The sequence below is a fragment of the Grus americana genome, chromosome 4 (assembly GCF_028858705.1).
Source record: "Grus americana isolate bGruAme1 chromosome 4, bGruAme1.mat, whole genome shotgun sequence".
NCBI classification, from domain to species: Eukaryota; Metazoa; Chordata; class Aves; order Gruiformes; family Gruidae; genus Grus; species Grus americana.
Window position 1 is genome coordinate 62,042,572 of NC_072855.1, and position 144,179 is coordinate 62,186,750.

Here is a 144,179-nt window from a genome sequence, read left to right on the forward strand (position 1 = left end):
GCTGACGGTAGACTATCGTGGCCTGAATGAAGTCACACCACCCATGAGTGCTGCTGTGCCAGACATGCTGGAACTCCAGTATGAACTGGAGTCAAAGGCAGCCAAATGGTATGCCACAATTGATATAGCTAATGCATTTTTCTTGATCCCTTTGGCAGCAGGGTGCAGGCCACAGTTTGCCTTCACTTGGAAGGGCGTCCAGTACACCTGGAATCGACTGCCCCAGGGGTGGAAACACAGCCCCACCCTTTGCCATGGACTGATCCAGGCTGCACTGGAACAGGGTGAAGCCCCAGAGCACCTGCAATACATTGATGGCATCATTGTATGGGGCAACTCAGCAGAGGAAGGTTCTGAGAAAGGGAAGAAAATAATCCAAATCCTGCTGCAGGCTGGCTTTGCCGTAAAACGAAGTAAGGTGAAGGGGCCTGCGCAGGAAATCCAGTTTTTAGGAATAAGGTGGCATGATGGGCGGCGTCAGATCCCAATGGATATTATCAACAAAATAGCAGCCATGTCTCCGCCAACCAACAAAAAGGAGACACAGGCCTTCTTAGGTGTTGTGGGTTTCTGGAGAATGCACATTCCAAATTATAGTCTGATGGTAAGCCCTCTCTACCATGTAACCTGGAAGAAGAATGATTGCAAATAGGGCCCTGAGCAACGACAAGCTTTTGAACAAATTAAACAAGAAATAGTTCATGCCGTAGCTCTTGGGCCAGTCCGGGCAGGACCAGATGTAAAAAATGTGCTGTACACCGCAGCCGGGGAGAATGGCCCTACCTGGAGTCTCTGGCAGAAAGCACCAGGGGACACTCGAGGTCGACCCCTGGGAGTCGGGGATACAGAGGATCTGAGGCCTGCTACACTCCAACGGTAAAGGAGATATTGGCAGCCTATGAAGGGGTTCGAGCTGCTTCAGAGGTGATTGGCACTGAAGCACAGCTCCTCTTGGCACCCCGACTGCCAGTGCTGGGCTGGATGTTCAAAGAGAGGGCTCCTTCCACACATCATGCAACCGATGCTACGTGGAGTAAGTGGGTTGCACTGATTACACAGCGGGCTCAAATGGGAAGCCCCAGTCATCCAGGAATTCTGGAAGTGATCACAGACTGGCCAGAAGGGAAAGATTTCGTATTGTTGCCAGAGGAGGAGGTGACACGTGCTGAAGAAGCCCCACCATATAATAAACTAACAGAAGATGAGAAACCATATGCCCTCTTCACTGATGGGTCCTGTCGCATCGTGGGAAAGCATCGAAGGTGGAAGGCCGCTGTATGGAGTCCTACACGGCGAATTGCAGAAGCTGCTGAAGGAGAAGGTGAATCGAGCCAGTTTGCAGAGGTGAAAGCCATCCAGCTGGCTTTAGACATTGCTGAAAGAGAAAAGTGGCCAACCCTGTCCCTCTATACCGATTCATGGATGGTGGCCAATGCCCTGTGGGGGTGGTTACAGCAGTGGAAGCAGAGCAACTGGCAATGCAGAGGCAAACCCATCTGGGCTGCCCCATTGTGGCAAGATATTGCTGCCCGGCTAGAGAAGCTAGTTGTAAAGGTATGTCATGTAGATGCCCACGTACCCAGGAGTCGGGCCACTGAGGAACATCAGAACAACCAGCAGGTGGATCAGGCTGCCAAGACTGAAGTGGCTGACGTGGATTTGGACTGGCAGCGTAAGGGTGAATTATTTATTGCTCGGTGGGCCCATGACACCTCAGGCCACCAAGGAAGAGATGCGACATAGAGATGGGCCTGTGATCGAGGGGTGGACTTGAACATGGATGCCATCTCACAGGTCATCCATCAATGTGAAACATGTGCTGTAATCAAGCAAGCCAAGCGGGTAAAGCCTCTGTGGTATGGAGGACGATGGCTGAAATATAAATATGGGGAAGCATGGCAAATCGACTACATCACACTCCCACAAAGCCGCCAAGGCAAGCGCTATGTTCTTACAATGGTCGAAGCAACCACTGGATGGCTGGAAACACATCCTGTGCCCCATGCCACTGCCCAGAACACTATTCTGGGTCTTGAAAAGCAAGTCCTGTGGCGACATGGCACCCCAGGGAGAATTGAGTCAGACAACGGGACTCATTTTCGGAACAACCTCATAGACACCTGGGCCAAAGAGCATGGCATTGAGTGGGTGTATCACATCCCCTACCATGCACCAGCCTCTGGGAAAATCGAAAGGTACAATGGACTGCTAAAGACTACCCTGAGAGCAATGGGTGGTGGGACCCTCAAACACTGGGACACACATTTCGCAAAGGCCACCTGGTTAGTTAACACTAGGGGATCTGCCAATTGAGCTGGCCCTGCCCAATCAAAATTTCCACACCCAGTAGAAGGGGATAAAGTTTGTGTAGTGCGCATGAAAAATATGTTGGGGAAAACAGTTTGGATTATCCCTGGTTCAGGCAAAGGCAAGCCCATCTGCGGGACTGCTTTTGCTCAGGGACCGGGGTGCACGTGGTGGGTGATGAGAAAGGATGGGGAAGTCTGGTGTGTACCCCAAGGGGATTTGATTTTGGGTGAAAATAGCCAATAAAATTAAATTGTATGATGTTAATAGCTATATATTTTATCAATGGTAGGACCATAAGAATCACCCAAAACTAATGAAGGATGGACTTTGGAACTAGAAGTGACTTCACCTGGTGCCCCAGGCACTTCATCGAAAAATCACATCTTTGACGTCCAGACTGCGAGCATGGACCATACCAGATACACTGTCCGTGGAAAAAAATCTGCGGATGCAGCATGCAACAATCCAGCAGCACGCACCATTGTTCCTGCCCTGAGATACTGTAATGGCAGATGGAACCCAAAGCCATGGACCAAATGAACTCAATGGACACTTTAGAGCGATGGCCCATGGAGTAAGAGAATGGTGTCTGTGAAATAATCTGGGCATGACGTAGATGGTATAGAATAAGGGGTGGATGATGTCCTGGTTCTGGCAAGGATAGAGTTAATTTCACAAGGAGCCAGGACAGGTGAGCCAAGCTGGCCAGGGGGGCTATTCCATACCATGTGACATCATGCTCACCATAAAAAGGGGCCTACTTGGGCAGAGGGGGGGTGGCGCGGTTTTCGGTGCTGTTCCGGGACGGGCTGAGTGTCCTGTTGGTGGTCGGTTGTTGGCTCCGTAAATTGTTCTGTGTTATCACCCATTGTGAATATCTGTTATCAGTACTGTTGTTGATTGTTTTCCCTCTCCCTTGCTGTCCCAGTAAACTGCCCTTATCCCAACCCTCCAGGCTTTGCTGTTGTTTTCCCGTTCTCCTCCCCAGCCCGCTGGGGGAGGGGTGAGTGAGCGGCCGCATGGCACTCAGCTGCCGGCTGGGCCTAAACCACGAATGCCAGTTTGGGTCAGCTGTCCTGGCTGTGTCCCCTCCCAGCTTCTTGGATGGCCCCCACCTTCTCATTGGCAGGCCATTGTGAGAAGCTGAAAAATCGCTGACTGCCTGGTAACAACTTAAATGTTTGTTTGTTATCAATATTATTCTCATCCTAAATCCAAAACATAGCACTATACCAGCTGCTAGGAAGAAAATTAACTCTGTCCCTGCCGAAACCAAGACATATGGTTTTGACATTGAAGATTGTCTTAGGAAACATAGTTTCTTCTATCATTATGAATTATTCCGCAAATTAACAATCCTTATTTATTACAGCAAACAAGATATCTCCTTCAGTATGCTATGCCATTGGATGCTTCATCTTTTAAGTTTATTATAAAATAATCTGCAAAGGTGCAGCTCTGAAAGTACCGATTAATGATGAGAAACTTCTAGTATTAGCTTTTCTTCCTACCTTATGATGTAGAGGATTACTTGTTTGCTTCCTTTACTGTTATATGAATATATCTTTACAGATATATACTCTAAAAAGCATAAAAAAGCTCAAAAAAGTAAAAATGTTTCTGTATTAAAAATAAAACATTCAGAAAGTTAGAATCAATATTTTGTTCTGCTCTGTGTACCAGGAGCTATTTCTGCATTTCATAGTAGATGATTAATCAGTGCAAACTGTCCCTGGGGGAGGACTCTGAATGTGACTCTCTCCATCTTCCTCAGCTGTCTAGGGATCTAACTACCAAATTCAGGATTTGGGATACTGTTGCAGTGCTATTTCCAAGAAGCAAACTTCTTAAATTCTTTCTTATTTTCTTCCCATGGCGATGTTTTTTTGATGACCTTGCCATAAAAGTGGGTGAAGGAGAAGAACATGATCACTTGCCTAACCCCTTTAAACAAAACAAAGAAAAAAATAAACCAAATCTACTTCCTTTTGATTAGCTTGAACTCTGCAAGAACATTTCCCTAGTCTCTTGTTTATTATGACAAAGGGAATTTAATGCTCTTTGTTTGACAACCTACAGCTAGAGAGAAGATTTGTCAGAGAAATAAAAACATGCAGGAGTTGATCTTGGCTGGCAAATGCTCCCCTGCCACTGGCGAAGTTATTTGCATAGTCATGCCACATGATCATGGCTAATGTGAAAAGTGAGGTAGTACTGTTTGAATTAAGACTCACTAGGTGTGAAACGTCTATTATTAAACAGCTTGTTATTCCTGAATAGCAAACCCTACAGTTCAGCATCTTAGTCTCCCCATCTGTAAAATGGAGTACTGGTATTTATACAGTAATCTGAGATCTCCTGGTGAAAAAATGCAGATGCACATAAGTAGCAATAGCGTAAGAATACCTGCCTGTAATTTCATGCTTCATTTAGTTCAGCTTTATGCCAACATCCAACTAGAATGTTTATTTCAAGATGCAAAACTAAATCTAATGGTACTGATGATGAAAATATCTTGGTACCATAAAGCAATATCTTTCTGTATATATGTTTGCTTCCAGAAATGTTTCCATCAGTCTGTTAGAGATTTTATTTTTCTTCTGTTCAGTTGCCCAGTAAATGATCAACATGTCCTAAGAATTCACTAGGTTATTTTGGATGACTTTTTTTTCTTCTTAACATTAGAATCATAAAATCATAGAATGGATAGTTTGGAAGGGACCTTAAAGATCATCTACTTCCAACCCCCCTGCTGCAGGCAGGGACACCCTCCACTAGACCACATTGCCCAAAGCCTCATCCAACCTGGTCTTAAACACTTCCAGGGATGAGGCATCCACAACTTCTCTGGGCAACCTGTTACACTGCCTCACCACCTTCATAGTGAAGAATTTCTTCCTAATATCTCATCTAAATCTATCTGCAATAAGGTCTCCCCTTCTCTTCTCCAGGCTGAACAATCCCAGCTCTCTCAGCCTGTCTTCACAGAAGAGGTGCTCCATCCGTCTGATCATCTTTGTGGCCCTCCCCTGTACTCGCTCCAACAGCACCATGTCTTTCTTGTACTGAGGCCCCCAGAGCTGGATGCAGTACTCCAGGTGGGATCTCACAAGAGCGGAGTAGAGGGGGAGAATCACCTCCCTCAACCTGCTGGCCACACTTCTTTTGAGGCAGCCCTGGATGCAGTTGGCTTTCTGGGCTGCAAGCACACACTGCTGGCTCATGTTGAGCTTCTCATCAACCAACACCCCCAAGTGCTTCTCCTCAGGGCTGCTTTCAATCCATTCTCTGTCTAGCCTGTAGTTGTGCATCCAATTGCCCCAACCCATGTGCAGGACCTTGCACTTGGCCTTGTAGAACTTCATGCGGTTCGCAATAGCCCACCTCTCAAGCATGTCAAGGTCTCTCTGGATGGCATCCTTTCCCTCCAGCATGTTGACCACACCACACAGCTTGGTGTCATCAGCAAATTTGCTGAGGGTGCACTCAATCCCGCTGTCCATGTCACTAGCAAAGATGTTAAACAGTGCCAGTCCCAATATCAACCTCTGAGGAATGTCTCCTCTTGGACATTGAGCCGTTGACTGCAATTCTTTGAGTGTGACCATCCAGCCAATCCCTTATCCACCAAGTGGTCAATCCATCTGTGCTGGGTTCGGCTAGGATAGTGTCCTGATCCAATGTCGGGGAGGTTTCAATACAATCCCAAGAGCGAGATTAAGACATAAACGAGGTCAAATGCTGTATACCAGAAACAGTTTTTATTATGAAAAGAGTAAAAAAGAAAAGGTAAAGGTAACCAATAAGAGCAATAGGACAGGGCAGAAAAGAAAGGCAGAAAACCAAGCAAGACTCCGGGATAGAATCGCAAGAATAGTCACTGCCATGGATCCATGGTGTCTTGGTGGCAGGGTCCAAATCTCTCATTCTGTGATGGCGGACGAAGATGCAGATCCACAGCGTCTCATGGGCGACATTCTGCAGCAGTGGGTGAAGGCGCACTTCCACAGCTTCCCGTGGGCAAAGGCGCGGGTCCACAGCGTCTCGGGGGTCTGTCTCAGGAGAGTCCAAATCTCTTGTTCTGCAGCGGTGGGCAAAGGCACGCCACCCTCATCTTGGCAGTCCCCTTTTATACTGGTGGCGGTCTTCACGATGGCACATGCGACACGGGTCCACGTTCCTGCACATGCGCACACACTTCTTGCAGTTCCAGCCCCGTTCTTCACGCGACTGTTACCTGACTCCACAGCGCATGACCCCGCAAGACCTTTTTCGCAGGTCTCTATGATCTGGCAATTGTCCTTATTGTCCTTATCGCACTCAGTAGCTGGAGAGGTTTTCTGCTTGAGCAAAGTGATCTTTGAGACAAAAGTTCTTACAGTCCAGTTTCTCACAGATAGCATGAATTTTCACCAGAAGCTGGGATGGGACACAGCCAGGATAGGTGACCCAAACTAGCCAAAGGGGGTATTCATACCATATGACATCATGGTCAGCATAAAAGGGGGCTAGTCAGGGAGGGGCAGTGTGTCTCCAGGACACGTGGCTTGGGCATAGGTCTGAGCATGTGGTCAGAGTTGTATGGTTGTTGGGTGAGAAACTGCATTGTGTATCACCCATTGTATATATTCCGTTATAAGTACTGTGCTATTTCCTTCTCCCTTTGCTGTCCCAGTAAACTGTCCTTATCCCAACCTATGAGGTTTTGCCTTTGTCTTCCCATTCTCCTTCCCATCTTGCCAGAGGAGAGGGGGTAAGCGAGTGGCCACATGATGCTCAGCTGCCAGCTGGGGCTAAACCACGACACCATCAAATCCATGTCTTTCCAATTTAGAGACAAGGATGTCATGTGGGACAGTGTCAAATGCTTTGCACAAATCCAGGTAGATGATGTCATTTGTTCTTCCCTTACCCACCAACACTTTAACCCCATCATAGAAGGCCACCAAATTTGTCAGGCATGATTTGCCCTTAGTGAAGCCATGTTGGTTGTCACCAATCACCTCCTTATTTTCTATGTGCCTTAGCATAGTTTCCAGGAGGATCTACTCCATGATCTTGCCAGGCACAGAGCTGAGACTGACTGGCCTGTAGTCCCCCAGGCCTTTCTTTTTTCCCTTTTTGAAAATGGGGGTTGTTTCGCCTGTTCCAGTCAGTGGGAACTTCACTGGACTGCCAGGACTTCTCAAATATGATGGAGAATGGCTTGGTCACTTCATCCACCAGTTCCCTCAGGACTCACGGATGCATTTCATCAGGTCCCATGGACTTATGCACCTTCAGATTCCTTAGTCAATCTCAAACCTGACCTCCTACAGTGGGCAGTTCTTCATTCTCCCAGTCCCTGCCTTTGCCTTCTGCATCTTGAGCAGTGTGGCTAGAGCATTTGCCAGTGAAGACTGAGGCAAAGAAGTCATTGAGTACCTCAGCCTTCTCCATATCCTGGGTAACCAGGTCTCCTGTTTCCTTCCAGAGAGGGCCCACATTTTTCCTAGTCTTCCCTTTATCACTGATGTACTTATAGAAGCTTTTCTTGATGCCCTTGACATCCTGGCCAGAATTAATTCTATCAGGGCTTTAGCTTTCCTAACCTGATCCCTGGATGCTCAGACAATTTATCTGTATTCCTCCCAGGCTACCTGCCCTTGCTTCCACCCTCTGTAGGCTTCCTTTTTGTGCTTGAGCTTGTCCAGGAGCTCCTTGTTCACTCATGCAGGCCTCCATGCATTTTTGCCTGATTTCCTCTTTGCTGGGATGCATCGCTCCTGAGCTTGGAGGAGGTGATCTTTGAATACTAACCAGCTTTCTTGGGCCCCTCTTCCCTCCAGGGCTTTGTCTCATGGTACTCTACAAAGCAGATCCCTGAAGAGGCCACAGTCTGCTCTGCTGAAGTCCAGGGTCGTGAGCTTGCTGTGCACCCTGCTCACTGCCCTACAGATCTTGAACTCCACCATTTCATGGTCACTGCTGCCAAGGCTGCCCTTGATCTTCACATTCCCTACCAGCCCCTCCTTGTTCGTGAGAACAAGGTCCAGCATGGCACTTCTCCTCATTGGCTCCTCCATCACTTGGAGAAGGAAGTTATCATCAACGCATTCTAGGAACCTTCTGGATTACTTATGCCCTGCTGTGTTGTCCCTCCAACAGATATGAGGGTTGTTGAAGTCCCCCATGAGGACCAGGGCTTGTGAATGTGAGGCTGCTCCTATCTGTCTACAGATGGCCTCATCCACTCAGTCTTCCTGACTGGGTGGCCTGTAGCAGACCCCCACTATTGTGTCACTGGTCCCTGCCTTCTCTTTAATCCTCACCCATAAGCTCTTGGTCAGCTCCTCGTAGCGTTTTCATAGAGGCATTTAAGTTGGGCCCCCGATGAAGCTGATTTATGGGCTGGAGTGGCTGGAATTCCTTTGTGCTGTACTTCAGGTGCTCTACTACTGACCTGTGAGCCTTCTCCTGGCTCTGGCCATCTCATGATGGCAGCGGCATCAAAACGGTAGGAGTGAGATGAAGTAAGGTTCCCCTCCCCTGGCAACTTTAGTTTAAAGCCCTCTACACCAGCTTGGCAAGCCTATGACCAAAGATGCTTTTCCCCTTCTCTGACAGATGGACACCATCAGCCCCCAGTAGACCAAGTTTCTCAAAGCAAGTCCCATGGCCTAAGTAGCTGAACCCCTGATTGTGACAGCAGTCCTGTAACCATTTGTTGACCCACTGGATTTCACTAGCCCTTTCAAACCCCTTCCCTTTGACTGGCAGGATTGATGAAAAAGCTACCTGCCCTCCAGAGTCCCTTACCACCTCTCCCAGGGCTTTGCAATCTTTCTTGATACTTCTCAGATTTCTCCTGACTGTATCTCTGGTTGCCCATGTGAAACAGCAGCAGTGGATAATAGTCAGTGGACTGTACAAAGCTTGGTAGTCTCTCGGTAACATCCCTGATATGAGCCCCCAGTAAGCAGCAAACCTCTCTAAGAGAGTGTGTCAGGTCAGCAAACGGGTGCCTCTGTAACTCTCAGAAGAGAGTTGCCTACTACTATCACTCATTGCCTTCTCCTATTTGCACTGGTTGTTATACAGGGAGCAGATCGGACTGCCTTACTCAGCTCCAGTGTCTTTCCTGATGTGGAGGTTCTTTTCAGTGTGCAGAGCAGTGAAGCAGTTCTGCAAGGTCACCTCAGGCTTCAGGGGAAGTCTCTTCTTCCTGCTGGTCCTTGCCATTGCAAGTTTCCATTCTTCTGGATTATTGCACCCTCTCCCTTCTGTGTGCACCAAAGGGGAGTTTCTGGCTGGCTGTGGGTCCACTGCAGACTGCACTTGGAATCACCTACCTACTTTTCAGAGTCCCTGATGTTACACAGCATTCTTACTGCCTCCAGCAGCTAAGCCACCTGCTGCAGGGGGTCCTACACCTGGGCACAACTTTTCCAGGCAGGCCTGCTGCCTATCCCTGCCCCAGGAGAAAGGTCTAGGCTCTTCCTGCAGTCTGAGGTCTGCACCTCAGCCTCTCCCTTCAGCAGCTCCATCCGGGTGGAGGCATTGGCCACTGCTGGGGTAGATGGTGCAGACCTCTGAGTAACACTACTTGAAATGCATATGACTACTTGCTCAGAGATTTCCACAACACAAACCTTACTCAGTATAATAAAAATAGATTGTATTTGTTATTATACAAGTTACTACAAAACAAGGGTGTTGATATTTTTGTTAGCTTTTATTTTCCTGGACAGTAATGAAAGAAACAATTATTTTGCAAAGTCAACCACTGAAGGTAGATGGTAGCAGCTCCCTACTGAGCACAGCTGTTTTTACATTTGCCAGGTGAGTTCTTGCAAATTTAAACTGAAGCACTGCAATGAAGCACTTTTCTGAGAAAATTTTACTACAGGAGAGCTCAGAGTTACTTACTCATTGTGATACTGCTTTGATATCTATTTGAACACGTACTGAACATATCTACAACATATGTCATTGCTGTATCTTCTGCTAGGGGTGAAAAAGGAGCAGCCCTCAAGGGCAACAACACGGTGGACCTAAAGAGCTAACTTCGGTTCTTTTGTCATTGTTCTTTTGCAGTGTTCCTCAAAGTGACATGGTTTAGGACCAGCTGGCAGGATTAGGGCAGTTTACTGGGACAGCAAGGGAGAGGGAAAACAACAACAGTACTGATAACAGATATTCACAATGGGTGATAACACAGAACAATTTACTGATCCAACAACCCGCCAACCAGACACTCAGTCCCGTCCCGGAACCATGCCAAAACCACGCCGCCCCCCCACTGCCAGACTAGGCCCCCTTTTATGGTGAGCATGATGTCACATGGTATGGAATAGCCCCCCGGCCAGCTTGGGTCACCTGTCCTGGCTCCTTGTGAAATTAACTCTATCCTTGCCAGAACCAGAACATTATCCACCCCTAATTCTATACCATCTACGTCATGCCCAGATTATTTCACAGACACCATTCTCTTACTCCATGGGCCATCGCTCTAAAGTGTCCATTGAGTTCATTTGGTCCATGGCTTTGGGTTCCATCTGCCATTACAGTCTCTCAGGGCAGGAACAATGGTGCGTGCTGCTGGATTGTTGCATGCTGCATCCGCAGATTTTTTTCCACGGACAGTGTATCTGGTATGGTCCATGCTCGCAGTCTGGACGTCAAAGATGTGATTTTTCGATGAAGTGCCTGGGGCACCAGGTGAAGTCACTTCTAGTTCCAAAGTCCATCCTTCATTAGTTTTGGGTGATTCTTATGGTCCTACCATTGATACAGTATATAGCTATTAACATCATACAATTTAATTTATTGGCTATTTTCACCCAAAATCAAATCCCCTTGGGGTACACACCAGACTTCCCCATCCTTTCTCATCACCCACCACGTGCACCCCGGTCCCTGAGCAAAAGCAGTCCCACAGATGGGCTTGCCTTTGCCTGAAGCAGGGATAACCCAAACTGTTTTCCCCAACATATTTTTCATGCGCACTACACAAACTTTATCCCCTTCTACTGGGTGTGGAAATTTTGATTGGGCAGGGCCATCTCAATTGGCAGATCCCCTAGTGTTAACTAACCAGGTGGCCTTTGCTAAATGTGTGTCCCAGTGTTTGAGGGTCCCACCACCCATTGCTCTCAGGGTAGTTTTTAGCAGTCCATTGTACCTTTCGATTTTCCCAGAGGCTGGTGCATGGTAGGGGATGTGATACACCCACTCAATGCCATGCTCTTTGGCCCAGGTGTCTATGAGGTTGTTCCGAAAATGAGTCCCGTTGTCTGACTCAATTCTCCCTGGGGTGCCATGTCGCCACAGGACTTGCTTTTCAAGACCCAGAATAGTGTTCTGGGCAGTGGCATGGGGCACAGGATGTGTTTCCAGCCATCCAGTGGTTGCTTCGACCATTGTAAGAACATAGCGCTTGCCTTGGCGGCTTTGTGGGAGTGTGATGTAGTCGATTTGCCATGCTTCCCCATATTTATATTTCAGCCATCGTCCTCCATACCACAGAGGCTTTACCCGCTTGGCTTGCTTGATTACAGCACATGTTTCACATTGATGGATGACCTGTGAGATGGCATCCATGTTCAAGTCCACCCCTCGATCACAGGCCCATCTCTATGTCGCATCTCTTCCTTGATGGCCTGAGGTGTCATGGGCCCACCGAGCTATAAATAATTCACCCTTACGCTGCCAGTCCAAATCCACGTCAGCCACTTCAGTCTTGGCAGCCTGATCCACCTGCTGGTTGTTCTGATGTTCCTCAGTGGCCCGACTCCTGGGTACGTGGGCATCTACATGACATACCTTTACAACTAGCTTCTCTAGCCGGGCAGCAATATCTTGCCACAATGGGGCAGCCCAGATGGGTTTGCCTCTGCATTGCCAGTTGCTCTGCTTCCACTGCTGTAACCACCCCCACAGGGCATTGGCCACCATCCATGAATCGGTATAGAGGGACAGGGTTGGCCACTTTTCTCTTTCAGCAATGTCTAAAGCCAGCTGGATGGCTTTCACCTCTGCAAACTGGCTCGATTCACCTTCTCCTTCAGCAGCTTCTGCAATTCGCCGTGTAGGACTCCATACAGCGGCCTTCCACCTTCGATGCTTTCCCACGATGCGACAGGACCCATCAGTGAAGAGGGCGTATGTTTTCTCATCTTCTGTTAGTTTATTATACGGTGGGGCTTCTTCAGCACGTGTCACCTCCTCCTCTGGCAACAATACGAAATCTTTCCCTTCTGGCCAGTCTGTGATCACTTCCAGAATTCCTGGATGACTGGGGCTTCCTATTTGAGCCCGCTGTGTAATCAGTGCAACCCACTTACTCCACGTAGCATCATTTGCATGATGTGTGGAAGGAGCCCTCTCTTTGAACATCCAGCCCAGCACTGGCAGTCGGGGTGCCAAGAGGAGCTGTGCTTCAGTGCCAATCACCTCTGAAGCAGCTCGAACCCCTTCATAGGCTGCCAATATCTCCTTTACCGTTGGAGTGTAGCAGGCCTCGGATCCTCTGTATCCCCGACTCCAAAACCCCAGGAGTCGACCTCGAGTGTCCCCTGGTGCTTTCTGCCAGAGACTCCAGGTAGGGCCATTCTCCCCGGCTGCGGTGTACAGCACATATTTTACATCTGGTCCTGCCCGGACTGGCCCAAGAGCTACGGCATGAACTATTTCTTGTTTAATTTGTTCAAAAGCTTGTCGTTGCTCAGGGCCCTATTTGCAATCATTCTTCTTCCAGGTTACATGGTAGAGAGGGCTTACCATCAGACTATAATTTGGAATGTGCATTCTCCAGAAACCCACAACACCTAAGAAAGCCTGTGTCCCCTTTTTGTTGGTTGGTGGAGACACGGCTGCTATTTTGTTGATAATATCCATTGGGATCTGACGCCGCCCATCATGCCACCTTATTCCTAAAAACTGGATTTCCTGCGCAGGCCCCTTCACCTTACTTCGTTTTACGGCAAAGCCAGCCTGCAGCAGGATTTGGATTATTTTCTTCCCTTTCTCAGAACCTTCCTCTGCTGAGTTGCCCCATACAATGATGCCATCAATGTATTGCAGGTGCTCTGGGGCTTCACCCTGTTCCAGTGCAGTCTGGATCAGTCCATGGCAAAGGGTGGGGCTGTGTTTCCACCCCTGGGGCAGTCGATTCCAGGTGTACTGGACGCCCTTCCAAGTGAAGGCAAACTGTGGCCTGCACCCTGCTGCCAAAGGGATCAAGAAAAATGCATTAGCTATATCAATTGTGGCATACCATTTGGCTGCCTTTGACTCCAGTTCATACTGGAGTTCCAGCATGTCTGGCACAGCAGCACTCATGGGTGGTGTGACTTCATTCAGGCCACGATAGTCTACCGTCAGCCTCCACTCTCCATTGGACTTCCACACTGGCCATCTGGGACTGTTAAAGGGTGAGTGGGTTTTGCTGATCACTCCCTGACCGTCCAGTTGACGAATCAGCTTGTGCGTGGGAACCAGGGATTCTCTGTTGGTGCGGTATTGCCGCCGGTGCACAGTTGTGGTAGCAATCGGCACCTGTTGCTCTCTCTTCAACCCTCAGCAACCCCACAACGGAAGGGTCCTCCAAGAGACCGGGCAAACTAGACAATGGTTCCATTTCCTCCGCTTCCAAGGCAGCTATTCCAAAAGCCCACTGGTAGCCTTTTGGGTCCTTGAAATACCCTTTCCGGAGGTAGTCTATGCCCAGGATGCACGGAGCCTCTGGCCCAGTCGCAATGGGGTGCTTTTCCCACTCATTCCCAGTTAGACTTCCTTCAGCCTCCAACAGAGTCAACTGTTGGGATCCCCCCGTCACACCAGAAATAGGTATCGTTCCACCCCTTCATAGCTCAATGGCATTAGGGTACACTGTGCACCGGTGTCCACTAGGGCTTTGTACTCCTGTGTGTCCGATGTGCCCGGCCATTGGATCCACACAGTCCAATACACCCTACTGTCCCTTTCCTCCACCTGGCTGGAGGCAGGGCCCCTCTAATCCTGCTCATCATATTCACTACTCACTTCTTGCAGAAAGGACTTAGAAGTCCCTTCAAGAGGATCATAAGTGCAATCAGGCCTTCCACTTGATCTGGGGGGCTGCCCGGTGGAAACTGGAGCAGCATTCTTTCTGGAAGAGTCCCTCTGTACAGCTGTCTTGCCTTTTAGCTCATGTACGCGTGCCCGCAGGGTTGAGGTAGGCTTCCCATCCCATTTCCTCATGTCTTCTCCGTGGTCACGCAGGTAAAACCAGAGGATACCTCGTGGTATGTATGCTCCATATCCCCTCTCTGGAGCAGAAAAATGCTTACTCCTAACAGCTGAAATACGGGTCTGTGCAGGTGGGGAGTAAGATATATCCTCTTTGAGTTGCTGGACGTCCCGGGACAGTTTCTCCACAGCTGAGACGAGGGAGGAAGAAAGGCTCTCTTCATATTGCCGGAGTCGGCCAGCCACTTCATCCACTGTGGGTGCCTCTTCACTTTTCCATTCAATGACTGCCAGTGAGTTGGTGTATGATGATGGTGCATTTCACACAAATTTTTGCCACATGGGTCGGGTACACTGGACTTCATCAGGGTCTGTGGGCAACTGTGCATTGTCCGGATCATAATAAACCATTTCCCGCACAGCTAATTCCCTCAGATATTGGATACCTCTCTCCATGGTGGTCCACTTGCCTGGCCGACATACGACATCTTCACTGAAAGGATACCTTTCCCTCACACTTGACAAGAGTCGCCTCCAGAGGCTGAGGGCCTGTGCCTTCTTCCCAATTGCCTTGCCAATGCCCCCTTCCCTCGACAAGGATCCCAGCTGCTTGGCCTCCCTGCCCTCCAGTTCCAGGCTACTGGCCCCGTTATCCCAGCAGCGGAGCAGCCAGGTAATAATGTGCTCCCCTGGAAGGCGCCTGAAATCTTTCCACATATCTCGCAGCTCACTCAGGGACAGGGATCGGGTGATCACTTCTGGTTCTGGCTCTTCTTCTTGTTCTCGTGATGGTCCCGGTTCATTATCATCTCTCACTAAGCGAACCAATTTCTTTGTGTATTTCTTTTTGTGTATAGGGGCGACTGATACTGGTATGGGTTGATCTTTTGGCTCAGCTACAGTGCCTGTTGCGGGGGCTTGGTTAGCTGCAGTGCCTGTTGCAGGGGTTTGGGTAGCTGCAGTGCCTGTTGCCGGGGCTTGGGCAGCTGCAGGGCCTGTTGCAGGGGCTTGGGTAGCTGCAGTGCCTGTGGGTCCGCTCTCTCCCTCTGGGTGGTGCTGTCTACTCTCAAGCAGTGTTTGATAGATTATGGCCAGGGCCCAGCACAGTGCATTAAGTTGTGTCTCCTTAGAATCCCCACAGCATTTTCCTTTCAAATGTTCCACCATTTTTTCAGGGTCTTGCAGTTGTTCGGGAGTGAAGCTCCAAACCATTGGGGGTGAAAAGGTCTCTAGATACCCGCCCATACTCTCCCACATGCCCTGCCAGCCCTGACCACTCAGCCTTGGGGAAGATCCCTGGGTGGTATTCTTGAAACAATTTTTGCTAACCCTGAACAGGACTTGGAAAACATGCAGGAGACCTAGCAATAGGAATATACTGGCCTGAACAGTCCAAGGGTATTCAAAATTCTCAAAAATTGTTGTGACCAACCAAAAGGGAAAAGGGGAGGTGAAAGAGTGGGAGAAGGTATCCCCCCCGTCTTCCCCATAGATTGGGTGCAATTATTAATCAATTCTGAAATATATTGACCGAGGTACGGGCCTGACAGAAGTACAAGTACCAGCTCAGACTGATGACCGTCGATGATATCTTATCATAAGTCATTCTCACACAGTACAACAATATGAGAACAGGAACCCCTCTCCCAGAGGTGATAAACAGCGCTGCAGGGATTACATAGAGTAAACATGGGTTTACAAACCAGAGCAATGGGACTAAACAGAACATCATTATCACCAGCGACTGTTTCAATAACATTATAAGTGCTTATAACAATTTTGTTTAAACACACTTGGGTCAGACTTGTCCTTATCACAACCCCTCGAGCCCCACATTGGGTACCAAAAAGGACTGAGGTGGTTTAGCCCCAGCTGGCAGCTGAGCACCACGCGCTGCTGGCTCACCCCTCCCCCCGGGGGGATGGGGAGGAGAACCGACAAACAACAGCAAAGCCTCGAGGGTTGGGATAAGGGCAGTTTACTGGGACAGCAAGGGAGAGGGAAACAATCAACAACAGTACTGATAACAGATATTCACAATGGGTGATAACAGAGAACAATTTACCGATCTAAGGACAGACCAACCCTATGCTCAGCCCCATCCTGGAACTGCACCAAAACCGCCACCCCCTCCCCTGCCCGACTAGCCCCCCTTTTATGGTGAGCATGACATCACATGGTATGGAATAGCCCCCTGGCCAGCTTGGGTCACCTGTCCTGGCTCCTTGTGAAATTAACTCTATCCTTGCCAGAACCAGGACACAAAGGAAGGAAGGAAGACAAGATCCCAGTATTCTCTGCAGACAGGATAACTCAGCCTTAGGACCTTAAGGTAAATAGTACCTTTATGTAGCTCACTGAAATTCTTACTGCTGAATATTCAGAAAGTTATTTACAACCAATGAGCAACCCTGAATGTAGGATTTGTTCCAGAATAAATTCCTTTACAAGTCACCTGGTGGCTACAAACATTAGTTTTTTCCTACATAAAGATTGCTTTTCTATTGGACAAACTCCGTATTACAGTCCTATTGGGAGTGCAAAGGACATGTCTCACTTATGATTTAGTTTTGCCTAAGCAGAATTTGTTAGAGGAAAAACAAACAAAAAGGCATAAATTGTACATCAGTTGTGCTGACACAAAATGTTGCTAAATTGGGCATCAGGAGTGTAATAATATTCATGTCCTTTTAGTTCTTATTCTGGTTTATTGCATAGGCTTTATTGTAATGGTATGATGTTGGCATTACAGCATCTTTTCTTTTTATTTCATTGAAGTGATGTGAATATGCTAAAGAAGTTAAAACTTTTTTGTGTGTTCTGGTCTGTTTCTTCCCAAGTGAGTACTTTGTATATAACTTGGGAAGGAGTAGACGACCCTCAAACTGATTTTTTTTTAATAAGCTGAAACTTTCAGAAAATTATGCTAACTTCTGCCATTATAAACATTTGCATCCAAATCCTTTCAATTAAGTAGATAGGAAATTACTCCAGCATTATTGTATGTTTAGGCTGAGCCGAAATCATTGCTACTGTTGCTTGTTTTTTAGGCAAAAGATAAGCAGGATAAAAAGTGCAGATATATGGGTGATGAGGCAAACAAGATGAAAAACAAAGGGAAGACTATGCTGAATTTTAACATAGAGATGTGGAATCATTTTCCATCGTGCCTAAATACATGATTTGTAATTGGCACAGATGGCACTGTCTCTGTTAAGCAGCTCTTCATAAAGTGATAACTCAGTTGGCTACAAATTCCAGATGTGCTGCTTTGTTTGTGTTTACGGAAGTGCCAGGGAATAGTGCTACCAATATATTAAACACAAGCACTTTTCTTTCACACTGGGCATACACTATATCTTGGTTTCCTAATTTTGTTCCTTCCAATATGTAATCAAGGTATTTGCCACTGTAAGGGAAATGTTTCATGCATTCTTTTTTTCAGTAAGGATCTGGTCTGTCTATAAGTTTTTATATTTTTTTTCTATATTTTTTGGCAGCTAGTCAGCTGAAAATCACAACTCAGTGATACCCTGTAGCTTTAATGCAATGATATTAGCCAGTAATTAAGTGAGTTTTCCATAATGGCTGTGCTCAGTGACTCCCTTCTTTTTCATCTTCCTCAGTGACTCCCTTCTTTTTCATCTTCCGTGAGCTGCTGCTCCTACTTCAGAATCCCCTTGCTTCTTGTTTCTCAGAACCTATGCCTTGTGTTGGCTGGCTGAGCATATCTGTTATCTGAAAGGCAGGTTGCCTGTGTGAACATATAATGCTCCTAGTTATGGTTGTGATTTTTTCTGTTAAAGCAGCACAGTCTTGCTACACTGGGTGCATTTATGTTGCTGTAACGATCACTTATCCTTGTGTGGCTTTTCGTCAGTTTGTACGAGCACCTTTGTGCTCCTGTAACCGCATGTACGCTGTGGACTGGGCTACAGTAGTTAAGCCAGTACAATTTTGTTGGCAGGAAAGCTCTGAGGGAGTTTAAGACATGCTTTCACATGTAAATAATTTCAGAGCTTGCAGTGTTGCTGTGCGGTAGCTGTGTTCATTTGCTCTGTCAGCGCTGAAATATAAACATTCTTTCATGTCTTATGCTTTTGTGTAGTGAAGTAATTGCTGATCTGTCTTGGTGTTTTCACCATTTTCATATCCCTTTAACAACCGAACATAGAGGGAACAACCAATCTGACTTGCTGTATGCACCTTTCCTCACTCTTAGTTAATTATTTTTGGGTGGCAAATGCTATGCAAGTACTTTAGGAATGTTATGCATGGTAAGCAGAGCCACTGTGGAATTTTTTAATGAGGAGGTCTGAAGAGCTGTAATTCAGCATGAATCACTTCTGCTTTATATCCTGCGCTGTGCTTTTGTGTGCCTACCACCCACCACGGAGCCCCAGCAGCATCCAGAGGCCCCAGATGAATTCAGAGCTCTCTGCAGGGATGCTTGCAAATGCACGTAAGTCACTGCACTCAGGAAATTAAAATCTTAGTTGACAAGGCAGAGGAAGGAATGATGTTTGTTCCAATTTAAGTACTAGAGACTGACATGTAAAGAGAAAAATATGTCAAAAAGTGCCCATGACACTTAGGAGCACATGTTTTTTTCAACACAAGTATAAATTAACTTCCAAACTGGAGCTGGTCAGAAAAGCTCTCTTGGAAAAAAATGACTCAACGAGACTAGAAAGTTGTGTGTTGACTTTTGTTTGAGTTAAACTGAAAGCTTCTTTGGCTGGGTGTGTCTAGCACAAAAGAGGAGGGCAAACTAAGGCAGGAAGCTAGCCTGGTGCTAGGGAATTTCACTGCCCTGGGTGACCCAAGTAACTGGGAGTGTGACACTGTGAAATGTTAATTTAATTTCTCTGTTACCTTTAGGTGGATGTGTATGCAGATATATTAAGGATACTAAAAGTGGCTGCTTTTCAAAGGGTAAAATATTGCATTTTTTAAATTATAACTTGTATCTGGTTTGTTTTGTCTGTTTTGATGTATTTTTGGCTTTTACATTTTTTTAAATGAAAATATTAAACATTAAAGTTGAAAAAATAATTTGGTTTCCAAAACAAGTTAAATTTGACAAGTTAAGGTTCTGTTTTATACACAAAACTGACTTTCTATTCAGTAAAAAGTATTCAGGTTTTGTTTTGAAGCAGAATAATTTTTTCTATGGAGAATTCATATCAAGAATGAGAATTCATTCTCTCTCTCTCTCTGATGCTCTACCTGCAGATGCTTAAACATAATTTCTGAATTTCTGTTATATTTTTCAGTCGGACTTAACTGCAGAGTTTTGAAGATATGTAAGCCAGTGAACCTTGATAGCAGGATGTGATCTTCACAGGTATATTGGGCACTCTGGACATACTGCTTTCAAAGTATTTGTTGTTAAGAGTAGCATGTTTCATCAAGTCCTCATAAATAAAGTTGTTTTAGTAGACAATCTCATAACTGCTTTTATAATCTGTGCCATAGTTTAAGACTATTAAATATGAAGTGAATTTCCAGCAGTAAAAAGTTTTAGATTTATAATGAAGTAGAGAGACAAAAAATGGTGAGAAGATGCTGATGGTGTCACCTTGGGAATACAGTTTCTCTTAATCCTTAATTTATGTAATGTTCGTAGATATACGTGAACTGTATGTATTCATTATGTACTTGTGTGCTAGGTGTACTGTATTCTGCAGGGTAACATGTTTCCATCACTAGTGTGGCTAAGTATAAACTTCCTTGCAAATACCTTAAAAATTAATGCAATCAGGCCTTGGTAGTGTCACATAAAAACATGTAATTCTTAAACATTTGTTACTTAATTTGCAAGTATCTCAAACCAGGTTATAACTGCACTACAAACTCAGATCTTCTTATTAAGAGGAATAAGGTGATCTTGCTTAATGTAAGGAAAGCTCTATGTACTTTTTAACTCCTGTCCAATGTCTACCACTCTTTATGGCTGCTGTGAAAACCAAGAGTGTTTAGTGAGGCTTCACAAATATATAGTAATTCCTCTGTGTGTCTATCCAATGGTCTATGAAGTATAAGCCCAAACCACTTTATAACCATGTCTTGGTTTTGGCCAGGATAGAGTTAATTTCACAAGGAGCCAGGACAGGTGAGCCAAGCTGGCGGGGGCTATTCCATACCATGTGACATCATGCTCACCATAAAAGGGGGGCTAGTCGGGCAGAGGGGGCGGCGCGGTTTTTGGCGCCGTTCCGGGGTGGGCTGAGTGTCTGGTCAGTCGGTCCTTGGCTCGGTAAATTGTTCTCTGTTATCACCCATTGTGAATATCTGTTATCAGTACTGTTGTTGATTGTTTCCCTCTCCCTTGCTGTCCCAGTAAACTGCCCTTATCCCAGCCCTCGAGGCTTTGCCGTTGTTTTTCCGTTCTCCTCCCCATCCCGCCGGGGGAGGGGTGAGCGAGAGGCCGCGTAGCGCTCAGCTGCCGGCTGGGGCTAAACCACGTCAAACCATTAGAACTTTTGTGTACTTGTTGGTACCATTCTTGCACAATCTTAGCATAGCAAGATGTTTGGAAAACTGGTCTGAAGTTCACAGTCAGGTTCCTTGACTTAAGTGTCAAATCTGTCATAACTGCTGACTCTGGAGCATGTTTAATGTTCTAGAGTTTTAATGCCAGCAGTTGGCATGCAAGGAGACAGAGCAAGGAAACTGCTTTTAGAAGTGGAGTGGTACTATTCATATACACTATCATTTGCAGTTTATTACTTCATAATTGCTAAGTATTTTCTGAAAGAATCTATGCTTATTTTTCATATAATCTGGATGGTTCAGAAAAAAATCAAGTTCATGATAGTAAGGCTGTTGCAATTGTGGTGATCCGGGAATATAAGCAAGGTGAAACTCTGTTGGAAGAGCAGTATCTGATATAATTGGAGGGAAAGAAGACAAGCTTTTGAGCTTTTTTAGATCTGAAACAGAAATGTGAAACTTCAAATTATGATGGGAATTGTTGCTCTGATTTTACAATAAATTTTTTCCTGGCACTGAGTTGCTAAACCATCATAACAAGACATAGCTGTAAATTAATACTACCTCATTAATGTGTTTCTTTTTTAAAAAAAAACTAGGGGTAGGCTCAAAGGTTGGGGCCTGGCACTTCTGAAGTAAAAACTTTGTTTCCCCTCACTCTTCCCTGTATTCTGTATAGAGTGCACCCTCAGCAAGTTTGCTGATGATACTAAACTGGGAGGAGTGCTCGACATGCCAGAAGGCTGCACTGCTATTCAGCAAGATCTTGACAGGCTAGAGAGTTGGGTGGAAAGGAACCTAATGAAATTCAACAAGAACAAGTCCTGCACCTAGGGAGGAATAACCCCAGGCACCACTACAGGTTAGGGGTTGACCTGCTGGGAAGCAGTGCTGCAGAGAAGGACCTGGGAGTCCTGGTGGACAAGAAGTTATCCATGAGCCAGCGATGTGCCCTTGTGGCCAAGAAGGCCAATGGTATCCTGGGGTGCATTAAAAAGAGTGTGACCAGGAGGTTGAGGGATGTTAACCTCCCCCTCTACTCTGCCTTGGTGGGGCCACATCTGGAATATTGTGTCCAGTTCTGGGCTCCCCAGTTCAAGAAAGGCAGGGAGACTCAAGAGAGTCCAGTGAAGGGCTACAAAGATGATTGGGGGACTGAAGCATTTCTCCTATGAGGAAAGGCTGAGAGAGCTGGGTCTGTTTAGCCTGGAGAAGAGAAGACTGAGAGGGGATTTCTTCAGTACTTAGAAATATCTAAAGGGTGGATATCAAGAGGATGGGACCAGACTCTTTTCAATGATGCCCAGTGACAGGACAAGGGTGAATGGGCACAAACTGGAACACAGTAAGCTCCATCTCAATATGAGGGAAAATTTCTTCACTCTGAGGGTGACAGAGCAGTGGAACAGGCTGCCCAAAGAGGTCATGGAGTCTCCTTCTCTGGAGATATTCAAAACCCACCTGGATGCGATCCTGTGCAACCTGCTCTAGGTGAACCTACTTTAGCAGTGGGGTTGAACTAGATGACCTTCAGAGGTCCCTTCCAACCCCTACCATTCTGTGATTCTGTGATTCTTGCTGCAAGTCTATATCACTATTTTTCGTTCTCTGGAAAACTGATAAACTGAATGTTTGCTCCCTCTTAATGTAAAACAAATGCATCTGCAAAAGTCACTCCCTAGACCATGCTGCTTTGTGAGCTGTTAAATTAGCTTCTCCATCTGACCTGAGACATGTTCCTTATTTGTAAATCTGAACTTCTGTTCCACCTTCATAGAATCATTGCTGCTATGAAGAAAATTGAGTTTCATTCTGTTTGTGTTCTTGTTTTCAAGAGGTTTTTTAACGTCATGTTTAAGAGTTTGTTTGGCATCTACACTTAGTTGTATACTTTCACTCTAAATAATATGCCCCGGGGTTGATTCTTGTATTAACAAGCAGTTTTCAGCAAACTTTGTATGCTAATGACGCATACTTTCTCAAGAAGCACAGGCATGAAGTTGAATCCTTCTTTCAGTAACAACTCTGCCCTGCCGTCTCTACAGACAGAGCATTCAGATGTTATGTAAGCATACATAACTATCTTGACCTGTATTTGTTTAAGCCATTTAAAACTAGAAAGATTCAGGTCTTCCAAACTGCCCCTGTATCTCTATAACTGATATTCTTTGATTCATTTATCTCACATTAAGAAGACGACAAAGCCAAATGTTTGTGCTTGTCCCAAGGATGATTTTTGGTGCTTTTACCTTTCAGTTTCCAAATTACTGACTAAATGCTGACTAAAATATCTAAAAGATATTTTCTTCCAAGCATTGTTTCAAAATTTTAAAATTACCATGTAGGTTAAGAAAGCTCATTTTGAAGTTTCAACACTTCTATTCCAGAAATCAAGGCATAATGAGTTGTTTGATTGGAATCCCAATGCACATGGGATTGTTTGTGTTTCCTAATTCAGATAACTCTTCCTAGTTAACATGGGGTTTGAAGAAGCCATACGGTTATGAACATCTGAAGGAGAGGTGATGTGTAGATGAAAATAAAGATATTTGTGGCCAAATGTGTGGTAGCAGTTTCAACAAATGTTTTGGCATCTCCTGCTGAAAATAACTGGAGAGGTGGGAGCAGAATGATGCTGCAGTCCTGGACCCTCAGGATTTCCCTGGATTGTATGGATGTTGTAGAGGTTGGTTTGGTGGGTTCCCCATTTCTGCCCTCTCCCCCCCCCCTTTTTTTTTTAATCTTTTGAAGATGTATCAAAGTACCTAGAACATCAGGTTTCAGCCACCACACTGCATACAGTTCCTTTGATTCATTGTTGAATTAAGATTTCAGAAGCCTTAGAGGGTGAGAGATTATGAACTGACCTAACATTTCAGCTCACAAAGTTCAAGTTAGCTTTTGTTATTCAAGAAGAAAGTGGCCAGACCTGAATTTGTGTACATTTCTAGTGGCAATGAAAACCAAACTGCTCAGAAAACATGAACTCTCCTGTCAAGATTAATTTTAAAATTAATCACCTTTGTTTGACTGCTGATATCGGAGAACTTTGAATCACTGCCAGTGTGAAACTAGAAACCTCCCTCTGTTTTTAAATGATGGTTGGTGTTGCTCACATTCCCATAACTGAAGTAACAAGAACTCTTTTAAAATATTTGGTATCACAAACTTTATTTTAAAAATATCCAATCATGAGCTGGCAGTGCTATCAGAAAGGGTCAAGTGTATCTTCTGGCCTGGTCCTGTGATGTCAGACATCCTGGCTGCCTCATTCCCACTGTTTTGCCAACACAAACTTGTATAGCTGCTTTGACAGCTGAAGTAGTTTCTTCTACTTCTGTTTGAGTTTTTGTTATTAATATAGCTGCAAAGTAAAAAACTATGATTATCATTCAACTCTGGCAGAAAATTCTTCAGAATTGTTGCTGAAAATTATAGCAACTAAAGTTGGTTGAAAATTTTGTGGTAAAACTTTTAGATATTGAAATGTTTCACTGTGCCTCAGTTTCATATTTTTATTCCTAGTTAAAATGCATTCAATATGAACTTGCATTAATGCATTTTTGCTTTTATTTTCTTCTTTTGTTGCAGTTTTCTGATGTTGTATTTGTATCTTTTAGAATTTGCACTACAGTATGCAAAAGAAAATATTTATACAATTCAGAAAGAAAATCTTAGTTAAGCTGATCTTGATGTTTTGTGAAGATGAAGTGTTTCAAAATTTCTATTATACTGAAATGCTTCTGTTTTCCCCCCTGAGCCTCTCTTGCTCTAGTTGAGGAGAAACTCTTCAGTTACCCATGATTTAAAAGCCACTTTTCCTCAGAATCTGAATTTATTTATTGTCAAAGCACTGACTATATAATGATCAATACATGACACTTAATTATTGGAAGTAATTATTTATTTTATAGAATTGACTTTTCATTCAAATAAGGCAAAGATGTACTATAGAAATGCACAAAGAATTTAGTTTAGATTCAGTGTTATGACAAGGTGATGTTTGCCCACATTGTGCTATTTCTATGAGTGCAAGTATCTTGCATTAAATCAGAAGAATAAATGAGATGATGTCTTCTACAGATTACTAGTTTTCTGGATTTTTTTTTTTTTTAATCAGAGAGAATATTTCTAATGCTGTGCTGGCAAACGCTGTTAAGACAGTGGTATGATTATACTAAATTACAAGGCTGCTTTCTTTCACTAGCAAGATGTTATTCATTCTCTTGGTCATAAACTCTTAAGTAATTTCCCTAGAAAATCTTTAGGTTGTTTTCTTGCTAAAACCTGTGCTGTAAAGAGACAGATTCATCTTTTGATTTCATTTCTCTAGAAATAATGTCAAGATTAATTAAATGATTTAAAAGTGTAATTTATTTCAAAGTAAGCTTTATGCAACTAGTAACTTGTTAGTAAAACACACACAAGTAGTTCAGCAGGCCTTTATTTAGGTGTGCTACATCTGAGAATAATTATCATAAATGACTCATTACTGGGCTAAATAATATGTGTAAGAAAAAAGTATATTTTTCTAATTATCTGTACCTCCTTGCTTTTGCTGGATTCCTAACATAGATCATGAGTTCAATTAGGATGTTAGCACTGTCAATATGGAGCTGTGTATTATTTCCAGATCACGTGGTTTAGACCCACACTGCAGCTGAGTGCCATGCGGCCGCTCACTCACCCCTCCCCCAGCGGGCTGGGGAGGAGAACGGGAAAACAACAGCAAAGCCTGGAGGGTTGGGATAAGGGCAGTTTACTGGGACAGCAAGGGAGAGGGAAAACAATCAACAACAGTACTGATAACAGATATTCACAATGGGTGATAACACAGAACAATTTACGGAGCCAACAACCGACCACCAATAGGACACTCAGCCCGTCCCGGAACAGCACCGAAAACCGCGCCACCCCCCCTCTGCCCAAGTAGGCCCCTTTTTATGGTGAGCATGATGTCACATGGTATGGAATAGCCCCCCTGGCCAGCTTGGCTCACCTGTCCTGGCTCCTTGTGAAATTAACTCTATCCTTGCCAGAACCAGATCATTATCCACCCCTTATTCCATACCATCTACGTCATGCCCAGATTATTTCACAGACACCATTCTCTTACTCCATGGGCCATCGCTCTAAAGTGTCCATTGAGTTCATTTGGTCCATGGCTTTGGGTTCCATCTGCCATTACAGTATCTCAGGGCAGGAACAACAGTGTGTGCTGCTGGATTGTTGCACGCTTCATCCGCAGATTTTTTTCCATGGACGATGTGTCTGGTATGGTCCATGCTCGCAGTCTGGACGTCAAAGATGTGATTTTTCGATGAAGTGCCTGGGGCACCAGGTGAAGTCAGTTCTAGTTCCAAAGTCCATCCTTCATTAGTTTTGGGTGATTCTTATGGTCCTACCATTGATAAAATATATAGCTATTAACATCATACAATTTAATTTTATTGGCTATTTTCACCCAAAATCAAATCCCCTTGGGCTACACACCAGACTTCCCCATCCTTTCTCATCACCCACCAAGTGCACCCCGGTCCCTGAGCAAAAGCAGTCCCGCAGATGGCCTTGCCTTTGCCTGAAGCAGGGATAACCCAGACTGTTTTCCCCAACATATTTTTCATGCACACTACACAAACTTTATCTCCTTCTACTGGGTGTGGAAATTTTGATTGGGCAGGGCCAGCTCAATTGGCAGATCCCCTAGTGTTAACTAACCAGGTGGCCTTTGCTAAATGTGTGTCCCAGTGTTTGAGGGTCCCACCACCCATTGCTCTCAGGGTAGTCTTTAGCAGTCCATTGTACCTTTCGATTTTCCCAGAGGCTGGTGCATGGTAGGAGATGTGATACACCCACTCAATGCCATGCTCTTTGGCCCAGGTGTCTATGAGGTTGTTCCGAAAATGAGTCCCGTTGTCTGACTCAATTCTCCCTGGGGTGCCATGTCGCCACAGGACTTGCTTTTCAAGACCCAGAATAGTGTTCTGGGCAGTGGCATGGGGCACAGGATATGTTTCCAGCCATCCAGTGGTTGCTTCCACCATTGTAAGAACATAACGCTTGCCTTGGCGGGTTTGTGGGAGCGTGATGTAGTCGATTTGCCATGCTTCCCCATATTTATATTTCAGCCATCGTCCTCCATACCACAGAGGCTTTACCCGCTTGGCTTGCTTGATTACAGCGCATGTTTCACATTGATGGATGACCTGTGAGATGGCATCCATGCTCAAGCCCACCCCTCGATCACAGGCCCATCTCTATGTTGCATCTCTTCCTTGGTGGCCTGAGGTGTCATGGGCCCACCGAGCTATAAATAATTCACCCTTACGCTGCCAGTCCAAATCCACCTCAGCCACTTCAGTCTCGGCAGCCTGATCCACCTGCTGGTTGTTCTGATGTTCCTCAGTGGCCCGACTCCTGGGTACGTGGGCATCTACATGACATACCTTTACAACTAGCTTCTCTAGCCGGGCAGCAATATCTTGCCACAATGGGGCAGCCCAGATGGGTTTGCCTCTGCATTGCCAGTTGCTCTGCTTCCACTGCTGTAACCACCCCCACAGGGCATTGGCCACCATCCATGAATCGGTATAGAGGGACAGGGTTGGCCACTTTTCTCTTTCAGCAATGTCTAAAGCCAGCTGGATGGCTTTCACCTCTGCAAACTGGCTCGATTCACCTTCTCCTTCAGCAGCTTCTGCAATTCGCCGTGTAGGACTCCATACAGCGGCCTTCCACCTTCGATGCTTTCCCACGATGCGACAGGACCCATCAGTGAAGAGGGCATATGGTTTCTCATCTTCTGTTAGTTTATTATACGGTGGGGCTTCTTCAGCACGTGTCACCTCCTCCTCTGGCAACAATACGAAATCTTTCCCTTCTGGCCAGTCTGTGATCACTTCCAGAATTCCTGGATGACTGGGGCTTCCTATTTGAGCCCGCTGTGTAATCAGTGCAACCCACTTACTCCATGTAGCATCGGTTGCATGATGTGTGGAAGGAGCCCTCTCTTTGAACATCCAGCCCAGCACTGGCAGTCGGGGTGCCAAGAGGAGCTGTGCTTCAGTGCCAATCACCTCTGAAGCAGCTCGAACCCCTTCATAGGCTGCCAATATCTCCTTTACCGTAGACCTCAAGTCTCCCCTGGTGCTTACTATCAGACTGTAATGCAGAACGTGCATTCTCCAGAAACCCACAACACCTAAGAAAGCCTGTGTCTCCTTTTTGTTGGTTGGTGGAGACATGGCTGCTATTTGGTTGATAACATCCATTGGGATCTGATGCCATCCATCATGCCACCTTATTCCTAAAAACTGGATTTCCTGCGCAGGCCCCTTCACCTTACTTCGTTTTATGGCAAAGCCAGCCTGCAGCAGGATTTGGATTATTTTCTTCCCTTTCTCAGAACCTTCCTCTGCTGAGTTGCCCCATACAATGATGCCATCAATGTATTGCAGGTGCTCTGGGGCTTCACCCTGTTCCAGTGCAGTCTGGATCAGTCCATGGCAAAGGGTGGGGCTGTGTTTCCACCCCTGGGGCAGTCGATTCCAGGTGTACTGGACGCCCCTCCAAGTGAAGGCAAACTGTGGCCTGCACTCTGCTGCCAAAGGGATCAAGAAAAATGCATTAGCTATATCAATTGTGGCATACCATTTGGCTGCCTTTGACTCCAGTTCATACTGGAGTTCCAGCATGTCTGGCACAGCAGCACTCATTGGTGGTGTGACTTCATTCAGGCCGCGATAGTCTACCGTCAGCCTCCACTCTCCATTGGAGATCCGCACTGGCCATCTGGGACTGTTAAAGGGTGAGTGGGTTCTGCTGATCACTCCCTGACCCTCTAGTTGATGAATCAGCTTGTGGATTGGAACCAGGGATTCTCTGTTGGTGCGGTATTGCCGCCGGTGCACAGTTGTGGTAGCAATCGGCACCTGTTGCTCTCTCTTCAACCCTTAGCAACTCCACAACGGAAGGGTCCTCTGAGAGACTGGGCAAACTATTTTTGGCCACTCATTCCCAGTTAGACTTCCTTCAGCCTCCAACAGAGTCAACTGTTGGGATCCCCCTGTCACACCAGAAACAGATACTGGTTCCACCCCTTCATAGCTTGATGGCATTAGGGTACACTGTGCACCGGTGTCCACTAGGGCCTTGTACTCCTGTGGGTCTGATGTGCCAGGCCATCAGATCCACACAGTCCAATACACCCTACTGTCCCTTTCCTCCACCTGGCTGGAGGCAGGGCCCCTCTAATCCTGCTCATCATATTCACTACTCACTTCTTGCAGAAAGGACTTAGAAGTCCCTTCAAGAGGATCATAAGTGCAATCAGGCCTTCCACTTGATCTGGGGGGCTGCCCGGTGGAAACTGGAGCAGCATTCTTTCTGGAAGAGTCCCTCTGTACAGCTGTCTTGCCTTGTAGCTCATGTACGCGTGCCCGCAGGGTTGAGGTAGGCTTCCCATCCCATTTCCTCATGTCTTCTCCGTGGTCACACAGGTAAAACCACAGGCTACCTCGTGGTGTGTATGCTCCATATCCCCTCTCCGGAGCAGAAAAATGCTTACTCCTAACAGCTGAAATACGGGTCTGTGCAGGTGGGGAGTAAGATACATCCTCTTTGAGTTGCTGGACGTCCTGGGACAGTTTCTCCACAGCCGAGATGAGGGAGGAAGAAAGGCTCTCTTCATATTGCCGGAGTCGGCCAGCCACTTCATCCACTGTGGGTCCATCCACATTTACTTTTCCAGTCGATGACTGCCAGTGAGTTGGCATACGATGATGGTGCATTTCACACAAATTTTTGCCACATGGGTCGGGTACACTGGACTTCATCAGGGTCTGTGGGCAACTGTGCATTGTCCGGATCATAATAAACCATTTCCCGCACAGCTAATTCCCTCAGATATTGGATAGCTCTCTCCATGGTGGTCCACTTGCCTGGCCGACATACGACATCTTCACTGAAAGGATACCTTTCCCTCACACTTGACAGGAGTCGCCTCCAGAGGCTGAGGGCCTGTGCCTTCTTCCCAATTGCCTTGTCAATGCCCCCTTCCCTCGACAAGGATCCCAGCTGCTTGGCCTCCCTGCCCTCCAGTTCCAGGCTACTGGCCCCGTTATCCCAGCAGCGGAGCAGCCAGGTAATAATGTGCTCCCCTGGAAGGCGCCTGAAATCTTTCCACATATCTCGCAGCTCACTCAGGGACAGGGATCGGGTGATCACTTCTGGTTCTGGCTCTTCTTCCTGTTCTCGTGATGGTCCCTGTTCATCATCATCTCTCACTAAGCGAACCAATTTCTTTGTGTATTTCTTTTTGTGTATAGGGGCGACTGATACTGGTATGGGTTGATCTTTTGGCTCAGCTACAGTGCCTGTTGCAGGGGTTTGGGTAGCTGCAGTGCCTGTGGGTCCGCTCTCTCTCTCTGGATGGTGCTGTCTACTGTCAAGCAGTGTTGGATAGATTGTGGCCAGGGCCCAGCACAGCGCATTAAGTTGTGTCTCCTTAGAATCCCCACAGCATTTTCCTTTCAAATGTTCCACCATTTTTTCAGGGTCTTGCAGTTGTTCGGGAGTGAAGCTCCAAACCATTGGGGGTGAAAAGGTCTCCAGATACCCGCCCATACTCTCCCACATGCCCTGCCAGCCCTGACCACTCAGCCTTGGGGAAGATCCCTGGGTGGTATTCTTGAAACAATTTTTGCTAACCCTGAACAGGACTTGGAAAACATGCAGGAGACCTAGCAATAGGAATATACTGGCCTGAACATTCCAAGGGTATTCAAAATTCTCAAAAATTGTTGTGACCAACCAAAAGGGAAAAGGGGAGGTGAAATAGTGAGAGAAGGTATCCCCCCCATCTTCCCCATAGATTGGGTGCAATTATTAATCAATTCTGAAAGATATTGACCGAGGTACGAGCATGACCAAAATGCTACGTACAAGTACCAGCTCAGACTGATGCCTGTTGATGATATCTTATCATAAGTCATTCTCACACAGTACAACAATATGAGAACAGGAACCCCTCTCCCAGAGGTGATAAACAGCGCTGCATGGATTACATAGAGTAAAGATGGGTTTACAAACCAGAGCCATGGGACCAAACAGAACATCATTATCACCAGCGACTGTTTCAATAACATTATAAGTGCTTATAACAATTTTGTTTAAACACACTTGGGTCAGACTTGTCATTATCACAACCCCTTGAGCCCCACGTTGGGTGTCAAAAAGGACTGACGTGGTTTAGGCCCAGCCAGCAGCTGAGCACCACGCGCTGCTGGCTCACCCCTCCCCTGGCGGGATGGGGAGGAGAATGGAAGAACAAGGGGAAAATAGTCAACAACAGTACTGATAACAGATATTCACAATGGGTGATAACAGAGAACAATTTACCGATCCAAGGACAGACCAACCGTATGCTCCAGCCCCATCCTGGAACTGTGCCAAAACTGCCCCCTCCCCTGCCTGACTAGCCCCCCTTTTATGGTGAGTGTGACGTCACATGGTATGGAATAGCCCCCGGCCAGCTTGGGTCACCTGTCCTGGCTCCTTGCCAGAACCAAGACACCAGATCTTGTAGCAATTTGAAGATGGGTCTTAAAAATACTTAAAAAGAACACTAATGGCAAGATCTCACTATTTAACAATCAAGAAAAGATAGGAAAAGAGGGGAAGATGACTCAGACAAAAAGTGACGTCTGGTCTTCTGTATTCTGATATGTAGAAATGTATTGAGCATATTATTGAGCTCTGCTTTCTCTTGCAAAAAGTGCTTTGCCTCTAGGCCTAGGTGATGTGGCTAACTGGAGAGTGTCTTCTGCTTCTGCTGAAAGAATTTTCTAATCTGACTGGCTGGACCTGTGTTTGTCTTTATTGTAAAATAGCATGCCATCTATGGCTTTTTTAAAACTTGGTCTGGAGAATTTTTCTGTTATTGGAAAATGTCCTGTGCTGAGTTTAGCTATGCTCTTCTATCTGTTTCTGTCTTTCAGTCATGCAATAAGATAAAGTGATTTCATTGAGTCACTTGATTTGTCTTCAAGCAGGCATAACTGATGAAATGTTATTAAATAGCTGCAAATATTCTACTATAGCAATACTTCTGATTTTCTGCCCTTCTGTGAAGAAGTTCATAGGATCTTTTCATTTAAGGACCTTTATATTTTGTGAGCTGACAAGGTGTTCTTATCGTTTAGACTTGTTCCTCTTTTTGGCTAACCAAAAGATTTTGCACTTTATCTCTTGTATACATTCTTTTCCTCATCAGGGTTTTTGGTCTTTCATTAATCTGTCTGTACTAAAGGTATTACGTTTCTTACTATAGAACTACCGGTTTAAAATAGCAGTGCTATCAGCTCTCTGTCTCTGATATTCTAAGGATAAGTCAGGAAAAACTTGTGGGGAGATGTCATAGAAAATACTTTGAAAAGCCAATCTCAGAATATGAATTCATAACTAAGATACTTAAAACTGTGAACTGGACAGAGATATATTGTCATTAGTAATTTTTATGCTCCCTTCTTTCACACAGGTGCTAACAGCTCCTTCTCCTCCATATTGACAGAGGTTAACTACCACTCTCTCTCTAGTGGTCCAATTGATTTATGTAATTAGATTACACTAAGACCTATAAACCTTAACCTATACTTAGGCTGGATTGTTCTGCTTTTTGTATGAATTTATGACAGAACACTAATTGCAAAATTTTGTGGTTTTGGCTGCTGTATCAGCTGGCCTAACACAAGATAACTACCTTTGACTTTTGCTATTTAATATCTATAGCATGATATGAAGTATTTTCAGTATCTTCTGATCAGTTGTCTAGGCAATAAAATTTTCTCAAATTGGTCTGTTATGGAACATGCTTAGATATTAAAATATAAAGCTATATTTTTTCCACATTAGATGATATTTTTTGAAGATATCTTCTGATATTTTAACTTGTTTATGGCACTGAACCAGGTAATCTGCAGTATCCTTACTATAACATGGGAAAAAGGACTATAGAAGAAAAGACCTTGTCTGAAGTTGTGAATTTTTTTCACCTGGAGCCTACATATTAACTTCACTAATTAGTTGGTTTAGTTTCAGCGTTCTGTGTGAAATGTTCCAACAGTTTTTACTGTTACGTCAAGGGTCAAATGCATGAAATCATGTTGACATGATTGCTAATAGACACTCTTTTATTCCCACTATGAGGAATATTTCATTAAGCCTATATTTCATTCTCTCATGTAGTGTGTAGAACAGTCTGTTGCAAGCTTCACTAGAGGCATGATTGGCCCTTCTCTAATTAAATTTCTAGGGAACTTGGGGTATGCCAGAATTTTATTACGTATAAGAACAATACAGAATTTTTAAAACTAATCATGTCTGATCCTTGGCATGTGTTCTCTCTTGATTTAATCCTTTTCACTTTTGAAAGATGATGACAGTATCTTGTTGAAGTCTGAGAAGAGATTGTATCTGATGCTTTTGAATTAGACCTCTGGTGGTTTTGACAATTTTTTTTTAGTTGAAGTGAACTGAAGACATTTAGCTCATCATTTCAAAGAGTAGAGGTGAGTTAAAGTTTCTAATAAATGCATATATTTAAAATGAAAGACTTGAATTTGTGTGCACATATAGATTTAAATGCTTAGCTGTTGCTGACAAACCTAAAAAAATCATGGTTGTCATTACTGGAAATTGAAGAACAAGCAGTTTTAGAAGTTCCACTGTATTGTTAAAAATGACAATAATTTAATAAAGATATGTGCATAAAATTTTTGCAAAGCAAAAGATCAGATTTTGTGTCAGCTGATTTCTACACCTGTTAGACAAATCTAGGTATACTGGACTAAAAAGTTTATTTTGTTTGCCTTGTTCTTCATAGCTCTAATTGTCAATCCAGTTAGGTTGATAAGGGCTCACACCTGACAGTATATTGGGGAATATGTAGAGCGAAAGCTAATGATGCCTATTACTCTTTTGCAATGAACATTGATACACATTGTATTTTTACAGTTTGTCATCTGTGGATGTTTAGTGCCCCATGTGAAAGCCTTTTTGCATTAAACAGATGGTCTAGGGAAATGTTGCTTTTTGTGAACTGTCCTCTGCAGAGGTGGACAGAAATCAGCATGCTTACTGAGTTGAGAGTACGAGGGCTTTCCCTGAGCTTTTGCACTTCTAAAGCATTGCATAGTAATAATAAATGTTTGGCCCATCATAACATAGTAGGATCTCCTACTTTTGGCTTCTTTTCCTAAGTTCATATGAGCAATTGAGTGGAAGCAAGGCTCAAGAGGAGGAAAGAAGACAACAGCCTCAAAGGGACCATGTGGCAACAAACTGTGTTTTGAGATCAATGTTTCCTCTTGTTTTCCTGAATGATATAAAGTGTTGTTTAGAAATGTTACTTGGTTCTACAACTGCACTTAATAAGAAAGTTATGGGTATGTTTTCCATGAACTTAAATGCTTGCTTTTTCTTTGTGCCTGGAAAGAATTTAAAAGTTTATGTCAGTTGAAATCAATACTACCCAGGTCTTTCCCATCTATAACTTTTGTAATGTGTAATATGGAGTGCTTAAAACTAAATTGAAATATTCAGGGTAAAAACTCAGAGTGTGAACAAAGCAAGATATTAATTCCACTAAATGCATGGTTTTATTTAGTTCCAGTTCCACACAGTCATTCAGAAAAATCACCATGACATTTCTTATCCCTACAAATAATGCACTATCACGATCAAAGGAGAAGAACAGATTCTATAGGACAATCTTATGTATGTAATTTTGTACTCTATAATAAATTTGTTGTAGGAAAAGTTTGAACATAGTGGGAAGATACAAAGCTTCAGAGCACTGGTAAGGGAGATCGTGGAAGAGCTTTTTCATAGGATGAACGTGGTAGTATCTGAACTTCCAGGTAACCTTTCAAAATAGGGACCTGTAAATGTAATTTTAGAGATTGCTGCCACATATATGGAAAACAAAATAACAGTTGAACAATGGGTTGTTACTAGAAAAAAAAAAAAAAAAGGCTTTAAAGTTCCTAGAACTTGTATCCTAGTAAATAGTACTGATTATCTTATCTGGGCGTTTTATACTGGTTTCAATAGTGAAAAATAATTAATGTTGCTTTCTACCAACACTGAATTAGAAAGCTTGTAAAAACTAAGGAAAACAATTTACTGTCCATCTACCATCCATCTCATGGTTTCTTTCTACTGCTCTCCCTCTCACTGCTTATGTAGTGCTGTACATATAAATGTGCAGTGTTGTATTCCTATAGCTTTAACTGGTTGTAGAGTATCTTTTGCAGCTTAAGATTTAAGTGCAAGGAAATAGCGTTGATCTTGCTTTACTGTTGCTATGGAACTATTTACATATCATGCTTCAGTGGTATGCTCTTAGACCGAAGTTTTCAAATGTTCACACCTGCATTTGGAAATTAGAATCTATACATCTGGCCTTAAATGATTGCAGGTTTTTCCATTACTCCTGTGTCTTTTTCACTACCATGTACACATGGTACACATGGCACAGACTACTGTTTTGATAATATCTGCATTGCAGCAGTGTGGATGTAAACCAGAGGTTTCAAACATAGCAAGAAAGGGTGAGCAATCCTGGAGATGCGGACGTGGCAGGGCTGCAAAGTGTGCTGTCAGAGAAAAACTACCATTTCCAGGAGTGGGGGAGGGGAGCATGGATGTTGGGACTTACTGTCTGCTTCTTTCTCTTTCTCATCATGCCCAGCCAAGTATGGTGGGGTGGCAGAATGGGGAAAAGGACATGTCTCCATCTTGACATAAATTTCCTCTCATACCAAAAGGGCAAGGTGGGGTGAATGAAGAGGGAATACCTTGCTGTGAGTCACCACTGGTACAAGGACTTCTGGAAGAAGGAGTAGCATATGATAGGGAGCATGGCATGCCAGAAACAGCTTTTTAGCAGTTGCTTTGCCCAGACCAGATTCAATTGCATCTGAAACTGCTCTGAGCTGGCAATAGTGAACTTGAAGATAACAACAACTTTGAGGTACATAAAGCCTATTGTCATTCTTAGAAAACTTCATGTCTCCTCTGTAATTTGTTTGACCCATATTACTATAAAAATGTCACTCTAACTTATAAAACAACCCCTCTCCTCCTCAAAAAACTGATAACTTCTTGTTTTCTGTTAAATTTGTGCATACTTAGTGCATGCTTATGTGAAAGAGATGTTTCTCTGAACAACTGTTGAAACTTCTGTTAATTGCGAGCCCTATCATAGCAGGTGGGAAAGCCCTGTTGTGGGCAGGCACTGTTCTGTGTTAGTTGCTGTACAAATATAGGAGAAAAAAAGTGCCTGATTTCCCAGGGCCAAAAAGCCTGCAGGCATCATTTTGTAGGTGTTTTTACTGGTAAGTGCAATTTGAGTCATGGTGCTATCCTTTCAAGCTCCACTGTCATCTGTACATATATGTTTCTTATGCAGCCCTGGTATGACAAGGCATCATAGTCAATGGATATGCAAAGGTTGCAGATGAGAATATTTTTATTGGTAGGAACCAGCTCTAAAATTTAAATCCAGATCCACCGCTTATTTCTCTAGAACCTTTTTGAAGGATTTCCAACTTTTGTTTTATGTCATAATTTTCTGTTTTATTACATAGAAAATGGATGAAACAAAAATCATGCTCTCCCCAGCTTTTAAATTAGAGTTTTTTAATTTCCTGCTGTTGGGAAATTTATAGATCACCCCCTAAAACCTCACAGAACCTTTCAGACAGAGAAAGCTGTTAACATGGGAGTGTACTGGATAAATAACTTAAAGGGAATCTTGATAGGTTTTAACTCTTTTGGGAGAAGCAGAAAGTTTTCTTTGAGATTTATAGAACAATCCTCAAGAAAAGAAAAAGAAAGGGATTTGCATGTGAAATATAATATTACTTTGCAAAACACTTGGTTTGTTGAAGTATTTTCATTTGACTTGAGACTGTAATGCCCAGTGGTATTTTAATATAAACCATGTTCTAGCAAAAAGGGAATCAGCAAGCCTACCATATGTGGGGTTTTTAATGCGCTTGTGGCTTCATCCTCATCTTCAAACTGAAGTATCCCACAGCAAAACAAAATCCTAGCTCAGGTGGGATCAAAAAGAAGACAGAAAGGGCTAGATTAAATTAATAATGAAATGGAATAATTAATTTATTCACTTACAGCAGTTGACAATCATAGTGAAGTGAGTAAGAGAGATGATGAATTTTTAACAGTCTTTATCATCATTTAAATATTGGGAAGCCCTGGACATGTATTTTTCATTTCATTGCACTAGGGTAAAAAGGTTGTGTCAAAACTAAGACATGCATAATGGGTTCTTTCAGAACATGGAAAAAAAACCTCAAAGTGAATTATTTTCGTCTAGCTTAAGTGATAACACCTGATAGAGTGCAAAATGGTGTTTACACTGCATGCAGAGGATAAGATTGAACTGCCTCCTCTGGGCTCTGCAAACACACACACCCTACCACCTCCTCCTTACAACCCCCTCTTTAAAAAAACAGTTCTTAACTTCTGTTAACTACAGCATCTTCTGTTTCATTATTTTTATGCATGCGGTTTACTGCTAACATAGATCCATGGCTGTGAGTACTTTGGACTTCCACAATTTGAGTGCCATTTTGGCACCAGGTCATCATCTCTCTGAGTTGCTGGGACTAAATCCCTTTTGTACTGGAGTTCCTTTCACTCTTGTACTCCCCTACCCTCCGTGTGGTGAAGCCTTAAAGTTTTTTAAATGTCTGTTACATAAATTTTGTTATTACTTGACCATAATGGAGTGCCAGTGTAAACAAAGTTGCTATCTACTGATTTCAACTGAAGTTTTGTCTATTCTGTGGTTCCAGAAATGTCCTAAGCTAACCCAACTCACGTGAATTGCTTTTCCCCTTCTGATATGAAATTTGTAGCTTACACTGAAAGTAATGGCACTGATCTACTTGTTTTAAAATACATCTGAGGTTCTTCTGGACTCCTTCAGGAGTGTATTTAGGCATCCTCTCTCTCTCTCTCTTCGCGACTTGTTATTGCCTAGATGTAATAAGTTAGGAAGGAGGTCTGAGAGGAGTCAGGGACAAGGAATTATAGGACTACTGAGGATGGATTTATAATTTTTTTTCCAGTTCATTGGATTCCCAGAAAGGGAGAGGCACCAGGAGTGAGCAGGGCTGGGTTAGCCTCCAATCTAACTACAGAGCCCCTCAAGATTGCAGTTGAGGAACGGAGCTGAGGATTGCACCTGCAGATGGTTGGCAGATCTGGGCCAGCAGAGGACTGAAAAGACTGATCAGTTATTGCTGTAGAGCCCAAAGAATCACAACCAGTTTTATAAACTACTTCCACAAAATTTCTATAAGGTAAGACTATTGCTAACAATGCAGATAATTTATAAAAGACTCATGTGGTTGAGGTGTCCTTGGACTTGAAGTGTACTCTCTGAAGTATGAACTCTTGTCTTCCATATTTTGAGCTGCAATTAGAGCTAATGGAAATTTTTTTTACTGATCAGCCTTTAAAATTTCATCAGGCTAATGTGATTTGTATACTTGATGTGTGCATTTCATCTACATTTTTTTTTTATCTGCCAAAGTGTACACTACATAATGAACTGGAATGCTAAGTTCCCATAAAACAACAAGGACTACACAAACAGCTGAGCTTGGAGAAGTAATTGATTGTTCATCAATCAAAATCTGCTTTATTACCTGTGAGGTGTAATAAGCAGGAAATAAAGTACTTGTAACCCATGTGATGTCTTCAGCTACCTGAAGTGAGTTCAGATGATGCTTTTATAACCATTATATCAGTCAACTTGTCATGGATACCTTATTGTATGCAGTGATACCCACTAGAAGTGATGGCACTGGCCTCCGTAAAATACCATGTGGCTGTGTAACTCAGGAGTATGGTGTTATTCACTGTTGTAGCAGCTGCTGTTGGGTCCTATGTCCTTAAATCATTCTTAACTAAGTCAATAACCCCAACTGTTGCACATCTTAGGTGTTCCTTTTTTAATTATTGTTATTTTTTTAAAAAATAGTAGTTGAAGGAAGGCAGCACTGGTAATTCAGTCCAGGGTCACTACTTACAAGACAGGCTCTTAATCTGCTGGAACAAATGTTTGGCAATATTAATGCTGCTTCTATTTATAAACTTAGTAGTAGTTTTTCCACCTTTGTTTAATGCTGAGCTACTGTTTGGTGCCTCCCATCTTTAGACAGATACTTTTGTAACACTGTCAGCCACAGCACTAGATGTAAATTCTTTCATCAATTCTTTTAATTTTTTTCCTTTTGTGTATTCTGTGAGGAATCCATTGTAAAAATAAGTATTCTCATAAACTGCTATAGCCAGTATGCTGGTTTGATTATTATTTGTCACTAAATATAGTGTTTATGGTAGTTTTGGCATTGCTCCTTCCTAATCAGGAAGATACGTTGTAAGTATTTATTTTAGCATTTTGTATTGGTTTAATATATATTTATTCAGACTCTTAATTTTTACATTTGTCCATTATGTTAAGAGATAGAGAATAATTTATTTCATATTTAATTACCTTTTTATTCATGGTCTGTGTCAAACTTAATTTGCATGAAAGTAGGAGTTCAGTTCCTGCAAAAGCACAATTTAAAACCATTTCTATTACTTGATTAGAATTAACGGACTTTTTGCTTTACAGATGCTTAACTTGAAAGGTGTTAGATATATCTAATGAGTTAACAGATTTAACAGAGTTAAGGCAAAACCTTTCATGTGTCACAGAAATTGGAAGTATTTGATTTTTTGGAAATGGAATTAAGTAAATATAATTTTGATTAAGCTTTATGTCTCAGGTCCTCAAATGTGGGGGTTTCGTACACTGTCATTCCTGGTGGGGGGAACTTGTGCCTGTGCTAGGCTACACACTTGTGCACTCCGTAGTGCTGTTTTGGGAATCTGTAATACAAACCTAGTATGGTCCTGTTCAGAAAGTTTCACTTCTTATGTTAAGTGTTGCTGTCTCTATGTTTGCTTTTGGTCTTTTCTGGTTAAGTGGTCTTTTCCTTGGTATGTATAAGAAGATTTAAGTGGTTGAGTTTCTCTTTAAATAAATGCAGCAGATTTCAGCTGTGCATTGGCATACATCCACCTCTAGCTTTGAATGGGTTTATTTTTAAAAAACAGTATTAATAAAACAATAATCAGGCTTCATTTATTTTGATTTTATTTTCCCTCTTTATTTGCACCTTCCTAAGCAGAATCAAAATAATTCAAGCACTAACTCTTAAGAATTCAACAGACGCTCAGAACTGAATAGACTTTCACAAGTATGAGAAGGCCATTTAAGTGACTTATCAGTTGGTATAATTACTGGGATTAAAATGTATTTTCCACTCTGAAATATCTATCTTGAAATTTTTCTTTTGTAATATCAAATTGATTCTCTTTGTGCGTAGTCCCTTTTCCAAAATGAACTATCATCTTGAATGTTTGATTTTTGCAAACTTTTAAAAACAATGCATTTTATTTGAAATACATTTTGTGTTTATAAATGACTGAAACATAGCTGAGGGCCTACTGGACAACCCTGGCGTATCTTATATATCTGAGATGTGGAGGAAATGAATTGCATATGTGAAGGCATGAACAACATCACCCTTCTTGTACATTGTGGTTTGCAGTCATGTTTCCTTGTTCAGTTTATGGCTTACAAGCTGATAGTGTGTATATTCATTTTTTTAATTGTATTTTATTTCATATTTCCTGGTTTTGCACATTTGCTTATGACTTTGCTCATTTATCTGTTCCTTTTACAGCACCTTGGACTGTTACAGAAACTGAGATTTAAATTAGCATCAAGTCTAATGGTTACAAATGCAGTTCTAAATTTACAGTGCGTAAACATTTAAGAGAAAATGAGTATCTGTTGACACAAAATAGCAGTAGGAGTTCATGTGTTTAAGGACAGATGTACCAAAGGGCAAAATTTAGTTTCAAATTAGTTGGATCTGTGGTATTGGAGGTTAAAGAAAGGGGGCACAACTCTCCACTTGGGTACATGTATGCACTCACACACATATTTCCTCTTTCTCTCACTGATACAAAACACAAAAGCCTTGTGCAAGGTCCTAACTAATCACAGATATGCCTCTTATGAAGCAAACAAGAGTGTTTGTCATGCTTGGAGACGAGTACATGCATTATACTGTTCCTCACTGTGATTAGAATGGAAACAGCAACAGGAGCTGTCACTGTCACACGTAAAGAAGTGAAGGATCCCTCCTTGCAGAAAAGCAGGTTTTTAGTTGAATGGGAAAATGAGGGAAAAGCCATTACTATGGCTATTGAAGTAGCAATTGTAGCTGTATTAATGGCCACTAAGAAAAATTGCTGTACGGAAGTTCGCAGCGGGGCAAGGACATAGATGCCAATCTTTAGTTATAGAATAAGAGGATTGTTTGAAGACTTGGATGTGCTGCCTTTCAGTTTGTTTTACCACATTTGATCACTGACCTGAAAAAAGAATAGTATTAGAGTGTGTCTGAAATCTAATTGTGCTTGGGTACAGTTAACTAGAACACTTGCTGCTAGGTTGATGCCAAGAAACTCACGCAGCAAATATTGATCCATGCAATTCCCAAAGTAAAAAGATTCAGCTTTTTGTCAGGTGCAAGGATTTGATGCTAGCTAAAAGAAAGAGGTGAATATCACAAGAAAACTCTTTTCTGAGTAGTTTTTAGAGTGGATATGCAGGTGTCTGCTGCCGTCTAAGACCTTGAACAAGGAAAGCAGTTGAGTAGTTTATAAATCTATCCTATTGAGGAAAGCATGTAAGCAGAAACTTAATTTTTAAAATTGAGTACAAAACTGTCCTTTCTGGAAAAGGTGGCAAATATTTTATGACTTCCAAGAGAATGTCACTCCAGCAAGACCACATGTACTTCATGTCTGTAGCAGGCTTTGTAAATAGTTTACTACTACAAGATGAAGTTGTCAAGAAAGAGGGGAAGTGATAAGAGTGAACAAAGGGAGGAAGAGGAATAAGATTGTGGGCTACAGATGTTTTCAATCGTAAAAAGAATTCAAGTCTTTTACTAGATTAGCACACATATTTTGGAAGAGTAAAAACCTGACTTTTTTTCTGTAGAGGGAATGCTAGTAACAAACCCATTTATGAGCATTTGTCACACAGAATACCATGGTGCAATCCACTATGGCGTATCTTGAGTCACTGAGACCAGTATACTAAGCAAGTTATGAAAAGATTTACAATATGAAATGTCTGGGATGTGAAAGCAAGATTTAATGTTTGTGACATAAACAGTGTCACAATCCCTATTATAATTATGCACTGAAGCAGATTGAGATGAAGATTTTACTAAAACATCTAAACTGACCTTTCTTGGCTGATTTAGACCAGCAACAAAAATCATTCACAGATTCATGCCTTTATGCCAAACAGCAGTATATTAAAAGAGGAAAAAAAGAGAGAGAGGAAAAAAAAGAAATAAAAAAGTAAGATTATTTCTTAGGTTTACATGAATCTTTTATCCTGTCCATGGTGTTGATAAGTAAAATTAATAAGCATATGGCCTGCTCCTGGGCAAGTTACTGTTTAGCCACTATATTATGAGAAACCCTAATAGGGACAGTTTTACTTTTAGAGGTAAGGCAAACAATAAACTTCTGTTTACCAGTTATCATGTGGAGAGACAGCAAGTATCCATGACCTGCTTTGAGAAGCAGATGCTTACGTTCCTGAAACTCTTGTCACTGGGTTGTTTATTCACAGAGAACAGTATTAGCCCAAAGAGCTAGTTCACCTGCCTTAACATCCCTCTTGCGGTCCTCAGGTGGGGTGGGATTTTCCAGAATTTTGAATATAGCTTCAAATCAGTCACAGAAACCTGCAAGTTCCCATATGTATGCTCTGAAGATTTCTTAATGATGTATATATGTTCATACAGATAGATGTACTAACATATATTTAAATTTTATTAACTGTTACAGTGATGTGTTGTAGTACTTGGCTATCGTAGTAAGTGGCTGTGATCTAAACTTGCATACTGCATGGTTTATGAATGCTACAGCAGTCCCAATGCTAAGGAATGCTAGTAAGTGGCTCACAATACTTGATTTCTTGCTCGAAGACCAAATTCCTAGAGTCAGGTAATTGTCAGAGGTAATACTTAGAGAACCATTGCTTCGCTTTAAAACATAATGTAGAGGTTTAAAACAGCATCCCTGTGGGAAGGCAAGGGTATAAAACTACTTCTTTGAAGATGTAATGTTGTAATTTTAGGAAAGGGATGATACAGCAATTGTAGAGGTTTGCAGTGATTGTCAGAGTCTTCTTACGGTTTCTTATTCTTGGCCCTCATACATATGGGGAGAAACTTGGAAATATTGCCTGAATGAATCTGAATGGCTCAAAAAGACAAAAGGCAAATGAAGGTGGTGTATTAATATAGATCATATTTAATCTATGTAATATTTGTTTATTTATTGGAACACTCTTGAAACTTTTTGGTATCTGTCACATGAATTTTTAACTCAGGACCAGTGGTATTGTACCAATAACAGTAATTTCACTACTAGTCATTCTAGTGATGTTGAAGTACTAGTTACTGTTACTTTATTTTAATAATTGTAGTAAAATAATGACAGCTGTTCCTTCATGAAAGTACAATATGCTGGCAGGTCCTCCTGGGTTTCAGATGTAGGGTCATGCCTGATACAGTAAGAAATAAAAATCATGCTTGAGGTTTTTTGGTTCTTTTTTTTTGGCACAACAGAAGCCGATACTTGCCTGAGAATCTAAAATCAAACAAGGAAATAACAACTGCATTGCCTTTGTGCAAATCTTCACCTGGGCTTATTGTATATATTAGTAATGAATCAAGTCTTCTAAATGAAATTTCTTAGACATTAATAGACTTAATTTTGTATTGGTTCAAAATCTTTTCAATTTAATCCTTCAAGTGGAACAACTTTTTAAAAACAAACTAAATGAAATTTTTTTTTAAAAAGAACACAAACCACAACCCTTCTCTGACAAGCTCTTTGTAATTACAATGGCAATAATTTTTTTAACTGTAAAATTTACATTCCTCAGACACATTTTTCAGAGCATCAAAGGGTGTTGAATACCATTATTGGATCTGAATGAAAGGTGACATATTTCAACAAATACTTGGTGAAAATTTTCTTGTGTCCATGTACATTCCCATGGTAGTCTAATGAGCTGCAGTATATACAATATCTTCAAAAAATAATAAATATATGTTTCCTACTGATATATTTCAGTGAATTCTTTGCATGCAATGTCATGCACCGGCATTTGTCCACCATCAGGTTCCCCAACTGATTAATAACAAACACCTTTTCAACCTGTTTTCCCTTTGGAGTTTAATGTGGGTTTTTTTTCCTATTTTTCCTGTATGTCAATGTGGGTGCAACTTTATCAGGGCTGCTAATATATATCTACAGCTAGTGTGTTATGAACCTACTCTGGACAGGAAGGCTATTTTTTGTTCACTCTGAACTTTGCAATCTGCTTTCACTAACTACAGCACTTCCTATATCAATGGGACAGTTTCTGTTGTTTTATAGGTTCTAAGATTGATTTAATGTCTTAAATTCAATTTGCCTATTAATTTCCAAAGCTGTTTGTTTTACATACTACAAAGTTATAGCAATTAAATCTATTACATAATAAAAACCAAAGGGAAAAGACAAGACTTTCCTTCCTATAAAGATTTTCAGTGATTAAGCTGTTGAGATGTCACTGTCTATAGGAGAGAAAAAAAGGACCTCAGGGACAGATCCATGCATAAGAGAGACAACATGCCTGAAAACATTGGACAACATTAGCCTGTGTTTCTAGAGCTGTTCCAAGCCTGACAAAGTCTTACCCACATATTGTAGATGTGTTGTTTTATAGAGTGTAAATTTAACTTTGAAACACAGAAAAAACAGCAACTTCTTTTGTTGCTTGCAGACTTTGAGTCAAGATCGGTACCTTTTTTGACAGAAATGTCACAGCTGTTATGTTCATGCAAGCTCCAGTAGTAGGTCATGTTAGTGAGTGTAATAATGCCCTTTTTTGGGGGGGGACATCCCAGTTTTTACTGTGTCTAGCTAATGAATTCATGGTGTCTGAGATCTCTAGTGTGTGCTGCATGACCTTGTGTTGTTTGAAGTGGTAGATGGTACTGTGTTGTCATTGGACAATAGCACTGATAGGCTTTTCTTCTTGGCATGAAATTTACTTTTCCCTTTTAAGGATTTCTTCAAAGCTGTTTTATGACACTTTTTCTTAGGTGGAGTTTTCATAACGTTATTTGAGGGGATTGATTCCATCAACTTTTTAAAGAGTGGCAGGTTTTTAGAGTCCTGTTGGCTCTTTCCTAAATGCAATGCAAGAAATGGCAAATGAGAACTAGTCAGTAAGTCTTTTCTAAAAACTGTGATTGACGTTTCCCTGATTTTATTGAGACTATTTCTATACAATTACCAAAAAAATCCTGATCCCCCCTTCAAATATTCCCTCTGAAGCTGTGATAGTTCTCTTAAAACAGTGCAAATGGAAGAAAGTATTTAATCTAAAGAATGATGTTCTTGCTAGGAAAAAGTGGAAATGGAAAAATGTATTTAGGCAGGATATAAGAAGGAAACTTCAAACAGTTAATCCTAGAGCAGTCTTCCAATGGGAGCAACAGGCAGAAAAACCTAATTGATCTAGAGATGAAATAGATGAGTTTGCAAAAATTTCATAAGTGCTTTCAGGAGGATTCTAGCTTGTTGGTTGATGAGGTTCTTACTGGTGGTCTTATACAGAGTTCGGATCAAAATGTTAGTAGTAAGCAGAAGAAATACCAAACCTGTCAAAATGGCTCAGCGCTAAACTCTGTAGAAAAGCAAACTCTACCAAAGGCCCATACCAAATGCTTTAGAGGGAGATATTAGAACTTCAGCGCAGAATGTGTACCTCATATCACATTCAATCCCAGTTGTTAGTATGTGTGATGGGCTTTAGCCTTCCAGCATAAGATTTAATATATATTCCAAGTATACAAATTGTGTATGTCTGACAGACTAGAGAGCAGCTATATGGTGTTTCCTACTTCAGTCATGTTTATGTGTGTGATGATCAGGTTGCTGCTGTTCATTCTCAGTAGCGTGTTCTCCACTTGAAACAAGTCAATTCTGTAACTTAGGCTGCCGCTTACCATTACTGTTGAAGGTGATAGCTTTGTGTTTAAGAGATCTGGCGTGGATGGCAGCATGAGGCTTTGCTCTTTCACATGCTACCTTTACCATAATTTCTTTCTCCTGTTGTGAAGCAAACCTTATACACTGGAGAATTCCCCTTTTGCTTTATTAGGGTTCAGATTTCACTTACTTGCCACTAAAGATATGTCATGGTTCAGCCCCAGCTGGCAGCTGAGCACCATGTGGCTGCTTGCTTGCCCCTCCCTCTCTCCTGGTGGGATGGGGAGGACAATGGGAAGAAAAAGATAAAACTTGTGGGTTGGGATAAGGCCCGTTTACTGGGACAGAAAAGTGAGAGAGAAACAACACCACCACTACTTATAACAGCATATACAAAATGGGTGATAAACAATGCAATTTCTCACCTGACGACCGTACACTTAGACTGTTCCAGAGCCCGTCCTGGAGCCTTGCCACCCCTCCCCGACTAGCCGCCTTTTACGCTAAGCATGACATCATATGTCATGGAATACCCCTTTGGCTGGTTTGGGTCATCTGTCCTGGCTGTGTCCTGTCCCAGCTTCTGGTGAAAATTAACTCTATCCTAGCCAAAACCAGGACAAGATAGAAGAATCTATTGATTCTCGAGTGACTGCTACATAGCAGTTGATTTGCAGAATATACCTTTGAACACCATGATTCAGAGAAAATTGACCTACTTCCATAAAGATTTCAAAAGTCACTCAAATTTTCATCTGATGGGAAAGACAGAAAAGGTGACATGAAAGAAAATATCAAGGAAAGTCCTACTTTAGTTCATGTTTTATTACATCTTCTGACTCCCTGTTTACATTGTACAGATTCTACTGGAAGCCTCTAGTACGATCCAATTGCATTCTGTAAACTATATGTGTTCACAGTGAAGATGATACAGAATTTTCTTCCTTTATTCAGCTCAGAGCTATTTACATCTTTTATATTGTATGTTCTAAACACCATCTTAATAGCTTTATTTCAGTTAACTGCTTTGAACCCACCATCTGAAGAGAAGAGCAAAGACTGGAATATTCCTCAGTTATTGAGAGGTTTTGCTGCTTAACTGAAAGCTGCTTCTACTGAAATTAGCTAAACAGAAACTGGATGAGAATATTTAGCTTTCTGACAAATGGAGAAAAAAGTCTGTCTACCCTCACATCCTCCATCAGTTCTGGCTAAGGATGACATTGCGCCCACAGATGCTTTGAAGTGTAAGGATCTCCTGTTTTAGAGAGAGAGAAAAGTTAACACAATTAAAACGAGGTCAAACCAGCTTCTTTCTTTAAATGATGTTGTTCAGACTGTTGGGATTGCAGGCATAAGGCATATGTTTGAATAATATGCAAAGGCTTCTCTTTTATCTGTATTCATTTGCAGTAATTCTTTTTTTCTTCTGCCATACTCCCCCAGGGTTATAATGAATTCAGGGAGATGCTATGTTTAAAAATCTTAACAGCCTAACCTGAAATATATTACTATCATCAACTTAATAGAATGTTCTTGAGAAAGGCAGGCCTGTCGGAGAAAAAACTATATAATGTTTGATTTGGTGAGGCTGGGTGTTTGGGGTTTTTTTGATTTTGGGTTTTGGTTAGGGTTTTTTTTTAAGACGTGAGTTATTGTTTGCCTGACCTGTATGCTGCTGTAGAACTGTGAAGGTGTTAGTGGTAGGACTTGTCCCTCACTCTGAATGCAGTCCTGCTGTTACTTGGATTATATTAGAGACTATATGCATAATCTCAGATGGGAGCCCTAGGTCAACACACCTAGGAAGCAATGATCCCTATTTCAAAACAGGCTGTCTAAATAGGAAAACAATGGCTGAAATGAGGAGTTCAGAGAGAAAGAAAATGTTTTTGTCAAGGAGGTTGAAATCAGATCACCTGTCTTCTAGCTTGGCCTGTTAGATCCTGCTCTGTAAAGGCAGGAGGGAAGAAGTAAGCTGTCTTTTGTATGATGCCCTCTGTAATCAAGTTTTTTGAAAATAATGAAGAATCAGTTATTAATACAGTGTGAATGAAAGGAGAATAAGGGCCAGGTTATCTCATTCACTAGGAACTACTTTAAAAACACAAACATTAACATGCTTTTTCTTCAAAGTAGGAGGGAGACATGAGATACAGTCCTGGAAAGAAAACCTTTTATAAGAAGTGAGTAAGGAGACCTCCTACCACAGTAATATACTTTTCCAGTTGCTTAGAATTACTTTATGTTGTTAGTGTTTGGATTTATTAAACATTATGTGTAGATCTCCAAGTACTGAGTAAAAGCATTGGGGTGATACTGTTTTGAGAATGAAGGACAAATAGGTTACATATGTTGTTTCCGATACTTTTGTGTCCTGCTTTTACCCAATACCTGGCTTCTGAGTTACATCTCTGCCCTTGGAGCATGAAGGCTTTCATAAAGGAAATTAGATGCACTATTCTTTCTTCCCTCATCTTTAAAATAAAGGGAACACTGCTTCTTGTCAGATCAGAGACAAAGCTGGGAATGGAGGGTAGGATAGCATCCTAGTGTCCTAGGAGTTTTCATCCACACTGTCTTTAATGTGGTTGGGATATAGAGTTGCAATTTGCACCATCTCCCATGGTATTCATGGGCTAGAAGAGCTTCCAAGAGAAGCCTTTTGCTTATACCTTCAGACTCTTCCATGGAGTTCTAGTCTCCCTTCCTATGTGGTATGTCTACTTTAGCCATTTGCTTTACTAGCCTGTTTCTCGAATGAGTGGATTCTTATGGCTGTCACATCTTGAAATGTAGGATTAAAGGTTAAGATTTTATCGTTTGAGGTTTTTTAACCGAACCCAAGAATTAGTGACTTATCTGCAACTTCTTCCTTAAAAAGAATTGATTATTCAAAGTGAAAAAATATGGTGTGTCTCAGCACAAATAGCATCTAGCAGTAGTCTGGACCTCATTTTGGTTCATACTTTTGTAAAATAAGAGGGAAAAGTGCCTTGTTTCTCCCCTGAACTGAGCTATGGTGTTCAGATCTGGATATAAGGCTTCACTCTCCTTGACTTTAAAGACAGTTGAGGGTTTTTTTGGGAAAAGTTTGGATCTTGGGAGAAAATTTCTGAAATTTGCCTTGCAGGAGGAATTGATATTTTGTTTTCTAGTTGGCAGTATATAGGCATATGTCTTGGTGCAGATTGTGAAACAAGCACAAATGCATGTATTCTGAATTTCATGCAGTTAAAACCCCTAGAAAGGTATGTGGTACTGGCTCCAAATCTCTTATTCCAGTCCTGGGGCACTATTCCAGACTCTCTGTATTCACTTTTCTCTGGGGATTCTTTGTGAAGGTTTTTGTATGTGCAATTTTTTTTTTTTTTTTTTATGTGAGCTTCCTATTTAGATTTTAGTAGTGTTCTTGTGGTATTAGGATGTCTATAAAGAATATGAAATTATACACATAGCTCAGAGCATGACACCTAGTCTGCTTTGTGTGTTGTAGCAGTTGGACATAGGATTTTACAGGTCTAGCTCCTGAGAAAAGAGGAAGAGGGAGGATGCAGACACCAACCCACAGATATGAGACTACTCTGAGAACCAAAATACATAAGCCACCATTGTGAGAGCCTGGATTTCCTTGCAGTGAAGTAAATCTCACAAGTTAATGACATGACCTTAATGATCATGTACTATGTCATTTGGCAGATATGATGAACACTTTTTTTGTTGTTACTGAATAGCTAGCAGATCACTTGAAAAAAACACGTATAATTTCTTAGTGTGATTATCAGTATTTGTAAGTTACCGATGCCCTGAAGCTGCTTGAATATACAAGAGCATGTGGCTTCATGACATGCATATCTTCAGATCTGTTGGTTGCTATGGGGGACGAGCCCTGAGTCCCATACTGTTGTGAGGGACGAGCCCCGAGTCACATACTGTGAGGCCCAGACAATGCCCCTGAGAGACAAAAAAAAGCCGCTGGATCCAGGACTGGTGAGATATATATAGATACCTCTCTCTCTCTCTCAGTATGTTGTAGAGCAGTTGCTTGGTTCCCTGTTATGTCTTATCTAGATCATTGTTGCCAACACTGTCAGATGAAGTAGGTAAAATGATATAATTAATCTCCTGCAACACTATTCCAGTGATAGGTATTCCATGAAGCTACATCAAACCAGATTTTGGCCTATTGTCCTTCCTCACTCTTCCCTTCCTCTGCTTCCTGAGTGTTTACCTCCTGTGTCCTTTTTACATCCATCAGTAAAATGAATTGCAGTAAATAAAAGAAAATTATTACTTTGTCAGAGTGAGTACTGTTCTAGTGATGTAGTAAAACTGTGGACGTCTTAGTGAATGCGAAACCAACATCTAGTGAAAATTATATCCTTGGAAACTCAAAAAACACCCCAGGAAACCTTTTAAGTCACCATCCTCAGTAACAACAGGACAGAAATTCTGGAGAAAAGAACCTTCTTAAGTATTCTAAAGTCTCATTAAATGCTACAGCATCTGTATACTTCATCCTTGTGGAAAGGTGGGGAGGAGAGATTTAGCCATGAAATGCGTGGCAAATCTTGCAAGTATTGCATCAAAACTGGTGTAAAATTCTGCCATGTTGCTAAGAGTGTTATATGGTGTCATGGTTTAGGCCCAGCCGGTAGCTGGGTGCCACGCGGCCGCTCACTCACCCCTCCCCCAGCGGGATGGGAGAGGAGAAGTATAACAAAAGGCTTGGGTCGAGATAAGGACAGGGAGAGCTCACTCACTACTTACCGTCACGAGCAAAACAGACTGAAGGTAGAGAGGAGATTCATCTAATTTATTACTAGGCAAAACAGAGTAGAGCAATGAGAAAATACAATCAAGTCTTAAAACACCTCCCCCCACCCCTCCCATCTTCACGGGCTCAACTTCACTCCCGGCTTCAACCTCCTCCCCCCTCAGCGGCACAAGGGGGCAGGGAGTGGGGGTTGCGGTCAGTTCAGCACACATTGTCTCTGCTGCTTCTTTTGTCCTCAGGGGGAGGACTCCTCTCAACGTTCCCCTGCTCCAACATGGAGTCTCTCCCACAGGCTACAGTCCTTCACGAACTGCTCCAGCGTGGGCCTCTCCCACGGGGTGCAGACCTTCAGGAGCAAACTGCTCCAGCATGGGATCCCCCACAGGGTCACAAGTCCTGCCAGCAAACCTGCCCTGGCATGGGATCCCCTCTTCATGGGTCCACAGGTCCGGCCTGGAACTTGCTCCAGCGTGGGCTTCCCATGGGCCACAGCCTCCTTCAGGTGCCTCCACCTGCTCCGGCGTGGGGTCCTCCATGGGCTGCAGGTGGAATCTCTACTCCCCCTCATCCTTCCTCCATGGGCTGCAGGGGGACACCCTGCTTCACCATGGTCTTCACCACGGGCTGCAGGGGGGGTCTCTGCTCCGGCACCTGGAGCACCTCCTCCCCCTCCTTCTTCACTGACCTTGGTGTCTGCAGAGTTTCTTACATCTTCTCACTCCTCTCTCCAGTAGCAAAAGCTTCTGTTAACTCTTTTGTTTTCCTTCTTAAATATGTTATCACAGAGGCGCTGATTGTCTTGGCCTTGGCCAGGGGCAGGCCCATCTTGGAGCCGGCTGGCATTGGCTCTATCAGACACAGGGGAAGCTTCTAGCAGCTTCTCACAGAAGCCACCCCTGTAGCCCCTCCCGCTACCAAAACCTTGCCACACAAAACCCAACCCATATGGGCTTAAAGTTGAGCAAGTATGCTGATCCTACCTATAGTAGTGGGTATCATGGAAATGCAGTGTGCTCACACTGAATGATTACTTGACCAAAATTTTATTAAGGTTTGGTGTTTCTTGGTGATTTCTTGGAGCAGAGAGTTGTCAGCTGGATGTGGTCATCAGCTGCCATTTGGGATTCAAGCTAAATGGAAAACTAGCAGCAAGATGACCTGCTCACAATAAGTAGAACAAAGAGGTCTTGATCCTTGTGTGGACAGCTTAATCTATTTTATACTGCAGTTTCCCATCAGTAAAATGGGGATAATTGTGTTCTACTGCCCTCAGGGGTGCTCTGAGGGTAAATACATTACAGGTTACAGAGTGTTCAGATGCATTGGCCAGGAGAGCTGTAAAAATACTGGGAAAAAGAATAATATTCACAGCAAATAGACAAGTCTGAAGCAGAGATAAGAATGTGCTAGTCAGAGGCTTTCAAATTCACTTCTCACCCTACACTCAGATCGAGTGTAAAATTAACAGCAAGATAAATTTAGCACAATATCAGGGTTTGCTGTTTTTGAACTTGCTTTGTACTGGTTGCTATAGATGATACTGACACTTTCCTGCAATCAAAACCATTACTATTGTGCAGCACCAGGGAAGCTGTCCATAGCTAAGCTCCCCTGGACTATGCTAACACACACAACTATTTCCTATTAGTGCCTTGAAGTTGTAACATGGGTCTTCAGCGTAAATGAATCTTACACTGTGGGATTGGAGCAGATCCTTGGCTGTGTTAGCCAGGGACATAGTATGGGTTCCTTGAAGTCTTTATTTCAAGAAGAAAATGTCAGAAGATGACTAGATGTTGAGATACTGTAATGATATGGAAACACGGTTTTGGTTTTCTTGTTATACAACAGTTTTAAAAGTCCTAGGGCAAAGAGGTTCCCACAGTTGCAGCGACTTTTAGGGAAACTCACAAAAGGTAATATATCTTCTATGGATAGAGTTCAGGTGACTGGAAAAATAGATTTCAGGACACAGAAAGAAGCCTTTCCATTGATTTCAGGAAATATTATTGCAGGGTGCAAGTGAAGGAAGAATGTGGCCAGCTTTGCACAGAAAGTGCTAAGTGCCTTTCTGACAGAATCTGCAACTACAAGTATTTTCTCACCTCAATCTTGGCTGTATTGGCAGGCTTGCTGGGGAATACTTCTTACACTGGGTCAAGGTGAAATCAAAATAAGAAATCTTTGCTGTCCTACTGTGAGAGGTTCAACTTGCTACTATTTTTTCCTTTTGGCAGGAGCTTGGAACCCATTGTAGCCAACAAATGCAAATGATGTTTCTAATTTAATTAAGCAAGCCACATGAAATCAGGAAAATTACAGTCCATGGTGAAGAGTTTTTTATTTATTGGAATTACATCAATAGCTAATTGAAAAAGATTACATAATTCTTTGCATTGTGGTTTAACCCCAGTAGGCAGATTAGCCCCACACAGCCGCTCATGCCGTGTGGCACACACACCGCACACCCCCTGCCCCTGGGATGGGGGAGAGGACTGAAAGGGTAAAAGTGCAAAAATTCATGGGTTGAGATAAAGACAGTTTAACAGGAAAAGAAAAAACTGTGTGCTAAAGCAAAGCAAGACAAGGAATTCATTCACCACTTCCCATGGGCAGGCAGGTGTTCAGCCATCTCCAGGAAAGCAGGGCTCCATCACATGTAATGGTTACTTGGGAAGACAAATACCATCACTCCAAACGTCCCCCCTTCCTCCTTCCTGCCCTGGTCAGTTGGGGTCAGCTGTCATGGCTGTGTCCTCTCCCAACTGTGCACCTCCAGCTTACTTGCTAGCAGGGCAGTGTGAGAAGCAGAAAAGGCCTTGGCTCTGTGTAAGCACTGCTCAGCAATAACGAAAACATCCCTGTGTTACCAACACTGCTTTCATCACAAATCCAAAACACAGCCCCATACTAGCTACTATGAAGAAAATTAACTCTATCCCAGCTAAAACCAGTACAACAGAAGAAAGAATATGATGTCTGCAAATCTATTTACATAATCTTCATTATAGCAGAATCTGAGTATTTAATCAACTTTCATATGCTTATCCTCAGAGCATCCCAGTGACAGAGGAAATACTCCATCTGACCATTGTAAATCTGAATGATGATGAGGACACGGGTCAGAACTTTTCCAGTTTAATCACAGGGAAACATGTTGCCACTAGCTGACTGCAGTTCAAGTTACGACCAAAATACAAGGCTTTTGGACTGCTATCACATTGATTATGCAAGTCAATGTAAGGGTTAGTGGGAAAAGTTAAATCTACAAGATCTTGTGACAGAGTGGAAAGTGTCTTTTGACTCTCAACATCAGATATTGGGAGTGAGGCTTGTGATTTCTGCAGTACAGTTTTGGCTTTTGATAATTAATTACCTTGCAGTTCTCCATCTCTAATGTAACAGTCATGCTGCATATTAACCTGTCAAGTACACAGGCCAGAGTTTACTGTGTATTTAGTTGGGAACTGGGGTTTGGGGATGGGAGGGAAATTGCTGAGAAACCTCTGACTTGATTTATCAGTTGAATATCTCAGGACTTTAGAGTGCTGCTCTTTCCACATGTCGTAGTTTAGCCCCAGCCAGCAGCTAAGCACCACGTGGCCACTTGCTCACTCCTTGCCCGTGTTCCCCACATCCTCCCTGTCCTGTGTCCCCCATCCCATGTCCGTCTGTCCTCATCTCCCCCAACCCTCTGTGAGATAGGGAGGAGAATGGGAAGGAAAAAGGTAAAACTCATAGATTGGGATAAGGACAGTATACTAGGACAGCAAAGGAAGAGGAAAATAACTACAACAGTACTTATAACAGAATATACAAAGTGGGTGACACACAATGCAATTTTCTCACTGACAGGACACTCAGCCAATCCTGGAGCCACTGCCCCTCCCCAGCCAGCCCCCTTTTATGTGGAATGTTATGTCATATGGTATGGAATAGCCCTTTGGCTAGTTTGGGTCACCTGCCCTTGCTGTGTCTCATCCCAGCTTCTTGTGAAAATTAACTATATCCCAGCTGAAAACCAGGACACCACATTAGAAAATAAGTTGTGATACACTGTAAACTGCTGCTTTCTGGCTGTTCTGCTGCCTCAGTTCAATACAAATGCTCACATGCCATGACTGCAGTTGTGATTAGGCTTTGCTTAGGCAGCTAGCATTGTTTATTATTTGCACTCACATGTTGGTCTGCCATCATGACCATCTGCTTTCCCATCTCCTCTGCTGCAGCAGATAAGATGTACAGCAAAAAAACTTGTTCCAAACCTCAAAAGCACCAGTGGGAATGTACAGCTGCATTATCCTTCTGACAAGGAAGTCCAGTTGCTTGCAGAGCACTGGCAATTTAGCTGAATTTTGCACATACGCAAGTAGTCACTGTTCAGTGGGGAAAAACGAGAAGGTGAGAAAGCAGAGTTCTGGAGTTCAGGTCTTGCATCATATTAACCTGTAGCACAAATTGTAGTTGACAAGTTCTATGTGTAAATGCTCTCAGCCCCTGTGCAGTTGTAACCTTCACCTCTTTGGTTGGTAGTCTCCAGGAGTAGGTATATTTTTCTATTCCTATATGATTTAGGGCTATTTGAGCAGCATGAGACTTCCCATTTCAATTCCCATCTCCTTGTTCTGAGGCAAAACCATAATAGATGAATCATAGAATCATAGAATGGTTAGGGTTGGAAGGGACCTTAAAGATCATCTACTTCCAACCCCCCGGCTGTGGGCAGGGACACCCTCCACTAGACCACATTGCCCATAGCCTCATCCAGCCTGGTCCTAAACACTTGCAGGGATGGGGCCTCCACAACCTCTCTGGGCAATCTGTTCCAGTTCCTCACCACTCTAACAGTAAAGAATTTCTTTCTAACATCTAATCTAAATCAACCCTCCTTCAGCTTAAACCCATTACCCCTTGTCCTGTCACTACACTCCCTGATAAACAGTCCCTCACCATCTTTCCTGTAGGCCCCCTTTAGGTACTGGAAGGCTGCAATTAGATCTCCCCAGAGCCTTCTTTTCTCCAGGCTGAACAATCCCAACTCTTTCAGCCTGTCCTCATAGGAGAGGTGCTCCATCCCTCTGATCAGCTTCGTGGCCCTCCTCTGGACTCTCTCCAACAGCTCAATGTCTCTCCTGTACTGGGGCCCCCAGACCTGGATGCTGTACTCCAGATGGGGTGTCACAAGAGCAGAGTAGAGGGGCAGAATCACCTCCCTCGACCTGCTGGTCACACTTCTTTGGATGCAGCCCAGGACACGGTTGGCTTTCTGGGCTGCAAGCGCACACTGCGGGCTCGTGTTGAGCTTCTCATCAATCATACCCCCAAGTCCTTCTCCTCGGGGCTGCTTTCAATCCATTCCTCGCCCAGCCTATAGTCGTGCTTGGGATTGCACCGACCCACGTGCAGGACCTTGCACTTGGCCTTGTTGAACTTTATGCGGTTTGCACGGGCCCACCTCTCCAGCCTGTCAAGGTCCCTCTGGATGGCATCCCTTCCCTCCAGCATGTCGACCGCACCACACAGCTTGGTGTCGTCGGCAGACTTGCTGAGGGTGCACTCGATCCCGCTGTCCATGTCGCCGACAAAGATGTTGAACAGTGCCGGTCCCAGTACCGACCCCTGAGGAATGCCACTCGTCACCGTTCTCCACTTGGACATTGAGCCGTTGACGACAACTCTTTGAGTGTGACCATCCAGCCAGTTCCTTATCCACCGAGTGGTCCATCCATCGAATCCATGTCTCTCCAATTTAGGCACAAGGATGTTGTGCGTGACAGTGTCAAATGCCTTGCGCAAGTCCAGGTAGATGATGTCAGCTGCCCTTCCCTTATCCACCAACACTGTAACCCCATCATAGAAGGCCACCAAGTTTGTCAGGCACAATTTTCCCTTACTGAAGCCGTGTTGGCTGTCACCAATCACCTCCTTATTTTCCATGTGCCTGAGCATAGTCTCCAGGAGGATCTGCTCCATGGTCTTGCCAGGCATGGACTGACTGGCCTGTAGTTCCCTGGGTCTTCCTTTTTTCCCTTCTTAAAAATGGTGGTTATGTTTCCCCTCTTCCAGTCGGCGGGAACTTTGCCAGACTGCCAGGCCTTCTCAAATATGATGGAGAGTGGCCTGGCCACTTCATCCGCCAGTTCCCTCAGCACCCGTGGATGCATCTCATCAGGTCCCATGGACTTGTGCACCTTCAGGTTCCTTAGATGTTCTCAAACCTGATCTTCTCCTACAGGTGGTGGTTCTGCATTCTCCCAGTCCCTGCCTTTGCCTCCTGTGACCTGGGCAGTGTGGCTCGAGCACTTGCAAGTGAAGACTGAGGCAAAGAAGTCATTGAGTACCTCAGCCTTCTCCATATCCTGGGTAACCAGGTTGCGTGTTTCATTCCGGAGGGGACCCACATTTTCCCTCATCCTCCTTTTATCGCTAACATACCTATAGAAGCTTTTCTTGTTGTCCTTGACATCTCTGGCCAGACTAATTTCCATCAGGGCTTTGGCTTTCCTAACCTGATCATAGAATGATTGAGGATGGAAGGGACCTCTGGAGGTCATCTGGTCAAAGAGTCACCTAGAGCTGTTTGCTCAGGACCATGTCCAGACAGCTGTTAAATATCTCCAAGGATGGAGACTCCACAACTGCTCTGGACAATATGTGCCAGTGCTTGGTCTCCCTCACAGTGAAAAAGTGCTTGCTGATGTCCAGGAGGAACCTTCCGTGTTTCAGTTTGTGTCCATTGCTTCTAATTCTGTCACTAGGTACCACTGAAAAGAGCCTGGCTACATCATCTTTACACCCTGCCTTCAGGTATTCATGTACATTAATAAGACACACTCCCCCACCCAACATTCCCTTCTCCATGTTAAACAGTCCCAGCTCTCTCAGCCTTTCCTCACAGGAGAGATACATCAGTCCCTTAATCATTTTTGTGGACTCTCCAGTACGTCCACGTCTCTTTCAGAGTTGCTCGTGTCCTAACTCTCCATAGCACAACCTGTTGCACTTCATCTTTCTCTGGTATTAAAGACATTCTGCTTGTCTTTCTGGGTATGGACAAATATGTGCCTATTTCCCTTCATGTGTTTTCCTATGGAATCAGTACTGCAACTCTTGACAAGGTTTCTAGGTGTCAATAGACTCAGATGCAAATCCAACTTAAGCTTCTTGTGGTTCCGTGTGTGCATGATGGGCTTCAGCACAGCTTAACCATCTGGCCACCTAAGTGAGAGCTTCTGGTACCAAAACCAGGAGGTGCTTGTTCTTGCTTTGAAATCACAAGATAATCCAGTTTGGTGGTGAGATAGATTTATGTCCTCATCAGTAAGTCATAGATGGGGACATATAAAACATGCTTAGGTGTTATGTAGGCACTGACAGCATTTAAAGAATTTCTCTGAAATGCTTTCCTTGCACTAGTGAAGGGGTCTGCTCCTTAAAGCTTGATTTCTTTGTAGCTAATCAAAGAGAATATTTAGGCATGTTTGTTGACTAGCAAATGAGCAGGGAGATGGAAACATTTAGTCCCATTTTCTTCAGTTTGTGCCAGTGATCAGCTGCTCCTACAGACTTCTCTGGGTTTCCCTCAATAGACAAAAAGATCAAACCTGCAAAATAAACAGTGAGGTATGCACCAGCATGGGTCCTTTCCATGGGATACACTCCATCAAGAACAGAAGTCTCCAGTGTGGGTCTCCCATGGGCCAAAAGTCCTGCCAGAAAACTTGCTCTGGCATGGACTCTCCCTCACAGGCCACAGCTCCTGCCAGGAGCCCGCTCCAGTGCGGGCTCTCCACAGGCTGCAACTTCCCTTATGGCATATCCACCTGCTCTGGTGTGGGGTCCTCCATGGGGTGCAGGTGGATATCTGCTCCACTGTGAACCTCCATGGGATGCAGGGGTACAACCTGCTTACCAATAGTCTTCACCAGGGGCTGCAGGGGAATGTCTCTGGCACCTGGAGCATCTCCTCCTCCTTCTTCATTGACCATGCTGTCTGCAGGGCTTTTTCTCTCACATTTTCTCACTCCTTTCTCCCAGCTGCTGTTGCACAGCATTTTTTACTCTTTCTTAAATATATTATCACAGAGGCACTACCAACATAACTGATTGGCTCAGTCTTGGCTAGCAGCAGGTCTGTCTTGGAGGTGGCTGGAACTGCCTCTGTCTAATATGGGGGCAGCTCCTGGTGTCTTCTCACAAAAGCCTCCCCTGCAGCCCCCTCCTGCTACCAAAATCTTGCTACATGAACCCAATAAAGACTGTTAAAGTTTAGGCAATACGGTTGGCTTTTACAGGATCATGTAATTATTTTGTCAGTCCTCTAACTTTTGTGCAGATAAAGTTTCATAGTTTTGAGCTTAATCCACACATAATTGCAGGACTTCATGAGCTGGAGATTTGAGAAAGAATAACAGAAATGACCAAACTGCTGCCAGTTGTCATGTTGTAAGACATCAGAGTTGGCACTGTAATAGTATGGAATGGAGTAGATCACAACACTGCTTTTTCAGCAGGACTGTAAAAAGTACAGTGGGAACAAAGAATCTAACTACCCTGACAGAGACACTGTTCTGATCTGTCTGTGCTGACTTCAGTGGCACAAGCAGGTGTGAGTGAGTTTGGAATAATGCATGAGATGAATAAAAGAATGTGGTGAAGAGAGATTACATTTTAAGTTAAACAGCTGCTTTAAATGTTACTCTTCAGCCATCCATGAAAGCATGAGCTCACTCAGGACTGGAACAGCTTACATATAGAGCTTTTTTGGTTGGCTGGGGTTTTTTGTTTTCATTTTTTGAAGGCTGAGATCACAATGCCTGTAATGCCTTTATTCAGTGTGAGCAGCACCTCCCTTAATTAGTATGCCCATAGAAATCAGGTGAGTCCAGCTTGAGGGGAGCAGTGCCTCACCAAGGTGAAAGAAACCCTTACTGGAGTGTGTTTGGGAGCTTATGATGCTGATCTTGTAAATGAGCTTCCTTTACAGTTATACTGTGGGAACTGAGATGGGTTTATAAAGTGTAGTGTTTCCAACCGAAAAATTACCAAACACATTTTTAATGTTGTTTAAAAACACACACTGAAAGACAAGAGAAACTGTCAACAGTACTGCAGCTTGATGACAGTTATTTTGATCTTTTCTATTCTTAGAACCTATTGCAGGCAGACTCCTGCAGATGCATCTGTGAAGATTGTAATTGATATGCAATAATCATTCTGTGGGATTGGGAGGAAAATTCTGGGTTTTTTTCACAGTACTGCTTTTTGCATGTGTTTATTTTCAAGCATGATTTTCATAGAGAAGAACATTTTACTTATTGTGTGGTAGAAATTCACACATGAAGAGTCAATAGACTAAGATTTCACCATGGCATAGTCTATTGCATTTGCATTTCTAGTTGCATAATACATTTAAGTATTCAAATATTTTAAGCAGGTATTAGATGTACAGAAAACATTAAACTCTCTGAGATATGACAAAATATAGAGGATTCCCTGGAATGCTGGAGGTGAAATTTAGTTATGTGCTTAAAATGAAATACACAAACAGTACACATGATACAGAATTTTCAGCTGTGCTTTCAAACCTGCTGAAGGGAAATGGATGCTTAAATCTTATTAATTGAATGGGAATTGGGCATCCATATCTCTAAGTGAGCTTTGAAATTTAAGTCTTTATGCAAATTAGATGAGTTGGCCCATTTGTGCTGGACAATAAAATTCTGGTCCTTGATTGAGTGGAAAGTATTTGTGAGAAGACTCCAGGAAACAGGATTTCTCTTTTGCAAGCTCCAGATTGTGTTCTGTTCTGGAGGTGTTGGAGCTCGATAAAGACAGGAATTTTTTTTATTTCAATGGAAATTTTTCATTTCTTATTTTCTTTAGTAAAAAGAATAAAAATGGAAAATGCAACTTTATACTGAGTTGGTTACATTGGAGAAGTAGTTCTGTTCTTCTTCTATCTCTTTTTTTCCCCATCTCCTTTTCCATATCCAGTATAGAAAGGGGGCCCACTAGAACTAGAAGTTTGGGAAGAAATGAAGAGCATTGTATGCAATTCCACCTGACCTGAATGGAGAGGTTTTAATGTCCAAAAAAAGATGAGGCAATGAGCATTTAATTTGGAAAATGTTGCTATAATTTGAAAAGCCCCTTCTTGGCTGCCTTAAATTAAAGAAATAAAACCCCCAAGCATTCATAGTAAGAACTTTTGGAAGAGGAAAAATGTTTGCAGGCCCTGCTGTACACTGCCTCTTTATCTGTATAAAACTCAGTCGTGTCCATTTGTTGGGATATAGTGTGCTTCACATGTGTATTCTACACATATAGTTCGGTAACTTGTAGAAGTGCACATTTGGAAGGTTAACGGTAGGCATTTAAAGCTTTTTAATGTTTGAAATGTTAACTTCCATTTAGCATCAGTCCTGCTTTTCACTGAATCACTGCATTGTGCTTTTCATTGCAGCATTCTGACTTCCCTACGAATCACATTGTCTGCTATTTAGGCTATTCTAACAATGCAGAGGTAAAATCACTGTGCGAGCAGAGGATAGCTTTCAGCTCTAGGCTCCTTTCTTTCTCCGCATTCTTCTTTCTGCTATTCAACCTTTCTGTCTTGGTTTTGCATGCTTTCTTGCAAAGCCCTGTGGCATGCTTTCAGAAAAGACCTGTTGAAGTAATGTTTTAAACTTTATGAACAGTTCTTCCAAAATAAGAAAAGTGGTCACCACAGACTGAAGAAAATATGTCCGTCCATAAATCAACAAACGTTGCCCTTTCGGTGGTTTTATTTACCTATATCACTTCTTCCTCTTTTTTCAAATCTTCATCAATACTTTTTCTATTCCTTGACAACACAGCATCTCAGCCCCCTTATTTTAAATTAAAGCTATCTACATTTATCCTGTGTCCTTCTTATGTGGATTTGCAGCCTTTCCGTCCCCTATCTTATATACAAGTGCTTTCTCTGCTTCTGTTTCTGAAACTATGTTTTATTACCTGCATGCCTACACTACACAGGTACTCTTGTTACAGATGATGCCACATATTATCATTGCTTTCTTCATCCTCTAAGGATTAATATAGGGTTAAAGTGTGAGCAAGTATCCCTAGGAACTCAAAGATCTTTTCACTGTATTATTTATGGGTGGATATAAGTAATATTAGTCATACTGATGATTCTGTAAAAAAGACATTCTTCCTCCTTTGAATTAATTAGCTAATGCAGAGCTGAAGGTTGTCCAGCAGACACACACAAAGATCCACCATCCTTCTTGAAATTAAAGAGCTGTGGGTGTAGGTAAACTGAAATTTGTTTACAATAAGTAATCACTCTTATTTTAATACATCAGCTGTGAAGCTGTCAGTTTCTTTGGAAAATAGCTGAGGTCGTTTCAAAGTTAGCAATTAATTTCTTTCTTATTAATTGATGAATTGGTGGCTATAGATTGCTAACCAAATAGCATTTTTATTATTTATTGTCAATCTTTCTGTTCAAATTTATTTAAATTCCTGTCCTGATTTTCAGCTGGGACAGAGTCAATTTTCACAAGAAGCTGGGAGGGGACACAGCATAGCTGACTCAAACTAGCCAAAGGGGTATTCCATACCATGTGACATTATACTCAGTGTATAAGGGGAAGGAGCTGGCTGGGGAGGGGGAGTTGCTGCTTGGGGATGAGCTGGGCGTCAGGTTCCGCGTAGTGAGCAAATTGCATTGTGTATCACCCATTTGGTATATTCTGTTGTAAGTACTGTTGTTGTTATTTTCCTCTTTGCTGTCCCAGTAAACTGTCCTTATCCCAATTGATGAGTATTACTTTTTTCCTTCTGATTCTCTTCCCCATCCCACCGGGAGGGGGAGAAGTGAGCATATGGCCATGTGGTACTTGGTTACCAGCTGGGGCTAAACCATGACAATTCCCTATTGCAAGCTGTGGAGCACCTGTGCTATCTCTTTGCATGCTTACCTCAAAAAAGCCAACTGTTGCCTGGTTATACGAAGGTACTCAAGAAGTGGAAAAATTTGTATATACAGTTACACTGGAAGTTGCTGCTAAACTGAGGCACTTGTCACCCTTTTGATGGATCATATGGCTGAATAGCTCACACAGTTTGTAGCAGAAGTCTTAGAGGATCTAATTTTGAGTCCAAGTGTCCAATATTGTACTTATAAAGGATGGTAATGGTGACCTTATGTTTTTAACTGCTTTGAGATTAATTTTCAGCCAGCCCATTGCTGGTTCTCTTGTGGCTTGTTGTCATCAGCAGAAGCTTTCCCAATCATATGCAGCATGAGAAATATCTAACCTCTTTCAAAGGAAGTAAAAAGACTCCTTGTGGTACTTGTAAGCTTTGGATCAAGCCCGGAGAGTCTCCAGAACAGTCATGTCTTTGACCTTTCTTGACATGGTTCTTGGTAATCCCCTGCCTGGAGCACAATGGCAGATTTGAACTCCTGTGAAGCTACAAGATGCTCCTAGTTTTCTGAAGCAGGGAAATCAGTGAAGGAGTGAGGAACATGAGAAGGTTTGTTGGCATCACTTAGGAACAGTGAATAAAAAGGCCACAGTAATTTAGTAGTTTCTCTGTCAATAGCTGCTTGGATGTTGAAAAACAAGGAGGAAGACTGGGAAGCCAATAGTACTTTAGTACAATAGATAGTGAATGCTCATGCTATTGTTTTGCAAAAGGTAAAGCTTTTTAGTGCAGTTGGCCTTGAATAATGCAAATGTCAGAAGGGGGAGAGGAATGAATGCCCGAAAAACAGTGGGCTTGGAGGCTATTCCTGCACTAGCTGTAAACACACAACCCCCTCCTTCAGAAGCACTCTTAAAGGTATGAAACAACTCTTTTTACATGCTAACAGAACTTATTTGCAGGCCATACCCTCATGTCCGTGTTCAAATACTACGTGACACTTCAATCCCCAAGCAAATTATTTTGATAAACGTTTTACTCTCCTGTACCTTATTGACCTACCAACAGAAGAAAATCAATGGAAAATAATGTGCAAAATCTTCTCTGGTCAGTTTTCTCCCTTAAAAAAAGGGAAGTGCTAGATGGGGCAGGCAATGCGCTGAAGTCTTTGCTGGGACTGCTGAGAGACTGTAGTGCTTAGACAGTGCTGCTGTGATGGGTAATAGTATAAAGCTCTAAGGCAGACACACAAGATAGTAAAAAGTGGCAGAAGTGTTCCCTTAAGAGTATACTGTTTAATCATCAGCTTCCTATCATCATCATCTAATCTTATGGCTCACTAGCAGTCTTGCTGAAAGATCTTTATATTAGCTATTGGGGTATTGGCATGTCAAAATGCCAGCAATGAATTTTTGTAGCTAATTTAGAAAGCTGGATACTTTGCAGGACTTTTGGGTATTCAGTTTCAGCATGTCCTTCATAGGGAGAGCTCACTAGTCATTCACTTCTTAAAGAAAAACATAGCAAAACTCTATAAAAAAAATAGAAGGTCTTTGGTGAATGAAGCCTCAGAGAGGAAAAAAATAAAAAGAAACAAAATAAAGTATATAGGCGCTGAACCCTGATTTATCTGCAAATAGGATTAACAGGAAATAAGTTATCATTCTGAGCCTTGGCACTGATGGATTTATTGAACAGTCCACTGTGGATGTTTATTTTCTTACAATTTTTTCTTGTGTATACTTTAGTTTAGTTTTCATTGTGAAATGAATATGTCTTATGCTTCTATTTGAAATATCTCAGAAAGCAAGATGAAAAATCAATAACATAAAAAAATGATCAGTATAAAATGCTTAAATAAAACACCTGTCAACAAAGAGAAATGTTAACTGATAGTTAACATAATAAAGGTAAAACTCTGTTTCTATTTTAATAGTGCTTTCCAAATCAGTTTGTCATGTATGTTGATCAAACTCTGGCTTTACCACAGGGCTTTTGTTAGTTCAAAAACAGCATTACGAATGTGGATAAATATAATTTTTCTTGACATCTCTTGGGTATTTGAATAATTGACAAGATTTTTGTCTTCCTATGTACTGTAATCTTCAAAGAACAATGGATTTAAGTATATGATGAGAATGACCTAGTTTAATGAGTTCACTTCTGATGCTGCATCCAAATGGAAAGCATTTTGTTACTGTGACTCTTCATAATTCACACACTTTCCTAAGGAGTCTTCAGACTAGATAAAAAGCAAGCAAAAAAGGCCTACCATACATTTAGACATTTAAATAAGCAGATACATTTTCAAAAGTACTGAATATTTCCCGGTGGAATTCATCCATAGGCAGATGGATTTTTAAGAACCCAGTGCCTGCAGCGTCTGTGGAGAATGAAAGAAAATGACTACTTCTTTCAGCAGGGCATTTTGATGAAAACCTGTCACCTTTGTTTTGTTAGCTAAATAAGAGTTGAGATCCATTGGAGATGTGTTGTCCAATGTGAGTATTGAACACTGTGGAAAACTTGGCTTTGTTCAAAGCTCTATTTAATTTGTGGGAAACTGGACCAGTTTTTGTTTTGTTTCCAGATAAAACAAGTAGTCTGCAGTTTTGTGCGGATGGTGAGATATAAAAGTCTGGTGGTGATTGCCATCTCAGAAAAAATACCCTTCAGGAGGATTTGAGGTTTCATTTTCAAGGATAAATATACCCTCTGCAGAAACAATTTTGCCATGGCAAAGCTTCTACACATTCCAGTAAGCAGATTTTCCAAATTACGTCTTTACTACATGCCTATCCCATTAGCAGAGTCACGTTGTTATTCATATCCCTGTAATGATCACTTCTGAAACATTTACACTCTGTGTTTGGCTGCTTACTCAGTGGCAAGATTATTGATTGCAGGCACTTATTAAGAAAGTATGAAGCAATAAGCTATGAGAGCTGTTGATAATTCAAAAGGTGAAGCTGGCAATTATATAGGGATCAGGGAGATTATTATATACAGGGACTAGGTAAATATGACTGATTGCTGTGGCACTGCTGTGATGACTATTTGAATTAAAATGTATCATTATTGATTATTTGTTGTTTTATTATTGCATTTTAAATCTACATCTTTTTAATGCAAACGGCCTATTCTACACTAGAGCTAGAATATGCTACTGACTGATTTATGAATATATCACTCTGTTACAGTATTTTTTATCTCTTGGTACAGTTTTTTATCAGGTTTTATTTTTTCTTATTTTTCACTCTGCTGCCACTATTTGAATGAGACACAAATCATGTACCTTATTTTGAATTCTGTCTCTTCCTCTGTTGCTGTCATTATATTATCTTTAAGGACTGTTCTAATTATGAAAACGTTGCAAGAACGTCCATCCTGCAGGATTACTTACAAACGACCCAACAACAGATACCAGATAAGAGTCAGGAAACACCTCTTGCCACACCACTGTGACAAGATTGCTCGATGAGTCAACTCATGACCATATATGGAAGAAACACTCGGAAGTTCATGAAAAAGAACACCAAAAGCGCCTCTTCAACAAACTACTAGGGACCATCAGAGACTTAAAGCGCATGCGTAATTAAGATGTAAATATTATAATGAGTTCCGGGAAACTTAATGAATATGTATGATTTGGGGCAATATAACCCTCACTGGCTGTAGCTGGTGGCCTGCATGATAGGCGGAGCTATCCCCCGTGTATCCGGTGCCGCAGTAAAGAATGCCTGCTCTTTAATATTGCATTGGTGTTAAGGAGTTTTATTCCCGATTTCGGTGACAAAAAGACAATGAAGAGTATTCAAAGGAATTTTTTTTTTTTTTTTTTTTTTAAAAAGGAGACATACTTTGGTCTCTTTCTTATTTGACTTCTAGGTCTCCCATGAATTGAGCCTCATTTGAAATTAAAAAAAGCAAAATAAACATAGAAACAAAAGAATTTATCAAACCAGGTTAACATTGAATCAGTTTGTTTCAAGTTGCTTTCAGATAGTTGTTTGATATTTCATGAGAGCTTACCTGCAAATATTAAATGTATGGCCTTATTTTAGATCCTTTTTTTCTGCTGTGAATAGTGCTGTTCTGTGATCTCAATAAGCTATCTAAAGAAAAGAACAGAAAAATATTGTAGTTAATAAAAAGCCCCAAATGTGACAACTGTGTGTGCTTAATTTAAGGAGGTCTGTGAAGTCTAAGATTCAGGTTTAAAAGTAGTCATTATTTTTCAAGAATTTGGTCCTTTCAGATCAGCTGCTAAGCAAGGGCAGCAGAAAGCAAGCATCTAATGTACAGATTACTCTACGTTTGATGGTTGTGATGCATGGACCAGTAAGACTTGAAGTATGCATACAAGTGCACTGAAACTGGTAGAAGTATATTAGTTTAACATGAGTGGAGAATTTGCACTTTTTAAACTGGAATCTGTATAAAGAGATGAAAACCTTGAGAAGGAGTTGAAATTCACCTGTGGAATAACTTTATAGTGATGATAAACTCTCACTTCCTATAGTTCTTTTCTGTAGGATTTGTGAATGGCTTGGATAAAGGATGTTTCTGGAACACACAGTTCATCCTTCTATGCGATGCCTGCTGCTGTGCTAGCAGAGACAAGGTAAGTCCCAATTTTGCACAAATTAGTTAATGGAGGGGAAGCCCATGCTTCCATTAGTGCATGCAGAAGTATAGTTTAATTCTGTGTATACAGCATCTCATTCTAAAATCATGGTTGTACTGCTCACATCCTGATATGGTTATAGTGGCCCTTCGCAGTTGATCTATGCCTGTCAGAGGACCTTCACTGGGCTGTTAGGTTGAATGCTCAAGATTAAGAAATTCTAAAAGCACTCCTAAGTGCTTTTTGGAATCTTCTAATTAAAAAGGAAACCACCTTGTCCACTAAATATTTCTTTTACTATAGTTCTCATCAGTTTCCCCAAATATTGAGCTCCTGGAGGTGCAACACAAGCAGTACTTGGTCTTGCCCCTTAAAGTGTCATGAAAGTATAATTTAGTACTCTTGATGACTCAAAAAAGCCACTTTGTGTATCCTGTTTTCTGGAGAAGCAGACAGTACTTTATAACCTTTATTGAACTCTTAATACTGTGACATATTTCTGTCTGGAAGCTCTGTCATAGAAAATATTTTAGAATTTGGTGGAATATTATTTCTTTTAGCAGCATAGGTTTTATTCTGTTCACTAGTTATGAACATGGGCTCAAGGTTCTCAGCAATCCACTTCATAAAGAAGCGAGAGATGTGAAGACAGTTTGGTTGTGCTTACCCACTTCTAGTGAACCTTTCTGAGATGTGTTTCTTTGTGCAGGAGACAGTGCATGGTCTTGTGTCATTGTCTTGGCTGCTTCTAGGTTACTAGTGAAGGGTTTTGCTTCCATACAATGTGCTTGTTCAAAACCCCACAAGAATAATTCTGTTCACCTCACCATCATGTACTGTCCTTGTTTTCTGATCCAATTACTTCTAGTAACTAAAAAGCAGCTCTCTGAAGCTTATATTATTCCCTACTTAAGCATGGGAATTCCCTGCAATGAGTTTTGGGAGGCAAAAGCATTTTATTTCCTACTTGTAGGCTATCTGCTTATACCAATTTCTAGCCATCACCTAGGACATTCCTTCATCCTTCAGCTCATGCCTTGTATCACTAGACTCCAAACACTCCTTAAAGCTTCATATGGGATTGCCCCAGAAAATTGTGGGGACTAGAGCTATTGTATTGGGGGACAGAAACATGGAGTAAGCCTGTTTGCTTTATAAATCTGCAGTTCCACAGTGAATCGAATGCTGCTCTGCAAGGCAGATTTTTATCTAGAAGTAAGATGAGCTGTGGTTTTATCAGACAGAGATCTGCTTTTCCACTCTTGAAACAAAAAGATAAAAATTTGGACTTTTTTTAGACTATCATCTGGACTATTTTTTTGTTTTGTACTTTAGTATAAGCTCAAGTATGTCAATTAAGACAATGTGTTACTCTGACTATTATAGAAAATAGAGGCTTAGTGTTTAAATCATTGGAGCTGGGATTTTTGTATATTGGTGAGAATTTGGCTTTCTATCAAGGTGACTATCCCAATGACTGCATCTTTTTACGGGCAGGCATATGATTTTTTCCACCCATATTTTGAGTTTGAATCTAGAAGTGGTGTAACCTGCTTTCAGAAACATTATTTGGCTGGTTTACTAGGTGGAACATGGTGCTTGTACTAGCTGTCCACATGGCTTCTGACTGGAATTAGTGAGTGTTTGGCCAGGTTGAAGTTCAATAAGAAAAAGATCTCATTTTACTTCAAAGTGCTGTGTAGGCACATTGCCAAAGTCATAAACAGAAAAGCTGGTTGGTATTTTCTTAAAAAAAAAAAAATCCTTGGGAATTAAAATATTTAGGCAAAAGTTTAACTCTGATACATATGCCAGTAGTGATAATCCTCTCCTTGATTCTTGACTCCATCGTAGGATTTCTGGTTGTGTTACAGCAAAATCAAATGTAACCAAGACTATTGCTGCTAAGGGTGACTATTGGATAGTCCTACCCCTCTGTTAGTTAATGTTTATCCAAACAATGTACTAATTAACGTGTGACTGTCAAGAAGTAGTTGCGTAACTGATAAATTGTTAGTTTGACCAACAAGCCTTGAAGAACCATGTGGACTTGCCAAAAGTACCGGGAAACTAGGGGAAAGGTAATTCTGGCAGGGGTAATTGTGACCACTGACCTGTGGACCACCTACCCCAATTATACCACTTACTCAAAAGATAAAAGCAGAGAAAAGAACTAAGCATGCATTCTAGTTTACATGCTAGATGAAGAAATCTAAACCAATCATTTAATAGAATAACAATGCATATGTATTAGAGAGATGAATATATTAATGTATTATGTATAAATAACCACTGATTTGGAGCTTTGGTGTGCTGTCTTGGGACAGACACCCATATCTGCACAAATATGCAATAAAATACCTCTGCTTTATGCATATATTGGCGTATTGCACACTGGGTAAAGGAACCCCCAGTTTTGGGACAACACTTGGTGGGGGGACCCAGGGGGTTGGTAGATTAACCACTTCACTGGATTTTGAGAAATTCCTACTTAGAATGTTGGGGTTTTTTTCCTCTCTGCTCCAGATTACAAACTTGGATTTCAGGGTGTCACCGAAACCCGGGAATAAACCTCGTAACACCAATGTAGTGTTAAAAGGCAGGCATTCTTTATTGCAGCGCTGGATGCACGGGGGATAGCTCCACCCAACGTGCATGCCAGGTGATCACCAACACACAGGTTATGTAGGATCAAAACATACATATTCATCATTTTTCTCAGAAAGGGCAGTCCTATGATAATCATTTCTTAGAATCCATTTCCATATTCTCCTCCCCGTCACGCATGCTCAGTGATTTGAGTCGGTGGTCCTCAAGGGTCTCTGGTGGTCGTCAGTGGTCTTGCGCCTGTGTCCGCTGGATGACCCTCTTCTTCCAGGCATGCGCAGTATCCTTGCTGTGGATGCACCTGTCCATAACAACTTACTTCATAAGATTAATATCTCCAAACCTATTGTTCAGTTTGGTAGGGACTGTACAAGGAACGTAGCAGCATTGTACCTTGCCATGGTCAGTTAGCTTCATTACCTATTACCTTGGTTACAAACTAATTATCTCAAACTGATTCTATAGTTTCTGTTTCATGGCCCCTATCCCACGATTACAAGGGGATGGTCTTATTTCTGTAACATTACAAAGAAGCAAACTACCGCTGGCTTTAGAACAGTGTAACTACTCTGTAGTAACCACACTCATGGGAAGTCTGTCATTAGAGCTAAATTGCTTTTTATTCGTTGTGAGATAGTGGTATGCCTGAAAGTAGCTATCAAACATAGCTAGCATAGAATAAGTAGAGATTTGACCGTAATTGGTGTTAAACTGTTTGGGTACTGGTATTGTCATTGTCCCACCTCCCAGTAGCTGTTCTGTGTTTACCTCTCTGTTGTGGGGATGGGAGAAATGAGTATTGAATTTGACCAGCTTGGGAATGTTTGGAAAGCTTGAAAGTTTTGAGATGGGAAACAGTTCCTGTACAGGAGGAAAAGAGAAAGATGGGTTTGGTTTGCTTCACTATAGCATGCCAAGTGTGTAAAATCTTTTATGAAGGCAGCAGCTTTTTTTGAGAAAACTGTTAGAAGTGTAACTAAAACCATATTGGCAGTGTCTCCCCCTGTCCCCTAATACCAATGTGGGCAGTGTGGTGGGTTGACCCTGGCTGGAGGCCAGGTGCCCACCAGAGCCACTCTATCACTCCCCTCATTCACTAGACAGGGCAGAAAAGGTATAACGAAAAGCTTACAGGTCGAGATAAGGACAGGGAGAGATCACTCACTAATTATCATCATTAGCAAAACAGACTGAACTTAGAGAGGAGATTCATCTAATTTATTACTAGGCAAAACAGAGTAGAGGAATGAGAAATAAAATCAAATCTTAAAACGCCTCCCCCCACCCCTCCCATCTTCCCAGGCTCGACTTCACTCCTGGCTTCAACCTCCGCCCCACTCAGCGGCACAGGGGGACGGTCAGTTCATCACATGTTGTTTCTGCTGCTTCTTCATCCTCAGGGGGAGGACTCCTCTCATCGTTCCCCTGCTCCAGCATGGAGTCTCTCTCACGGGGTGCAGACCTTCAGGAGCAAACTGCTCCAGCGTGGGATCCCCCACAGGGTCACAAGTCCTGCCAGCAAACCTGCCCTGGTGTGGGCTCCCCTCTTCATGGGTCCACAGGTCCGGCCAGGAACTTGCTCCAGCATGGGCTTCCCATGGGCCACAGCCTCCTTCAGGTGCCTCCGCCTGCTCCGGCATGGGGTCCTCCATGGGCTGCAGGTGGAATCTCTACACCCCCTCATCCTTCCTCCATGGGCTGCAGGGGGACAGCCTGCTTCACCATGGTCTTCACCACGGGCTGCAGGGGGGGTCTCCGCTCTGGTGCCTGGAGCACCTCCTCCCCCTCCTTCTGCACTGACCTTGGTGTCTGCAGAGTTTCTTACATCTTCTCACTCCTCTCTCCGGCTGCAAAAGCTCTCTCTCTCTAACTGTTTTTCTTCTTCTTAAATATGTTATCACAGAGGCGCTGATTGGCTTGTCCTTGGCCAGCGGCGGGCCCGTCTTGGAGCCGGCTGGCATTGGCTCTATCAGACACAGGGGGAGCTTCTAGCAGCTTCTCACAGAAGCCACCCCTGTAGCCCCCCCGCTACCAAAACCTTGCCACGGAAACCCAACACAGGCAGCAAGAGGGATGTTGCATCAGAAAGCAAAGCAAACTGGCTTACTTTGAGTTTGATCCGGAACTTAATTTGGTGATGTGTATTTGGTGTGATATTTTCAGGTTGTCTTTAAAAGCTCTAAAATTCTTAAAGAACAAGAGTGAAAACTGAAATGAGGTTATTGTTCATGGGACTGGCTATATTTTGTGCCTGTAACATCACTTCAAATAATTAAAATGTACCTGCTTTCATTCCATGATCTTTCAGCAGTGAACTAGAACATTCTTCAACTAAATTTTTATAACCATTAATCAGTGAAAATATTTATTACTGCAAACAGACTTATAACCTAGGTCAGCCATAAAGCCTGAGTAGGTAAGGTTTTGCAACAGATACTGCAGAATTTAGCCAATGTTTTGAAAGGATGTCACAAAGGCAGGTGAAATCTTTGTGTTCTTAATTCCCTGCACTTAAAAAGATTCCCTGTCTTGCAATGGGAATAAGGAGTTGCAAATTACCAGGTTAACACCCCAAACACGAAACAAACCTTTCATTGCCTTTAGTGTGTTTTGATTGGGATTGGGACAGCCAGCCTGGGACATACTGATGTACTTAAGAAAGCATGTTCTTAACAACTCCACTCTCTTACCACTTTGAAATTGCAGGTGGGAGAAATAAAAAACTCTGGTTAGATGCCCAGCACAGCTAGCATAGAATCCTAGAATGGTTTGGGTTGGAAGGGACCTTAAAGATCATCTACTTCCAACCCCCCGGCTGTGGGCAGGGACACCCTCCACTAGACCACATTGCCCATAGCCTCATCCAGCCTGGTCCTAAACACTTGCAGGGATGGGGCCTCCACAACCTCTCTGGGCAATCTGTTCCAGTTCCTCACTACTCTAACAGTAAAGAATTTCTTTCTAACATCTAATCTAAATCAACCCTCCTTCAGCTTAAACCCATTACCCCTTGTCCTGTCACTACACTCCCTGATAAACAGTCCCTCACCATCTTTCCTGTAGGCCCCCTTTAGGTACTGGAAGGCTGCAATTAGATCTCCCCAGAGCCGCCTTTTCTCCAGGCTGAACAATCCCAACTCTTTCAGCCTGTCCTCATAGGAGAGGTGCTCCATCCCTCTGATCAGCTTCGTGGCCCTCCTCTGGACTCTCTCCAACAGCTCAATGTCTCTCCTGTACTGGGGCCCCCAGACCTGGATGCTGTACTCCAGATGGGGTGTCACAAGAGCAGAGTAGAGGGGCAGAATCACCTCCCTCGACCTGCTGGTCACACTTCTTTGGATGCAGCCCAGGACACGGTTGGCTTTCTGGGCTGCAAGCGCACACTGCGGGCTCGTGTTGAGCTTCTCATCAATCATACCCCCAAGTCCTTCTCCTCGGGGCTGCTTTCAATCCATTCCTCGCCCAGCCTATAGTTGTGCTTGGGATTGCACCGACCCACGTGCAGGACCTTGCACTTGGCCTTGTTGAACTTTATGCGGTTTGCACGGGCCCACCTCTCCAGCCTGTCAAGGTCCCTCTGGATGGCATCCCTTCCCTCCAGCATGTCGACCGCACCACACAGCTTGGTGTCGTCGGCAGACTTGCTGAGGGTGCACTCGATCCCGCTGTCCATGTCGCCGACAAAGATGTTGAACAGTGCCGGTCCCAGTACCGACCCCTGAGGAATGCCACTCGTCACCGTTCTCCACTTGGACATTGAGCCGTTGACGACAACTCTTTGAGTGTGACCATCCAGCCAGTTCCTTATCCACCGAGTGGTCCATCCATCGAATCCATGTCTCTCCAATTTAGGCACAAGGATGTTGTGCGTGACAGTGTCAAATGCCTTGCGCAAGTCCAGGTAGATGATGTCAGCTGCCCTTCCCTTATCCACCAACACTGTAACCCCATCATAGAAGGCCACCAAGTTTGTCAGGCACAATTTTCCCTTACTGAAGCCGTGTTGGCTGTCACCAATCACCTCCTTATTTTCCATGTGCCTGAGCATAGTCTCCAGGAGGATCTGCTCCATGGTCTTGCCAGGCATGGACTGACTGGCCTGTAGTTCCCTGGGTCTTCCTTTTTTCCCTTCTTAAAAATGGTGGTTATGTTTCCCCTCTTCCAGTCGGCGGGAACTTTGCCAGACTGCCAGGCCTTCTCAAATATGATGGAGAGTGGCCTGGCCACTTCATCCGCCAGTTCCCTCAGCACCCGTGGATGCATCTCATCAGGTCCCATGGACTTGTGCACCTTCAGGTTCCTTAGATATTCTCAAACCTGATCTTCTCCTACAGGTGGTGGTTCTGCATTCTCCCAGTCCCTGCCTTTGCCTCCTGTGACCTGGGCAGTGTGGCTCGAGCACTTGCAAGTGAAGACTGAGGCAAAGAAGTCATTGAGTACCTCAGCCTTCTCCATATCCTGGGTAACCAGGTTGCGTGTTTCATTCCGGAGGGGACCCACATTTTCCCTCATCCTCCTTTTATCACTAACATAAGTATAGAAACTTTTCTTGTTCTCTTTAACATCCCTGTCCAGATTTAATTCTTCCAGGGCTTTGGCTTTCCTAGCCTGATCCCTGGCTGTTCGGACAGTTTCTCTGTATTCTTCCCAGGCTACCTGCCCTTGCTTCCGTCCTCTGTAGGCTTCCTTTTTTTGTTTGACTTTGTCCAGGACCTTCTTGTTCATCCATGGGGGCCTCTTGGTGTTTTTGCCTGACTTCCTCTTTGCTGGGATGCATCGCTCCTGAGCTTGGAGGAGGTGACCCTTGAATATTAGCCAGCTGTCTTGGGCCCCTCTTCCCTACAGGGCTTTGTCTCATGGTACTCTTCCAGGCAGGTCCCTGAAGAGGCCAAAGTCTGCTCTCCTGAAGTCCAGGGTAGTGAGCTTGCTGTGTGCCCTCCTCACTGCCCTGAATTCCACCATTTCGTGGTCACTGCAGCCAAGGCTACCCTTGAGCTTGACATCCCCTACCAGGCCCTCCTTATTGGTGAGAACAATGTCCAGCATGGCACCTCTCCTCATGGGCTCCTCTATCACTTGCATGAGAAAGTTGTCTTCTACACATTCCAGGAACTTCCTGGATTGCTTGAGCTCAGCTGTGTTGTCCCTCCAGTAGATGTCAGGGTGGTTTAAGTCCCCCATAAGGACCAGGGCTTGTGAGCATGAGGCTGCTTCTATCTGCCTATAAAGGGCTTCATCTGCTCGGTCCCCCTGGTCAGGTGGCCTGTAGCAGACCCCCACTATGATGTCCCCTGCCCCAGTGCTCCCTTTAATCCTGACCCACAGGCTCTCAGTGGGCTCCTCCTCCATCCCCAGGTGGAGCTCCATGCACTCCAGCTGGTCATTGACATAGAGGGTGACACCCCCTCCTCATCTGCCCTGCCTGTCCTTCCTAAAGAGCCTGTACCCTTCCATCCCAACACTCCAGTCATAGGAACTACCCCACCACATCTCTGTAAAGCAAATAATGTCATAGCCTTGCAAGTACACACACGTCTCCAGCTCCTCTTATTTATTCCCCATGCTCCATGTGTTCGTGTAGAGGCATTTCAGTTGTGCCCCCGATGAGGCTGACTTGTTGGCTGGGGTGGCTGGAATTCTTTTGATGTATCTTCCCAGTGTCACCCTGTTGGTTCCTGTTGCATCCAGAGCCCCTGGCTCATCTCCTCTAGGCTTCGAGCGTGCTGTAGTGCATCCAGCACATCTCTGAGCAGTAGGCCGAGGGCCCTTGCCAGCGCCCTGTCCCTCCAACCTGGGCACGTCATCCCACAACATGTCGCTAGCAAGCCTGATGTTATCCCCCTCCCCCTTCGAGCCTAGTTTAAAGCTCTGTCGATGAGCCCTGCTAGTTGCTGGGCAAAGATCCTCTTCCCCCTTTGGGAGAGATGAGTCCCATCAGGGTTCATCAGGCCCAGTGCTGTGTAGGCCGCCCCATTGTCAAAGGACCCAAAGTTGTGGCGTTCACACCAGCCACAGAGCCATGCATTTATGGACTGCATCCACCTGTTCCACCCAAGATTGCTGCCCTTAACTGGAAGGAGGGAGGAGAATATTACCTGCGCTCCCGAATCCTTCAGTGACTGCCCTAAGAGCCTGAAGTCCCTTTTGATCGCTTTTGTGGTGCGTGCCTCTGCTTCATCCCCACCCACATGGAGGAGCAGCAGTGGGTAATAGTCAGAGGGCTGTACCAGGCTGGGGAGTTTCCTAGCGATGTCCTCGACACGGGCCCTGGGGAGGCAGCAGACTTTTCTGAGTGGAGGGTCTGCCCTGCATATTGGGCCCTCTGTACCCTTCAGAAGGGAGTCCCCTATAACTATAACTCTCCTTTTTTTCTTTGTTGGGGTGATCACGATCCGAGGCATGGGCCTTTCGGGCCTAGGTGCTACCTCTGGAGTAGCTTGACTGTCATCCATATCCTCGCTCGAGTGGCCTTCCACAGCCAGAGCCTTGTACCTGTTGCACAGGGGTACGTGGGATGGTGAGGCAGGTGAGTATGAGAAGGTTCGCCTGCAATGCCATGCATGGACTTGTTTCCATTCACTCCCCCCTTTCAGGCTGCTGCCTTCTGCCTGGCAAGGGGAGGATACAGGGTCCCCTTTACTTTGGCTTTGGTCTGTTAGCTGTCCCTGTTTCTGTCTCAGGGAGGGCAGAGCTTGGCTCCAGCATGCATCAGCTGTCTTTATAACCATATCTCTGTGCTATTCAGCAAACTCCTTAAATGTTGTTCATTGGTGATTCTTATAATTTCTGAGTCATTAAGAAAGTTTAACTGTGTAGTATCTTGAGTCAGCTGCTGTGGATTTGGCTCCAGCTGAAGCCTGTATACCTCATGAGATTGAAGGATGAACCTGAGATGTTCATCTCAGGTGTTGTTCTCTTTTTGATATTCATGCTAGTTTGTGAGGGAAGAACTCCTAAAAGTCTGGTTGCATTGTTCAAATCTCGAAGCTCTGCTGTCTTGCACTTCAGCTATTCTATGTCCTCCCAACACTTGCTGCTTACAGACTGTTATGGGTGGTGAGAGGGCTGCAGTCTATCTGTGCCGGAGCCCTGGCTGCTGCAGAGAGAGGGGATGAGTGTAGTATGGTGCTATGTGCAGGATCTTGCCTCATTTGGTAAGCAACAGTTGTCTCTCCTGTCCCCCATTCCTAAGAGGAACACACCTGGTCCCTCAGCTTAGGCTTGGCAAAACCTAATTCTGTTTGCATTGCAGAGAAATGAGTCTCTTTCTGTACAATGGAAATTTCCCCTGGCAATTCAAGAGGCTTGTGAAATCCTCTTTGTTTCACATGACCAGGGCTTGCTTATATCCAGCTCCACCTCTTTGCATTTCTTCTGTAGAAGGAAAGTTGATGGGGATGTTTGGAATAAAGTGTTCTTCTCACCTTCTTCACACTCTTGTGATCTTCACCAACATCTTCTTGGCTCTGTGCTATGTCTTACCAGGACCGTGGGGATTTGCTTGGATGCTCAAAATAAGAGTGACAAATTCTGTTGTAGTATTTGGGCCTCTCACTGATTATAGTTAGGATATGGATTCCATAGTAATATGCTGAAAGATTTACTGAGGCCAAACCAAAGACTTGTGCTCCCTTTTCAAATCTACATTCACGTTTTCCTCCTCAGGAACAGTTGGTCTATATGGTGAAGGCAGCAGATAAATATGCAAGGTGTGTTCTGGAAAAACTGAAGGTTTATGAACCAGTGAACACCTTCCCTCTCTCAGCCCTGCAGGAACAGATGGACTGGAGAATACAAGGCATCAGTAATTTATGAATGGCTGGGACAGTGCTTCACTTAAATAAAACAACATACTGCATGAAAGACGTGGTTTTAGCCTTGTTCCCAGGCCTCCACTACTGAATTCTTCCATAGAGTGTATAAAGGATTCACTTCTGCATCTCTGCTGCTAGACTATGATAAATTTTAAATTCTAAATGCTTTAAATGTCATTGCTATGAATATACAGTAGATAGGGCTAAAGAAATCAGTCTGTTAATCCGATCTCCAAAGTAATTTCAGCATGTTGGAGGAGGGTAGCATGTAGAACTGTTTTGAATGCTATAGTTTGGCAATTTCAGGGAATTATTTGGATTTTTATTATTGACTTTGGTCAAAGTTAATTTGGTATATGCTCTTGCATATTTTTCACCTGGATACAGCAAAATACATACTTTTATGCTTTATTCAGACATTTCAGTATCTAATTTGTTGCAATATATCCATTTAAGTGCTGCAGTTGAATAGATTTCTATGTAGTTTCCTGGTCTGAAGTTTTCAGCACTGCTGTTATCTTGTTTCATATTCTTACTCTGCTTAGTTTCTTAATTATAATTGCTTTGTGTAAAAGTGAAATTGAGGCTAAGAAATAATTTTGTGTTTTGTGGGATTTGCATTTAATTACCTTTAGAAAGATTGTATTCCAACTTTCCAGGTTTTTCTTTCTAAATTACTTTTTCCTTCTCCAATGTGGTTCATGTTAATGGTGGAAGGAGGCAGGGATAATGGCATGAAAATTTTGTGCAGTTGCATGACTCATTCTGCATAAAACTAATATTCTGGAAGACTGTGAGCTACATAGAACATTACAAACACCCCACTCACTGTGTATTTTTTTGCATGCAGAGTCTACTCTTATCACCAAAAAAAAAAAAAATCTATTCCGTTTTTATTTGGATAGGGTTGACTTCTTCTTTTTAGCCAAATCTAGACTGAGCCCCACAAGCTAGAGGCCTAATCAATACCACACTAACTGCTCCATCAATTCTCTTTTGCTGCTTTTTCTCTCTTATCTTTCCAGGAGACTGTTGTTATCTCAGAGCAGGTAATTGATTTTTCTAGGTAATAACTGCAGCAGGTTATCAGTGATATTTCCCACATTCCCCTGTACTGCAAGTGCCTATCAGGGTCTGACAGATCAGACCTGCTTTCTGATTATTCCAAAGCAATGACTATGTTCAGCCTAATGCAAAAAGCCACAGCTGATATAACTCTCAAATAAGCCCAACTGACTTAAAACTTAGACCTTTCCACCTCAGATGCTACAGTAGGACAAGCAAATTTGCATGTTCCCATCTGGCAAGGAATTTTGCAGATATCATCTTGCATATAAAGTGCCTAAAAATAATAGAAGACTAGATAAAGAAATTTGGGGATGGAAGAGTTCTAGGACTTGGTTTTTAATTCAGGATCTCATTCCAATTTGTAAACTTAGATGACAAGAAGTGCAAAGCTTCACGAGCCTTCCTTTCACCATGCTTGGCTATTGATGGAGAGTGAAGGAATGTGTAAAATGCTGTTCCCTCATAGGAAGTAAAACCACCTGCACATTAGAAATGCTGATGACATTCAAGAGTCATCATGGTTCCTTTCATCTACCAGTTTGGAAATTGGTATCATTTTGTCCTTAAACCAGTGCCCAGCCCAGAAGTTTCCCAAGGGCAGCGATGGAGTTTAGACTGGGTTCAGTATTGTAGCAGGAATCTGGGGTGGGCAAGGAGATGAGATGTTTAAGAAAGTTAAACTTGTGTGATCTTTCTCATGCAGGCAATGAAATGCATGCAATTCCTTCATCAGTGTATGCTGTTTGTCCTCCTTGTGCCTGTTGCCCTAGAGATTTGACAGCTCTGTTACGGATCTTGGATAGGCTGGCTTTTCAGTTGTGCGCTTGTTGGCTTGGAGATGTCTGTTTACCCAGCTAGGGTTTACCAGGGATATGGGATAGCCCATAAAATTCATAGCTACTGAACAGTTTGATGTGTACTGAGCATGGATCTCTATGTGAAATGAAGGAGTTTGGCATCTTTCAGAAACACCTGTACTGAAGGAAGAAGTCCACCATCTCCAGGGTTGTTGCATTCCTACAAAACATGAAAAACAGCACAGTCAACATTGAGAAAAATGACATTTAACCTTTTAAATTTGCTAGTCATATCCTGAATATGAGGAGAAACTAGAACCGCAGAAGAGCACTGTTTGGGCAAAATGTTTGTCATAGACTTTTACCTGAGATCTTAATACAGCATCATATTTATTGCATGTGGTATTTTGCTGCATTGTAGCATTATGAAATACTGAACAAAAAAAGATTGCTAGATGTGTTTTCACATGATGTGATATTACTTGACTAGTTTCATTTAATTTCATTTGTCCAATAAGTCCAGATACCAGATTCTGCTTCTGTGTAAAGTTCTTATGAAGTATGTTCTTGTCACTGAGCCTCATTGAACTCAATAGATTTATTTTACATCTGTACCGATGTACTTGGGGGAGAAAAATTGTATGCACTTTATGCAATGGCAGTATGTGCAAGAGATGAAAAAAAGGAGGGGAGGGGGAATCTGCTTGTTGCTTCTTAGCTCTACAGATTGACAACTAGTTTTGAGGTGCACCAGGACCTCTTTTTGAGCAGAGAAAACCAGCTTCTGGTGAACTGTTTTCATCACTAAATTGCCTGAGAAGTTGTTTGAATTTTAGTGTTTCTTGAGCATATAATGTTAATCTGTAGATACTGTTTGCCAAGTGCCTGGCCCAGCAATTTTTAATGCTGTTATAAACAGCATGGTCTTAAAAAAACAAAGTCTGTTTTGTTTTGTTAGGTTTCATTGCATATCGGTCCCTTTATTGCAATAAAGAAGTGGTACAGTAACTGGTAAGGAGAAAAAACAAAACAACCTCATTGTGCATGCTCCATTAAGTTTATAGAAACACAGAATTGTTTGGGTTGGAAGGGGCCTTCAAAGATCATCTAGTCCAACCCTCCTGCCATGGGCAGGAACATCTTTCACTAGATCAGGTTGCTCAAAGACCCATTCAGTCTGACCTTGAACACTTCCAGTGATGGCACATCCACGTTTTCTTCAGGCAAGCTGCTCCAGTGTCTCACCACCCTCATAATGAAACATTACTTCCTTATATCCACTCTAAATCTACCCTCTTTCAGTATATAACTATTGTCCCTTCTGCTGTCACTACAAGCCCTGGATAAAACTCTCTCCATCTTTCCTCAACAATGTCTCCCCAGAGCCTTTTATTCTCAGCCTGAACAACCCCAACTCTCTATCCTTTCTTCACAGGAGAGGTGTTCCAGCCCTCTGACCATTTTTATGGCCCTCATCTGGACCTGTTCTCACAGGTCTATGTCTTTCTTGCACTGTGGTCCCGAGAGCTGGGTGCAGTACTCCGGGGGAGGGGGGGGGTGTCTCACGAGAGTGGAGTAGAGGGGGAGAGAGGCATGGGGAGCTCCTGTGAAGATGAGTGAAGACTGTGGAGGAAGCTGTACAGATTTTTAGGAGGCCATATTTTGTTACTCCAAATAGCAATTACTTGTAGAGTCTTTGTTCCTCCCTCCTCCTTTGCCTTTCTGTTGCTTTGGGAAAGTCTTGTTACTTTATATTAGGTGACTTCCAGTTTCAGACAGACTTCTGCCTCATGGAGACATAATTGTTCTGTTGGTTGAAAAGAACCTACAGATGAAAAGAAGAAAAATCACAAGCTTTTACTTTTGTCTTAGTTACAGATTGGGGCAAATCCTCAGATTGTCAAAATAATCAATGCAAGAAGAAAGAAAAGATGTTTTTAAGCAAGAGAAGATTGGTGTACTGTGTACTGAGACCTGAACATTCTGACCTGAAAGGAGAGGAGAGTCCTTGGAAAGCAACAAAGGCTGAGCAGAAAAATTCAAAGCCAAAAAGATGCACTTTCTGTTCTCAAAAAGGAGACTGTAGTCCTAAAACAATAATGCTACACTAAGCACTCCCTCTGATATGGAAGTCATTAACACTTAATGCTGATTACTGTTAGTAGCAGTGCTGATTTGCTTCAGGTTTGGATCACATTTGAACTTTTCTAAACTTTTATTGCTTTAGTCTAAGAAGTTGCTCTTTGATTTAAAGAAAATCTCAGTTTCTCTCCATTTCCTGTAATTCCTAGGTACTTTCACAGTGGATGGCAACTCTGGCAAGAAGTAACAGGATTTTTCTATTGCTGATGTTCTACACCCCCACAAACTGGGGAATAATTTAGTTTGTATTTATTTATATGTTTAGTATTTTTCTTCAAAAGACTTGTGGATGTTACTAGCCATTAATGTTAGGACCAGAAAACGTTTGCTAGGGCCGGGCTTAGTGTGAACAATTATTGTGTAAAATTTGGAGACACTGGAATTGCCAGATTGGATGAGACCCAAGATTCTTCTTTTCCACTGTCCTCTGCCTGTCAGTGGCCTGCTCCAGATCCCTTAGGAAATGGTAAAACCCAGAGGTAGGGCTACCCTGGGGTTCTACTCTACACTTTTCCCACAGTAGGTCTCACCTGTCTCTAGTTGTTAGGGCTGTTACCCTCAAATTGCTGAGGTGCTATACTCTTCCCAAAAATTTTAACTATAATAGTAAATCTGTGTGGGTTTGCTATCCATAGAAACATGCCTCTCTGCGAAGTTCTTGGCTTCATAGATATCCTATGGCAAAATTTCATCTTCTACTGACATGCTGTGAGAAAAAAATTCTCCTTTGTTGTCTGCATTTGTCAGACTTGGCTTTCATTGCAAGTTCTTTTGGTCTTTTTTGAGATGTTCAGATGTGCTGCCTTTTGAGTATCTGTATTTTCATTTATATTTATGATGTTCATTCTTACTCATACCCATTTTTAAGGCAAAACATCCCAGTCTTCTATGCCTGTCTCTTCCACCCTATTCTGGGGCAGTTTCCTGACATGTAATGTCACTCCGTGGACAGTCTTCAGGAATATTTACACTAAAACCTGAATCCACTCATCACTGCAGAATGATCTTTTCTAGACGTTGGCTCTAAGATAAGCTAAACTTAGGATGCTGTTTCTGCACAAGTGCCTGAAATGACAGCATTTAGCAGTGGCTACTCACAACTCTTATGTCTAAGGCACTAATTTCAATTTTGCCAAGTGTCTGATATGTTGTGGATTGTATCTTTCACTGGGTAATGTGAAAAGCATTGAAGTGCTTTTTAAATGACAGCTCTTCTTACTGTGGGATTGAATCAGATGTGAGGTGAAAGATCAAAATATTTGTTCTGCAGCCTGGAAATATCCTCTCCCTCCTGAGCTGGGCAGTCTGGGTTTCATGACTTGGGCTGCCTTTTGCTTGTAGTAACAAGGACAATGTAGTTGTGTCAAAGACAACCCAAAACACAAACAGTAATGATGCTGCAATTCATCTTAAGGACTCTTATTAGAGTGGGGCTCTTTGATGTAGCTGGATGCATTATTGGCTTTAAAACAAAACTGTGGCCATTGGGAAGTATCAAATTCTGACCTGATATAACTGAAATAATCAAAGCAACCTGAAAACAACAAAGACAAGGTCACTGAAAATATTCCCACACTGCCCCTTGGAGAACCTGTAAAGTAATGCAATCTTTGAGAACCTGGCCATTCTAAATTCAAAATAAGATCTTAAAAATAATAAATCTTGTTTTAGCATCCCGCTTTCATTAAAAAAATAAAATAACAAAAGTAAATAAATGAATTAATGAAACAAAGCACTGGGCACTGCATCAAAAGACAGAGTTATTCCAATATTTATGCTTTGGGACAGTATCACTAAACCACAGCTCTGCACAAAAGCCAAATTAAATAAATATATAAATAAATGAGACTAAACTTCAGGTGAAGTGCTAATCTGAAGTCAGCACTGTGGACCTAGAGGAGGAGATTGGCTGAAGATCTGAATGGGTTACATTTCTCTTTTCAAATATACAGTGTTCATACTGCTTTTCAGAGTTTCAAATATATCTCAGGGCTGTGCGATAAACCTTTTTAAAGAAATAAAAAAATATGATGACAAGAATGCAATGAGTCAGAACAGCTTCAGTCAGATTATTCTGAATGAAAATCATGCAAAAATTTGGGAAAATATTGAGAGCTTGAATAAAAATAAAGCTTACAGCTTTGATCAGTGCATTTCAACAAATGGAGAGGACCATTTGAACAACCTGTGCTCGGGATTCATTTGAAAAAAAAAACCAAAAAAAAACCCAAAGAAAAAAAATTCCCCCCCTCAAAAAAACCCCACGAAAAACCCAACAAAAACCCCAAAACCCCACAATACAAAAAATCTCTTTTATGATCTTTTAAATTTGGATCAAACAAGCACACATAAACCATAGAGGCTAGAAAGCGTTTACATTACTTTAGTTTCACTTCTGGGAGCTCAAAACTAGTCTTTTTTTAATGGTGTGTGACGCAGTATTCTTCTGTTTTATCTGGCAAATGATGGTGGCTTTACATTCACATAAGAACATCCCTCTAGAAGAGCCTGAAAATATCTCAGAGACTTATCAGGATTGCTTTTACCAGGAAGGTGAAGCATGATATCGAAGTCTTGTCCTGAAAGCTTAACGCTAAGTGCCTCCCAAGGCATGTAACCAGTCACCTTGAAATTGCCATCTTCTGTGCATCTAAACAAATCCATTTCTGGAAAATCCCTATCAGTCTATTGCTCTGGCTTTTCTCAGTTCAGGCTTGCAGGCAGCCTAGGCCCTCTGTATGTATAAAAGGCATGTTTCTGTCTTTCAAAAGTAATCATAAGGATTTATAGTGGACTCAAAATTGAACTCAAAGACTCAGTGAACTGCCACATGTTACATTTAAAATGGTTGTCCTGTCCCTCTTTGTCATTTGAGGTTACAGAGATGCTCTTAATTCTGTCATTTCCCAAGGCTGATGTTTCTGTTTGTAAACTGTTTTGTCTTCTAATGGATATCATGACTCAGCAGTTCAAAACCAGACCTATGCTTTGTGCAAGGATGGCTTAGCCTGCCCTCTGGGATGACCTTAACTACGTTGCTTTGCATCAATGCACCCTGTCTTTAAAGTGAAGCTGATTACATCACAACCATTTTTAAAAAGAGTAATAGGAGGACCCTGGGAACTACTGACCAGTCAGCCTCACCTCCATGCCCAGTACGATCATGGAACAGATCCTCCAGGAAGTTATGGTGAAGTATATGGAAGACAGGGAGATGATTAAAGACAGCCATCATGACCTCACCAAGGACAAATCGTGCCTGACTAATCTGGTAGCCTTCTATGATGGAGTGACTGCATCACTCAACAAGAGAAAAGCTATTGATGTCATCTCCCTGTAAGGCCTTTGATACAGTCCCCCACAGCATTCCTTCCACTCAATTGGAGAGATATAGATTTGATGGATGGACTATTCAATGGTTAAGGAATTAGCTGGATGGCTACATCCAAAGAGTTAGATTCAATGTCCAGTAACAACTCAAGGGTCTGCACTGGGACCAGTACTGTTGAATATCTTCATCAATGACATAGACTGATTGTACCCTCAGAAAGTTTGTGGATGACAAGCAGAGTTGCACAATTTATATGCTTGAGGGAAGGGATGAATTTGCTTTCTGGGCTGCAAGTGCACATTGACAGCTTGTGTCCAATTTTTCATCCCCCAGTAATGATAAGCTAAAGCTAAGCGATAATATTGAAAAATGCAGCATAAGTTTAGAATGATTCTGTTTTAACAAAACACTTCTGAATGTCCTTATATGCTGCTGATTTTTGAAAACGTAAGCACATGATTACCTGATTTAATGCAGAGTGTCTAAATTAATGAGTAAACCCTTGAAAAATTTCTTTAGTAAAGATCACCTGTCCACAGACTGTGACACCTTCCACTTGCCTGTAAGAAAGAGAACTTCAGGGCTTTTGAGGAAAGGTCTTTTTCTATACTTTTTACATAGGAATAAAATAATGGAAACCACAGCAGAACTGAGAGGAAGACACTGAAAAAAACCAGTGTAGCAAATTTACAGTAAATCACAGAGAGATATAAATATTAGAAGATTGAAAAAACCAACAACGGAACAAGAACAGGAAGCAACAGATAGAGAAAGGTAAACAAGAGATAAAAGGCAAATAAAAAACAGAGTGTGGGAAAGAGAAATGAAGAGAGAATCAATCTCAGAATGTGTTTTAGTCAATCAGACCTAAGGTGATGCAGGAAAAAAATGTCACGGTGCATAAATATGCCCTTTTTATGTCTCCAAATACATACATAAATCAGACCTGATATGATCTGATCCAAATTCTCCCGTCACGGGAATCATGAGTCTGGAGCATGTAGTCATGCTAGTCTGACACTACCTGATTTAAGAATTGTAGTTTTACAATATAAATTCCTCAGATTAAAAAAGAAGTGTGTTAGACTTGGAAAAACATGCATTGGAGTGCTTTGACTAAACATACAATCCAGTAGTTTACTTTCTTCATTAGTGATTTACATCCAGAAATAGTATTTAGGGGTTTAAGGGCATGCAACCTCAGTTATTCTCACAAGGATATGCTGTCATCTTGGTGCATGTGATGTTCCAGTAGAACACACCTACAAGCCCTTGCATCTACAAATATGTTTTTGTATTTATTGTACATGAAATTTATCTACATCAGGAGGACAATAAACATGAGGCAAAGTAATTTTTTATTTCCTCTAGGTCCAAAAAGAGCTTAAATCACTAGTGCAAATGCCAGGGTCTACAAGATGAAGGAAGGTAGGTGAGGTGAATTCAATCCTTTGTCACACTATCTTCATTTTCAGTAAATATTTGGGAAGAAAGAAGAGGATAAAAATCCCTACAATCATTTGCAATATCACTTCTAAGTTCTTAGAATGTGCTTTTGTTATGCTTTAGAAAAAATCTGCTAACTTGAGGACAGAAACTTTGTTTTTAGTGATGTATTTTGGGTTGTCACTGTAATCACTTACCATGAGGAAATGAAGCTTTAAATGAAATATGCATATCATAAGATTCATGATAAAAAGGGTGAGAATTGACCACAGTGGGTTCTTGAGGGTATTGTCTGGTGCTAAAAAAGTCTGAATCAACTCTTGCTGTTTTTTCAGAGAAGCATGATATACCATGTTCAGAAAACAGAAAAAAGGAGTAAATGTACACCATGATTAATACAAGCCTTTGATATGTGCTGTTTCTGTGCAGTTGTTGCTTATATTGTACATTTCTCCCCAGCAAATAAAATTAATTACCAAAATATCTGTAATTGTTCTAAACCAGAAGACAAACAGTGGCCTTTTGCTTGGAAGGGTAATCCTGATAGAACAGGTCCTTGCTATAATGACTCACCGAAGTCTGAACATCATGCAGGCAACTTCATGCTTCTCTCCAGCCTTTTTGTGTTCATAGAGGTGTTCTGGGAGGTTTGCAAGTTTTAAAGAAAGCGTGCATAGGGTGTGCTCTGAATACTTCAACATAGATAACGTTACTTGCTGTGTCCTTTTTCCATGTGGATGTTAATATCACTGAAGTGAAAGAATTTAGTGCCTTTAAAAAAAAAAAAAAGCTGCCTCAGCCACCGGCTAAGCACCACGCAGCCACTCGCTCACTCCTCCCTCCACCCCAAGGAGACGGGGAGGAGAACGGAGAAAACCAAACTTGTAGGTTGAGATAGGATAACAAAGGAAGAGAATGACAACAACAACGACAACAATAATAATAATAATAATAATAATACAAGTGATGCATAAATGCAATTGCTCACCACGTGCAAAAGGAAAACAATCCGACACTCAGTCTGTTTCTCAGCAGCAAATCTGTCTCTCAGCTAGCCTCCCCAGGAGGGAGGTATATGGAGCATGACATTCTATGGCAGGGAATATCCCTTTGGCCAGTCTGGGTCAGCTGTCCTGGCTGTGCTCTCCCAGCTTCTTGTGCACCTGGCAGGGCATAAGAAGCTGAAAAGTCCTTGACTTGGTGTAGACACTACAACTACCCAGTAACAACTAAAAACATCAATGTGTTATCAATACTATTCTCATCCTAAATCCAAAACACATCACTATACCAGCTACTAGAACGACAAATTAATTCTATCTCAGCTGAAACCAGGACAGTGGTGTAGGTACTTTTCTTCATGTAGAAAAAGGCATAGTACTTGCTTCAAACACTATTTAATCCAAGATAGCATTTTCATAATCAGTATTAAAAGCTCTTGTGTAGAGGTAGCAACAGGTTTTGACCCTGTCCAGATTTCAATATCCTGAAAAGACTCATGGTACCACAGAAAAAAGAAAACTTCAGTAGGCAAGGATTTTGTTCTGAAGTGTTAGAGACTCTCAAGCCTGCATTTGGTTACTTTCTGTATTATTGTATGCTTTGTTCTCCCAAATGAAAGGGAAATTTGATGATGGAAGGATTTGATGTACAGGTCTGTCTGACCCAATTAGCAGATTACCTTTGAATTTGCCAGGTAGATTATTTTTTTTTTAATTATTTTGTATTAAAGAGAGGGACAGAACAGGTCTTTTATTAACTATCAAAATCAGGGGTCTTTTGACCAACACTTGCAAGTACCTGCATAGCCATCAACTAGAACTGTGTGGAATGGAGATTTCAGAAGACCACAGTGTCAACATACTGTTCTTGCTGTTGACTTTTTAAAAGTTTCTAACTTTGGCAAAGGGAGTTGGATACAAAATATTCAGCCAATGGAAAGATATCTATCATGTTTTTACTGCCAGTTTTAGCATTTATCCTGCTGGCTTTTTCTCAGTAGTGGAGCATCTTCCATAGTGTAGTCAATGGCAATAATGAGGTTTGTTTATAGCTAACAGCTCTTGTCAGGTGGTCCTCAGAAACATAATTGCCTTTACCTTAAATGTCACCAAGTATAGCAGATATTTTGGCCATTGATCCTCCTCAAGTGTCCTGTGCCCTTAGAAATTATCCTCAAGACAGTGGACGCACAGATTGAAAAGTTCAAATTTTTCCTTCTGTTGCTTACTGAAGTAGGTGGAAATAAGTATGTATGGTGCAAGGAAATGTTAAATTCATGACACTTCATCCTTAACTGAGAAGAAAACATTGAAGATAAAAACAATAGCAAGATTGTAAATTAATTTGAAAGCACTCTAAAAGCACAGCTACAGCAAGCTGTCTGATAGGAAATAATTCTTAATGTTTTGGATTAGTATGAATGATGTAATGTGACAGTCAATCACAGCACTACACAATTATAATTGAAAAAAACCCAACATATAAACTAGTTTTACTCCTAATCCTACTGACTGCAGTGTAGTCAGCAGCAGATTGCTAAATCAATATGTTGCTAATTCATTGCTTTATGAGGTGCCGGATAGTTTCTGATCCCTAAGAAGTTTCTAATGAGTGGTGTTGCTATCAGAAAGAAAAATGGAACCAGTGAATAATAGTCATTATATCCACAGTGGTGGATCAGAAATGCCCTCACAACTGCTTCCCTCAAAGGTGAAGAGCTGGTTCGTGTTCTACTGAGATACTACTTTGAAAAGACATGGTCATTCTTCATAGTGTGCCCAGCTACCCCATCGCCAAGAAGAAACTGTGCTTCAGAGGCCTTTCAATGCCAGAGTGAATGAAAACCGTTCAACAGGATGAACTAATTGTGCACGGTTTTCTAAAACCATCTGTCTGCTTCATAGCAGCAAGGTTGAGTCATACTCCTCTGTGAATGGTGATGTTGCTGTTTATGGTATGAAGGAGAGGCAGCCATAAGGTCCATTTCATTGCAGCTTGTGTTGTAAATCATTTATACTTCTCTATTAATCTATATAAGAGAACATGTACTGTTCCTTCAGTAAACACATTAGTCAGCAAATTCTTCAGTCAATTTTCAAATTATTCAATGGGTTCTTGGTGTATACTCAGTCAGTTTAAATGATAATTAAACCACAAAACCCCCATTAATTTAAAAGAAACTGCGTGCAGAGTTCTGTCTGTGCATTAGTAGAAGAAGTAATCAATGCATTGAGATTAAAATACAATTTTTTAAAATGTGATTTCATTTTAGTTCTTTGGAAAATAAAAATGCCTTCAGTGGAAAAATTGAAAAATTCTCTCTCCATCGGATATTGAAACATAGAAGAATCAAGATATTTAAAAGTGTAACATTTTTACATTGGAAATCAGAGATTTCTGTAATTCATGAATGCCCAAGAATGATTAATTTGAAAATATCTGATTTTGAAGTTTCATTTCATAAAAAAAAATTCCATTTAGGATTGACATTTAACATTACCATTAAAAACAAAAAAAGTTTCACTTTAAAATTTTAGTTGTCCATGAACCTTCAGTTTGAATTCTCTCATAAGAAATCTTTGCTCCTAGATGCAGGGGAGAAAGAGGAAAAAAAAAATCCTCATTTTTCAACATTTTTAGAAAGCTTGAAGTGATCATGTCCTTCCTTTAAAATACAGGGGCTACAATACTCTACCTCGAGATAACTTGTTTTAAAGAATCTTGTTAGATTCTACCCACTTATTTTTAAATAGTGCTTTGGACAAATATGTCATACTTTTCCCGTACATTTAATTTATAACAACTGCAGTAACTCAGTAACAGCCAACTGAATTTAATCAAACATGGATCATTTAGTGGAACTTGAGGAGGCTTCTAGACTACACATCAGTGCAATAATTATTTTGTCTCACACTTGTAAAGATTATTTTTTTCTTTTATCATGTCTCTCATCAGTGGTGAGGATGCACAAGTCTTACAACTTCCAGACAGATTCCTTCTTCACCTCTTCCACCAATTCAAAACTGGACTCACTTCAACTTAAATTTTCTAGAAAAAGTTTTCAAAGGTTAGGTCTTCCTGGAAAAGAATAACCTTCTGTGAAAACATGGAAATTAGGGATCAATACTGTAAGTCTTTAGACTATTTAATTAATTTAGAATATTTAATTAATTAATTTTAATGTTTTGAAGCAACAGCAGATCACCAACCAGATTATTGTGATTATTTCACGGAGTATTTTCAACCTTCCATTGGCTGAATCTACTTTTATTTTGAGTGGAAGGTAGAAATCACACTGCTATCAGCTGCAAGCAGAATGAGGCCAGCACTGAGCTGTTCTGAGCAGCTGAGCCTCTGTCTCATGTTATTTACACAGCAGGTGTGGCATGAATGGTCTGCCTTTTCTCACCTTCCTGTTATCTTCCTGATATTTCTTTCAATCTAAACATGTTTGCATGCACCAGTGCTGAGAACAGGCACATTTACAACATTACAAGATATAACTGGACCATATTAGAATTAATTACCACAAAGTTTTCTTCCCTTCCACCCCCCAGTTTGATTCATATTTGGATCTCATAAGCAGCAGGACCAAAGTTATCAATCTGTCCAGAGGAAAATATATAGACTGATCATAAATTATAGGATAGAGCTCAAGGCAGTCAACAGTGGAACAAGGCTTATGATACTACATTTTAGAAGTATTTTAATTTCTTCTAGATTAAAGAAGTATTGAGAACTTTAGCCCTTTGAAGTAGAATTTCTGATAAGTGTAATTTTACTTTTGTTTCATGAAATAATTCTTAACAATAAAATACATTTAATGTTTAGCATACTAAATGCATGTGATTTTTTTTCTTTTTTTTCTTCAGTGTCATATCCTTACATTACTCTGAGATTTGATCTGAGAGTTTTCATTATGGACAAACAGCAAAACAAACAAAACAAAACTTCCACAAAGTTAGATTTGGGTTTAATGAGTTTAACAGAAGAAACTACCTTAAGAATTTCTTGGTATTATGCTTGATTTTTAACTAACAGAAAACTTTTCACCAGGAGAGAAGTTTGAGATTTAACTGTAGAGGATGAGAAAAACCCTCTATTAATTTCGCCTCAGGAAATCAATGGTTAGAGTTTCAATCTTTTTTAGGGGCATCTTTTTTCTTTATCTCCCTGTCTGGCCTCAGAAATAAACTCTCCATATACTCTGTCTTATGATTTACAGATGTAGAGGTTGTTGGTTTGAGACACAGGGACAGGAAGTCAATAGTCTCTCTCTGAAAATCCTGCTGATAGGATTGTCTAATATGAGACGTGCAATCAGAGCCAATCTGCTGTCAAGGAGTTGTATTCTCTACTTTGTATAGAAATACCAACTGGAATAATTTCCCTGGAGTGTTCTGAACACTTGTCACTGAAAGGCATAAGGCAATTGGGATGGAGTTCTGGAAAGTCGTCAAGGGCTAAAGAGTATGACTTTGGTAAATCTTTGTTTTTAGTTTCATTGCAGAGGCTGATTGAGTTGATCGTAAAAGGAAAAGAAAAAAAAGTATTATATTCTTCTATGCTCAATATTTATATGTCAATATTTACTGTAAAAATATGCCATTCCAATTGAAAACAAGCTTAATACTGTCTTCATATTTAAGGTTTTGGTCCATTTGTTGTGAAAGAAGATACAGAATCTCTTGCCCTACTTTCACTTAGTTGACTATATTGTTATCTATAGCAAATACTTTTCCAAGGAAAGCCCTATTTTTTTTTTTTCACAAGGTGTTCTTGGGTTTATCTGACAATATCTCCTGAAACATACAACAGGGGAAAATTTAAATAAAACCAAAATTAAGTTTATGACAGTTTTTTTAAAAAAAAGCTCTTGGCTTCTTGGGTTTCTTCAGGGCCCAAACTGAAACAGTTTTAATAAAGTAAGTAGCATCAATCCTTCCTGAGAATACAACTAAATTAGTATGTTGTAAGTTTTTGATGTAGAACATTTATTTTACTTTTTTTTTCTCTCTTGGGAAGGTTTCAGGACTTTGAAAGGCTTCAGCACAGGAAACTAAATGAGTAAGAACAGATTATTCATACTTTTTTCTTTTTATACAAGAGATATTCTTGTATAGAAGAGAATCATGTACAGGATTCTGAATGCAGTGAGGTTTCTGTGGGCTTTGAAGAGTTTTAGTTTTGAAAAAAAAAAAAAAAATCATGTGGACTTAGAAAAATGGACAGGAAACAAGGTATGACCGTAAACAATATTTGCTCTTCTCTGTGGGAAAAAAATATCAACAGGGTTTTCTTTGTGAAAAATACGATAGACTGGAGCTGTCAAAATTTTGCTGCACTTTTGAAGAAGGTGGTGTATGAGAAGGAATCACAGAGAACTCACGAGCTCATGCTACTAGCAGCAATAACTGTTCTGTATCTTTCATTTCTTGCCAAAGAGAGTGAGTATTTTCAACAAAGCTATTTTTCATTCCAGTACGAATATATCAATACCAAAGCCTAACAATGTGAGTTGCTGCTGTGAGAGAAGTCTTGAGTTTGTCAGATAAAAAAATGGAACTTTGTGCCTAGGGTAGGTAGCAAGGCATGGGAAAGGGTAACTCTTCACTTGCCAGGAGTACATTGCTGTTCTATGTACAAAAATAATGTCATATGATGTCTCATAGAAATAAAAATAATAGGCCTCAAACTCAGCATGCAAAATTTGTTAGGAGTTAAAATATTCCTTTTGTGAGACCTGAAGTTGTTAGCTGAAATGGTTTAGCCCCAACTGGCAGCTGAGCACCACGTGCCGCTCGCTCACCCCTCCCCTGGCGGGATGGGGAGGAGAATGGGAAAAACCAAAGGCACAATCTCCTGAGTTGGGATAAGGGCAGTTTACTGGGACAGCAAGGGAGAGGGAAATAACAACAGTACTGATAACAGATATTCACAATGGGTGGTAACAGAGAACAATTTACCAATCCAACAACCAACCAACCAACCGGATGCTCAGCCCGTCCTGGAGCCGAACCCACCCCTGCCCGACTAGCCCCCTTTTATGGTGAGCATGATGTCACATGGTATGGAATAGCCCCCCCGGCCAGCTTGGGTCACCTGTCCTGGCTCCTTGTGAAATTAACTCTATCCTCGCCAGAACCAGGACATTATCCACCCCTAATTCTATACCATCTACGTCATGCTCAGATTATTTCACAGACACCATTCCCTTACTCTATCGCTCTAAAATGTCTGTGGAGTTCATTTAGTCCATGGCTTTGGGTTCCATCTGCCATTACAGTCTCTCAGAGCAGGAGCAATGGTGCGTGCTGCTGGATTGTTGCACGCTGCATCCGGAGTTTTTTCATGGCTGGTGTATCTGGTATGGTCCATGCTCACAGTCTGGACGTCAAAGATGTGATTTCTGCTGAAGTTCCTGGGCACCAGTTGAAGACAGTTCTAGTTCCATCATCGTGGCACTTCGTTCAGTTTCAAAGTCCATCCTTCATTAGTGTTGGGTGATTCTTATGGTCCTACCATTGATACAGTATATAGCTATTAACATCATACAGTTTAATTTATTGGCTATTTTCACCCAAAATCAAATCCCCTTGGGGTACACACCGGACTTCCCCATCCTTTCTCATCACCCACCACGTGCACCCCGGTCCCTGAGCAAAAGCAGTCCCACAGATGGGCTTGCCTTTGCCTGAAGCAGGGATAACCCAAACTGTTTTCCCCAACATATTTTTCATGCGCACTACACAAACTTTATCCCCTTCTACTGGGTGTGGAAATTTTGATTGGGCAGGGCCATCTCAATTGGCAGATCCCCTAGTGTTAACTAACCAGGTGGCCTTTGCTAAATGTGTGTCCCAGTGTTTGAGGGTCCCACCACCCATTGCTCTCAGGGTAGTTTTTAGCAGTCCATTGTACCTTTCGATTTTCCCAGAGGCTGGTGCATGGTAGGGGATGTGATACACCCACTCAATGCCATGCTCTTTGGCCCAGGTGTCTATGAGGTTGTTCCGAAAATGAGTCCCGTTGTCTGACTCAATTCTCCCTGGGGTGCCATGTCGCCACAGGACTTGCATTTCAAGACCCAGAATAGGGCTCCGAGCAGTGGCATGGGGCACAGGATGTGTTTCCAGCCATCCAGTGGTTGCTTCCACCATTGTAAGAACATAACGCTTGCCTTGGCGGCTTTGTGGGAGCGTGATATAGTCGATTTGCCATGCTTCCCCATATTTATATTTCAGCCATCGTCCTCCATACCACAGAGGCTTTATCCGCTTGGCTTGCTTGATTACAGCACATGTTTCACGTTGATGGATGACCTGTGAGATGGCATCCATGCTCAAGTCCACCCCTCGATCACGGGCCCATCTCTATGTCGCATCTCTTCCTTGATGGCCTGAGGTGTCATGGACCCTTACGCTGCCAGTCCAAATCCACCTCAGCCACTTCAGTCTTGGCAGCCTGATCCACCTGCTGGTTGTTCTGATGTTCCTCAGTGGCCCGACTCCTGGGTACGTGGGCATCTACATGACATACCTTTACAACTAGCTTCTCTAGCCGGGCAGCAATATCTTGCCACAATAGGGCAGCCCAGATGGGTTTGCCTCTGCGTTGCCAGTTGCTCTGCTTCCACTGCTGTAACCACCCCCACAGGGCATTGGCCACCATCCATGAATCGGTATAGAGGGACAGTGTTGGCCACTTTTCTCTTTCAGCAATGTCTAAAGCCAGCTGGATGGCTTTCACCTCTGCAAACTGGCTCGATTCACCTTGTCCTTCAGCAGCTTCTGCAAGTCGCCGTGTAGGACTCCATACAGCGGCCTTCCACCTTCGATGCTTTCCCACGATGCGACAGGACCCATCAGTGAAGAGGGCATATGGTTTCTCATCTTCTGTTAGTTTATTATATGGTGGGGATTCTTCAGCACGTGTCACCTCCTCCTCTGGTGACATTCCGAAATCTTTCCCTTCTGGCTAGTCTGTGATCACTTCCAGAATTCCTGGACGATTGGGGCTTCCTATTTGAGCCCGCTGTGTAATCAGTGCAACCCACTTACTCCACGTAGCATCGGTTGCATGATGTGTGGAAGGAGCCCTCTCTTTGAACATCCAGCCCAGCACTGGCAGTCGGGGTGCCAAGAGGAGCTGTGCTTCAGTGCCAATCACCTCTGAAGCAGCTCGAACCCCTTCATAGGCTGCCAATATCTCCTTTTCCATTGGAGTGTAGCAGGCCTCGGATCCTCTGTATCCCTGACTCCAAAACCCCAGGGGTCGACCTTGAGTCTCCCCCGGTGCTTTCTGCCAGAGACTCCAGGTAGGGCCATTCTCCCCGGCTGCAGGGTACAGCACATATTTTACATCTGGTCCTGCCTGGACTGGCCCAAGAGCTACGGCATGAACTATTTCTTGTTTAATTTGTTCAAAAGCTTGTCGTTGCTCAGGGCCCTATTTGCAATCATTCTTCTTCCAGGTTACATGGTAGAGAGGGCTTACCATCAGACTATAATTTGGAATGTGCATTCTCCAGAAACCCACAACACCTAAGAAAGCCTGTGTCCCCTTTTTGTTGGTTGGTGGAGACACGGCTGCTATTTTGTTGATAATATCCATTGGGATCTGATGCCATCCATCATGCCACCTTATTCCTAAAAACTGGATTTCCTGCGCAGGCCCCTTCACCTTACTTCATTTTATGGTGTAGCCAGCCTGCAGCAGGATTTGGATTATTTTCTTCCCTTTCTCAGAACCTTCCTCTGCTGAGTTGCCCCATACAATGATGTCATCAATGTATTGCAGGTGCTCTGGGGCTTCACCCTGTTCCAGTGCAGCCTGGATCAGTCCATGGCAAAGGGTGGGGCTGTGTTTCCACCCCTGGGGCAGTCGATTCCAGGTGTACTGGACGCCCCTCCAAGTGAAGGCAAACTGTGGCCTGCACTCTGCTGCCAAAGGGATCAAGAAAAATGCATTAGCTATATCAATTGTGGCATACCATTTGGCTGCCTTTGACTCCAGTTCATACTGGAGTTCCAGCATGTCTGGCACAGCAGCACTCATGGGCGGTGTGACTTCATTCAGGCCACGATAGCCTCCACCCTCCATTGGACTTCCACACTGGCCATCTGGGACTGTTAAAGGGTGAGTGGGTTCTGCTGATCACTCCCTGACCCTCCAGTTGACGAATTAGCTTGTGGATGGGAACCAGGGAGTCTCTGTTGGTGCAGTATTGCCGCCGGTGCATAGTTGTGGTAGCAATCAGCACCTGTTGCTCTCTCTTCAGCCCTCAGCAACCCCACAACGGAAGGGTCCTCCGAGAGACTGTTCAAACTAGACAATGGTTCCATTTCCTCTGCTTCCAAGGCGGCTATTCCAAAAGCCCACTGGTAGCCTTTTGGGTCTTTGAAATACCCTTTCCGGAGGTAGTCTGTGCCCAGGATGCACGGAGCCTCTGGCCCAGTCACAATGGGGTGCTTTTCCCACTCATTCCCAGTTAGACTTCCTTCAGCCTCCAACAGAGTCAACTGTTGGGATCCCCCTGTCACACCAGAAATAGATATCGGTTCCACCCCTTCATAGTTTGATGGCATTAGGGTACACTGTGCACCAGTGTCCACTAGGGCCTTGTACTCCTGTGGGTCCGATGTGCCAGGCCATCGGATCCACACAGTCCAATACACCCTACTGTCCCTTTCCTCCACCTGGCTGGAGGCAGGGCCCCTCTAATCCTGCTCATCATATTCGCTACTCACTTCTTGCAAAAAGGACTTAGAAGTCCCTTCAAGAGGATCATAAGTGTGATCAGGCCTTTCACTTGATCTGGGGGGCTGCCTGGTGGAAACTGGAGCAGCATTCTTTCTGGAAGTTTCCCTTCTTACAACTGTCTTGCCTTGTAGCTCATGTACGCATGCCCGCAGGGTTGAGGTAGGCTTCCCATCCCATTTCCTCATGTCTTCTCCATGGTGACGCAGGTAAAAACCACAGGATGCCTCGTGGTATGTATGTTCTATATCCCCTCTCCGGAGCAGAAAAATGCTTACTCCTAACAGCTGAAATACGGGTCTGTGCAGGTGGGGAGTAAGATACATCCTCTTTGAGTTGTCGGACGTCCTGGGACAGTTTCTCCACAGCCGAGACGAGGGAGGGAGAAAGGCTCTCTTCATATTGCCGGAATCGGCCAGCCACTTCATCCACTGTGGGTGCCTCTTCACTTTTCCATTCAATGACTGCCAGTGAGTTGGCGTATGATGATGGTGCACTTCACACAAATTTTTGCCACATGGGTCGGGTACATTGGACTTCATCGTGGTCTGTGGGCAACTGCACATTGTCTGGATCATAATAAACCATTTCCCGCACAGCTAATTCCCTCAGATATTGGATACCTCTCTCCATGGTGGTCCACTTGCCTGGCCGACATACGACATCTTCACTGAAAGGATACCTTTCCCTCACACTTGACAGGAGTCGCCTCCAGAGGCTGAGGGCCTGTGCCTTCTTCCCAATTGCCTTGTCAATGCCCCCTTCCCTCGACAAGGATCCCAGCTGCTTGGCCTCCCTGCCCTCCAGTTCCAGGCTACTGGCCCCGTTATCCCAGCAGCGGAGCAGCCAGGTAATAATGTGCTCCCCTGGAAGGCGCCTGAAATCTTTCCGCATATCTCGCAGCTCACTCAGGGACAGGGATCGGGTGATCACTTCTGGTTCTGGCTCTTCTTCTTGTTCTCGTGATGGTCCCGGTTCATCATCATCTCTCACTAAATGAACCGATTTCCTTGTGTATTATTTTTTGTGTATAGGGGCGACTGATATTGATATGGGTTGATCTTTTGGCTCGGCTACAGTGCCTGTTGCAGGGGCTTGGGTAGCTTCAGTGCCTGCGGGTCCGCTCTCTCTCTCTGGGTGGTGCTGTCTACTATCAAGCAGTGTTGGATAGATTGTGGCCAGGGCCCAGCACAGCGCATTAAGTTGTGTCTCCTTAGAATCCCCACAGCATTTTCCTTTCAAATGTTCCACCATTTTTTCAGGGTCTTGCAGTTGTTCGGGAGTGAAGCTCCAAACCATTGGGGGTGAAAAGGTCTCTAGATACCCGCCCATACTCTCCCACATGCCCTGCCAGCCCTGACCACTCAGCCTTGGGGAAGATCCCTGGGTGGTATTCTTGAAACAATTTTTGCTAACCCTGAACAGGACTTGGAAAACATGCAGGAGACCTAGCAATAGGAATATACTGGCCTGAACAGTCCAAGGGTATTCAAAATTCTCAAAAATTGTTGTGACCAACCAAAAGGGAAAAGGGGAGGTGAAAGAGTGGGAGAAGGTATCCCCCCCGTCTTCCCCATAGATTGGGTGCAATTATTAATCAATTCTGAAAGATATTGACCGAGGTACAGGCATGACGGAAATGCTACATATGAGAACAGGAACCCCTCTCCCAGAGGTGATAAACAGCGCCGCAGGGATTACATAGAGTAAACACGGGTTTACAAACCAGAGCCATGGGACTAAACAGAACATCATTATCACCAGCGACTGTTTCAATAACATCATAAATGCTTATAACAACTTCTTTTTAACACACTTGGGTCAGACTTGTCATTATCACAACCCTTTGAGACCCACGTTGGGCGCCAAAAAGGAGTGACATGGCTTATCCCCAGCCGGCAGCTGAGCACCACGCGCTGCTCGCTCACCCCTCCCCTGGCGGGATGGGGAGGAGAACGGAAAAACAATGGCAAAGCCTCGAGGGTTGGGATAAGGGCAGTTTACTGGGACAACAAGGGAGAGGGAAAACAATCAACAACAGTACTGATAACAGATATTCACAATGGGTGATAACAGAGAACAATTTACCTATCTAAGGACGAACCCTATGCTCATCCCCATCCCGGAACCATGCGGAAACCACACCGCCCCCTCCCCTGCCCGACTAGCCCCCTTTTAAGGTGAGCATGACATCACATGGTATGGAATAGCCCCCTGGCCAGCTTGGGTCACCTGTCCTGGCTCCCTGTGAAATTAACTCTATCCTTGCCAGAACCAGGACTTTAGCCCAGTGTATGTTGGCTATAATTCCGTGGATCAAGGGACCTCAGAGACAGAGTCAGTTATGTATTGCTGAGGGCCTTAACTCTCTTTCCCACTTGAAAATCTTTGCATGAGATGCCTAAAATACAATTTCATCAGTAAGCCCTTCAGCTAACTTATTTTGAAGAAGTTTATTGTGAATAACTAATTGGTAGGTGCGATCCCCCTGATTAAAATGAATAATCCTTTGGAAATCCTGGTTACACCTTTGTCATCTTGCTGTAGCAAAGATTTGGAAAGTCAGCTCAACATGACAGTGTAATAGGAGGTGGTAAACATCAGTTTTTTCTTTTTATTTTGCTTTGCAGCATGCAATGTAATTCTATTTTCAAGTCATTCCAGTAGCCCCATGCCTAATCTGTAATTACAAGCCTGATCCAATTGTACTTCAGTGAATTGACTGCCTCTCATAACAACTGAATTAGGATAAATAAAGATTAACAAGTACTTCGTATTCCCAAAAAGGCTTTGAAAAGTTTTATGGAATTGGTAAGATTCTTACAGGGGTTTTAGCAAAACTACAGTGGACATATTCATCTGAGTCCAAGCTGTTGTGCCAGCCTCATTACTGGGAGCTGCCAAAGGTAAATCTAGCCTTCATAGATCAAAAGCAGTCATGTGTTCTGCGACAGTGTTCTCTGGATTGCAGTCCATGATTAATCTTTCTTCTTTGATATTAGTGAGCTAGCAAACAGTTTGATCCCTCATAATCAATGATTCTTTGGCAGTTACCGAAGTGAGCCATGCTGGCTTCAGTTCCTGAGCCAAACAGGAGTTCATGCTGTCATTTATTTACTGTTTGCTGAAGGGAACATTTTAATCAATGACCTCATCACATTTTTGATATTTCATTGGCCCATGACAGTTCTGTTAAGTTCTGTATTTTAAAGCCTTTATTTGTTTTAACCACTGTACAAATTAACTGAATAATTAACATTTGAGTAATATAAAAAATATGAAAGTGAGGTCTACTAAAGAACAGCTGAGGTTTGGCTCAGATTTTCAACACAAAAATACATTTTTTCAGAGTCAAGGTTCAGGTTTGTTTAAATGTAAGGAAAGAGACAATTCTAGAGATTGCATACAGAGTTGGGACTGAGGTTGATACAACTAAACCGTCTCTGGAGAAGTTTTTCCATGCCTCTTGGTATTTCCAACCTTGTCAACAAAACCAGAATTGATGGCTACTGGGAAAGCTGAGCTACAGAAGGGTAGAAAATCTTAACAAAACTCACAATTCAGGTCAGCTTCAAAGAACTGATCTCCTGTTCCAAGTCTAATGTCTTATGAGGACATGCCCTCTCTTGTTGCTACTCCTGATCTATGAGCTTTGAGTGTGAGTGAAGCCCAAAGCAAAGGGCTGTCTGGTAAAGCCCATGCTTCTAAAAATGTCTCATCTGACAGAGTCAACTGCATTGTCATGAAGCAGTTGCAATTAATAGTGTGCTTCTAGATGAGAAGCCTTCTCTCTGTTTTGTGGTACGCTCTGATGTTTTAGTTTAACAGAAGGAAAAATTAGTTTATGCCTCCTTAGCAGCTTTGCCTGTTAAATTAATTGACCTGTGGAATTCTCTACATATTAATATTGAGTAGATCTTCTTTTCTTATGAAATACTGGGGTACTGATTTGGAGTACTGATCTGGAGAAAAAGAATGATATGAAGCATGAAACAGTACTTAACAAATTGTCTTTATCACACCTTAAAATCTTGCTCTGTGTGTTTTATTTCAATCTGTGCATTGGTTTCTGACCTTTAACCCCCACTGGGAGAAGCATACATAACCTTCCTAAGCTGTTCAGTTTGCATTTGGAACTCAAATTTTGCTGAAAGATGTGCAAAATCCCAGTAGTTAGATGATTCCCTGGTGAACACACAGATAATAATACTGAAAAGCTGAAGCTATTCAAGCAAGTGTTGGCATTTATTTATGTTTGCAGCTTTCCTTCTGGATGCAGCTCTTTGTGATGTGGCAATATATTTTAGGTTTGTGCTCATAGAGATTTTATTTGCATTTCTTGAAATCTTACCTTCTAGATAAAGGGGATTTTACAAGCAGCTACAATGGAAGAAGAAACCCAAAATGTTCTTGGGTACAGGTGCCTTTATTACCAAATTATATAATTCAGAGGAGAAATAAATTAGAAAATCTGACTTTTATTCTGGATCTGTTTAAAACAAAGCAAAGAAAACACTTTTTTCTTTCCCTTCTCTTATACTCCTCATTTCTTCAATCTGTCTGAGTGAAAGTTTTCCAGCTGTAGACTATTTAAGAATAGCCAATGGTACCAGAAATAGTTAGCTCTTAACTCATGTCCTCCTTTTCTCTCTCTTTCCATGTCTCACCACCCTTTTCCAACGTAGGGATACTTCAATTTTGCACTACCCATTTCCTTAATTTTCTCTAGCACCCCCTACATATTCTCAAACCAGGAACAAAATGTTGGCCAGTTCAGGATCAAATGCATTCTGGGATCATCTCATTTATTTTAAAATCTTTTTTTGTTATGTTTAGAAAGGCCTGTTCTAAAAAAGATGCACAGTCTCAATTATATTTGCAAACAATAAAAGCCATGAAATACACTTGCTGGGATCACTTGGAGAAAAACCTGTAGCATGTTTTGGCAGAGTATTCAGTTCCAAACTGAGTGAAAACCTTCCCAGTTTGGAACACAGACCATTTGCTCTTCTACCAAGCTCATTTTTTCTTCCAGAATTACATTACCTGACTCCTGTGCTGCTGGTTTAGTTCCTTTTAGCTGTTACTTTGGCTACATTTTGAAAAAGAATATGAGAAGAAATTTAAATAATTAGAAGACCATTTCATAACAACTGCAATCAGACCATGATTTGAAACCTGGGAGCTGTTTTCAGATTTCTGAAAAAAAAACCCCACAACAAAAATACCCTACAAAACCCAAAGAACAAACCACCACTATGAATCAATTGAAAATATGAATGGAAGGAAATTAAGGGCCAGAAGAATACAGTTTTCATGTGACATGGACTTTATTACATGTATTTCTCTGAAAGGAAGGAAATGTGTCATACTTTTTCTTCAGTGTGAATGGAAATAAGGACTGCTATCTGTTGCATATACAGTTCTTTAGAGAACTTCAAACTTCGGAGAGCTTTATAAGCAGTACATGTGCTATGCATGTATGTATGTGTTGGGATTTCAGCTGTGAGAGGGTTAATTTTCTTCATAGTAGCTACTATGGGGCTATGTTTTGGATTTGTGCTGGAAACAGTGTTGATGATATAGATATGTTTTTGTTATATAGAGATGTTTTTGTTGTTGAGCAGTGCTGACACAGAGTCAAGGCTTTTTCTGCATCTTGCACTGCCCCGCCAGCAGGATGGCTGGGGGTGCACAAAGATTTGCGAGGGGACACAGACAGGACAGCTGACTCAAACTGACCAAAGGGATATTCCATACCATATGATGTCATGCTCAGTTTATAAGGGACTTGGAGAAGAAGAAGGGGGGAGGCAGCAGCGTTTGGAGTGATGGCATTTATCTTCCCAAGTAACCGTTACATGTGACGAAGCCCTGCTTCCTGGAGATGGCTGAACACCATGTGGCTTTTGCTCTACTTATTAAACTGTCTTTATCTCAACCCATGAGTTTTCTCACTTTCACTCTTTCAATTCTCTTCCCCAATCCTGATGGGGAGGAGTGAGCGAGTAGCTGTGTGGTGTTCAGCTGCCAGCTGGGGTAAAACCACGACAATATGTTAGTTGGTGCTTTACGTAACCCTACACTTGAGGATTTGAATAATTTTATATCTGTGATTCATACATTTTTGTTGTGCTTCACTACTCAAGGTGGAGGAGGATGTCACACATATTCAAGAGATAACAGCTTGCTTTACTGAGCTAGACCATACTCAGTGAGAACAGCTGTTTCTCCCAGGCTTCTCCTTTCTGACAGATCGCAGAACAGATTTCTTTTTGCTGTGTAACAAAAACTTTCTAGCAGCTGTATTTATAGAAGCTTAACTTTTCTTATTGTTTCTGAAAATTTCAGCATATTAAGTCATTTAATCTGACACACCTAAACTCCTCAATTATATTGTCCATTGTATGCTGTGTAAAGAGATTTTCTTGTAAAGAGAATGGAAACAAGTCTGTATATCTGTCTCTTTCTTATGGAATCATACTATATTTTAAAGTGCCCAAAACATTTGTGATACCTGTGTGAAGAAGCACATTACCTGGTTGGTTCCATGTCTGTAGGAAGCTACAGAGGGTTACTTACATGCTGTGATGCATTACTCTGTCTCTTTTTATGGTCAAGGGATCTGCTGGATCTGCTTTCATTGCATGGAGTTGCTGAAGCACTGCCATGGGAGTGCAGCAGTAACTGCTGAGTGATATTTAAAAGTGTGAATAGGCTTTGGAGCCTTTCACTACAGTTTGTTCTTTGATTTATAAAGGTCAAATAATGACTGCATAGATCAAAATATGACTTGTTTTCAATAAGGATCTAGTTTTGTAACCGTGGGATAGGGGCCGTGAAACAGAAACTATAGAATCAGGTTGAGATAATTAGTTTGTAACCAAGGTAATAGGTAATGAAGCTAACTGACCATGGCAAGGTACAATGCTGCTATGTTCCTTGTACAGTCCCTACCCAACCGGACAATAGGCCCGGGAATATTAATCTTATGAAGTAAGTTGTTAAGGACAGGTGCATCCACAGCAAGGATACTGCGCATGCCTGCATGAAGGAGGTCATCCAGCGGACACAGGTGCAAGACCACTGACGACCACCAGAGACCCTTGAGGACCACCGACTCAAATCACTGAGCATGCGTGACGGGGAGGAGAATATGGAAATGGATTCCAAGAAATGATTATCATAGGACTGCCCTTTCTGAGAAAAACGATGAATATGTATGTTTTGATCCTACATAACCTGTGTGTTGGTGATCACCTGGCATGCACGTTGGGTGGAGCTATCCCCCGTGCATCCAGTGCTGCAATAAAGAATGCCTGCCTTTTAACACTACATTGGTGTTACGAGGTTTATTCCCGGAGTTCGGTGACAGTTTTGGCGACCCAGGTGGGACACTGCTTTTGAACCTCGACGGATCCGTGGGATTGCAGGACCTCCAGCCGGCACCGGGGAATTCTCGGGGAGAACCTCCAATCCCCGGACCGAAGAGCTCTGAGCAAGACCCCTGGGAGAGGTAAAGGCATTCTCATTTAATTGAAACATTTGAAGGTACCTTATTTAAGGACCCCATGGCTCTCCGGGACAGGCCCGTATCGGGACAGGCCCATGCCGGGACAGGCCCACATTGGGACAGGCCCACGCCAAGAGCACGGGAGGCCTGCTCGTAAGGCGCGGTGAAAGCTGCACAGAGTTGGGCTGGGGAGACGTCTCAGGTAAAATGCTCTGCTAGGCGAAAGCCTGTGGAGCAGGGCCCACAGGGGAGGGGAAGCCCCCAAGGTTGGGATTTCTGGTGGCAGGAGAAATCCCTGGGATTTCTGGTGGCAGGGGAAATCCCTGAGGGAGCTCTAACACGGGTTGGGGTCCCTCTGACTAAGTGCTTGTGATAGTGCACAATCACAACCACTAAGTCCCTGGGAGATGGGTACTTTTCCGAGTAAGAAACGAATCCCACGAAAAACACCACTGGGATGCATTCTGGAGCACTGGAAAGATCTGGGAAGAATTGATCCTTTGACTCAGAAACAATTGATTGAATATTGTAATCATTGGTGGTCACTGTACACTTTAAAGAGTGGGGAAAAGTGGCCAGAAAATGGGATATTGCAATATAACACAATTTTGCAATTAATGTTATTTTTGTAAGAGGGAAGGTAAATGGAATGAAATGGCATATGTAGGTTTGTTTTTCACACTGCGAAATCATCCGGAATGGCAGAGGCAATGTGAATTGGTTTCAGCTAGTTCTGTGGTAACGGCATTAAAGGGGCAGGAACCTGATAAAAATTTGGAAAAGGTTGCTCAGCTTATGATATTGGTAAACGGTGTTTTAAATGTGAGTTTGAAGAAGATGATGTTGAATTATTGGTTGAATATTGGATATTTTGTTGGAAGATACTGAAAAGAAAATGGTATTAAATACGGCCAGAAAACAAGTAGAAGGAGCTCATGCTAATGGGATTATACAAGGGACAGTGGACCAGAATTTTCCATCCACAAATCCTGAGTGGGACCCTAATCAACCGGGACCCAGAGGGATGCTGACTAGATCTCAGAAGTGGATTTTGTTTGGTGATAGACATGCAATGCCAAAAGCAATTAATCGGTCTAAACTTTATGAAGTGAGACAAGACTTAAATGAGTCCCCTTCAGCCTTTATGGAAAGACTGAAGGTGACTGCTAGAAAATACACTAATTTGGACCCAGAGGACAAAAAAACCAAAACCAACACCGAACAAAAAAAAAAAAACACAAACAAAAAACACCACGGAAGAAGCTATACAATTGGCCTCTATATTTATGGGACAATCAGCCCTAGAAAAAACTCCAGAAACTGGAAGGGGCTGAGTCCAGAGACTTAGGTAAAATGCTTGAAGTATCCTGGACTGTGTATAACAACAGAGAAAAAGAAGAAGTCAGACAAATGCAAAGGGATGGAAAAATTCTGGCAATCTTGACTGAGAATAATAAATGTGTAAAGCGAAACTCAGCCATAAATCAGCAGAGGGTGTTGGTGCGACGGGGCGAAAAGACAACTGGCCTTTCTTGAAACTGTTAAAATTTGAGCTGGGAAAATAGTAGGTAAAACACATCAATTTTTGTACATGCCCGAATGTCCGTTGCCCGTATTGGGACAAGATTCATTAAGCAAATTAGATGCACAAATAATTTTTAAAGATGGAGGAATCAGATTACTAATACCAGAATCAAAAGCCATAGAGGCGAGAGTATTTATGTTACAGAATTCCTCCAAAGAAGAACAAATTCCAGAAGCGGTGGACAATGCAGTCACTCCCTTGGTATGGGCAAGTGAAGTTCCAGGATGATCCAAACTGGCAGAACCGGTAAAGGTGACTTTAAAACCTGGAGCCAAGCCGGTAAGACAAAAACAGTATCCTATTAAGTGGGAAGCCCGGAAGGGATTAGAAGAATTAATTACAAAATTTCTAGAGTATGGGTTGTTGGTAGAATGTGAGTCAGAATACAATACCCCTATATTACCAGTAAGGAAATCGGGAGGTAAGGAATACCAATTGGTTCAGGACCTGAGGGCCATAAATCAAATAGTTCAAGATATACACCCAGTAGTGGCCAATCCATACACTTTACTGACATCTTCAAAGGAGGAACATAAATGGTTTACTGTACTGGATTATAAAGGATGCCTTCTTTTGCATACCTCTGGATACAAAAAGTCAAAGCATATTTGCTTTTGAATGGGAAAGTCTGGTTACAGGACAAAAATGCAACTAACATGGACTCTACTTCCGCAAGGATATAAGAATAGCCCCACACTATTTGGAAATCAATTGGCAAAAGAGTTAGAAATGTGGAAGAAACAGAATCAAGGAGAAGGTATATTATTACAGTATGTGGATGACATTCTGATAGCAGCAGAAAGCAAAGAAACATGTTTTGAAATGACCATCAGTTTATTGAATTTCCTGGGCCAAGGAGGATATAGAGTTTCCAGAAACAAGGCCCAGATAGGGAAAGCAGCAGTGATTTATTTGGGATTTGAGATATCTCAAGGACAGAGACAATTGGGAAACAAAAGAAAGAAGCCATTTGTCAGATCCCTGAACCTAACAGCCCAAAGGGACTGAGAGCCTTTCTGGGAATAATTGGGTGGTGTCGACTCTGGATTTTAAATTATGGACTGTATGTGAAACCCCTATATGAAGCCCTGAATGAATCCAAAGGCCAATATTTGATTTGGACACCTGAATGCCACAAATCATTTAAAGAACTCGAAAAGGCATTAACGATGGCTCCCGCATTGGGTCTACCTGATCTAACCAAACCTTTTGAGCTGTTTGTGCACGAAAGGCAACATCTGGCCCTTGGAGTGCTGGCGCAACAGCTGGGATCTTGGAAGCGACCGGTGGGGTACTTCTCCAAACAACTTGACAACGTGAGTAAAGGATGGCCGGGATGTTTGCGTGCTGTGGCAGCAACAGTGCTGCTGATTCAGGAAGCTCGAAAATTGACTATGGGCCAAAAGATAGTGGTATATGTACCGCATATGGTAATAACTGTCTTAGAATGAAAGGGGGATCACTGGCTATCCCCCAGCAGAATGTGGAAATACCAGGTTGTCTTATTGGAACAAGATGATGTGGAATTAAAAAACACAGCAATTGTAAATCCGGCAATGTTCCTGTCAACAAAAATCCTACCGAGAAATTGGAACATGATTGCCTGCTAACCATTGAACAAGTTTATTCCAGCAGGCCGGACCTGACAGACGAACCTTTGAAGGATCCTGATCTGGAACTGTTTACGGATGGAAGCAGTTTCATGCAAGAAGGAAGGCGAATGTCCAGATATGCTGTTGTTACCACCGACAAGGTTTTGGAGTCAGGGACACTACCTGCAAATACATCAGCGCAGAAAGCAGAATTGGTGGCATTAAAGCAGGCTTTACGGATGGCAGAAGGGAAAAGGGTAAACATGACGGATTCCAAATATGCATTTGGGGTGATCCATGCTCATGGAGCCATCTGGAAAGAAAGAGGACTGTTATTAGCCCAAGGATCACCGATAAGGCATAAGGAGGAAGTTCTTCAGCTCCTACAAGATGTGCAGAAACTGAAGGAAGTGGCTGTAATGCATTGCAAGGCTCATCAATTTGGTCAGACGGTAATCGATTGGCAGATAAAGCTGCAAAGGAGGCTGCAGGACAAGGTATCCTTGCACTAGTACCAGTAAAACAGATAAAAATTCCAAATTTAAAAGCAAGATACAGCAAACTAGATGAACAATTGGCAGAGCACTTAAAAGCATCTCAGAATACGGAAGGATGGTGGGTAACACCAGAAAATCAGGTAATAGTAACTCCACAAGTTATGTTAGAACTTGCAAAAGAGAAACATGAGCAGACACACTGGGGTGTAGATGCTACGGTTACAAGTTTAAGAACATCCGTAATGTGTCTAGGATAGGACAATATAAGTGGAAGTATTGAAAAGTTATTATTTCAAAACTTCCAAAGGGGGGAAATGTAACTGTGGGATAGGGGCCGTGAAACAGAAACTATAGAATCAGGTTAAGATAATTAGTTTGTAACCAAGGTAATAGGTAATGAAGCTAACTGACCATGGCAAGGTACAATGCTGCTATGTTCCTTGTACAGTCCCTACCAAACTGAACAATAGGCCCGGGAATATTAATCTTATGAAGTAAGTTGTTAAGGACAGGTGCATCCACAGCAAGGATACTGCGCATGCCTGCATGAAGGAGGTCATCCAGCGGACACAGGTGCAAGACCACTGACGACCACCAGAGACCCTTGAGGACCACCAACTCAAATCACTGAGCATGCATGACAGGGAGGAGAATATGGAAATGGATTCCAAGAAATGATTATCATAGGACTGCCCTTTCTGAGAAAAACGATGAATATGTATGTTTTGATCCTACATAACCTGTGTGTTGGTGATCACCTGGCATGCACGTTGGGTGGAGCTATCCCCCGTGCATCCAGCGCTGCAATAAAGAATGCCTGCCTTTTAACACTACATTGGTGTTATGAGGTTTATTCCCGGATTTCGGTGACAGTTTAGTCAATCAGTAGGCTACCACCTTTTAGATTGCAGTCTCAAAGACCCTTGGAAAAGCTTTCTTCCATTGCCATCTCATATCCCTATTTGAGAACAGTTAAAAAAAAAAAAATCATAGTTCTTCTTTCTCTATAACAAAATAAGAAACATTTAGAAATACTTTTATTCTGGAACATCAGATAGGTTAGATTAAATCTCCAAATGTGAAGGCCATTTGTATTAACTGGCTTTGTTAGGGTTGTCTAGAGCATCCTACAACTTAATGCATGACATAATACTTGCTGAAGTACAAGCTATGATCGTCAACCATTCACTGAATATTTCTTTCCTTTAAAATATTACTCTAAGCATTCTTCCCTGCTTGGTAGCCTCAAAGTGCTCTTGTCTTCTGTTCCTGGCTTTACAACTGAACAAATTCATCACCTGGTCATACAATGTCAGCTTTCTTTTATGTAGCTGGAATGAAGTTACATGACTTTAGAAAATTAATAATTTACATTATATTAAAATAATTTTAAATGAAACTTCCAGGAATGGGCAAGAGTTGATTCCTCTGAATTAAAGTAAGTTGAAAATTCAGGGCTGGAAACTACAGGTAATACTGTTTTGCTTTATTCACTCAGTTATTCTGCCAAATAAGCTTGCCCTTTCTGCAGCGACTGATGCAGAAAATGAAACAGTGCAATCCAAAATAATTTCTAAGCATTTTTAGAACATGAACACATCATCCCAACCTTTTCCTTACTTTTGCCTTACCTATATAATAGAACTCATTGGTATAATTTTCTAACTTTGGTCAAAAGCTCTGTTAAATCTGGAAAGTAGTGCCTCATTGTTAGGGACTTAGCATAAGAAATCCTAGACAAGCTTATGCTCTCATTGTGTTTGTTGTGGCATAAACAAATAACAGACACAACCCCCCTATATATTCATTAGTTTGGAAACCAAGCAATTTGTTTTTAGAAGAAGTTATAATCGTTTAGTGGACCTGGAATAGCTTTCACCTATGAGTGTCATCATTTCCAGCTCCAGCGCTTCAGGGATAATGATCTTCAAACCACTAGTCTATGAACTACTTATGGAAGAGGAGCCAGAAACCTGCTTACTGCAAAATATATCTACTTCTCATGTGTGGTAAGCATTTAGTATTGCTCCTGTCTTCAAGAGTTTCCCTGCCGGTTAAAACTTGCAGTCACCTTGGTGTTTTGAACTTGTGAAGTCCCCTGGGGTTTTATATTCCGAGTCCCTAAAAAAGAATTCTTTCAAGTACCTGCTCAACTACCAGTTAAACATAGAGGTACCTGAAGTCCAACTTTTAGGGATGAAGTTCCTGTAGATATTGAAATACATGCTTTAGCACATCAGAAGCTGCATCTTGTTTGTTGCAGGGCCTGAGAAGTTTAGCAGCTGTCTCTTGACATGTGCTGTTGAGATTCAGAAACTAGACATCTATTCTGTCTATCTGTTTTGTCTGAGGGACTTGATCCCTTGTCTTCTTTTCTAATGCACAGCTACTGGTTTGGGATCTGTACAAAGAAGTGCTGCTGTAGGTACTTTTCTTCAAATTGCAGAGGACTTTCATATCGCAGGACAATGGAAAGTCACAGTGCCTCTTTTTCTAGATGAGTACTGAGAATGTCACATACCAGCTTAGTAGATACTGGGCAGCTGCCTATGGAGCTGTCAAAATTAGTCCTGGCACATGGAAGTAACTATATCACATGCAGTGTGTGGTGTAGATGCACCAGTTCTCTTGGGATTTTTTTCTAAATCTCTGAAATGTAGAAATCCATGTAGATGGACTTTTCTTGCATCAGTCTGCCATCATCAGCAGAGGGTCACAGAGTTTGGGTACGGCTCAGAGTAGGCACTTGCATCCTCAGTTTTGGTGTTGTGGAAATGCTACCAAACCATGGTCATTAATGGAATGTGAGAAAAAAGAGAAAAGAGAAAAGAAAAAAAGAAAGAAGAAAGAAGAGAGAAAAAAAGAAGAAAAAAGAAGAAAGAATAAAAAGAAAGAAAAAAAGAAAAAGAAAGAAAAAAAAAAAGCATTGCTTCTGACACTTACTGTCAAGTTCAGTGGACCGAGATGCACTGCACATAGAGTGAGGTATTTTAAAGGAGAACTGGGACCTTCAGTGTGATTTTAACCTGTATTTTTGTTGGACAGTTTTGGAAAGTTCAAACTCTGGGATGCAGTTTACAAGTGATAAAATTCACTCCTCTAAATCTTAGAGATGCTCTTTGAAAATGTAATCTCTAACCTAGGGGACTCCAGCCCTTCAAATCTCTTGTTTTGTAGAGAACTAGTTATGAGGGGGATACTTTAACAAACACTGCTCAGCAGGGTTGTTCAGAATGCTGATCTGATAGTGATGGTGCTAGGGAAACTTAAGGATTCATGGAGTGGGAATGCCAGGTGCTAGGTGGGAAAATAGGAGACCTGACATTTCTTTAGTTCCTCTTGCTTTTTCCCTAGGAAATCCCTGGCAGGTCATGATTTCATTTACTCCCACTTCCATCTGAAATGTTCAGTCTATTATCTGATTTTGCATTGGCATGCCTTTAAAACTTAGTTATTTGAATATTTGCTACCAAGTAGCCTATGTAATACTGATGGGAGAGAATAAATTTCTGACTATTGCTTTAGACGCAGTGCATTTTTTTAAAAAAAACCCCATAATATACTGTGGAAATCAGAGAGGTTTTTAAACTGAATGAGACTAATATTAATGGATGCGGTGTTTAACTCGACATTTTGTATATTTCTGTTTCTTTTTTTAAAGAATCCCATTTCAATCAGTTACTTAAAAGGTCATGTTTAATGTCATATCAAAACTCTTCCAGAGGGATTTATTTTTGTTCTGGTGCTGGTAATGTTAAGCAAATATCCAGGGTTCTGGTCACTGTCTTCAGTTCATTCTCTGTTTAAGCATTACGTTGAAGCTTATTATGATATTTCAATCTTGTTTGACAGCTTTATGTTTTAAGGGACCACTCCAGTTCTCTTATCACTGAAAAAGCACCATAATGATATTAAGAGGCTTCAGTCATATGTGTGAAGTGTGCATACTTTAGTAGTAGTGCAGTAGAGGTCACAAGGATTGGGGACAGATGGCAAGATTTCCACAGATGCTGTGGTAAATCCATCATTTAGTTATGTTTAACTTTCAGTGAGAATTAGCAATTAGAACCTTGAGATCTCTTTCAAAATCTTAGATATAAGTGACTTTGCCTAGCTATTCCTCCCCTAGAAACCAGAGCTAACTTTGCTTTCAAATCTTGCAGCTTTGACTTTTTCATATAAGTAACACTACTGCTCTTTTGATTATTCCATTGATCTTAAAGATAAATAAAAAGCAGTAATTGATATGTTGAAATCTCTAACCACTGAAACATGAAGAATAACTTGTATTCTTATTCTAGACGGAAGTAGGAAGGCTTGTGTAAATGAGTAACCAAAGGAAATGAAAGCATAGAATAAAAAGCAGCATATTGTAACACTGTTCTCCGAAGCAGTGAAATCGAACTAACAAAGGAAGTTTTTAAACACAGAAAATGTAGATGAAAGAAAACTAGGGTAAAGAAGACACAGATAAGACAGCTTCTGCACTGAACTTCAGTTTGAATTAATTGGAAAAGATCATTAAGTTTGCCAAGTTAAATGCAAGTAGGTCCTATCTTCTAATATAATTGGAAAATCTCAGTTCCTGTGCAGATTCAAATGTCCTGGCATGTCTTTTTATTTCATGGGACTTACTTACAGCATACAGGAAGAGTTGCAATGAGGGTGTTGGTAAGCATGTGGACAAAATATATTTGGGGTTTCAAAAAGTGTTTCACAAGTTTCCATGGCAAAGCTCATTGAACAACATTGTGATGGGACTGGAGGAAAAGTTCATTTCTAGACTAAAAGATAGTTAAAGATTAGGAAGCAAAGTTCATTGATGACATTGTGGTTTTAGGGTCATTGGCCATTATGATTTTTGAAAGTAATTTTGAGGGATTGCTTGTCCTGGATTCAGAATAGTGCTGCTACTTCCAGCCCATCTGGGATCTATAGGGAAGATGAGAGTAAGCACAGCACAGTGATTTTGCCTCACTTTTGAAACATGCAATGCAGAGCTTTTCTAATTTTCCCTGCTCAGCCTGAGGGAAAAGCAGGTGAGTGAAAGCACTTGTATTTGCTGCTAATCCAAATAATTTAAATCAACTCTGCTCATTTACCAACAGAGAAACCAGTTCCATCATCTTTTCCAGAGGGAACAGCAGTCCCAGCACATGTTGTGATATGTCCTTGTTCCTATTGTATAGAATACAAGAGGGCTTTTGAGGCTCAAGTCCCAGCCTGCAGTGTAACATAAAACCTGGGCTTTTAGTTCATCCTTTCTTGTTTTTTAAACGCTAAGTGGTGGTGAGGAATTCTCAGAATGGTAAGAATGTCATTCTTCCTTGAGATTTTCCACTTTGCTAAGAAATTCTTGTTTCTAATATCTCCCAGTGCACTTTGCTAAGAAACAACCAAAATATTCATCTAGATAGCAGTTCAAACTCCACCTAATTTGTTTGCAAACACATAGAAAGTGTTAGAAAGCTTCTTGTTAGAGACGTTACCTACAGCACCATCCTTTGCTAAACTTGCCTGACATTTTTCATTTCGGGAACCAGCTTTCACTCACTCAAACCTGGAAAAAGTTTAACTCTGTGGTCTGAAATTTCCCTTATTGGGTATCTGCCCACGGCTTGGATGCTTTGATTAGTGGGAGCGTGGTTGAGATAAAATTCATTATATTGCTCATGTTAAAAAGCATGCAAACAAGTTTGCAGGCTTGTCACTGTGAACATGCAGTTTAGGAAAAACTGTTTGCAATATTATATTTTCATGGAATTATTCCCATGATGTTTCTTCATGTAGTTATCATGCTATAAAAGATAACAATAAATAGCATGTCATTAGGGATGCATGAGGGATCAGAAGTAAAATTGCATGGACTACTTTATTTTGTCATTTTCCAATTGTGAAGTTACTTGGCCACAGTAACTTAAAAAAAATATGACTTTCAAAAAAACACTTCTGTGCAAAAGTAAAAAAAGTAGTCTATCCTGGGCATTTGGTTCAAAATATGGAGAAGAAAGCCTGCAAGTGAAATACTAAGATGGTAGGCAGCTAAATTTTTTTTTTTTTTTTTTTTTTCACAAGAGGAACTGCATATTTAGGACTAGATTGTGCTCCTTTCATGCAGCATACCATGTTTTCATAGTTTAAGAATCAGAGCATAGGTGTGTTGCCCCAGGGAAGCATCAAGATCAAGAACAAATCAGATCCCCAAATCAGATGTACTTAGTAAATCAGCCTCCATGAAGTACACCCTCATCAATACCCCCATAGATATGTTAGAATATTTATTTTCAGTCAGGGTAGTAAAGTGTCCAGAGAAAGTGCACGGCAGTCCCAGGCAAGCACTATTTCATTCAGAAGGTAGTAAATGTTTGTGATTGCAGGATTTCTGAGGGCAAAATACCAGGATTATTCTAATAGCAAGTTGATACTATGCCGGGAAAATTAGATATTTCAGGAGGTTACCTAGTTTGTATCAAACAGACCTCCTAAATTTCTCATGCCTTTTATCATGCTCAATAAAAGCACCATTCAGCTGCATCTTGCCTGACAGTTAAGATACATACAATGCCCATTTTTTTCAAATGAATGGCAGTAACCTTTATTCTGAACAAATAGTCCACCAGGGGAAATGCAGCATTGTCTCTGCAGTTCCTCTGTGTTAACTCCTTGCCAGTTATGGCTGAGCAACGATCGTATTTTCCTTCTCTCCATTTTGCCAACTCTAGTTCCAGTCTCTGTAAGTGATCACTGTTCAATAAGTTTTTGTATGTATAAACTGATATTTTCAGAATTGTTATTAAGATCTACAAGTGATGGTATCTGGCCAAATTTCTTGGACTGCTTTGCTCAAAGTATTTTGCTCTATGATAGCATTGTGTGAAATGACACTACACTGAATGGTAATTCCACATTTAGAAAGCAAACTTTTTTTTTTTTTCTGAATTCTCAAAATTATGTTGAATTGTTGCAGAAAACATTGAAAATTTTGAAGGACAGGATTTTCCAGGGAGTGTGATGTTGATTCCTCTCTGCCATCCCCAAACTGCAAGAGAGTTTTATCATGTGTATACCGTAGCATATAGAAATGGAATGGGATGAAAATGGTTTTATTTTTTCTGCATGTTTTATCTTTTTAATTTGAACTATAATAAAAATTAGGGCAACTTTATATGCAGAAATATAGGGCAAGATGGAATATGTAACTTGGTAATCTAGGATTCATAACAAATATGCACCTTTGAGCATTTCTAGCATGTGCTTGTGTTGAAACATACAAGTGAACTGTCTTGATGGGTGAACCTCTGAGTAAATATTTATGGGACAAAACCATAAGACTACTTTGTTGAAAAACATTATTTTACCCTTTATGGTAAGGACAGCTAGCACAAGGAAGTGAGGCAGAGGAAGGGTTTATTTCTGCATCTGTCAGATACATTCACCAGCCCAGCTGGCTTGAGCTTTCACCCCTTCCTCAGCTTTTCACCTGCATGTCTGGCCAAGTGCTGGCAGTTCCTTTCTAGGGTATACAGATACTTGTAACTAGAGTTTGAAGCTCTGCCTGAGCAAATTTCTCCCTATTATTTCCATGCATACTTAGTGTGGCACTGTGTGGATATCACTGAGCAAGCCTCTGAGGAGGCCTGCATCTCTGAACTATGACTCACTGTGCTTTGTCAGCATGTTCTTAAGCGTCTTGAAGCACAGTGCTGCAGCCATGCCAAAGGAGCTACTGAGTTAAGGACTAAAATGGCCATTAATGATAAGATCACTTTTTAAAAGCAGGAGACAGAATCTTCTGAAAGGTCTATCATTTTGATTATTCAGAACCTATATCATTTCAGGAAAAAAAAAATAGAGATGATACTAATGCATTTGAAAATTGTACCTAGTCTGATGAAAACTTTAATTGATGGTAATCAGGACCCTGCCTACATGTGTTCAGTATATACATAAACTAATATTTTTATTGCTTTTTAAGTTATTGTATATGAAACATTAATTACATCTGCCATGCATTAGTATTTCAGGGTTTGTTGCTACAATAGATGCATCATTTGAATAGTTACTTATAGTCTATTGTTCAGAGTACTGGAAATGCAGAGAGACAGCCTGCTCTGAATTTGCCAGATGGAGTTCATGAAGCTAATTAAGAGAAGATATTTGATTGAAATAGAGACCCATTTAGCATGAAGCTTTACACAGATGGAATAGCCTGAATTTCCATGGTCTAAGACATAGACCTTCTAATTATGTTTAATTTTGGTCTAAACTTGGTTAACATGTAAATACCCAAAGTACTGTGTTTATAACTAGAACATGATGATGAGTGTTCCTGAAGTGACAGAGATAACTCAGTTCCCAGATTGTAGAGGCAATGCTTCTGGTGGAGAAAAAAGGACTTCTATGACTGGGAGAAGCTCTCTGGTAATTTCTTGTACTGCTCTGTCCTGGTAGGTTCCCTTAATTCTTCTCTTCACTTGTTCTCCTGAAGGGATTCAGGCTTAATAATTTTTTTAACACCTTTCTCCCACTCTTTCCCCCTGAGCTGCTTGATATGCATAGGTAGAGGAAGGACCAGCTTCTCAGCACTGCAGCTTTTTTGGACGTGGTTTAATAAGCTGAGGCAATATGTTCCAGCACAAGCTGATTCAGGTTTTGTGGTGGCAGAGGGAAAGACACTTAGTGAACTGGCAGCAAGAATGACATGTAACTGGGAATGCAGAGGCTTGGAGTGGTGAAGAACAAGGCTGTAGTCAGAGCAACAGATTGCTCGGCCATAAGTTGAGAGTTTCCACATGGAATATGTGAGTTGTTGGCCGTGGCATTTGCTGTTGCTATCCGTTGTGCTCCTTGTGTAGCTCTTGCTGTGTCTGTAAGCAAGCGTCTATTGCTGTGTCAAAGGAGATAACCTGCAGTCAGGAATTATATATGATGGTAAGGCTTAAAGGGATTTTGGCACTTGTTGGAGCAACCTCATGACTATGACAGTTTCTCCCACAGAAGCATGTAAGCACATGCAATACCCCCTGCAAAAGAGTGTCCTAGGCTCTGAGTAAGGAAGTTTCTGGGGATTTTGAGCAACCAGGATAGTATCTGGCATATGGTTTGGATTCTGGGAACTATTTCCCATCAGAAACTTCGGCATGGAAGACTGTTAATTCTGCACCTCCTTTAAACTAAAAAGCCCTTGCACAGCAAAGAACAGGTCAAACATGAATCAGTGCTTAATTGATTTTGTGGATTGAGGCCCCAGTGAATTGCCCGGCTGTACTGTCCTTTCTTTGTCACATTCAGTTTGGTAGTCTGTTTAAAAAAAATAATCTAAATCTTTTGCCATCTTTTTTCCCTTTCCATTGTCCTTTTTATTTGTATTACTCCAAAAGTTGAATATACAAGGTGTCTTCAGCCAAAGACGTGGCAGGAGGAAGTTGTCTGTAAAAGAAGATGCTGCAAGTTACACTTCTGACCATGCAGGTCTAAGGAACACCCTGCTTTCCTAATAAACCATTTCACTTTTGCATGTCTCATCAGCATTGTAAATATAGAGCACTTCTCTGCAGCTTAACCTGCCACCTGGGACTGAATTCCAGTAACAGCCCACCATAAAGAGTAAGTAATGAATAAATGTGAGTCAGCTCTGTTGTTAAGAAATATAGCTTTGCAAGTTCCTGCTGTAAATTTTACAGAATTTTTCCTCTCTTCTGAATTAGAGATCTGCCAAATTATCATGAAACAATTTGGATAGTCTGCACACAGAGCTGTTTTCTGGATAGCATAGTGAAATTTCTAATAATTAAAAACCTTCTGTCTACTGAAACTTTTGTTTGTTTGCTTATTTTAATAACATGGGAGGCAGGAGATAAGAGCATAAGCTGTCATTAGAGCTCTGCAGATACCAAAATGGCCTCTAGCTGTATGAAGACCAGCATACAAAAGTACTTGCATAACAATCACAGCAAAAATATGTTGCTCTTACCAAGGCACTTCTCAACTGCAAAATGTTTCACGATTGCTAATCACTTGGCTGTGTTTCCAAAGCAGCAGTCAGTATCTGAGAAGCCATCTCAGCTACATGCGTAGGTTAATTGTGTAAATCAGTAAGTTGCCACATTGCATGTTTTAAAAAATCTCTCACAAACAAGTATGCCATAAGCTACTGCAGGTTGAAAGAAATAGGGTGAGATCTAACAGATCTTTTGCTGAGAATTTGGCTGTGATACAAAGGGCTAGATGCAGCTGTGGATGGGGAAGGGAAAAGGGAACTAGTGGCTGTGCAGCCTTGTAGTTTGAATGGGAGAACATGCTGCAACAGACAGTATCAAGGGGTGGCTGAAGCCCTTGAGCCTTCTTCCTAAATTTGCTCTCATTTGTGGCATTGAGACACATTATCTGTGCTTGACCTTTGGTAGGGGAAATGGAATTTTGCAAGTGTTTTAAACAATGTCGAGAGTGGGAGAGGAAGCTTGTGACTTGTATAATGCAGTGCCTCCTGCATTTCCATAGATATGCTGCATATTTGGCAAAATCTCAGGAGAGAAGAGGGCCAGGAGAGAAGAGGGCAAGAGGAAAGCATCCATTTTTATGAAGGAGTGCACCAGTGCAAATTGAAAGTGCAGAGCTCAAGAACTGACACAGCACAAGCAGGAACAGTGCTGGTGCCATTCCTGTGGCCAAGTACTCAACAATCAATTTTCAAATACCAGTCTTGAACTCTGCTTCCTTTCACTTTCCATTCAGAAAGCATTGACACTGTTGCCAGTTGGTATTATTTATGCTAGTTTACTAGTATTAGTAATTTCTTTATAGGAAATAAAACCAAGAGAACTACCATTATTCCACAAAGACCATGCAATATCCATTAGCAGAAAAGTTTTGTTCATTACCAGGTGTGACTTAAACTGTGATTTAAGATGAATGGTCTTTCATTTAATTTCCAACTCTAGCTTCAAAACAGATCTGCTTGCCCAAATAAATTTAGGTAATCTTTTACAAGTATATCAGCATAACATTCTAGTCTGAGTATCTTAGAGAGAATAGATTTTTAAATAATAATATGCATGAGTTGCCATAGTGCTTGCATTTTCTAAGCATTAACTTCCTTCTTTTTTTTTTTTTTAAATCTCAGCCTAAAGAGACTCAGGTGGTCCAAACCTACTGGTTTTATTTTCCATATGCTTTTTTCTCTTGGAAAGATAAACCATGCTATCTAATACATGTGATCTCATGGAAAACATGACACTCCTGTCCACCGCTTGTTCAACAATTGGTATTTATAAACATATAAATTTCTACACCTGCTTTTCAGTTTTCTGATGAAGTATACAAATGAGCCATAAATATAGATTTTTTTTTTTTTCCCATCACAGGAACTTTTCCCAGAGATCAACTTAAAGCTGTGACCACTTTTGTTTGATACACTGGTATATTTATCTATGTATGTATGTATGTATGTAAGTATTTACTCAAATGTATGTCTTTCTAATGCATAACTATGAACTCATAGAAACAATCTCTGAAATACCTGAGATATACCCACATGTTTTTGCAGAAAACTCTCTTCACAGTGCTGAGATGTGTTGTATGTGTTAACTCTGCATGAACCTGAGACATCTCTTTTTTTCTTAGTATTAAAATGTTATGCTAATTCTTCCTCATTTTTTGGCTCTGTGCAAGTCCAGGTGTTGAGAAAGAGGAGAACAAGAAATTCAGACAGGTCTTTATGAAGTAATAATAGACAACCGCTTTTAACTCACTCTGTTGCAATTTGTAGTGATGGCCTGAGTTTTGTGGTAGAAATTCGTTACTGAAATGGCCTACATCTGTTAGTCAGTGATGTAGGAACTGCACTGTCAGTAGTACTAATGGACCACAAGCGTGGCTGTTACTACCAATACTGAATTATATAAAGGACGGCCAACATAAAGAAGAGGGAATATGTTAGTCAGTCATCAGTTATCTGTGTGTATCAAGAATATATACCGTGAAGTGTGAAGCATCTGGACAGTGATAAAAAAGGGAAAAAGAAAAAACTTCTGTGAAGGTAGGAGTTTACTTCAGACCATTAAGGTAGGGAGATTTGGGGAATTAGGTTATTTTCTTGAGCAAGTAGAATATTATTTAAAGTGTGAGACTAGCTTGGTATGGAGTTTATCTGGATCTGCTGGGAATGCAATTGAGCACCAGAGACTGTCCAGTGGGTTCCTGCAGCTTATTGAAAGCCATTTTTAATTAAGAAATTGGAGAGAGGGACACTACATAGGGTAATCTTTCAGATCCGATTCTTACTAATCTGTAGGAACTGATTGTTAACAGTGAAGGTAGGAGGCAATTTAGGTAAGTGTGACAAGGAAAAACACTTTTCAGACTTCTCAGGAAAGATAAGGAGGACACAGCAACACAAAAAGTGATGGCTGCTTCTAGTATTAATTTGAACTGCAGTCTTTCTTGAGGCTATTTCTCCATCTGCTTGCTCTGTGCCCTTTTCTTGAAGGGTTTTCAGAAACTGTCCTGTTACCCTGCTCTCACAGAAAATTTTTCCTGCTCCTTCCTCATGTCCAGAAGATTTAACACTGATGCAGAACGCAGCAGTGAAGACCAGGAACAATGTAGCTTCCTCTCTAGTATCACCCTACCTCTTTAGCAAAGCATACAGCATATAGCATGTATATTACTTTTCTGCAAACAAACATTCAGCTGTTCTTTCAGGAGAACCATGAGTGAAATTTGAAACCAGTTAGCCATGGAGAAGTCTGTGACAGTACTCACTGTGCACCACCATAAATCTATAGAAACCTTACTGATTTTTCCACCCAATTCCAGCCACCATTTAAGGAGTTCTACAGTTTTGCTGCTGCATTTCTGATTTTCATCTAAATGCAGAGGGAAGATGGATGTGATTGGGGAGATGAGGTGTATATTCTCTCTGTTCTGGTAGCTTGGCATTTCGGTTGGGAAGTTGGAGCACAGCACAGTCAGTCATTTAGAATAACTAGGAAACCAAATGATCAATTGTTTATGTGTATAGGTTTCACTGCACTGTAACATGACCTGAGGTATGTTGGGGAATTCTTAGAAGTATGGTTAATACATTGAAAGATAAAGCACAATATGAGTATTTCTTTCTTACCCTTCTGGTCCATGTTTTAGTTTAAAAATTGGTTGTCCGCCATAATAAAGTGACCACTAACCTGAAGACATCTACAGTGGAGGGAAAGGGAGCAAAATATTGAGGAAACAGGAGTTTAGGAAATGATAAAGTGGGATGATAGCAGGGGAGAGAGATATCTTTCAGTGGAATGCAGCCAACTAAAGGATGGTTATAATTGCCCAGTAGGAGGAGCCAACAAGGATAATTTGCCAGGATGAACATGTTCCTGGTGATACCCCGGAGAAATAGGAGAGCAAATGATGAGTGGCTGCATGGCAAAATATGTATGTACCTTCACCTGCAGGTGTGGAAAGGATTAACAGGTCTCTGGCAGAAGAAAGGTAGAAACACGAGTGTAAGTAGAAATAAAATGGATGACATTGAGTGGATTGACCGTCTCCAGCTGTGTGGTATTTCTTGGCTTGTGTGCTGTGTTCCTCAGGAGGGTCACGGACAGCAAACAGGAGAAGGTAGAATGGAGATCCAAACATTTAATGACAATCTAGAGCAAAAATATCAAATTGGTAAAACAACTTTGAAATAAGCAAAAACGGGGAAAGGAGGGTAAGATGGCATTATTTAGTAGTTGTGAAGGAGCTCTGTACAAGTGATATGTGAAGAAGAGCTCTTGAGGGTAACTGCATGACTGTAGAATATGTAGAAATGTTTGCTACGTACAGATTATAGCATGGTCTGACACAGTGGATCTGGCTCTGAAGCAGAAATCGAAGTGCCCGTATGTGATCAGGTTCAGCAAGGGTGCAGCAGACTATAGGAACAGGAGTCAGGAGCAACTGCAACAAACAGCTTGGGCCACTTCAACCATGTATGCTCAATCATAGGCAACTGTGGTGGTTATGAGTTTTAGAAACAAATTCCCCTAAGTCATGCAAGCACTTCTGCATAATCTTACTGCTAGGAACTTAAGCTTAGTGTCTTATTTCAGGGTTTTTTCTTTTTGGATTACATGCTTGTTCCTCCAGTAGAGAGGAAACTTGGCAGTCTTGTGTTCACAGCAATGAAAAAGCAGAGAATTTTTTCTCACTTTGCATGTTCACAATAGAGTAAGTATAAAATAACCAGATATTCTCTTTCTATAAACATGATGCAAGGGAATTTTGCAAGAACTAGGAAAGGTGCCCTGCTGGACCTGTTGTTTGCGAACAGAGAAGCATTTGTGGGTGACGGGATGGTTGGAGGCCATCTTGGGCACAGCGATCATGAAATGATAAGAGTTTTCACTTCTTGAAGTAAGGCGGGGGGAGCAGCAGAACTGCTACCTTGGACTTCCAGAGGGCAGACCTGTTTAGGAGACTGGTTGGCAGAGTCCCTTGGGAGGAAGTCCTGAAGGGCAAAGGAGTCCAGAAAGGCTGGACATTCTTCAAGAAGTAAATCTTAAAGGCACAGGAGCAGGCCGTCCCCATGTGCCAAAGACGGGCTGGCAGGGAAGAAGACCTGGCTGAACAGAGAGCTTTGGCTGGAAGTCAGGAAAAAAAAAAGGAGAGTTTCTGGCCTTTGGAAGAAGGGGCAGGCAACTCAGGAGGACTACAAAAATGTTGGTGAGGTTATGCAGGGAGAAAATTAGAAGGGCCGAAGCCCAGCTAGAACTTAATCTGGCTACTGCAGTTGAAGACAATAAAAAATGTTTTTATACATACATTAACAACAAAAGGAGGACTAAGGAGAATCTCCATCCTTTGTTGGATGTGGGGAGAAACATAGTGACAAAGGATGAGGAAAAGGCTGAGGTACTTAATGCCTTCCTTGCCTCAGTCTTTTGTGGTAAGACCAGTTGTTCTCCGGGTACCCAGGCCCCTGATCTGGAAGACAGGGACAGGGAGCAGAATGAAGCTCCCATAATCCAAGCGGAAATGGCTAGTGACCTTGTCATTGCTCAGTGCCCCAGCTGAAATCTTTGTTCTTCTGGGTTATGTGATAAAGAGGGCTCACAATGAGACTGTAATTTGGAATGTGCATTCGCCAGAAACCCACAACACCTAAGAAAGCCTGTGTTTCCTTTTTGTTGGTCAATGGAGACATAGCTGCTATTTTGTTGATCTCATCCACTGGGATCTGATGACACCCATCTTGCCACTTTATTCCTAAAAACTGAATCTCCTGTGGAGGCCCCTTGACCTTACTGCATTTTATGGTGAAACCAGCTTTCAGAAGGATTTGGATTATTTTCTGCCCTTTCATGGAAACAACTTCTACTGTGCTGCCCCATATGATGTCAATGTATTGCAGGTGATCTGGAGCTTCACCCTGTTCCAGTGCAGCCTGGAGCAGTCCATAGCAAATGGTGGGGCTGTGTTTCCAGCCCTGGAGCAGTTTGTTCCAGGTGTAGTGGATGCCCCTCCAAGTGAAAGCAAACTGTGGCCTGCACTCTGCTGCCAAAGGGATCGAGAAAAATGCATTAGCTATATCAATTGTGGCGTACCACTTGGCTGCCTTTGACTCCAGTTCATATTGAAGTTCCAGCACGTCCAGCACGGCAGCACTCATGGGCGATGTGACTTCATTCAGGCCACGATAGTCTACTGTTAGCCTCTACTCTCCATTGGACTTCTGCACTGGCCATATGGGACTGTTAAAGGTTGAGCGAGTTCTGCTAATCACTCCTTAGCCCTTCAGTTGATGAATCAACTTGTGGATGGGAATCAGGGAGTCTTGGTTGGTGTGCTATTGCCTTGCAACTCATTTACTCATGCCTGTAGCATCGAGGTAGACTTTCCATCCCACTTACTCATGTCCTCTCCATGGTCAGGCAGGTAAAACCACAGCATGGCTCAAGGTGTGGGTGCTCTATATCCTCTCTCTTTATCAGAGGAACACTTTCTCCAAATAGTTGAGATACTGGTTCGTACAGGTTGGGAGTAGGACGTATCCTCTCTGAATTGCTGGAAGTCCCAGGACAGTTTCTCCACAGCCGAGACGAGGGAGGAGGAGAGACTCTCTTCATATTCCCGGAGTCAGCCAGCCACTTCATCCACTGTTGGCGCTTCTTTGCCTTTCCAGTCCATTGCTGCCAGTGAGTTGGCGTACAATGAGCTCCATACAAACTTTTACCACATGGGTCGGCTACATTGGACTTCGTCAGGGTCTGTGGGTAACTGCACATTCTCTGGGTCATAATAAACCATCTCCTGCACAGCTAATTCCCTCTGTTACTGGATGCCTTGCTCCATGGTGGTCCACTTGCCTGGCTGACATATGACATTTTCACTGAAGGGATACCTTTCCTTCACGCTTGACAGGAGTCTGTCATGGAACCACACAAACTAGGCCAGTCCAATTAACAAACAAAGAATCAAAAATATTTATTTTACAAGATAGAAGGGGAAAAACTAAGTTTTGTTCTAACTGAAACCACTCTGGCTCCAACAGATATTAACAATCCACAGGTTCAGGATGTCAGTCGGGAGATTAGTACTACACTGCTGACTTAAGAGCTCCTAAGGTTTATGGTTGATGATCCAAAATGCGCAAAATCACTCACCTGGGTAAGATGAGGTCTCTCAATCTGTACAGAAGATGAACTGTAGGTGGCATCCCAACCCACGGGGAGAGCCTCCGACCACAGACCCGCTGCTCTGAGGGAGACTGACTCAAGATGGCCCTCTCACGGGACTCCATTTATACCCAATTCGAATCTGACCTGTGGTCATATATGGTCACGGAGGTCTCCTATTGGCTGAAGACCTCAGCTTTGTCTCCCGTCAACTGAAATTGCCACTGCCCTGTGGGCATAATTCAAACTGTGGTGGGAAGGTTTTCCTGCGGAATTTGTCAGGGCGGGTGCATCTGCCACACAATCCATCCCGTGACCATAGTCATGATTTGATTGGTTTCCTTGGAGTGGTGGTACAGTCATCTCTTGCCTCCAAAGTTAAAAGGGAGCACAGTCTTGGTGAGTCTTAATGCTCATTGTGGATCATCATTTCTGAATTGTTCTATGGCTATATTGGGATATCATTTACATGAACAGGTTGTAAGGGAGTATATTTTACAACTGACACAGACCTTACTATTGTGCGCTTAATACAACTTATTATAACACAGATTACAATGATTATAACTACAATCATTATCAAAGACTGAAGGAAACTGGTTAGCCATCCAGCAAGAGGAAATCCAAACATACCAAAAACTTTCCCCAGCCAGTTCGTTCCTAGTCCAGCAACAATTGCTTCTGAATCTTTGGCTACTTTCTTCATTTTGTTGATTTGGTCTTGAAGTGGTATTAATATATTTGGGATGTGGACACAACAGTCATCCATTGACAGGTTCAGAACTCCACATACAGCTTTCTCCTTTAACAGCATCAGGTCTGAACCAGCTCAGTTTCAAATGGTCATTTTACTGGTATGTTGTAGTTGATCATTTAAAAGCTTCAGACTGTCAGATGTGGCATTGGCTAAAGCTGATAGTTGTAGGCCTAGATCCAAAATAGCTTGTTGGTTTTGTACTGGGGCAATTCCTGCTCCAAATAATGATTCCGTCTACCACCCAATTCGTGTTGGGTCTTCTTGCCATCCTTTCCATAAATCCCTTGGTCTACAGTCCCACCACTGGTATGGGATTGGCCCTTCCCGATAAATGGGACACAGGGAGAGCATGGCCAGTGTACAGGTTAGCCCAGGAATAGTTGAATGTAGTCAGGAGTATAGGTGACTGTCAGAGCATGCCCATACTAAGTTAGGATGTTTGGCATGAACCCAATATGGTACTAATAGGGGGACAATAGCCTTTCTTACTACAATCTAAGACAGCAGGTTGTGAGTAACTGGTATTACTGCACAAGCAGCTGTGTGTTATAGCTCTCTTAATGGGAAGGTATAGCTATAGTAATGACATCTTGTCATGTCTTTGCATCCAATTTCTACTTGGCAATTCCAGAGAGGAGATTTCGTCGCTGGGGGTATCTTATCCTTGTTCCCATCCCAGCTGGGCATATAGGCCTTTTGAAATACCAGCTATAATTGTTATATTGCTTCCATGCGAGCTCAAGAGCAAGTGATATGTTAATGTCTTGCACAAAAATTGGTAAGGGGTCTTCTGCTGATGTGGGGGTAGGTAGACAAACTGTCACTGAGGTTAGATTTATCATTCAGGCAAACCCTATCATCATTTTCGCTACCATGTTATCATCCAGGTCTTTGCGGTCCGCATTAGCCAGTATTACTATTGCTAGTAGAAGCAGGAGCAGGACATCCCTCTTCTTCATCGTCCTGTAAGAAAGCACAAAAAAATCAGTCCTTGGTCCTTTGAACTGTGTTTCAGGGTTAAAAATCAGGGATTATCCATGAATACTAATACAGTGGGTCTTTCCTCTTCCCAGGCATATAAGCCTGTTGGTTTTGCCAGGGTCATGGGTACAATGCCAATAGAAGGTAGTTTCACCATGACAGGTTGGCCTACGCATGTCCTCAGTAGGAACTGGTCCTTTTGATCATCAGATATGGGGGCGTTGCCCGTCAATGGTCCCATGGGACAAAATGCTCGTATCTTTGGGCTTCCATAATTTCCCCATCAGTTATTAACAGTGAAGACTGCTTGTGGCAATCTTATGTCCCAGTTATGGTGCAAGACATCAGCATGTCTTTTAACCAAACCATTGGTTCACTCAACTATCCCATTGGCCTGGGGATAATATGGTGTGTGAAACACCCATTTAATACCTTCTCTCCGCACCCAGTCTTGTACCACTGTGGCTGTGAAATGTGACCCATTGTCGCTCTGAATACATTCAGAAATGGGCAAAATACCAAACCATTCTTGTAGCACTGAACTGTCTGATCTCCTGTGGCTGTGACAACAGCTGTGGCCATGGTTAATCCTGATACCATGTCTACTCCTATCAAAATATATCTCTTTCCATGTGAGGGTCTCAAGGGCCCAACATAATCAATTTGCCAGGTGCTCCAAAGAGCTTTGCCTCGTCTGATATGCTGGGCAGGGGCTTGATTTGGGTGGCTGGCCTTGAGCCTTATTTGTCATTGTGGGCAGGCCATTAAGAACTGCTTCACATATTTTCATAGACACTGGCCATCCCCAAGACCAACATTCGTAATAGAGATCTGTCTTTCCTGAATGGCCTCGCTTAATGTGTAGCCATTCAGCTAACCATTTCCAATCCCTTTCATTATCAGTTACGCTAATTTGGGCTAGATGATCTGCCTGTTGGTTCCATTTCGCAGCAGGGGTTCCATTCCTTGCATGGCCTTTCACTCATCCCACCTTTAGGGGTTGTGATCTGCCTATTTCTAACAATCTTTGCCAGTCCCTAGTTCTCCAGATCTTTGTACAGCCCACTTCCCACCTATTGGATTCCCAGTGGCATATCCACTCTGTGGCACCCTTACAGGTTGCATAAGAATCAGTATAGATGGTAAGCACGCAGTTCTCCCACCTGTGCACTACCTTCTCCCTCCACTGCGATTGTTTTCCCAGTACCAATTTCCAATGTTGCTGCTTTATATTGCCACTTTGATCCTGTTCAGTAGGCAGATGCATCAGTGAACCACACTCCCTGTGTATCCGAGTTTGCGGATAGTTCAGGTGCTTCTTTGATTGGGGAAGGTTTATGACGTTGGCCTAACAAGGCTGGATCTGGATTAACAGGTTGTTGGAAGTTAGAGACCTTAACTGGGCCCTCTCTCAATTGCAGTAACTTGACTAACTCCTTCTAGGTAAACATACCACTTCTGTACTGTGTCCTTTTGGGCTACACCCTCAGAAGAAGGTGTTCCCTTAAGGATCGAATTTAGAAGGGGGAAAGGGCCTTGCACCATGATATCTTGTGAAGTATGCAATTTCTCCGCTTCCTTGACTGCCCTAGTAAGTGAAAGGAGTCCCTTCTCCCCCTCAGAATACCATTGTTCAGTTTCTTTGAATGAGGTGGAAGAGAATAATAAAGGTCTAGCTGGCCCTTGTGGTCCCTTTTGAAACACGCCACAATAGGAAGCATGTTCTGCAAATCCCCACTCCACCCTTAGTGGATCTTGTGGGTGCAATGGACCTAGTCTCTGATAGGCTTTTAGTTCATCCTTCAACACATTAAAGGCTTCTGTATGCTGTGAAGTCCAATCCCATTCCCTATTTCTCCTGAGCAGGTCATACAAATGGTGGGCAGTCACTGAGAACCCATGTATATGCTTCCACCAATAGCGCAATGTACCTAGTAGTTGCTGTAATTCTGTCTTATTGCCTGGAGTTTGCTCCTTCTCAATAGCTGACAGTGTATCATCAGGTACTGCAACTGCACTGGCTATCCACCAAGCTCCTAGGAATTTAATCTCCTGCCCAGGACCTTGGCATTTGGAAGGCAAGATGTCTAGCCCATTCTTAGTCAGCAAATCCCAGATGACCTTAGCCACTTGCCCTACTTGTTCTTTGTTATCTCCTCCAACTAGAATATCATCTATATATTGATATATGTGGATGTCTGATGGCACTTCTACAGTATCAAGAAGTTTGGCTAAGGCATTGTGAGCAATGGTAGGAGAATGTTTGTATCCTTGAGGCAGCCGGTTAAAGGTGTACTGCACTCCTTCCCAAGTGAAAGCAAACTGGGGTTTACCCTTTCTCTCAGGGGTATCATAAAGAACATGTCTTTAACATCTAAAGTGGCCATCCATGCATGAGCAGCTGCCCGGATTGCCAGCACCACTGCTGTTATGCTCAGGACAGCAGCAGTTAAGGGTGGAGTATTACTATTCAATTTTCTATAATCAATTGTTAGACGCCACCATCTGTCAGGCTTACGGACTGGCCAAACTAGAGAACTGTATGGTGAGTGGGTGCAACTTATGATTTGCCTTTTTTCAAGATTGTTAATTACATCTGTAATGCCCTGTTTTGCTGCAGTTGGCAAAAGGTATTGAGAAACACAGGTTACTTTAGATTGTGGTAGTGCAGGTGCAAGCTGCAGGGTTCTAACATGGGTAGCTTTTGCCCATCGACTTCCAAAACTCCATATCTTGCCATTAGGTAGGCACCACCACCTGCCTGCTAGTACATCAAATCCCAATATTTTTTCCTTATGAGGACTTAGGGCCACTTCCACAGCTGTCATTCTTTTCTCTCCAGGTAGCCCAAGTTGAATCTGAGCTAAAGGACATTTTTCTGCTGTACCTGTTACACCTATTATATTTATAGCTTTTCTTGAGGGTTTAATTCCCAATTTCTCAGCCTGTTGCTTATTCAAAAAGCTAATTTGGGCTCCTGTATCAATTAAAAATTGTAAACTTAGCCATCTTGGACCCACAGGAATATGGATGTAAGGCTCCCTGTCAGCGGACCATTGACAGGAATTCACTATGCGGAGTGGGCGGCCCGAACCCCAAGCCACGGCTTCTAGTTTTTTAACTCTTGCAGCTCCTCTCACAGAGGCCCAAAAGGGTTAAGGTTGCTTTCCTGGGTGGGCGCGGTTGCCGGAACCTCCTGTTGTTTCTTAATCTTCCGCTCTAGCAATTCCACCAGTTTCCAGATCTAAGCCGTGCATTGCCCATGCAGCATTGTTCTAGGTACTCCTAGTGCTAATGCCTTTCGCCAAAGGCTATTTCTTTCTGAATTGTAAGTCCGGTCCGACCTGCCCCAAAAAGCCACCTGTTCCAGGCGCGGAGGCCACTCAGGGTGGGGTTTGTGATCGGGATCGTAGGACCCTCCTGTTCCACTCAGCACCACACACCCTCCCCCCCCCCCCCCCGGGAGCAGTTGATCCCATCTCGCACCCGTAAATCACTATATTTTGTAATGTCTCCACCCAAGTCAAAACGTGGGCGGGGACGTTCTGAGGGTATTGCCGATTTTGCTCAATGGCTCTCTGAACCCTTTGTCTCAGGAATTGAACATGTATTTTCAAAGCATGTTAATGGCTGCTTGCCCTGTGGTCCATCAGTCAGAAACACTCCCGGACCCCAAAACCCTCTTGCTTCGTCATCACTCAACAGTATCCGATCACCTCCCATTAGAGAGACTCTCCACAAATATTCCATTTCTGTCTCTCCAGGTTTTTGCAAGAACTTTGCTTGCAATTCGCTGAGCTCGGGTCCTAACCAGAGAATGGTGCACACTGTGGTTCACGGGTTCCCGCCTTGAGGACCTGTGTGCCTCTCTGTTCTAATGAGAGGTTGCACATCCCTTTCCTCCAATTCCTCCATTTCCTCGGAGCTGTTTTCATGAGCGTCTCCCCAGATATCCCCATCCCAATCCTTGGGGTCTGCACCCGCAATTAATTTTCGGATTTGGAAAATACTGGGGGTTTTTTTCGCTTGTGCTAGCATTAGTTCAATTTTTTGTTGCAACAGACGTGTCCGCTCTCTTTCTCTTTGCAATTCTCCTTTCAAACAATTTATTTCTAGCTGTTTCTTCAGATTGTCCATGGCTAATCTTTGGCAATCATTGTTGTGTTTCTGTGCTTGAATCAAGGATGGCACACATAGTTCCTTTACTTTTGCCATTTCGACTATTTCTGCGGCATTGTTCTATCCTTCCACAACCGCTACTGGGTTGGACCACTTCTCCTTTGCCCAGTCTAAACCTGAGGGAGAAGGATTACAGCTGTGTTTCCATAATAACTCCTCCATAGACATCCTGCCGACTACACCAATTTAAAATGTCACAGAACCACACAAACTAGGCCAGTCCAGTTAACAAACAGTCAAAAATATTTATTTTACAAGATGGAAAGGGAAAAACTAAGTTTTGTTCTAACTGAAACCACTTTGGCTCCAACAGACATTAACAATCCACAGGTTCAGGATGTCAGTCGGGAAATTAGTACTACACTGCTGACTTAAGAGCTCCTAAGGTTTATGGTTGATGACCCAAATTGCACAAAATCACTCACCTGGGTAAGATGGGGTCTCTCAATCTGTACAGAAGATGAACTGTAGGTGGCATCCCAACCCACGGGGAGAGCCTGCAACTGCAGATGGCCCTCTCACAGGACTCCATTTATACCCAATTCGAATCTGACCTGTGGTCATATATGGTCACGGAGGTCTCCTATTGGCTGAAGACCTCAGCTTTGTCTCCCGTCAACTGAAACTGCCAATGCCCTGTGGGCATATTTCGAACTCTGGCAGGAAGATTTTCCCGTGGGCTTTGTTGGGGCAGGTGCACCTGCCACAGAGTTGCCTCCAGAGGCTGAGGGCTTGTGTCTTTTTCCCAATCACCTTGTCAATGCCCCCTTCCTGAGACAGGGATCCCAACTGCTTGGCCTCCCTATCCTCTAATTCCAGGCTACTAGTCCCAGGATAATGGACTGGCCAGGAAGGTGGCTGAAATCTTTTCTCATATCTTGCAGCTCACTCAAGGACAGGGATCAAGTGATGGCCTCTGGTTGTGGCTCGTCCTGTTCTTGTGGTTGTCCCGGTTCATCATCATCCCTCACTAAGCGCTCTAATTTATTTGTGTATTTCTTCTTGTGTATAGGGGCGACTGATACCGGTATGGGTTGTTTTTTTGGTTCACCTGCAATCCCTGTCATGGGGGTTTGAGTAGCCACAGTGTCTGTTGTGGGGGTTGGAGTAGCCGCAGTGCCGGTGGGTCTGTTTTCCCTCTCTTCCCCCTGACAGCACTACCTACCACCAAGCAGTGTTTGCTAGATACTGGCCAGGGCCCAGCACAGGGCAGTAAATTGTGCCTCCTTGGAATACCCACAGCATTTTCCTTTCAAATATTCTACCACTTTTATCAGGATCCCGTAGTTGTTAGGGAGTGAAATTCCAGACCACTGGGGTTGAGAAGTTCTCTAGATACCTGCCCATATTCTCCCACATGCCATGCCACCCATGACTATTCAGCCTTGGGGAAGATCTCTGGGTGGTATTCTTAAAACAATGTTTTATAACCCCGAACAAGACCTGAAACACATTCAGCAGACATAACAATAAGACCATGCTGGCTTGAACATCCCAAGGACATTCAAAATTCACAAAATCTGCTGTAACCAGCCTGAAAGGAAAAGGGGAGGTAAAAGAGTGGGAGGAAGTATCCCCTCCTGTCTTCCCCATAGATTGGGTGTGATTATTAATCAATTCAAAGAGATATCGTCCAAGGTACGGGCTTGACAGCAAGGTCCCATACAAATACCAACTGAAGCTCATGACGATCGATGTTTTCATAAGTTGGTATCGCACAGTACAGCAAAATGAGAATCCAGATCCCTCTCGCAGAGGTGATAAACAGCACTGCAAGGAATACATACAGTAAGTAAGGGTTTAGATACTACAGCCACGTGACCAAACAAAACACCATTGTGATCAGCAGCTGTTTAAAATAATGCAATAAATACTTATAACAACTTTGTTTTAACACGCTCGGGTCATTATCCCAACCCTTCTTGCCCCACATTGGGTGCCAAAAAGGATTGTCGTGATTTAGCCCAAGCTGGCAGCTGAGCACCATGCGGCTGCTCGCTCACCCTTCCCCGGCAGGATGGGGAGGAGAATGGGAAGACAAAGGCAAAACCTCATGGGTTGGGATGAGGACAATTTACTGGAACAGCAAAGGGAGAGTGAAATAACAACAACAGTACTTATCAGAATATACACAACTGGTGATACACAATGCAGTTTCTCACCCAATGACTGTACAACTCAGATCACACGCTCAGACCCGTCCTGAAGCCAGACTGTCTCCGAGCCACACATCCTGGAGCCGCACATCCCATCCCTACTAGCTGCCTTTTATGCTGAGCATGATGTCATATGCTATGGAATACCTCCTTTGGCTAGTTTGGGTCACCTGTCCTGGCTGTGTCCCATCCCAGCTTCTGGTAAAAATTAACTCCATCCTAGCTGAACCCAGGACAGGTTGGAATAATGAAATAGGCTTCTTCCCACAACACTGAATCTGCACCAAAAAAGGGGAGGAGGCAAATTTTTCCATGAAGTGATACAACTCTGTTACGTTAAGGTCAACCCATCCTTGAACTTTCTAATTGCATCTTTGTATTCCTGGTGAAATGTGATTAGTTTTCACATGCTGAAGCTGATAAAAATTGGAAGATTTCGTTTTCTTGTGAATTCTGTGAATATAGAAATAACAGATTTTTTGTGTGTGTTTTTCATGTCTGGTAGGTGCTTAACGTAACATGAGTTCTCCTACTGAGAACTTGCCAGTGCTATATGGCACTTCAGTTTGTCATTCCATCACTGGTTTCTCCAAACCGTGATCTACAGATCTCTTCACTGTAGCAGTAAGCCATAATTCATACAAAACAGTTTCAAGCTCTTTTAATCCTACCATACAGCAAAATTGGCCAGAGTCCAACCCAGAGGAAGGTGAAACAGCCATCATTATTCCATTCATCAAGATAGCTCAGATCTCTTGAAATTAATCACTGCGTCCCAGACAGCCCTGAACCAAAACCAGCTGTTAAATTTAGGATCTGTCCTGCAATCCTGTCAAAGTATACCTCATGCCCTCACCCAGAGAAATTGTGTCTACTTGAATACTACAAGACTAGACCCTAAAACAGCTTGTTATCAGAGTATTTTTAAAAGTATGTCCCGAAGTTTCTTTATAATAGGAGAGGAATATTGAAATACATATTTCAAGGTGGTGCATGGGAGTTATATATTCTTCTGAAAAAACTGAGATTTTGGGATCAGTAGCAGGTTTTTTGAGTTTTCTGTCTCACTTCATTCAAACAGTTGGACAGTTTGAAGGATGATGAACAACTGGATAGTCGACAGAAGGATAATTGGACAATTTGAGGGACAGTAGGTACATATGAGAGATCAGATTCATAACTGAATGACAAATTCTGAACACCTTCTACTGAGAAAAATTAAGGGCTGGGCTCCTTTTCACCAAAGATTGTTTCTGAGGGTTGAACTAGTTGGATAATTGACGGTTGGATAATCTAGTTCTCAGCAGCTACGAACACATCATGCGATCCCTCCCTCCCCCTCCTCAAGCCATCTTATATTTCATGCATCATATTCTACCTGTTTTTTCGCTTTCTTAATTGACTGCAGTGATGCCCCAATAAAAGTCTTTAGAAACTTCTATTTGACACCACTTTTGGTAAGATTTGTTACCTAATCTCAAATGGCTACAGAGTGGAAGTCTGTCTCTTAGCCAGTTGTCAAGTCATCCTTAATATTTAGTGAAAAGTTAAAAAGCACTTTAAAAGAGCAGTTCAACTGGCCTATGTTGGATGTATTTCTGGGAAGTTAGAAATTGAGAAATATTTCTGCCCATTGACTAGGAAGGTGCAGTACTAGTTGTATGTATTGTACAGGTCTGCACTAGGTCAGATGAATTCTACTTTTGCAGGACCTCATAAAACTTTTCAGTTTGCTTTTTAAGCCTTTGGCAAAGCCATGGCTTCCCAAGATTTTCCTATAGATATCTTTAACTGTTAATTAAAAGGTATATATAATTATATGTAATATCCCAACATTAGTGATATCGTTCAGAAACAATGCCTCTCAGTGGATGGAGCACTAGATGAGACATCTTTTCTACTGTCATTAGTGCTCAGGATCTTGATCAATGAAGCAATTTGTTTCTGGTGACAGTGGTGGTACAGAGAAGCCAAATGCAGCATGGCAATTAGTGCAGCTGCTGCTATCTAGATAGAAAGAGATAATTTGATCATCCCTGCAGAGTGCTAAAAGATTTTCCATTTTCCATTAATTTTCACTCAACTGCATATTGGGCAAAGAATAAGGATAGACAGCTTCCTCCTAAAATCCCTAGGGGTTGTGAAAGCAATGCAACTCCACTTCTTAAAGGCAGAAATTATCTGGCAGACAAACACGTAACTCTCTAATCTGGAGACAAAATCTCTGAGACAGCTGATGGGACTTTCTTCCCTATCAAATTATCAGTCAGGTATTGTAATTCAACCTGTGCTCCAGCGCATACAGAGAGAGATGGTATAGATTTGTCACTGTTATGCACATGGTAGTTGCACTGCTTTACAATGCTGAACATCCCTAGACTATGTGTACTGTTGTGGAGGGCAGTAGGTCCTCCTCCGAGTGATTTAGTGGCAGAAAAAGGAAGAGAGATCAAGGAAGGACTTTTACCCTGAGGCTGAAGAATTCATTCCCAGAGACAGTAACAGACTTGCACAGTCAGTCCGTGGCAAAGTCAGAAACTGAGTTTAAAGCCCCAGACTGTCACCATTTATCAGACCATGTAGGAAAAAGAAATTTGATACTTTTATATTTTTCACCTAAAACTTAAATTGGTGAACGGAAATATATAATAAATTTATATAAAAATCAATAATTTCATATTTTAGTGTTCAGGTTTCTTTTCATGTGCTATAACCTGAACTGTCATTTACATTTCTGCTTCTTGTTGAAGTCAACACATAACCACATCCACTTGTGTGCACTGCAATATCTGACCTGTTCCCAAATGATCTCAAATAGCCATGTTTTCCAGTGAGACTCAGATTCAAAACAACTGAACATGGTTGTTTTCCCTCACAGAACAACTTCAACTTTAAGGATAGAACCAGGAAACCTAATGTTTTGCCAACGTTTTTTAAACATCCCATACCTCAAATAACAGTGGACGTGTCAGTAGAACAGACAAGAAAATAGAATCACAACTGGACTACTGCATTTGAAAGGTTTCATCCAAAATTACTAGTAGAGACAAGAACTTAACTGTAAAAAAAAACTTTAGAATGTTAATTCTGCTTGAATCTTCTCTCTCTTGTTTCTTCATTCCTCTTCCTCTCTTTTTTCTTCATTCACAGTCCCATTGTTTTGCAATCACATTTATTGCCTTGTAAGGAACCAAGGCTCTTAAGTTTAGAGTGAGAACTTTTAATTCCAATTTATCCAGTTTTACAGAATCTTTTGTTCAGTATTTTACTTACATCTTTAATCATATTTGTCATTTACGTCTTCATGCCTCCCAGCAAGGTATGTGACAATCACAGTACATACTATGTGGCACACACCTGTATGCTAATTAATAATTCTTTGGCACATCAGAAATGCAGTGTGTTTACCATATTCCAAATAGGAAAGTGTCATTTGTAGTAATACAGTGAAAAGAATCAGAGTTTTAAGTACTTCAAATTTTAAAACACCCATAAAAAGAATGACTATAGTGACTGGGACCATCTCACTATCTGTCTCTGACAGTGGCCAAATGCTTAGGAACACATAGGTTTCTCCCTTTATCCTCCATTTTCCCACAGTCTGTGGCTTAGGAAACTCATATAGCATTGTTTCCAGCATGTGGTTTTTATTAGCCCTTAGTAACATTTTTTCCATTAATTTTTCTTGAATTCTTTATATTGCAGCTTAACAACTTCCTGTGATAGGGAGTTTCCTGCTTTAACTATACACTATGTGAAACAGTATTCCCTGAAGATTTAATTTGCTTCCCCATAGATTTTGTACTGCAAGAAACAATGAATTACTGTTCCCAATTCACATTCCTCATATTGCTCATAATTTTAGGTACCTCTGTCATATACCTGTTCAATTGCTTTCCAAACTGCAATGTTCTATCTAATTAATTTTTCCTCAGAGAGGAGTTGTTTCATGCATTAGATGATAATTTTCTTTCTTTCTTTCTGGAAACCAATATTAATTAATCTAGATATAAGATGACAAGATGACTGAAACATAAAAAAATGTTGCTGCATATATAGCGAGTGACTTGAAAGTAGCTGAGGTGTAGCTAAAAATAACAGGTCAGCAAAGAAACGCATAGATGCAATTTCAGGGAGGATGAATGAAATCTTCATGAATTACACTATTGAAAATAACATGTTAGCAGTATTTAAAAAGTGATTTGGTCTTGATTTACTGTTGAAGTAAATAAAAACAGTGGTACACCAGTGTTACTGGTGTATATGAAAATACCACTCCTGAGGACACTGCTATACTTTGAGCTCCCGTGGCTGACTTGTTCTGGATGTTGAATACAACAAATAAAATAGAAAATATTCACTGAGCAGACATGAACTCTGGCTTTGCTGTATTTTGCACAGAAGAAAAACATGTACTTTCACAGAGATCCATATACAACTAATGCAGTGCCAACACAATGATGTGTAGAATGTAGACTTGAAAGAGAATTCTGCAATAAAATATTTAATTTAATTTTAATTAATTGGAGAGCAGGCATCTGAACTTTGAAAACCTGTTGTGAGCCTAGGTCACCTTTAGATCCTACTCTGGGCAATTGCGGTGGTGCAACCTCCCCTCCCCTCTTGAGCTGCTCAGTGCTTGGTGTGATTTCCCCCCCCCTTTTTTGGGCCACATACCTGATCAGCAAGCTAGAGCATTAAGGTGCACCCTTAATGTGCCCAGTTCTTGCTTTGCTTGGTAATGGGAACGGTCTGGTACATCTGTGCTTGAACTGTGACATTGTTGCTCCCTTATTTCTTGGGAACAATAATGACAATCAATCACCTCCTGACAACCTGGTGCACCTGAACATGGGCCATGGCCCAAAAGAGGGAGATGCCAGACAAGTTCTGAATGTGCGCAACTGGTGGAAAGTACCAGAACATTTCACCATCCGAGCTGGGCCAAAGTGGAAAAGTACCTGACAAAAGTCAATTATCTCAGACCCTATAAATACTAATTCTAAGTGAGACCCTTTGAGCTCTCCTGGATCACAGCAGGCTGTGACCAGTATCCTCCCTGAGCTAGGATACCTCTCAAGCACAAACTTCTCGAGAACCATCTGCCAATGGAAGGCCAGGTCAGGGTGAAGTCAGCCTTCTGGAGTCTCAGATATCACCTGTTGAGGAATGCCAATGCATTGTGAGTATTTACTCCAAACTCGAAGAGGGAAATTTTAACTATAAGCTAGCTTACTTCATCCACCTCCCTACTTATATACGTGTTTAAGTATGCACATTTGCCTTCACGAATGTGGGTGGTATGTATCGCTGGGCCAAATATTTCTGTCTGTCTGTGTGTATCTGTATGTTTTATGTGTGTGTATATATACCTTATAGTAAGTGTGAATCTTGCCATCTTTGAATCTGTAATTAAGTCACTGTTTTGATCATAATATATTTTACTGAATTACTTGTAAATCTTCAAATTAGTCAATCATTGGGTGCAACGGTTTCAATAACAGGGACCGGGAAAGGCCAGATTTGGATATTTGCAAGTAGAGGTAGGGGTGGTTTGAAAACAGTTAGGTGAGAATGTGAAGGGAAAATTATCTGGAAAGATTGGAATGAATTTTGAGAGGGGGAGCGAGACACCACTGCAGCTTTCTTCCCTCCCACACTCATGTGTGCAGTGTTGCAGAAGAGAATGCTATTTATTAAGGAGATACCTGCGTCACCTTCAAAGACAAAGGCCTTAAACACGACAATGGTCACACAGTGATTGAAGGACAAATGGGTTATTCCAAAGAAATCTTGTTACATAGATACATTAATATTTAAACATCAGATGTTTGTAGGCAATGGAAGCTAACTATCTGAGGGCTGCTACAAAAACTTCAGGAGGAAGATGGGACTGACTGAAATGGATTGGAGTAATGCATAATATTTTATAATACTAAAATATTGCTGCAAAACTGGAAGTGTGTGGAGGGGTACAGTACTGCAATGTCTTTGCCTGGCCTAAGAAATATCAAATCCTTCAGACAGTTCTTCACGTTTCCTTGCTTTGTAACCAATTTTGAAAAGGCAGGTTAATATCTTATGTTATTTTTCCAAACAAAGAAAATCTGAGCCTATAGTCTGTCATATGCTGTTAGAAAAAAAGTGTGCAGAGTTCTAAGAATGAAACAGAACAAAACCAAAAAGCCTAAAGATCACATGAAAGTCAGTCAAAGAGGGTGTACAATGTACTTACACTTGCAAGGTCATCAGCTGCATGAATTCATTCAGCCTATAGCTGAATTCCCTTCCAGCAGCCCCTGAGGTGCTTAGAAATATAGAAGTTGTCAATAACGAAATTATTTTTATGCCGTGTTTTGAGAAAGGTCCTAAATCTACAGCTGACTAACAATTTGGGGGGTTTTGGGGTTTTTTTTACAAACTTCTATTTATTTATCGTACTTACAGACATACATATTTGTACACACATGCTTCTCTTTCATTAGATATTGTTTCTTCCTTTTGGCTCTTTCTGCCCCACCAGTAAAGAAAGAGAAGTGGGGGGACAAAGGAGAGATAAAGGCTATTCTGGCATGTAGCTGAATTCAAGTCAAGACTATCAGAATAATGTTGTATATTTTGCTCAGAAAGTCCTCCTACAAACACAAATGATATTAAAGTGATATTTTTGCCACAACAGTTTGGATTTTACAGAAACAGTGGTGTCAAGTCCTGACTTTAGTCTGAGCGTCCTGCTTTGAGGGGGTCAAAATTGCCATGGGCTAGAAGAGGCTGATCCAGAAAAAATAAATTAAGAAAGTGGTAAGGAGTAAACAACAACTGCAGCTGAAAAAGGTCATAAAACTGTTTTTATGATGGTATGACAGGAAAAAAACCTAAGTGGGAGGAAGATGGCTTTGCTAATAAATGAGGAATAGCATAGCGCTGGAAATTTTACAGATCTGAAATAATTTTATGGAAGTAAATACTAAAGCATCCTATGCAAAGAAATATTGCAAAATAGAAGCATAAACAGCTCTCACCTAATTAGAAGCCATATGGCTGAGTTTCCTATGGCAAAACAATACGCAATGCTCTCAGAATGGACAGTGGGTGCTACTTGCACTTTCATTATGCATTTGTTCTCAATTAGCCACAGATTTGCTCAAAGGCCCATGCTCTGACACTTATCCTTGGCATAGGGAAGCAAGGAGTAGTCCCCAGGATTCACTTTTGGCTCGTCCTTAATGTTAATTGTAATTCAGTGAAGTGTTGCCACAGGGCATATAATAATAGGAACTTCTCACAAAGGCATCTGCAAACTCTAAAACCAGTACAATAATAAAAAAAGACTAGTTTCAGTGTGATGCACATTTGACTCACTGGAATGTTAAGTCTCTGAAAGTCTTAGAAATGAAACCAAAGGAAATATACCTCAGGGAAGAAATCTTGTACTTCCAGAGAGGCTGGAAGTCAGCTCCTTGGCGCAGGATTTAAATTCTGCTTTTGTAATATAAGGAGAGATGTTTGTAATGCAAATCACCCACAAAGGAAAGTGGATGATCCACTTTCCTCAAGCAATAAATCCTGTCATAATCTTGCAAACACCATAAAATCCAGTTTACTCAAGCATTTGATGCATTTTGGTCCCCATGTGTTAAGCTGACAATAAGTCATAAGGCAAGATTTACAAGTGTTCTTTGTGGGATGGGACAAAAAGAAAAGAACAATTGCAAAAACATCTAGCACTTTAATAAGGCCTTTGTGTAGCACTTAGAAATGAACTCATTGCATCTTTCTCTACTGTCTGGTACTAAGGACTTGCTTTCAGTCCTTTTCCAGTCTCCCTTTAGCTGTGACTGGAGTCACTGGGCAAATGGAGTTCTTACATACTGGTTTAGTGACTCTTCTCCATACCATGCAGTCTGTGGAAAATTTTTTTTAGGAATTTGGTGACTTCATTTATTTCTGAGGAGACATTCCAAAGAGGAGAGTTCGCTTCTCTCCCTTGATCCTTCCCACTGTACCCCATTATGTCCTTGGGCAGCCTATCACCTCTCTCTCTTATCTTCTTCTCTTAGGTGGGCAAGTAGATGCTGGCAAGGGATGTTTTTCCACTCCTTGGAAAGATTTGGGATTAGAAATAAAACCACATCCCAAATGAGGAAAAAAAGGCTGAAATTTTGTTAACTTCCGTGACTCAAACAGTTGAAGGGGAGAAAACAAAAGAGTTGAAAGAACAAAATTACCATAGCAATTATGATAAATTATTATCATCTTACTATACGTTCATTTAATTTTCTAAACAAAATGCTTCTAACTGAAAAATATTACTTATTTTAGGAAATGTTAAAATGTGATATTTCTAAGGATATTTTTTTCAAAATTAAACATTGATAGAAAATTTCATAGAAAAACATTCATGGAAAATTTCAAAGGATTGGCAGCATCCAATAGAAATCTGGGGGGTTTTTTGGTAAAAATTCCCTATTAACTGTGTGTACAGGCTCTTCAGAAAAATAATAATCTCATGGTTCTTGGGTGATGAAGCCTCTGCATTAGAATTAAAATAAAATAATGATACATCAAGGTTCTTTCAAAAACAAAAGCCCCTATATGTCATATGCAAAACATTGCATCCCATATATCTCTCTCATAAAAAATAAACATATAGGCAGTCAGAGTTCTAATGAAAGAGCAAGATTTTGCCCATTTTACAGAATATCAATTATTTTACCAGATATATAAAGCAAAAAATAACTTCTCTGCAAAATAATAGCATGCTAACAAAAGAAGGTTTTGTTTCTAGCAGGGATGTATGAGTAACAGGAGGCAAACATAGCATCTTCCTGGACATGTGGATCATAATAGCCTAAGAATAGAGGACATACCTAAAAGCAGAAGAAGGATGATTAATTATTATTGAAGAAAGCCCAACAGGTATCTAGGAATAAAATTTGTGATTTGTCACAAGCTGTGGCTGGACAACAAGAACAAGAAAAACGTGGAACAAAGAGGAATAGTATATGCAGTATAATGGATATACAACATTTTTTTTTTTTTTTTTTACTTTTTTTTTTTTTAAGAACATCTTTATCTAGGCCTGTAAAGGCTAGCACAGATACGAAAATAAATAAGGCTTTATTATCTTGAGATCCTGATATAAAATTGATAATTCCTCCTATGACATTAAAGTACTATTTAAAAAAAAAAAAGTGAGTTTATTATTTTTAATAGCAAGTACAATCAGAAAAAGGTAAGCACTGGTTTACAGCAGTATCCTAATGTGATGACAGTGTTCTTATTTTGTTGCTTTCTTGTATGTTGTGAAAGGTAAAACCTTTCAAATATCTCCTACTCCAGTCATGTTCTGTCTAGAAAAAGGATTATCAAGAGATTCATTTATGCATTGTTTGAAATCTTTCTTGGAAAGGTCAGCTCCCTGGAGAATTGATATTAGCAATTTCTTCAGAAGCATAACTAGCTGTTTGCATCATCTTTTTTCTACTTGTGCAAGTTCTTGGACTAAATTAGCCTGAAATAGAAGTGTTAGAGTTGATGTATCTATCCAAGAAATATTCTTTTAGAAAGGACTGAGGGACAATTGCACCCACTTTGCTCAGCACAGCAATCTAGGAAGTTTTGTTTTTGTGTGAAACAAAATGCTTCCTGCTTTTGCATGAACTATGAATTTCTCTTTTGTAAGTTCAAGTTAAAATTGGCATATTTTTAGAAGCTTGTTAGTTAGTCCCCTCTGGCAGCTGCCATCTTCTGAGTATAGTTGCATTTGCTATCACATCTGACACTCTCTGCAGGGGTCCCTGTCAGTATATGTTGGCTGTGTGATGCCTTAATACTAATACAGCAATCGAATGGAGAACTTAATGCTTTGTAGAACATTACAAAAATATGTGCATAGTCCTTACATCTGGGGTGATGTGAAAGCTACAGAATAAGAGGAAAAAAAAATAATAAAAAGCTTTATGAATGTAAGGCTATTAACTCTCTACCAGAGCTGTGTGGTTTGATTAGCATAGGCAGGACTATGCTCAAGGAGGAATGCCAGGAGATTCAGATGTCCTTTGCACAACCTTCAATTTGATAACTTTCTGACAGTGTTGCTTTAGTCTGATATTATGGGTTAGATGCAACATGTTTCTGGGTCAGCTGCTCCAGCCTTTGCTATGCAGACAGGATAATCTGAAATCTGTGAACCTTTGTGAGGGAAAGATATTGTTCTAGGTCCTGGGGGCAGGAATGGACTGAATATGTTGCTAATTCATTGCTATTTATCCCCCTTCCCTGCCTTGCCCCATCTTCTATGCTTAAATAGTGATGGATGCCAGGCTTTTCCAGCCTCCCTGAGAAGTGCAGTTTGTTCTATGTTGGAGCTTCCTGGGGTGCTTATCCTGTCCAAGGGATCAAATAATCCAAAACATCCTGAAGGTAAGACAAAACCATGGAGCTGGACTAGCACATGATGAGCAATTGGTATCCTCCTGATAGTGCAGGGTGTGTATCTTATGAAGTGTGTGTTGTTCCTCGCAACTTGCTCCCACCTTCTATCAACCTATAAACCTTTTTTTAATTATAGAACCATGGATAGCCTCAGCTGGGTGTGAAATAATGCAGTGTAGGTTGTCCTAAATCTGTAATACTGTGAAAATTGGTTATAGTCACTGCAAAAACCCTTGCCAGAGGATATGCATAAGCGCTAAGAATGATTGTTCACAGCAATGGGCCACACAGTCTTC

At 42.0% G+C, this 144,179-nt stretch overlaps 1 long non-coding RNA gene across 4 annotated transcripts; it reads left to right on the forward strand.

Moving 5' to 3' along the window:
- The first annotated feature begins 19,304 nt into the window (after window positions 1-19,304).
- LOC129205688 (uncharacterized) lies at window positions 19,305-67,081 on the forward strand. Of its 4 annotated transcripts, XR_008576818.1 has the most exons (5): window positions 19,305-19,455; window positions 19,797-19,867; window positions 38,172-38,405; window positions 65,529-65,696; window positions 66,287-67,081. It is a non-coding gene; the product is annotated as an uncharacterized LOC129205688 (long non-coding RNA). The 4 variants fall into 4 exon arrangements; XR_008576819.1 differs by lacking the exon at window positions 65,529-65,696; XR_008576817.1 differs by lacking the exon at window positions 66,287-67,081 and having other exon boundaries at window positions 65,529-66,268.
- The last annotated feature ends 77,098 nt before the right edge of the window (window positions 67,082-144,179 follow it).